This window comes from Zea mays, chromosome 10 (assembly GCF_902167145.1).
Source record: "Zea mays cultivar B73 chromosome 10, Zm-B73-REFERENCE-NAM-5.0, whole genome shotgun sequence".
In the NCBI taxonomy this organism is placed as follows: domain Eukaryota; kingdom Viridiplantae; phylum Streptophyta; class Magnoliopsida; order Poales; family Poaceae; genus Zea; species Zea mays.
Genome location: NC_050105.1, coordinates 151,018,223 through 151,135,201, shown reverse-complemented (window position 1 = coordinate 151,135,201; position 116,979 = coordinate 151,018,223). Strand labels below are relative to the sequence as shown.

The 116,979-nt window shown below is 46.3% G+C and overlaps 11 protein-coding genes, 3 long non-coding RNA genes and 2 pseudogenes across 15 annotated transcripts in view; 7 read left to right on the top strand and 9 right to left on the bottom strand.

Annotated features, from left to right (window-relative positions):
* Nucleotides 1-25,859: 25,859 nt before the first annotated feature.
* On the top strand, nt 25,860-29,066 carry LOC100192365 (putative leucine-rich repeat protein kinase). The gene is made up of 2 exons (NM_001137545.1): nt 25,860-28,307; nt 28,377-29,066. Exons 1-2 carry the CDS (start codon nt 25,967-25,969, stop codon nt 28,910-28,912), a joined length of 2,877 nt encoding a protein of 958 aa, NP_001131017.1. The 5' UTR covers nt 25,860-25,966; the 3' UTR covers nt 28,913-29,066.
* Nucleotides 29,067-29,288: 222 nt separating this feature from the next.
* Nucleotides 29,289-30,375, bottom strand: LOC109942987 (uncharacterized). Its single transcript, XM_020545643.3, has 3 exons — nt 29,904-30,375; nt 29,604-29,803; nt 29,289-29,434 (listed from the first exon to the last, which is right to left on the bottom strand). Exons 1-3 carry the CDS (start codon nt 30,024-30,026, stop codon nt 29,392-29,394), a joined length of 366 nt encoding a protein of 121 aa, XP_020401232.2. The 5' UTR covers nt 30,027-30,375; the 3' UTR covers nt 29,289-29,391.
* A 103-nt stretch (nt 30,376-30,478) lies between these two features.
* Nucleotides 30,479-33,774, bottom strand: LOC100276802 (uncharacterized). The gene is made up of 6 exons (XM_023301230.2): nt 33,460-33,774; nt 33,291-33,341; nt 33,100-33,192; nt 32,840-32,898; nt 30,816-30,930; nt 30,479-30,733 (listed from the first exon to the last, which is right to left on the bottom strand). Exons 1-6 carry the CDS (start codon nt 33,718-33,720, stop codon nt 30,647-30,649), a joined length of 666 nt encoding a protein of 221 aa, XP_023156998.1. The 5' UTR covers nt 33,721-33,774; the 3' UTR covers nt 30,479-30,646.
* A 1,886-nt stretch (nt 33,775-35,660) lies between these two features.
* LOC103642215 (uncharacterized) lies at nt 35,661-38,640 on the bottom strand. The gene is made up of 3 exons (XM_023301229.1): nt 38,035-38,640; nt 36,370-37,946; nt 35,661-36,288 (listed from the first exon to the last, which is right to left on the bottom strand). Exons 1-3 carry the CDS (start codon nt 38,500-38,502, stop codon nt 36,252-36,254), a joined length of 2,082 nt encoding a protein of 693 aa, XP_023156997.1. The 5' UTR covers nt 38,503-38,640; the 3' UTR covers nt 35,661-36,251.
* A 926-nt stretch (nt 38,641-39,566) lies between these two features.
* Nucleotides 39,567-49,547, top strand: LOC100286143 (uncharacterized). Its single transcript, NM_001291680.1, has 3 exons — nt 39,567-39,854; nt 40,266-40,486; nt 48,836-49,547. Exons 1-3 carry the CDS (start codon nt 39,614-39,616, stop codon nt 49,439-49,441), a joined length of 1,068 nt encoding a protein of 355 aa, NP_001278609.1. The 5' UTR covers nt 39,567-39,613; the 3' UTR covers nt 49,442-49,547.
* Nucleotides 40,493-48,810, top strand: LOC100274686 (uncharacterized). Its single transcript, XR_002265565.1, has 3 exons — nt 40,493-47,324; nt 47,466-48,256; nt 48,470-48,810. It is a non-coding gene; the product is annotated as an uncharacterized lncRNA (long non-coding RNA).
* Nucleotides 49,548-53,014: 3,467 nt separating the features above from the next.
* Nucleotides 53,015-56,444, bottom strand: LOC100194035 (nudix hydrolase pseudogene; annotated as a pseudogene). The gene is made up of 6 exons (NR_153104.1): nt 56,234-56,444; nt 56,065-56,115; nt 55,881-55,973; nt 55,585-55,679; nt 53,717-53,831; nt 53,015-53,632 (listed from the first exon to the last, which is right to left on the bottom strand). The product of NR_153104.1 is annotated as a nudix hydrolase pseudogene (transcript).
* Nucleotides 56,445-57,783: 1,339 nt separating this feature from the next.
* Nucleotides 57,784-58,992, top strand: LOC100277139 (uncharacterized). The gene has a single exon (NM_001196857.1). It carries the CDS (start codon nt 57,949-57,951, stop codon nt 58,744-58,746), a length of 798 nt encoding a protein of 265 aa, NP_001183786.1. The 5' UTR covers nt 57,784-57,948; the 3' UTR covers nt 58,747-58,992.
* A 7,801-nt stretch (nt 58,993-66,793) lies between these two features.
* On the top strand, nt 66,794-69,841 carry LOC109942956 (uncharacterized). Its single transcript, XR_002265532.2, has 2 exons — nt 66,794-69,234; nt 69,362-69,841. It is a non-coding gene; the product is annotated as an uncharacterized lncRNA (long non-coding RNA).
* A 531-nt stretch (nt 69,842-70,372) lies between these two features.
* On the bottom strand, nt 70,373-71,606 carry LOC103642213 (uncharacterized). Its single transcript, XR_560717.2, has 2 exons — nt 70,795-71,606; nt 70,373-70,677 (listed from the first exon to the last, which is right to left on the bottom strand). It is a non-coding gene; the product is annotated as an uncharacterized lncRNA (long non-coding RNA).
* A 217-nt stretch (nt 71,607-71,823) lies between these two features.
* LOC100216955 (VAMP protein SEC22) lies at nt 71,824-72,806 on the top strand. Its single transcript, NM_001143337.1, has one exon. The coding sequence runs from the start codon at nt 71,879-71,881 to the stop codon at nt 72,542-72,544; it is 666 nt and encodes a 221-aa protein (NP_001136809.1). The 5' UTR covers nt 71,824-71,878; the 3' UTR covers nt 72,545-72,806.
* Nucleotides 72,807-77,162: 4,356 nt separating this feature from the next.
* Nucleotides 77,163-78,107, top strand: LOC100280102 (uncharacterized). The gene has a single exon (NM_001153040.2). The coding sequence runs from the start codon at nt 77,238-77,240 to the stop codon at nt 78,009-78,011; it is 774 nt and encodes a 257-aa protein (NP_001146512.1). The 5' UTR covers nt 77,163-77,237; the 3' UTR covers nt 78,012-78,107.
* Nucleotides 78,108-88,568: 10,461 nt separating this feature from the next.
* On the bottom strand, nt 88,569-89,922 carry LOC103642212 (NDR1/HIN1-like protein 2). Its single transcript, XM_008665528.3, has one exon. The coding sequence runs from the start codon at nt 89,861-89,863 to the stop codon at nt 88,826-88,828; it is 1,038 nt and encodes a 345-aa protein (XP_008663750.1). The 5' UTR covers nt 89,864-89,922; the 3' UTR covers nt 88,569-88,825.
* Nucleotides 89,923-92,877: 2,955 nt separating this feature from the next.
* LOC103642210 (Transcription repressor OFP13) lies at nt 92,878-93,990 on the bottom strand. The gene has a single exon (XM_008665527.2). It carries the CDS (start codon nt 93,886-93,888, stop codon nt 93,187-93,189), a length of 702 nt encoding a protein of 233 aa, XP_008663749.1. The 5' UTR covers nt 93,889-93,990; the 3' UTR covers nt 92,878-93,186.
* Nucleotides 93,991-100,899: 6,909 nt separating this feature from the next.
* Nucleotides 100,900-101,109, bottom strand: LOC111590431 (uncharacterized; annotated as a pseudogene).
* Nucleotides 101,110-107,497: 6,388 nt separating this feature from the next.
* LOC103642974 (glutathionyl-hydroquinone reductase YqjG) overlaps nt 107,498-116,979 on the bottom strand; it is an 18,771-nt gene continuing 9,289 nt past the window's right edge. Inside the window, exons 5-9 of the mRNA XM_020545543.1 lie at nt 108,638-108,717; nt 108,241-108,503; nt 107,989-108,092; nt 107,834-107,894; nt 107,498-107,534 (exon numbers count right to left, since the gene is read on the bottom strand). Of these exons, the coding sequence (XP_020401132.1) occupies nt 107,498-107,534; nt 107,834-107,894; nt 107,989-108,092; nt 108,241-108,503; nt 108,638-108,717 (545 nt within the window). The remainder of the gene's footprint in view (nt 107,535-107,833; nt 107,895-107,988; nt 108,093-108,240; nt 108,504-108,637; nt 108,718-116,979) is intronic.

The following is a 116,979-nucleotide window of genomic DNA, read 5'->3' as shown; positions in this document are numbered from 1 at the left end:
AAGAGAGTATTGCTAAATAATGCGGAAGTGATAAATCAATACAATTAGTAAGTTATAGAAAAACAAAGCAAGAAGCCTTAGATGAGAAGAGCACTAGGACAAGTTCTTTCTTGCAACGTGTTGCTTCACTAAATGGGAATTTAACTTGAAGCAACACCAAATGATATTAGCAAATAAAGATGCAAGAAAACTTGGAGCAAGGGAACATAAACAAATCACAAGCAATAACCACAATGGACACGGGTGATTTGTTTTACCGAGGTTCGGCCCTCGAAGGCCTAGTCCCCGTTGAGGAGTCCCCTTAAGGACGGGTCTTTTTCAACCCTTTCCCTCTCTCCCCCGATCACACAAGGATCGGCGAGCTCTTCTTCTTCTCAAGGATCACTCTCGATCCCACAAGGACCACCACACTTTTTGGTGTCTCTTGCTAGCTTTTACAAGCCTCCAAAACTTTGGAGGAAGTTCGATGGGAGTCAATACTCCACGCACAAATGAACACAAAGATGAAGCACACACTATCTCTCGACAAATCTCACAAGGCACTAGTGCTAAACTCAAATGAGTAGCTCTCTTTTGCTTGCTCTCTCTTTTGTGGCACTTGTGTTGGTTGTAGTGGTCTAAATCTTGTGTATAGGATGGATCAATGAATATATGTGGTTGGGAGGGCTTGAGTATGTCAACTAGATGACTTGGAATGTTGCTTGGGCTCCCACACCTTGAAGTGGCCGGTTGGAGTGGTATTTATAGCCACCATCCAATTTTGTAGCCGTTGGAGAAGCTGCTGGCGATGGGCGCACCGGACAGTCCGGTGCACACCGGACATGTCCGGTGCGCCAGCCACGTCATCCTATCCGTTGAGATTGGAGCTGGTCGACCGTTGGAGGCTTTGTCCTCATGTGGCACCGGACAGTCCGGTGCAGCACCGGACAATCCGGTGCCCCTCTGACTTCTGCTCTGACACTCTGAATTCAGCTGTACACTTTGCAGAGTCGACCGTTGCGCGCAGATGACCGTTGCTCCGCTGGCACACCGGACAGTCCGGTGTACACCGGACAGTCCGGTGAATTTTAGCGGAGCGGCCTCCCACTTTCCCGAAGCTGACCAGTTCAGAGCCGCTTCATTCTGGAGCACCGGACACTGTCCGGTGGTGCACCGGACAGTCCGGTGAATTATAGTGGGCTGCGCCTGAGAAACCCGAAGGTGAAGAGTTTGAAGGCAATCCTCCCTGGTGCACCGGTCACGGTCCGGTGGTGCACCGGACACTGTCCGGTGGCACACCGGACAGTCCGGTGCGCCATACCAGGGAGCACTTCGGTTTCTCTTTGCTCCTTTCTTTTGAACCTTGTCTTGTTCTTTTTATTGGTTTTGAGTTGAATCTTTGGCACCTGTAGAACATGTAATCTAGAGCAAACTAATTAGTCCAATTGTTTGTGTTGGACATTCAACCACCAAAATCTTTTAGGAAAAGGTTTAAAGCCTATTTCCCTTTCAGCACCACTAGACAGTGTCCGGTGCACCAGAGGACTCCAACTTAAACTCGTCACCTTCGGGAATTTCCGGAGGCGCTTCGCTATAATTCACCGGACTGTCCGGTGTACAACGGACAGTGTCCGGTGCTCCAAGGAACGGCGCCTCAGGAACTCGGCAGCTTCGGGAAACCGCGACGGCTTCTCCGCTATAATTCACCGGATATGTCCGGTGTACACCGGACTGTCCGGTGTAACTGCGGGGCAACGGCTATTTCGGCGCCAACGGCTACCTGCAACGCATTTATTGCGCGCCAGCGCGCGTAGAAGTCAGGCACGCCCATACTGGCGCACCGGACACTCAACAGTACATGTCCGGTGTGCCACCGGACATCCAGGCGGGCCCAGAAGACAGAGCTCCAACGGTCGAATCCCAACGGCTTTGGTGTCGACAGACAGTCCCACGAAACGGCTAGTTTGGTGGTTGGGGCTATAAATACCCCCAACCACCCACCATTCATAGCATCCAAGTTTTCCACTTCTCAACCACTTACAAGAGCTAGGCATTCAATTCTAGACACACCAAAGAGATCAAATCCTCTCCAATTCCACACAAGGCTTTAGTGATTAGCGAGAGGGATTTGTCGTGTTCTTTTGAGCTCTTGCGCTTGGATTGCTTCTTTTCTTTCTCACTTGTTCTTGTGATCAAAACTCCATTGTAATCAAGGCAAGAGGCACCAATTGTGTGGTGGCCCTTGCGGGGAAGTTTTGTTCCCGGTTTTGATTTGAGAAGAGAAGCTCACTCGGTCGGACGGACCGTTTGAGAGAGGGAAAGGGTTGAAAGAGACCCGGTCTTTGTGACCACCTCAACGGGGAGTAGGTTTGCGAAAACCGAACCTCGGTAAAACAAATCCTTGTGTCACACTCCTTATTTTCTTGAGATTTGTTTTGCACCCTCTCTCGCGGACTCGTTCTTATTTCTAACGCTAACCCGACTTATAGTTGTGTTTATATTTGTAAATTTCAGTTTCGCCCTATTCACCCTCCCTTTAGGCGACTATCAATTGGTATCAGAGTCGGTGCTTCATTAGAGCCTAACCGCTCGAAGTGATGTCGGGAGATCACGCCAAGAAGGAGATGGAGACCGGCGAAAAGCCCACTACAAGCCACGGGAGCACTTCATCAGAAGCATCCCGCACCAAGAGGAAGGAGAAGAAGAAAGACTCCTCTAAACGGAAGGAGAAGAGATCTTCTTCACACCACAAAGAGAAGAAGGAGAAATCCTCGTCCCACAAGCCGCATCGGAGTGGGGACAACAAAAAGAGGATGAGGAAGGTGGTCTACTACGAGACCGATTCTTCATTGGCATCCACCTCCGGCTCCGACGCGGCGTTCGTCACTTCTAAGCGCCAAGAGCGTAAGAAGTGTAGTAAGATTCCCCTACGCTATCCTCGCATTTCTAAACATACACCTTTACTTTTCGTTCTATTAGGCAAACCACCAACTTTTGATGGTGAAGATTACGCTAGGTGGAGTGATTTAATGCGATTTCATCTAACCTCGCTCCACAAAAGTATATGGGATGTTGTTGAGTTTGGTGCACAGGTACCATCCATAGGGGATGAAAACTATGATGAAGATGAAGTAGCCCAAATCGAGCACTTCAACTCCCAAGCCACAACCATACTCCTCGCCTCTCTAAGTAGAGAGGAATATAACAAGGTGCAAGGGTTGAAGAATGCGAAGGAGATTTGGGATCTACTCAAGACCGCGCACGAGGGTGATGAACTCACCAAGATCACCAAGCGGGAAACGATCGAGGGGGAGCTCGGTCGCTTCCGTCTTCGCCAAGGGGAGGAGCCACAAGATATGTACAACCGACTCAAAACCTTGGTGAACCAAGTGCGCAACCTCGGGAGCAAGAAATGGGATGACCACGAGGTGGTTAAGGTTATTCTTAGATCACTCATCTTCCTTAACCCCACTCAAGTTCAATTAATTCGTGGTAATCCTAGATACACACTAATGACTCCCGAGGAAGTTATCGGGAATTTTGTGAGCTTTGAATGTATGATCAAGGGCTCAAAGAAGATCAACGAGCTTGATGATCCCTCCACATCCGAAGCACAACCGGTGGCATTCAAGGCGACGGAGGAGAAGAAGGAGGAGTCTACACCAAGTAGACAACCAATCGACGCTTCAAAGCTCGACAACGAGGAGATGGCTTTAATCATCAAAAGCTTTCGCCAAATCCTCAAGCAACGGAAGGGGAAGGATTACAAATCCCGTTCCAAGAAGGTTTGCTACAAGTGTGGTAAGCCCGGTCACTTTATTGCTAAATGTCCATTATCAAGTGACAGTGACAGGGATAACGACAAGAAGGGCAAGAGGAGAGAAAAGAAGAGGTACCACAAGAAGAGGGGCGGCGATGCCCACGTGTGCCGCGAGTGGGACTCCGACGAGAGCTCCACCGACTCCTCCGACGACGAGGACGCCGCCAACATCGCCGTCACCAAGGGACTCCTCTTCCCCAACGTCGGCCACAAGTGCCTCATGGAAAAGGACGGCAAGAGGAAGAAGGTTAAATCCAAATCATCCACTAAATATGAGTCTTCTAGTGACGATAATGCTAGTGATGAGGAGGATAACTTGCGTATCCTTTTTGCCAACCTTAACATGGAACAAAAGGAAAAATTAAATGAATTAATTAGTGTTATTCATGAAAAGGATGACCTTTTGGATTCCCAAGAGGACTTCCTAATTAAGGAAAATAAGAAACATGTTAAGGTTAAAAATGCTTATGCTCTAGAGGTAGAAAAATGTGAGAAATTAACTAGTGAGCTAAGCACATGCCATGACACTATTGCCAAACTTAGAAATGAAAATGCTAATTTGTTAGCTAAGGTTGATTCTCATGTTTGTAATGTTTCAACTTCCAATTCTAGAGATGATAATGATGATTTACTTGCTAGGATTGAAGAATTGAACATTTCACTTGCTAGCCTTAGAAATGAAAATAAAAAATTGCTTGCTAAGGCTAAAGATTTTGATGTTTGTAATGCTACTATTTCCGATCTTAGAACTAAGAATGATATGTTGCATGCTAAGGTTGTAGAATTAAAATCTTGCAAACCCTCTACATCTACCGTTGATCACACTTCTATTTGTACTAGATGTAGAGATGTTGATATTGATGCTATGCATGATCACATGATTTTAATTAAACAACAAAATGATCATATAGCTAAATTAGATGCTAAAATTGCTGAGCATAACTTAGAAAATGAGAAATTTAAATTTGCCCGAAGTATGCTTTATAATGGGAGACGCCCTGGCATTAAGGATGGCATTGGCTTCCAAAGGGGAAACAATGTCAAAGTTAGTGCCCCTCCTAAGAGATTGTCCAACTTTGTTAAGGGCAAGGCTCTCATACCTCAGGATAATGAGGGTTACATTTTGTACCCTGCCGGTTATCCCGAGAGCAAAATTAGGAGGATTCACTCTAGGAAGTCTCACTCTGGCCCTAACCATGCTTTTATGTATAAGGGTGAGACATCTATCTCTAGGCAACCAACCTGTGCTAAGTTGCCTAAGAAGAAAACTCCTAGTGCATCAAATGAACATAGTCTTTCTTTTAAAACTTTTGATGCATCTTATGTTTTGACTAACAACTCCGGCAAAGTAGTTGCCAAGTTTGTTGGGGGCAAACACAAGGGATCAAAGACTTGTGTTTGGATACCCAAAGTTCTTGTTTCTAATGCCAAAGGACCCAAAACCGTTTGGGTACCTAAAGTCAAGAACTAAAATTGTTTTATAGGTTTATGCATCCGGGGGCTCAAGTTGGATACTCGACAGCGGGTGCACAAACCATATGACAGGGGAGAAGAAGATGTTCTCCTCCTACGAGAAAAACCAGGATCCCCAACGAACTATCACATTCGGGGATGGAAATCAAGGTTTGGTCAAAGGTTTGGGTAAAATAGCTATATCCCCTGACCATTCCATTTCCAATGTTTTTCTTGTTGATTCATTAGATTACAATTTGCTTTCTGTATCTCAATTATGCAAAATGGGCTACAACTGTCTCTTTACTGATGTAGGTGTCACTGTCTTTAGAAGAAGTGATGATTCAATAGCATTTAAGGGTGTGTTAGAGGGTCGGCTATACTTAGTAGATTTTGATAGAGCTGAACTCGACACATGCTTAATTGCTAAGACTAACATGGGTTGGCTCTGGCACCGCCGACTAGCCCATGTTGGGATGAAGAATCTTCATAAGCTTCTAAAGGGAGAACACATTTTAGGACTAACAAATGTTCATTTTGAGAAAGACAGGGTTTGTAGCGCATGCCAAGCAGGAAAGCAAGTTGGTGCCCATCATCCACACAAGAACATCATGACGACCGATAGACCGCTTGAGCTACTCCACATGTATCTATTCGGCCCGATTGCTTACATAAGCATCGGCGGGAGTAAGTATTGTCTTGTAATAGTGGATGATTATTCTCGCTTCACTTGGGTGTTCTTTTTACAGGAAAAATCTCAAACCCAAGAAACCTTAAAGGGATTCTTGAGACGAGTTCAAAACGAGTTCGCCTTAAGGATCAAGAAAATTAGAAGCAACAACGGGACGGAGTTCAAGAACTCTCAAATCGAAGGCTTCCTTGAGGAGGAGGGCATCAAGCATGAGTTCTCTTCTCCCTACACACCACAACAAAATGGTGTAGTGGAGAGGAAGAATAGAATTCTATTGGACATGGCAAGAACCATGCTTGATGAGTACAAGACTTCGGATCGGTTTTGGGCCGAGGCAGTCAACACCGCTTGCTATGCCATCAACCGGTTATATCTACACCGAATCCTCAAGAAGACATCTTATGAGCTCCTAACCGGTAAAAAGCCCAATATTTCATATTTTAGAGTCTTTGGTATCAAATGTTTTATTCTTGTTAAAAGAGGTAGAAAATCTAAATTTGCTCCTAAGACTATAGAAGGCTTTTTACTAGGATATGATTCAAACACAAGGGCATATAGAGTCTTTAACAAGTCCACTGGACAAGTTGAAGTTTCTTGTGACGTTGTGTTTGATGAGACTAACGGCTCTCAAGTAGAGCAAGTTGATCTTGATGAGATAGGTAATGAAGAGGCTCCATGCATCGCGCTAAGGAACATGTCCATTGGGGATGTGTGTCCTAAGGAATCCGAAGAGCCTCCAAATGCACAAGATCAACCGTCCTCCTCCACGCAAGCATCTCCACCAACTCAAAATGAGGATGAAGCTCAAGTTGATGAAGTAGAAGATCAAGCAAAAGAGCCACCTCAAGATGATGGCAATAATCAAGGGGGAGATACAAATGATCAAGACAAGGAGGATGAAGAGCAAAGACCGCCACACCCAAGAGTCCACCAAGCAATCCAACGAGATCACCCCGTCGACACCATCCTCGGCGACATTCATAAGGGGGTAACCACTAGATCTCGTGTTGCACATTTTTGTGAGCATTACTCTTTTGTCTCCTCTATTGAGCCACACAGGATAGAGGAAGCACTACAAGATTCGGATTGGGTGGTGTCAATGCAAGAGGAGCTCAACAACTTCACTAGGAATGAGGTATGGCATTTAGTTCCACGTCCTAACCAAAATGTTGTAGGAACCAAATGGGTCTTCCGCAACAAGCAAGATGAGCATGGTGTGGTGACAAGGAACAAAGCTCGACTTGTGGCCAAGGGATACTCCCAAGTCGAAGGTTTGGATTTCGGTGAAACCTATGCACCCGTAGCTAGGCTTGAGTCAATTCGAATATTATTAGCCTATGCTACTTACCATGGCTTCAAGCTTTACCAAATGGACGTGAAGAGTGCCTTCCTCAATGGACCAATCAAGGAAGAGGTCTATGTTGAGCAACCTCTCGGCTTTGAAGATAGTGAGTACCCTAACCATGTTTATAAACTCTCTAAGGCGCTTTATGGGCTCAAGCAAGCCCCAAGAGCATGGTATGAATGCCTTAGAGATTTCCTTATCACTAATGGCTTCAAAATTGGAAAGGCCGATCCTACTTTATTCACTAAAACTCTTGAAAATGACTTGTTTGTATGCCAAATTTATGTTGATGATATTATATTTGGGTCTACTAACGAGTCTACATGTGAAGAATTTAGTAGGATCATGACACAAAAATTCGAGATGTCTATGATGGGGGAGTTGAAGTATTTCTTAGGATTTCAAGTGAAGCAGCTCCAAGAGGGCACCTTCCTAAGCCAAATGAAGTACACTCAAGATATTCTAAGCAAGTTTGGAATGAAGGATGCCAAACCCATCAAGACACCCATGGGAACCAATGGGCATCTCGACCTCGACGAGGGAGGTAAATCCGTCGATCAAAAGGTATACCGGTCGATGATAGGTTCTTTGCTATATTTATGTGCATCTCGACCGGATATTATGCTTTCCGTATGCATGTGTGCAAGATTCCAAGCCGACCCTAAGGAAGCTCACCTTACGACCGTAAAACGAATCTTGAAATATTTAGTTTATACTCCTAAGTTTGGGCTTTGGTATCCTAGGGGATCCACATTTGATTTGATTGGTTATTCGGATGCCGATTGGGCGGGGTGTAAAATCAATAGAAAGAGCACATCGGGGACTTGCCAGTTCTTGGGAAGATCCTTGGTGTCTTGGGCTTCAAAGAAGCAAAATTTCGTAGCTCTTTCTACCGCCGAAGCCGAGTATATTGCCGCAGGACATTGTTGCGCGCAACTACTTTGGATGAGGCAAACCCTCAGGGACTATGGTTACAAATTAACCAAAGTTCCTCTTCTATGTGACAATGAGAGTGCAATCAAAATGGCGGATAATCCCGTCGAGCATAGTCGCACTAAACACATAGCCATTCGGTATCACTTTTTAAGGGATCACCAACAAAAGGGAGATATCGAGATTTCTTACATTAATACTAAAGATCAATTAGCCGATATCTTTACCAAGCCACTTGATGAACAAACTTTTAACAAACTTAGGCATGAGCTAAATATTCTTGATTCTAGGAACTTCTTTTGTTAATCTGCACACATAGCTAATCTATATACCTTTGATCATGTCTCTTTCATGTGCTATGACTAATGTGTTTTCAAGTGAATTTCAAACCAAGTCATAGGTATATTGAAAGGGAATTGGAGTCTTCGGCGAAGACAAAAGGCTTCCACTCCGCAACTCATCCTTCGCCGTCGCTCCGCGCATCTCTCCATCTTTTTGGGGAGAGTTCAAAGCAAAAGGACTTCGTCTTTGGTACAATCTTCACTCATTTATTTATGACCAAAGGGGAAGAAAGTACTTCGAGGGCTCTAATGATTCCGTTTTTGGCTATTCATGCCAAAGGGGGAGAAAGTATGAGCCCAAAGCAAAAGGACCGCACCACCACCTAATTTTAAATTGGAGATTTTTTAATTGGTAAATTTCAAATTAGTATCTTATTGGGTTCAAAAGGGGGAGGAAGTAGTATTTCAAAAATGATATATCAAAACCCTCTTGAACACTAAGAGGAGGATCTCATTTAGGGGGAGTTTTGTTTAGTCAAAGGAAAAGCATTTGAAACGGGGGGAGAAAATTTCAAATCTTGAAAATGCTTCGTAAAATCTTATTCATTTACCTTTGATTATTTGCAAAAGAACTTTGAAAGGATTTACAAAAGAATTTGCAAAAACAAAATCTGTGGTGCAAGCGTGGTCCAAAATGTTGAAAATAAAGAAACAATCCATGCATATCTTGTAAGTATTTATATTGGCTCAATTCCAAGCAACCTTTGCACTTACATTATGCAAACTAGTTCAATTATGCACTTCTATATTTGCTTTGGTTTGTGTTGGCATCAATCACCAAAAAGGGGGAGATTGAAAGGGAATTAGGCTTACACCTAGTTCCTAAATAATTTTGGTGGTTGAATTGCCCAACATAAATAATTGGACTAACTAGTTTGCTCTAGTGTATAAGTTATACAGGTGCCAAAGGTTCACAACAAGCCAATTAAAAAGACCAATGTTGGGTTCAAAACAAAGGAGCAAAGGGACAACCGAAGGCACCTCTGGTCTGGCGCACCGGACTGTCCGGTGCACCACCGGACAGTGTCCGGTGCACCAGAGGACTCCAACTTAAACTCGCCACCTTCGGGAATTTCCGGAGGCGCTTCGCTATAATTCACCGGACTGTCCGGTGTACACCGGACAGTGTCCGGTGCTCCAAGGAACGGCGCCTTAGGAACTCGGCAGCTTCGGGAAACCGCGACGGTTGCTCCGCTATAATTCACCGGACATGTCCGGTGTAACTGCGGGGCAACGGCTATTTCGGCGCCAACGGCTACCTACAGCGCATTTATTGCGCGCCAGCGCGCGCAGAAGTCAGGCACGCCCATACTGGCGCACCGGACACTCAACAGTACATGTCCGGTGCGCCACCGGACATCCAGGCGGGCCCAGAAGACAGAGCTCCAACGGTCGAATCCCAACGGCTTTGGTGACGTGGCTGGCGCACCGGACATGTCCGGTGTACACCGGACTGTCCGGTGCACCATTCGACAGACAACCCCACCAAATGGCTAGTTTGGTGGTTGGGGCTATAAATACCCCCAACCACCCACCATTCATAGCATCCAAGTTTTCCACTTCTCAACCACTTACAAGAGCTAGGCATTCAATTCTAGACACACCAAAGAGATCAAATCCTCTCCAATTCCACACAAGGCTTTAGTGATTAGCGAGAGGGATTTGTCGTGTTCTTTTGAGCTCTTGCGCTTGGATTGCTTCTTTTCTTTCTCACTTGTTCTTGTGATCAAAACTCCATTGTAATCAAGGCAAGAGGCACCAATTGTGTGGTGGCCCTTGCGGGGAAGTTTTGTTCCTGGTTTTGATTTGAGAAGAGAAGCTCACTCGGTCGGACGAACCGTTTGAGAGAGGGAAAGGGTTGAAAGAGACCCGGTCTTTGTGACCACCTCAACAGGGAGTAGGTTTGCGAAAACCGAACCTCGGTAAAACAAATCCTTGTGTCACACTCCTTATTTGCTTGAGATTTGTTTTGCACCCTCTCTCGCGGACTCGTTCTTATTTCTAACGCTAACCCGGCTTGTAGTTGTGTTTATATTTGTAAATTTCAGTTTCGCCGTATTCACCCCCCCTCTAGGCGACTAGCAGTTGGCCGATTCACCAAAAATCATTGGCTCTTCGTTATTTTGTTGTACGACGACATCTGTCGTTCCTATTTTAATGATGTCCCCTTTTATCGTACTGTTGGAAGCTGTAGCTGTATGCCCTCCTGCCGGATTAGTCAGCCTTTGGGGCCGAGTTGTTTAACAATCTCATTGGGCCTGTGCTCGTGGACCAGATTGAGGGGCTCTCAATCGGTCTTGTACTGGAGGCGTCAACCTGTCAAGAACAGATGTTTGGGGTGCCCCCCAGGCGGGGTACTTTGGCATCCCAAATGGATATGATGGCATGCCCCACATTTGATTTGGGACATATGGTAGAGGTATGTATGTATATGGATATGGCATAGGTAGATATGGGGGTGGAGGTGTCCATGCAGGTATGTTAGGCCTCAACTGGACAATATGACCTTCCATTTTTTCCGATTGGTGAGGTGGTCCGATCGGTCTTTTATGACGCTGTTCATGAATGGGCGAGCGAGGTCGCCTTGCTGGCCGGTCACTAGGGCCAGCCTTCTTTTTCACATACTTGGACAATAATTGATTGAAGGGCGGGTCGGGTTTGACCAACCGACTAGCTGCCTTGAACGTGTTAGTTTTCCACGTATCTATTTTTGGTTGTCGTGGTTTGAAGGTACATGGTTGTCGTGGCTCCTTGGCGTTGTCGGTTCGTCCGCTGGAACGCTCCGGACCGTCTGGCGATGTTACGGACCGTCCGCGTCTGGACACCGGACCGTCCGCAATGCGCAGTATTGGTTCTCGCGCATGTCCCCTTGTCTGCGCTTGCCTCCCTGAGCCGGAGGTTGTGATGGTCACTTTCAGTGTCTCCCCTCCGTCAGGAGTCTTCTCGGTCACCACTTTCCTGCAAGAGATTTTGTTGTTCCATCGGCCTCCCGTGCATTGCCGATGATGACTTCTTTGTCTTTTCCCTTATTGAAAATCGCCTAGAGGGGGGTGAATAGGGCGAAACTGAAATTCTCAAAAATAATCACAACTACAAGCCGGGTTAGCGTTAGAAATATAAGCGAGTCCGCGAGAGAGGGTGGAAAACAAATCGCAAGCGAATAAGGAGTGTGACACGTGGATTTGTTTTACCGAGGTTCGGTTCTTGCAAACCTACTCCCCGTTGAGGTGGTCACAAAGACCAGGTCTCTTTCAACCCTTTCCCTCTCTCAAACGGTCCCTCGGACCGAGTGAGCTTTCTCTTCTCAATCACTTGGAACACAAAGTTCCTACAAGGACCACCACAAGATTGGTGTCTCTTGCCTCAATTACAAGTGAGTTGATCGTAATAAAGAATCAAGAAAGAAGAAAGCAATCCAAGCGCAAGAGCTCGAAAGAACACAAGCAAATCTCTCTCTCTAAGCACTAGGGCGTTGTGTAGAATTTGGGAGAGGATTTGATCTCTTGAGTGTGTCTAGAATTGAATGCCTAGCTCTTGTAAGTGGTTGGAAGTGTGAAAACTTGGATGCAATGAATGGTGGGTGGTTGGGGGTATTTATAGCCCCAACCACCAAACTAGCCATTTGGTGGGGCTGACTGTCGTATGGTGCACCGGACAGTCCGATGCACACCGAACATGTCCGGTGCGCCAGCCACGTCACCAAAGCCGTTGGGATTCGACCGTTGGAGCACTGTCTTCTGGGCCCGCCTGGATGTCCGGTGGCGCACCGGACATGTACTGTAGAGTGTCCGGTGCGCCACTACGCGCGTGCCTGACTTCTGCGCGCTCTGGCGCGCATTAATTGCTGTTGCAGGTGACCGTTGGCGCGAAGTAGTCGTTGCCCCGCAGTTACACCGGACAGTCCGGTGTACACTGGACATGTCCGATGAATTATAGTGGACTAGCCGTTGTGAATTCCCGAAGCTGGCGAGTTCCTGAGGCGCCGTTCCTTGGAGCACCGGACACTGTCCGGTGTACACCGGACAGTCCGGTGAATTATAGCGGAGCGCCTCTGGATTTTCCCGAAGGTGATGAGTTTGAGTTGGAGTCCTATGTCCGGTGGTGCACCGGACACTGTCCGGTGTACACCGGACAGTCCGGTGCGCCAGACCAGAGGTGCCTTCGGTTGTCCCTTTGCTCTTTTGTTGAACCCAATACTTGGTCTTTTTATTGGCTAAGAGTGAACCTTTTACATCTGTATAACTTATGCACTAGAGCAAACTAGTTAGTCCAATTATTTGTGTTGGGCATTTCAACCACCAAAATCATTTAGGAAATAGGTGTAAGCCTAATTCCCTTTCACTTATCGGCTGTGCTGGGCCGAATTAGGACCCTTTTGCCCTTGAAGTCGATCATATTCATTGGGAAGGGCTCCGTGTCGTCCTGAAATTTCAATCGTCCCTCGTCAATGGCCGATTGGATTTGTCGTCGGAACACATTACAATCATTCGTGGCATGGGAAAATGAGTTGTGCCACTTGCAACATGCGTGACGCTTTATTTCGTCGGCGAGTGGAACTGTATAATCGATCTTAATGTTACCATTTTTTAGTAGTTCATCAAATATCTTATCACATTTGCCAACATTAAATGTAAACTTAACCTCCTCCTGTCATTTCTTTTGAACTGACTACAAGGAGGAGCAAGCCGAAGGTTTGGCCTGCTCAGGCCAAACTATTTCGGCAGTGTAATCTTCCTTTGGTTCATCGTCCGAACTACCTTGGTTGTGTTCTACTATATGGACATTATGATGAACCGTTTTGACTAATTCTTTGCTTCGACTTTCACAAGCCAAAGCTTTCTGATGTAATTGTGCTAGCGTAAAGAATTGGATGTCTTCTAAATTCTCTTTTAAATAATAGCGCAATCCATCAAAGGCTATCCCCGCGAGTTGTTTATCTGTTAAATGAATTTGAAAGCATCGGTTTCTCGTATCCCGGAATCTTCGGATATAATCACTAACTGATTCATCCTTTTCTTGTCGTAGGGCCACTAAGTCTACTAAATCTAGCTCGTAATCGCGAGAGAAGAAATGTTCATGAAATTTTTGTTCTAAGTCTCCCCATGACAAAATGGAATTAGGAGGGAGTGTGGCATACCATGTGAATGCAGTCCCTTTTTAAGATAATGAAAATAAACGTACACAAAATGTTTTGGTGTCGGCCAATTCTCCTAACTGTGCTAAGAACTGGTCTATGTGCTCACGCGTGCTCTTTCCTTGGTCACCCGAAAACTTTACGAATTCGGGTATTCTGGTCCCCTGTGGGTATGGGAGACGGTCAAACTGGCTATCATAAGGTCTCCGATATGACTGTCCCCTGGGGGCTATACTAACTCCGAGATTATCTTGGAACGTCCAGCTATTTCCTCTCTTACTATATCAATGGCAGCCGGTGGGAGACCACCGGCTCTTTGATCCAATATGGGTGAGGTTGTTTGGATGTTGGTATGTTGTTTTCCTCTCCATTGGTTTGGGTTTTGCGGCGCGTTAATACATGCCCTATGAGGCTCATAGGAATTCCTTTCTGGCCTTCTGGAGGCCGGAAAGTACTCACTCTCACAAGTTTGGTAGGTTATATTATGGTGCTGGTGTGTCGCATGGTAAGATGGGGAGTTTAGCTGGGACGGATGCGGAGTTGGATAACCATCCTCCTTAAAAAACTCTGTGCCGGACCGTCCAGTTAAATACGCGGACCGTCCGGTTACGTGCGCGGACTGTCCGACCATGTGGCCGGACCGTCTAGCGTTATATTCGGACTATCTGACGTCATACGCGGACGGTCCGAATGGGTTATCTAGGGTTTGCACGGTATGTGGCGGCTTGGGTGCAGGCCTTGGTAATTCGCTTCTAAAAATGGGATCGGTCGCCGCTGGTCCAGACGGTCCGCGCTCACGTGCGGACGGTCCGGACTTGCGCAGATCGACAAATTTAGCGTCGATGTGCGTGGGAGGCTGTTGTTGCCCAGGGTACATGACTATCGGCATCCCATAAAGGGGTTGTGATTGGTCGTGATAATCTGTTGCCGATGAATCACGTGTGTATTCCCTCTGTTCAACCTCGTGCGAAGGAAGATTTGCAATAGTAGACTTATCAAGCGCACGCACTAGCCTTTTTATGATCGTTTTGTATATCCCCTACGATACGTTGCATCTGCTCTCGCTGTTCGTCTATGTAAGCTTTAAGAGATTGGAGCTCATTGGTGCTACTTACATTGGGGGTATTCGTAGTAGGTCGGAGCGAAGCCAGATCTGTCGTCCGCTGCCGAACGACTTTGTTGTTCCTGTCCATCTTGAAGTCGGCCAGGAATCTCGCCTTTGCTTCCTGGATCAGCTGCTCCTGGCGCTCCTCGAATAGGAGCTGTTCTTCAACCGGCAAGGTTTCCCATGTCAGCTTGATGATATTGCTGGTGGAAACTTCAGAGCTATCCTTTGAACCGACCATTGAGGGCCGATCTCGATAGGTCTATATGAAATTGTCCCTAACGGAGTCGCCAAAAAGTATGTTGACACCTTTTTAGGGCGTCGATTACTCAACACGAACCAGCGGCGGTGCTCTCTGTGTAGGGGCGGACGGTCCGCGACCAGGGGCTGGACGGTCCGTGGTCTGGCACGAGGCTAGGGTTCCTGCCTGACGGCCGGACGGTCCGCGCCCTGGGGCCGGACGGTCCGCGCGTGCGCAAGAGCGGCGGAAGATCACCGGCGGCGCCTGAATCTTGCTCCCGGGAGGGACCCCGTCGGGGAGAAGAGATCCTAGGTGATGTCTAGGCTCGGGCAGGCCGACCTAGACTCCTCTAATCGACGTAGAGTCGAATAGAAGCGAAGAATTTGGGGATCGAGAGGCTAAACTAGAACTACTCCTAATTGTAAAGGAAATAAATGCGAAATAGAAGTGTTATTGATTTGATTGATGATTACAAATCGGTCGTATACCTCTGTATTTATAGAGGAGGGAGGCTGGACTCGTTACAAACAAACTCCCCAAGCTAATCCCGCGAATTTCGTTAACAAACACGGCAAGAAACTCGGAACCCTAATCTGTTATGCGCGCGCGGACCGTCCGGCCCACAGGCACGGACTGTCCGAACCGCGGACCGTCCGGCTATAGGGCCGGACCGTCCGCTGGCTCTTTTTGGTGCCCAACAGAAGGCTAAACTAAAACTAGACTACAACTACTCCTAAATGTACAAGAAATAAATGCGAGATAAATTGATTCGATCAATAATCAATAACTACAACTCTTAACTTTGAGATTCTTTCGAACCAGACTTATAAAAAGAAAGGCGAACCATGTTTGTATGGATACGCCGTCAATTCTGTGGCTGTTGGACCACTGATTTGCTTCACTGCGTATATGGGGCTGCTTCAGTATCACTGTGTTGATATGTCCCGAGTTGTGGACTAACTCTTAAAGTTGATCATCACCTTTATAGGTTTACCTCGTTTAAGCAGATTAGAAACTATCTGATGTATAAATATGTTTACCAGCCTTCTGAGACTAGTAATTATATCAAATTTAAGCCCCAGAGCATTGAGACACTTTAGTAAACTATTGGAGATAGTCTAACACCCCAGGCTTGCTCCATCCCGAGCAGCCCTAGTGCGATATATGTCTCCGCCTAGTCGTTTGCTCTATTCACGTGTCCGCTTCGTCTCTTTTACCCTTATGCCTCCATCCACAAACCACATTAATACAATTTCGTCGGTCGTCCATAAAATTTAATTTATTAAGCTACTGAATATTAATTATTACGTGATTAATTAAGTAATTAGTGTGCCTTTTTGTGTAATAGTCTGGCAAACCTAATTATCGACGGAATATTTAATGGTTAGTTTTTTGAACTAATTAGATTTGATATTTTACTAGCGATAGTAACATAAAATAGTTTAATTTGAAAATATGTGTCGGGGTTTTTAGAATCCGGAGACAATAAGATTTGTGTCGGAATATTTAATGTGTTTCTCGATGTGAGGATGTTTAAAAACTAATTGTTCTTTATCATGTAAGTATGATTGGCTAACGGTTTGCTCATAAACCTTTCCATATAAGTGTGATATCTTCGTTATGTTATTTAGTCCATGACTACTCAGAGAATAATAAGCTTGCATTTACATGTATCATAGTTACCCCCCACATTTTCTAGCCTATACATATCCCTTCGTCTTTGCCTCTTGCGTTGTCCTCGTCTGCAAGACAAAACGAGCAGACAAAATCTGTTGAGAAACCCTAATGAAGGGTTATGTGGGCAAATACCGAATATAGCCCTGAGGGCTATCGCGTCTCTATATATAGAACCTGTACCCCTCATATGGAATATAGAAGAGAAAGAGGCCAGAGGCCCAACCCTACATCGTGTCTATTGTGTTTCCTCTGTCGTGCTAATGGGAAGGGAGACGGGTCTTCCACAACTTCTCGCGCCTCTACTGCTGACGGAAGGGAAGGGAGCGGATCTGGTGATCCGTGGTAACGTAGTTCTCAACACGTTATCAGCACGCTCTACCTCGACGTTGCTGCGGAATCAGATCTGCATCAACTCTCCGTCAAGTCGGCAGGTCTCCGGCCTAGCCGAACTGTCCTACGCGACAGTCTTTGATTACTCCTCTACGCAATTGAACGGTATAATTTTTCGTCGATAAATTACCTAGAAAGTAAATCGGCGACGACTCTCCTGGTCGCACGTTGCGTGCCTCTCCTCCACTGGTCCACCTCTGCCCGCAGCAGTGAAGATCCGGCTCGCCCGCTCTAGGTCTTCAGCGTGAGCGCAGGGCACGACACTTCCTCTACGCGCGATCATGTCGATTTTGCCCCCCGCTCAACCGAACGGATGCGCCGCTCGCTACTGAATGGATCTCGCATACAGAAATATGTGCATTGCCCTGGGGCCGCGTTGTGCACCCGTGCTAGAGGCCGAGCACACCAGGACCTCACCGCCCGCCGGAAGTCACATCTGCGCGCAGAGGCACTTGCCTGTTGCACATGCACCTGGGCGGCGGTCCCCTCTCTCCTGCTGCGTCCTGTTGACCAGCCAGTACCACGGCCAAAGAAAAAAATCATCGTACTCCATGCACTTAACCCGGTCAAATAGCGCTGAGGCAGCAAGTGGATTGACTGCCGTTTTGTACATGTGCTGTTTGCATGTCTGTTTGTAAGTGCGCAAGAAAAATGTAGTGGAGGACTGCATGCATGCAAGTGCTCCCGGTCAAAGCGGCTTGCAGCTGAGAGGATTGTGCAACTTAAAAAAAAACCCACCAAATACGTGATTAAAGCGGTTGTGTGCATGCAAACAATACTTTCCGCATGCGGATGCCATCACGTACTTTTAACTATTTAAAAAAAAGAGGTCGGTCAAACCTACCGTGTATGTCGGATGAAACAAATCAAGTTGTTTAATGCAGTTTACATGTTTTTTTTTCCATAAATTCACGTTGAATTAATTAAATTTTGTATAATTTTAATTGGTATGCATGCTTCATGTTTTTATTCTATTTATTTCTTGTTGCAAATAACAAGTAGAATAAATAATGTTTTATATTATAATTTCTACTTTAATCAATTATTTCCCGCAGTAAATAATTAGTAGAAAAATAGATGTTTAAATATGGAAAATGCTTTTTACACCTGATGTGTTATGCTCATGCAATAATTTTGGTCTCTATTTTTCTGCTTTTATTTCTCGTAGCAGATATTTAGCAGAAAATTATTAAAATGCATGTAAAGTCTATATTGTCCATACTTAAATCGCTCTAAATATTTGTGTTCTGTTGAGCTTTAGACTCACGCCGAGCGATTAAATTGTATAGTGGGTACTCGAGTATTTGTGTCGTACGAACTTGGCTGCGTCATGTGATTGCTATGTAGCACTCTCGTTTAATCGGACAGCTCCCGTTGAGTGGAATCGCCATCGGTGAGTCGCGTATTTTTCGCATGCCCTGCAGGCACTCTTTGCAAGCACTATCTGTCTGTCGTGATCATTAAGCCACAATTGCGCCTGTTGCGCATGTTGCGTGGACTTATCGTGTACCCCGATTACCGAGCCATAATTGTGCCTGTTGCGCTTATTACAAAGGCTTGTTGTGTTGTCGTGGCCCTGATGGCCGGACACGCGTTGACGCCAGATACGCTAGAGCTTGTACTCGCGTGGATTGTGGTGAGTTGTTCAAGGCCCTGAAGTCATATTATGCACAACCTTCCTAATTTTTTTTGTTTGGCTCTATATTTTATTTGATTGTGTTGTGTGGCATCATATATTTATATATATATATCGCCAAGTGGCCATAACAATTGTATCAAATCTGGGAAATTAAATCGAAATACAATGAAACACATAGATAAGTTAATTCTTTGCTCTCTCCTCATGCATAAATTTTTACCCGAAGTAACCCGAAGATATATAATATAATGCATCAAAGCCTTTTTGGCATAGAAGATATCACAAATTGGGATTATATTAGTAAGCAAAAAGACCTTACCAAATGATTTAAGATCAGAAATCTCAGTCATACATTGCTCAACCAGATGTTAGCACATTGCTCTCTTTGTCGCTGGACGACATGAAGCGAACTTTGAGATAAATGGCTAGTACCCTAGCAACACGAAGTTTCGAAAGGTTATTCTGAGAATTTTTTCACTATGTTGGTGTGAAAACCATAGTGTGTTCCCGTCGAACCACTTTACTCGTTCTATCTAGGACCTCTATGCTTGTGTCGCATACATCTCTCGGAATTGTAAATACTTATAGTCACAGAATTGACTCGAGATAGTCCTTTGACAATTTGGTATACACTGTAAGCTAAATGGTAAAGGTCGGTCCTGAATGGACACATACCTGGGGTTTATGTAGCCGAACTACACTGAATTCCACCCTTTGGCATGCTTACCATTATCTACCTTCGATCTACCAAAAGTGAGAAGAGTAGACAAATAACTATGAAATCCCACATCACAACAGAGCTTGAAGCTAAATTAGACATTAACATATTCTTGGTCCTCGGAGCCAGAAGAGTCATATGTCTTGACCACTAGACTACTAGTGATGATAATTTGTGATAGAAATATGAAGATCTTATGGAGACCTGTTGTATCCTCTCTACTCCTGATGATTTCTTCGTATGAGAGCAGTACTATCTGTTGTTGAAGATGGATCCTGGGCGGATACCAGTCTTGTTTCGTTCTTGCCAAGCAGTTATCATCATTTGCTTCATCAAAAGCTAGTTATATGGTGATTTTTCCTAGATAAAAAAATGAACTCTTGGCCTTGTCTGTTCTATTCTAAAGCTTCTCTTTTTGCCGAACAATGAAGAGATCGAAATAATGCTTTATAGAACAAGTTGGTATATAATATGAGGAGATATATTTGTCCTGCTGGCAACACCATAAAGAATTGGCTATTGTTATAAGTTCTCTCTCAAAATTATTATACCTAAAAATGTTGCATACATTGATACCCAATTTCATATCGGTATGAGTAATTGGGTAAACCATGGGCAATAATAAAACGAGCTGGACTATACATCTCTGCATATAAAAATTTCTGCTTGGCAGCATTGGCCTGATGTCGTGCACTTTACCACCATTATATACGCACATATTCTCCTATGTGCTTGAAAGCACAATGCAACCAGTGAATGTCCTTGTGAGCGCTAGACCCTGATGGTCATTTTAGTTGTTGATCTGAAGTCAACTACTAGCTCCAAACGACGAATGGTGTGCATGAGCCTCTGAGGGACCCTTATGCATAAAATAGTGTTGCGTATATCAGTCTAAATCTTAATGATTGACTATGCATTTGGTAATAATAACAATAAGTTTGCAGAATTGTAACCATGAAGCAACTTGTTGTTGCGAGTCTCGCTGGATGTTGAGACTAACCCTTCATGTGAAGGACAAACATGTAGTATTCATGCCACTACATTAATCTAAGTCCAATGCTCACTGCATAAAACCCCTATCTGTAATGTGCGTAAGATTTCCCAAATAAATCACCACATAGCATACATTGGCCACAACTGGCTGATTGTGGTTGGGGATTTTATCTGTATGCTTTTAGAACATCTCGGCATTAGGGGGAGGAATGCCCATATAGTATAATGCCTCAATATTCTATTAAACGCACAAAAGCCAAACTGAAACCTGTCGTTCGGTGTGTACTCCTGTGTATATGGAGTTTGCCAGAAATCGTTGAGGAGTAACCATATTGGTTTGAATGCTTCTACCTGATGTAGATGTGGATATACCCGGGATTAATATCATATCCACATTTGACTTATTGGCATTTGATCTATTCTCGGGGACGCCTGCGAATATGATCTATTGGCCTTAGTCAAAGCATAGGTTCTGATTGCAGATTCACGTGGTCTGTAATAACTCTCCTCCGATGAACTTGCCCTGCTGGTGATTTGCCTCACGAAGAGGTTCATCTTGATGATGAAATTCCTAGCAATGCGCGCAATATCATTGTGCTGGGAATACGGAACAATGAATCTTTCGTTTTGGGAAATAACGGAGATCATTATTAAATGTGGGAGACAAATATGTCGACACCTATATTGCCTCTCTAGATTGCAAATGGATCCAAAACAAAGTCCTAGGCATGAGTGCTTTAAGCTCTCTTATCGGGTCATTGATAAATGCAATCGAGGCTGAACCAATAATCGCAAAATGAAAGTCGCGAGCTTGAAGTTCGGACATTTATGGGCACTATTGAAATAATGTGTGGTGAATGCGATGGTTCAAGTGGTCTTGTGAGAGACCCATCCCACATATGTGTTGAATAAACACTGTTCCGCTATGTAATATATCTGGCAAATGGCATGAATTAAAATATGCAGTTAATAGGATTCTGAAGATCCGTTATGAGATCCTAGGAGGACTCATATATTTGAATTATAAATATGCAACATATAAATCTCATACCGAATAATACATTCCTGATGAATGATCACTCTCCTATGTAGGGAGAATATCTCGTAGTTGAGACTATCGTTCCCAGATGGAACCTATCCAGAAGAAACAAAGTTTGTATTGAACACCAAAGTTTGATAATCCCTATAAAGGGATAAAGACCCATACAGACCCGAAAAGGAATAAGATGAGGTACCAAAGGACTTAAAGTTCACCGAATAAGCACATGTGCATTCCATGAGTTTTACTCATGGTAATTTCCACTAGATGTGGAATTACGGTATCCTCTAAAGCCCTGATGGCAGAAACCTATAAGGTTTAGGTGTTACTGGCAAAATATCCCCATTGTGCCAGAATGACAGACTATAACGATGTATCTGATCGATGAAAAATCCCTGATGGATTACGATCTTAGATGGACTTTTGTGACACCATCATAGATGTTGCAATGGATGAACGCCTCGAGCGATGTGTCATATTTAGAATATGTACTATTGCAACTATATTATCCCCTAAGTCCTATTGAAGGACATGTTATTTGCTTTGCAAAACTATGTATAAATTGTGGTGTAAGATAGAAAATGATAGCACCCCAACCTCATCCATTCTCGTTATTCCAGATGAACAATGTGATATATATCTTGAAGAATATGCTTGAGTTATGAGGGATAACGACTTTGACATATGTCATCGTCAGGGGGAGCGAATGCTTATATTGATCACAATCGTGTGACAATAAATGTCATATTCTATGCCCTGAAGGCGTCAGCTTGATGATCTATATGTGAACCTTTATGGAAGTTTCTATCAAATATGTAGATCTGGTCGATCGAACACCACTAGTTGAAGTGGCTTATTTATGTTGATACGTGCACTTACCTCATGTATCCTAGAAGTGAGTTGAGATGAAGTTCCTGAAATAATCTTTGCAAGGATATGCAATCTGTTTGCTAAATCTATATGTGCATATACTTCCAGAAGAAAATATTTTGCCATATTGATACAGTTTTGCAAGGATCATGGGGAGCACATTTCTAAAGTTAGCCTTTGTAGAAGATTCGGTAGAATCTAGATCCCAGAGGATCGAAATCTGTCCCGATGACAGCTGTTGTACTCTTTTTCCCTTGGTGAGTTTTCTTGAAGTTTCTCACATGAGGTTTTTAACGAGGCAACAAAGTGCAAATGCAATTTGTATCATCATGCACTCTTTCTCCATATTTTTCCCACTGGGTTTTTTGGAGTTTTAACGAGGCATGTGTTGGTAGCGGTATTCGCCCAAGGGGGAGTGTTGAGAAACCCTAATGAAGGGTTATGTGGGCAAATACCGAATATAGCCCTGAGGGCTATCGCGTCTCTATATATAGAACCTGTACCCCTCATATGGAATATAGAAGAGAAAGAGGCCAGAGGCCCAACCCTACATCGTGTCTATTGTGTTTCCTCTGTCGTGCTAATGGGAAGGGAGACGGGTCTTCCACAACTTCTCGCGCCTCTACTGCTGACGGAAGGGAAGGGAGCGGATCTGGTGATCCGTGGTAACGTAGTTCTCAACAAAATCAACCAGTTAGGGCTAGTTTGGGAACACTAATTTCCTATAGGATTTTCATTTTCCCAAGGGAAATTAGTTCATTTTCCCTTGAGAAAATGAAAATCCCATGAGAAATTAGTGTTCCCAAACTAGCCCTTAAGGTTTTTTTCGGTTACACAGGGATTAAAGCAGATTGAGAAGATTAAATCCATCTCTATTTAATTCTAACTAAGAAGAAATTTAATCCCTACAATCACTTCAATCCACTCCGAACATTGTCGGAGGTGGGCTAGCACCAGCAACCAGTGGCAGGCCCAGAGGATATCAGATGGGTCGGCAACTGTTTCCTTTGTCCAGGCCCATATAGAAAGGAGTAATTGAAGGGCCCATGCCGTGGCCTGGTCCATGGGCTACATACGCCTGTTGCTATCGGCCCGCATGGAACAGATTACAATTTAGAAAAGTATGTGTCGTGGTTTCTAGAACCGGGAAACAATAATATTTGTGTCGGAATATTTAATGCGTTTCTTGAAGTGAGGATGTTTAAAAACTAATTGTTCTTTATCATGTAAGTATGATTGGCTAACGGTTTGCTCATAAACCTTTCCATATAAGTGTGATATCTTCGTTATGTTATTTAGTCCATGACTACTCAGAGAATAATAAGCTTGCATTTACATGTATCATAGTTACACCCCCACATTTTCTAGCCTATACATATCCCTTCGTCTTTGCCTCTTGCGTTGTCCTCGTCTGCAAGACAAAACGAGCAGACAAAATCAACCCGTTAGGTTTTATTCGGTTACACAGGGATTAAAGCAGATTGAGAAGATTAAATCCATTTCTATTTAATTCTAACTAAGAAGAAATTTAATCCCTACAATCACTTCAATCCACTCCGAACATTGTCGGAGGTGGGCTAGCACCACCAACCAGTGGCAGGGCCAGAGGATATCGGACGGGCCGGCAACTGTTTCCTTTGTCCAGGCCCATATAGAAGGGAGTAATTGAAGGGCCCATGCCGTGGCCTGGTCCGTGGGCTACATACGCCTCTTGGTATCGTGCCGCATGGAACAGATTGACGATACTTTGTTAAGCAAAGAAGCTTGGAAGCTACAATTTAGAAAAGTTTGTGGATCTCCAAAGCATTTGAAGCTGGCAGACAGAGTGCCTACAGGACTGAAGAATGATTCAATTTCATGTTAATCCATGGATCTGCCACTGCGATACAAAATTGTCAGCATATATGCCAACCAAGGAACTGCTGGAGCAATTTTGTGCTCAATGTCCATTCGGTACCGATCAGCCGCAGAGCCGCTTCTTCTTCTTCGTCCAAGGGAAAGAAGAAGAAGAAAAAAAAAAAGTCGGCACGGCATGTGATGAGACAAATCAATCAAAGTGGCCTTCTTTTTGTCTGTGTAGCCGCTGTTCTCCAGGACCGGTAAGCAGAATCATGCGCCCACATGGTCCTGCCCCTTGTCCTCTGGGTCTGGGTGGGCTGTCTGCTTAGACCAGCCAGCTTGATTTTTTTAGAAAAAAGAAAAAGAAAACTGTGGTATTAGCTTTTTATAAACACTATGTTTGCTTGGCGTGGCTTTAATCTGGATACGGCTATGTATTCTACAATATTTTGTCTTTATAGATTATAGTCGTAGCAGTTCGAACAGTTGCAGCAACTAGCCAACCGAACTTGCTAAAGTCTGAAAATGAGTTATGTCTCATAGATTTATACAATCTTAGTTTGTAACATTAGCCACTGAAAACAACTAGGAAGAATACCTTCTCAACTGGAAGGGGTCGTAATGGAAAGATTTAATTGTTATCTAAATTGCCAAAAAAAATGCAAAGAAGGAAACATGTTAAGTGTAATTGCTCCTGTTTAATGCTGGATTATGCTGCAAGAACATCAATCAAGACCGTATAATAGTACGACTAAGATGTTAAATGTGGTACTTTTTTTTTGAGGGGGGAAGCGGGTGACTTGCTGCTGCTACGGCACGGAGTATAAAGCAAGCGGTCAAGTACGAGTAGTAAACAATAGAGAGGCATTCATGTGATTGTGAAAAGGGAGAGGAGACACGCATGGTCATAATTACCGGAGCCGGGCATAGAAAAAGAAAAAAAGAGAGAGAGGCTCAACGCCCAACTGAAAGATGAAAAAGAAAAGAGAGGCAAACTCAAGTTCTTTTTCTTTTCTGTCAGAACTAAAATAACGCTGTTGGACGGAATCAGGATGCTGACCTTCACAAAACCACCTAATTAGCGGTTAATTAGCTCAGTTTATTTAGGTGATGACTGGTACGATCAACAGGAATGGCGTGAAGCCAGCGAGACAGGAAGAGAGAGACATTGCTTGTCAGCTGTCATCACGCACGGCACAGCACATTATTATTACATGGATGGAGGAAGATAATGAATGAACCCACGAAAAACATCCCATGCTGCTGTGGTGCTACTCTAAATCCTACTAATTTAGTAGCAATCACTTGCTTGATTTGTACTACTACTCCATGATTAAATAAAGCAGTTATAATTACACTTACTACTACTACACCGGACCGGAGGCAGATTAAGAGCATGTTTGGTTTGTGCCTAAATGTGCCACACTTTGCCTAAGGTTAGTCGTTCGAATTGAATAACTAATCTTAGGCAGAAAAGTTAGGCAAAGTGTGGCAATTGAGGTAACGAACCAAACATGCCTTAATATTTGGCAATCTCGAAGCAAATCCCTGTAATCAAGGAGACGAATGGGCGGTGTTTCCACCGTTGAGCAGATCAGCGGCGACATTCCTTGCCCCCCTCTGATTTACCAGCATTCAGCAGCCCCCCTCTCTCCTTCCCCAACACTCCAAGCTAGTCCAAGAGGCGAGCAGCAGAGAGGGAAAGCGAATCCCCTCCTCTCCTCCTCCCACTCTTCAATGCTCTCCCCGTCCCCTCCGCCATGGACGCCGCCGCCCTCGCCCTCTCCATCATCCTGCTCGCCGCCGCCGCCGCCACCACTCTCGCCCGCGGGGCCACGCACCCGGCGGACCAGGCGGCGCTGGAGGACCTTCGGAAATCGCTGACGAACCCGGACGCGCTGGGGTGGCCCGACGACGGGGACGCGTGCGCGTGGCCGCACGTCTCCTGCGACCGCACCGGCCGCGTCGACAACCTCGACCTCAAGAACGCCGGCCTGGCGGGGACGCTCCCGCCGTCGCTCCCCTCGCTCGCGGCGCTGCGCGACCTCAGCCTCCAGGGGAACAGCCTCTCTGGCGCGCTCCCGTCCTTCCGGGGCATGGCGTCCCTCCAGCGCGCCTTCCTCAACGACAACGACTTCGACGCCATCCCGCCCGACTTCTTCGACGGCCTCGCCGACCTGCTCGAGATCTCGCTCGCCAACAACCCGCGCCTCAACGCGTCCCAGGGCGGCTGGACGCTCCCGCGGGGCCTCGCCGACTCGTCGCTGCAGCTGCAGGCGCTCTCCCTCGACAACTGCAGCCTCACCGGCGGGATCCCGGACTCCCTCGCCCGCCTCACGGGCCTCCAGAACCTCACGCTCTCCTACAACAACCTCTCCGGCCCCGTCCCCGCCGCGCTCAACGGCTCCGCCATCCAGAGGCTGTGGCTCAACAACCAGCAAGGGGACGCCAAGCTCTCCGGCACCCTCGACGTCGTCGCCACCATGACCGGCCTCCAGGAGCTCTGGCTCCACGGCAACGACTTCTCCGGCCCGGTCCCCGACGCCATCGCCAGCTGCAAGGAACTCTACACCGTCAGGCTCAACAACAACCAGCTCCTCGGCCTCCTGCCGCCCGGCCTCGCCGCGCTCCCCGCGCTCCGGGAGCTCAAGCTCGACAACAACAACCTACTGGGCCCCGTCCCGGCGCTCAAGGCCCCCACTTTCACCTTCTCCGGGAACGAGTTCTGCGCCGCCAAACCCGGGGAAGCCTGCGCCCCGGAGGTCATGGCGCTGCTGCACTTCCTCGCCGAGGTGCAGTACCCGAACAGGCTGGTCGGGACCTGGTCCGGGAACGACCCCTGCGCGGGCTGGCTCGGCGTCACCTGCGTCCAGGGCAAGGTCACTATGCTCAACCTGCCGGGGTACGGCCTCAACGGCACCGTCAGCCAGAGCCTCGCCAACGTCACCACGCTCTCCGAAGTGAACCTCGCCGGGAACAACCTCACCGGCCGAGTGCCGGACAGCCTCACCAGGCTGGCCTCGCTCCAGAAGCTGGACCTGTCCATGAACGACCTGTATGGCCCGCTGCCCGCATTCAGTCCCACCGTGGATGTGAACGTCACCGGCAATCTCAGCTTCAACACAACGGATACGCAGCCAACGGATGCGCAGCCAAACGGCGAGTCCCCGCGGCCTCGTCCTACGCCTGGCGCATCTGCTGGTGCTGGGGGTAATACTAGTGCAGGGGGGATCCCTGGGAGTGGGAAGAAGGCCTCATCAGCTGTGTTGCTGGGCACAACCATTCCAGTCGCGGTGAGCGTGGTCGCACTGGTCTCCGTGGGCGCCGTGTTCTTGTGCAAGAGAAGAGCGTCGGTGCCGCCGCAGGCAGCCTCCGTGGTGGTGCATCCCCGTAATAGCTCTGATCCGGACAACCTGGCCAAGATCGTGGTGGCCACCAACGACGACGGCAGCAGCAGCGGCACGTCCCATAGCGGGAGCAGCAGCGGCCAGGCTGGCGACGTGCACGTGGTGGAGGCCGGAAGTTTCGTGATCGCGGTGCAGGTCCTCCGTGGCGCCACCAGGAACTTCGCCCAGGACAATGTGCTTGGCCGTGGGGGATTTGGGGTGGTCTACAGAGGGGAGCTGCACGACGGCACCATGATCGCGGTGAAGAGGATGGAGGCCGTGGCGGTGAGCAACAAGGCCTTGGACGAGTTCCAGGCCGAGATCGCCGTCCTGACCAAGGTCCGGCACCGCAACCTGGTGTCGATACTGGGATACGCGATCGAAGGGAACGAGAGGCTGCTGGTGTACGAGTACATGCCCAACGGGGCTCTGAGCAAGCACCTGTTCCACTGGAAACAGTTGCAGCTGGAGCCTCTCTCGTGGAAGAAGCGTCTCAACATCGCCCTGGATGTTGCCCGTGGGATGGAGTACCTGCACAACCTGGGGCACCACCGCTTCATACATAGGGATCTCAAGTCAGCGAACATTCTCCTCGGCGACGACTTCCGGGCCAAGGTGGCGGACTTCGGGCTCATGAAAGATGCGCCGGATGGGAACTACTCTGTGGCGACCAGACTTGCCGGGACGTTCGGGTACTTGGCTCCTGAGTATGCAGGTAAAAAAATTGATTTCTAGAAAATTTTGTTTTGTTTTTTGGGTAGGTTTGATCATGTTGCTGCTGCAGTTACCGGGAAGATCTCGACGAAAGCAGACGTGTTCAGCTTCGGTGTAGTGCTGCTGGAGCTGATAACAGGGACGACGGCCATCGACGACAGCCGCGTGGGCGAGGGCGAGGAGACCCGGCACCTGGCGTACTGGTTCAGCCAGATACGGAAGGACGCGGAGCAGCTGCGCGCGGCGATCGACCCGGCCCTGGACGTGGGCGACGGCGAGACAATGGAGAGCATCGGCGTGATCGCGGAGCTGGCGGGGCACTGCACGGCCCGGGAGCCGTCGCAGCGGCCGGACATGGGGCACGCGGTGAACGTGCTGGTGCCCATGGTGGAGAAGTGGAGGCCCGTGAAGGACGAGGCCGAGGACTACCTGGGCATCGACCTGCACCTGCCGCTGCTGCAGATGGTGAAGAGCTGGCAGGACGCGGAGGCCGGCGGCCTGACGGACGGCGGCGGGAGCGTCATGAGCCTGGACGACAGCAAGGGCAGCATCCCCGCCCGCCCCGCCGGCTTCGCCGAGTCCTTCACCTCGGCCGATGGCCGGTGATCGGATGCATGCAATGCATGCATCCATGTGTCTCTCAAATGTCTCTCGTCTCCCGGTCCCTCCCTTGCCTGTTTTCGCACATTCGTTGCTGTAGGTACAAAAGAAAGCAGTACATGGGATCGTCGTCCATGTGCACAACCTTGTGCTTCTTCTTCTTCTCCTGCTCTGCTTTGCCTGTGCTTCTTCCTCTCCTGCTCTGCTCTGCTCTGCTTTGTAGATACATGATTTTTTTTTTGCATTGGTGGTAGGCATCTCTTTTGCTTCTTTTTTCTGTGTAATTCCAGTCAGTGTTGAGACTCGAGTCTCTGGCTTTTTCCGTCGAACAGAATCTGGTCGCTGGTCGGTCAAGACATAATGCTTCCTCCATACCTGATGAAGCATGCATGCAAATGGATGGAGGTGGTAGCAGCAGCAGGAGTACTGCACGCACAATGAATGGACCGTCTAGTCTAGTCCGGTCCAGCAATGATCAATGAGTGTCATTTTTCTTTTTTGCTGAGGGGACACATCATCGTCATCAACCTACATTACATGATGTAGAATCAGATGGGCCAGCTGGCATGCAATGCATTAACTTGGTGGCCGATGGATGGAGTGAAGGAAAAGCAACGTGCGTGCTTCACTGCAGAGAATATTTAGCAGCGTCCAGCATTGCGAGGGAAGAGGGTGTGAGTGAAGCAGCGCTAGCTACCTGCAGCAGTACTGACAAGTCTTTCCGTGCACTGGTACTATCTGTTTTTGCCAAGATAAAGACTGGCACGTATACTTGGAGATCTGCTGCCCAAGCCCACGGTTACTGGGAGGGACATCACGAGTGGTCCTCTGTCCGCGGGGCTGGTCCCAGTGGCAGTGACGGGGGTCACCAAGAAAAGGCCTCGGTCGCCTCTTCTCCTGGAAGGAAACATGTAATTCCATGTGAGGAGACGAGAGGAGAGCACAGCTAAGGTAGACGAGACGAGAGAACTCTCTTTCTCTCTCTACCACCGCCAACCTTTCTCGGCAGGCATTCAAGGACGGCAAATGCTGCTATCCACATTCGTGTCGCGAGCAGCAGCAGCAGCACCACCATCACCGCCACATTTGATCTGGATTCTGCAGCGGAAGATAAGCACATCAACTTAAAAAAAAAAAAAAAAAAAAAGCAAAATGCATGTGTGAATCTCCTGTTCCTCCAAGAACCATAAAGCCAAAGCTGCCAAATAAATCTCCAGTTCCTCCAAAAGCCAAAGCCGACAATATCATGACGCAGTAGTACAGAGTGTAACCAACAATTTGTTTTCCTCTGTGCTCCCCACAACAAATGCCAGCCAGCCAGCCAGACACTGGTATCTGCCGTAGCCAGTGCTATAAACCTGAGGTTGCTGTACAGCAGTCTCTCTAGAGTTATGGTACTGCTTCAACCTAAAGCATTCAGTCATTGGCAGACAAGATACACTGGCCACCATGTTCCAGATTGGCTGAAACTAAAGGCACAAGCCCAATCATGCGACGGGGGAAGCTGTAGCGGTCATTACAGTAAACTGTTTCCACCACTTATTGTATACTTATGTGACTAAGTAGAGGGCGAGGATCCAATGCTGGCATATATAATTCACTGAAACAGGCCACACACTATCAAATTGTAGCACACCTCCATGGCTCCAATGCGTCGTGTCAAATTATTGGGGGTCCAGATACAGCAGGGTAGTTTCCAAATAAAAAAAAAATATAATGTATGCAAATTGGTCGAATCTTCTATGATGAAGCGGCGGGATCTGACTGTAGGTAGGGGGCAAAGTGTTTCAATGCTTCCTCATATACAGGTTTCTTGAAATCAACTGCCTGTTCACTCAAATGGAAATATATTAGATATTTTCAAACGGATCAGGTAAAAAAAAGGGGTGCGGGGAGGAAAATGGTCCACCTTTTCAATAACTTCCTGGGGAGTCATCCATGTCCATTCACCAAACTCTGGCTTCTCAGATCCATCACCATTAAGGTTAATCTCATCATCATTTCCAGTAAGCCTAAATAAAAACCTGTGAATGTCGCCACATTTCAACAAAGTCACATACCAGAATTTCTACTATGGGGCAGGCAAGATGTTAAATTACTTTGAAATTGACTGTTCTATTGCCATCATAAGACAAGTATAACATATGAACCAAGTACAGTCTTGACCTGAATGAGGATCTAGTGCAGGCGTGCAGCCCACCTACACTAACTCCAAATATTGAGCCCAAAGGTATATCATTCAGTCACACTATCTCCTAGTCATGAGGCCAATATATTACAACAGCTGTGAGCTGAATAGCTGACAGTGTAAGCGGGTCGTACTAGAGCCATGGACAAGCAGAGTTTGTGAATGATGTCACTCTACTTGTAGGTGGGCTGCACTGCGTCTCAAAAAAAAAAAAGATGGGCCGCACTAGATACATAGAAATCAGAGCCTGTGATGTCCCTACTAAAATCCAACTGAAGCATATTTTTAAGCCCATCTTATATAAGATCAAACAAGATCCAAACGAGACTTTGGAAAAACAGGCCATATCAAGTTACTGACTATCAGCCGAGTGATTTTAACTAATGGTGAACATAATTGGCTAGCATCTACTGCAGGAGTTTTTTGATGGAAACTAGTCGGTTGCCCGTGTCTTACTACGGTTTCTATATTCACAATATTTACAATATCTATCTTTTGTAAAACACAAACAAATATGTATTCCAGTGGTTAGGGTTCGAACCCCAGGTTCTACGTTTATTTTTTGTATTTTTCTGGCGGTGCGCGTGGGAGGGAGACGCGGGAAGATATTCACACTTAAATATAGTAGAGATATGGAACGTACTTTAAAGGTATGAAAAGTTCCTAAAAAACTACCATATATGTAGATTACGCGATGATACGCAAGCATACAGAGCCATCAAAAACCAGATATGGTCTCCGAGGTTCAGAGCACACAGCACTACTATAACACAATAGCAGTTCAGACAGAATTACAACCACTTTATCCGAGAAAAAGGAATAATAAAAAAGTGTTAATCCAACACAAGGACAACATAATGACCTTAAGTCAAATAGAAGGTGGTTTTGAGTTTCAATAGCACAACGGTAGAACACTATGGATGCCATACTTCAAGTAAACATCGAAAAGTATGAACAAAAACTGCTGTTAAGAAGTCAGAATAACTATATTGCATTAAAAATTCATTACAAAATGTCCTACCAAGGGATGCATCAATGGAGTATTGGATCAGCAGAACTATGACCCATGGAACAGGGTGGGTAAGTGGAACCAAGCCTAGCTATTTATCACTCAATTTTATGGAAAATAAGGCTAATCACCCGTTTGTACATAAAACACCTAGTTACTTCACTTGGCACCCAAAGTTGTGAAGCAACTAAAACTTTAGCCCAAGCTCTGCCACCGCTACCCAATTCGTCTAAAAAAAAACATCGACCTTCTGCACTTGTATCTCATGTGATAGCACTTCAATACTTGGGAGTTAGTGTAGGTGGGCTTAACCAGTGTTCCATAAAAGCACTTATAGACCACAAGGGCAGCAGGGTGCAGCCTGGGGTCCAACAAGTGTCATAAATCCAGGCATCCAACTTTTAGAACAGTGGCATGAACTGGCATCCCAGGTAGCATGAGAACTGGCATCTTACATAACTGTGTATTTCTACGGCAAGGAGACTAATAAGTAGCCGTGCGGTGAAGTATTTTGCCTGCTAATTGCTATGCTATGTGCAACCTGGAAGATTTTCACTTGGATTCGTTCATAATATTTAGGATGTTATATTCATATTCACTTGGATTATGCTCGCAGGTTGAAATTCCAATCCGACAAAGGGTCGAAACAAAACGAGATTACTTCATAGAATTCTCAGCTGAAAAATTTAGTCGGACTAACCATTTTTGAGCTTGGCCTTTCCAATCGGTTCCCTACCTGGCATTCAGCTTGGTTCTCACATCCATGGGGAAATCATATGTTAACCAGACAGGAGCCTACATAGATGCATGCATTCACTCAGCTATCATTCACAGAGTGACAAAACTATCTCAAGTCTTAACCACCACCGGCTATGAAGACAAAGGCATAAGAGGTTTGTACATGAGCTGATAATCCACCTCTGTAGGATAGGATAGTTGACACTGGGCAAATTGCAATTAATCACGTGATGGAATCAGGTGGAAAGGCAAACTGACCTCAGCCACGATCTCTGCGGATGTGACACCAGTTTCTTCTCTCAATTCCCTGAAGGCAGCCGCCCTTGGTTCTTCCCCTGCATCTATACCACCCTGTAGGCAGATTGTTAGTGGGTTAGGGATTTCTAGGCCTTAGGCTATGCTTATACTAATTAGCGGGTTGAAAAGTACAGAGGATCTCCCAAGATCACCTGAGGCATCTGCCACGCGCTAGGAATGTCGATCCTAGAAGCCGAGAAAATCTGGAGAAAAGGAGAATCGTATCATTAATCGTCAGAACGAAGCCCGGCAATACAATACCCAGCGCAGGTGCGTGGGGGAGAGGAGCAGGATCGTGCTCGAGGGAGGGGCCGCGCTTGCCTTGGTGAGGGATGGGTCGGCGAGGCAGATGCCGACGTTGGTGCGGTAACCCTGGGGCGGCGCGTCCATGGATGCGACGGCTGCGAACGGCGGCGGCGCTGAGGTCGAGCAGGAGGGGAAGCGCGGCAGCCAGGCGCTGGCGGTTCGGCGGGGGAGGCGGAGCGCGGAGGAGGGCGCGGGGCGGCTGTGGTGGACGAGGACGAGGACGAGGGGCAGGGGCTTTACAGCGAGGTAGAGTGCGGCCGCGGCGGCCACTACCATCTCTGTCAGCAACCCACTGGCGAGCACGGAGAAGAACGATGCGCTGGAAGCTGAAGGCCAGGTGGGCGAACCGGCGGCACCTCGACCCAGGCGAGAGATTTGCTATTACGGAGATCCGCACGTGTGGCTTCGACGTTTTGGAGGCGTAGGCGAGGGATTAGCTGATATGGAAAAGCAGAGAATAGGCCACTCGCTAAAACGAACAAGAACACTCCATTACTTGGTAACCTCTTTGATTAAAACCATGAAACTGACATCGTCTACCTCCGTTACCTGCTGGCAGCCGTCGTTCTTTTCCTGGTTCGATCTATCTCCTAAACCCTAGCCGCCCGTCGCTGTACCTCCGCTTTACCTCTCCTTCTCTTCCTGCGCAACCATAGCTGCCGCATCCCAGACTCCTCACCAAAATCATGGAGATGGATCGAACTTCTCCGGTCGTCGCTGTTGCAGAAGCTGTTGATGCTGCTCATGCTGCGGCTGTTGCAGCTGCGGAGGCCAGATGTGCGGTGTTGGTTGCTGAGAAGGAGGCGCGTGCGGCTGTTGAATCTGCCACTATTGCAGCAGATAAGGTTAACATGGCCGTCTCTGCTGTGAACTATCGAAGATTTGTTGAAGACGACTCCACGCAGCTATCACAGGTGACTGATTTTCTTTCTATCTTATTTTGTTGCATAGGGTACAGGGCTGCATAGGGGTAGTTCTTCACAAGCATGGTAATTTAATCATCCACTGGACTAACAAGTAGTTTAATTTGTATAGGAACATGTTCACTTGAAGTATCATATTAGCATCAAAAACTCACTGCGATATGCCATTCAAGAGATGAGGAGGCAATCTTCACTTTTACAAAACATGAATAGGTTGTGTTGTAGCATCCCAGAAGTTGAAGGGGGTAAGGTTGGAAAGCTTGCAGGCCATTTGAAGGAAGTGTGCAAGAGTCTCGAGAAGACTTCAATTGTGTGTGAAGAAGATCTAGAGAACAAATGTCCTGGTTGGGATCTTGATCATCCCCCTTCTGATTTTGAAGACAACTCTCACCCTTCTGATTGTGAGGACCAAGTGGATGGATATGTGTCAGAAGATCCGGAGCTGTGGGAAATGGTTTTTGAAGACATGAAGTGGGAGGAGAACAAAGTGCATGTCTCTTTGTTCGAGCATTGTCGTATTATGGGCTACGACTACGACCAGATGTTTGATCGCGAGACGAAATGAATCTTCTGTCGTTCTATCTTTTGTGGTCATGAGATGAACTTGTAACCAGTTTGTGTCATGTGATGGACTTGTAACCAGCTATGTAGACTTTTGTGATGTCAAGACTATGTGATGTGGTTGTGTTTATGTAAGACTCTCTATGTACTGAAGACTATCTATGCAGTTGGTTGTGCTCAGTTAATCTTTCAGTGTGTTCAGTTACTCGTTCGTGATCACAGTTCCCAGATAGTATGTGTGCAGCACCTTGGTCGTGATCACAGTTCTGGTGTGTGTTCTGTGATCACAGTTCTGGTTCACAGGTCTGGTTCAGTTACTTGTTCTGTGATCACAGTTCTGTCTCTGGGAACTGCTTCTGGCCATTTTCACAGTTCTGGTTCACGATTTCTGGCCAGTTTGGGAACGGTTTCTGGCCATTGGTCTGAACATTGAAAATAGAACTGTGATCACGAAACCAAGGTGCTTCTGGCCATTTTCACCAGCGGCTGTTTTCACAGTTCTGGTTTCTGGCCATTTTCTTCACAGAGTAACCAGTGAGCAGAGAACATGTTTTGGCAGTCTCCAGAAAACAGCTGTGAACGACCAAGGTTTCTTCATGTTTACTGTTTTCACAGCTGTTTTGGCAGATTGTTCCCAGAAAACAGATTGTTCCCAGAAAACAGATTGTTCACCAAGGTTTACTGTTTTCACAGTTGTTTCTTCATGTCTACATGTTTTACAGAACGGCTCCAGAAAACAGAACTTTCTTCATGTTTACATGTTTTCACAGCTGTTTTGGCAGTCTCCAGAAAACAGAAAACAGAACTTTTACTAGAACTTTTAATAGAAAACAGAAAACATATTGTTCACAAACGGATACAAACAGATTTCACAAACGGATACAAACAGAAAACAGATTGTTCACAAACGGATAGAAACAGATTTCACAAGCCACTTCACGCTTCACGCTTCTGGGTGGAGAACAGAAAACAGATTGTTTCACAGATTTCACAAGCCACTTCTAGCTACTCCCTTTGCACATCACGCTTCATTTTCTTCCTCGGAGTAATTTTCTTCACAAGCCACTTCAAACTTCTGGGTGGATAACTAGGAGGGGTTTCAACACGCACAAGTTCTGCTTGGCCACCAGTTTCAACACGGACTAGATCTGCATCAGCATTGCTGTCTTCATGGCCACCGGTTTGAACAAGCACTAGATCTGCATCAGCATTGCTGTCTGCTTGGCCACCGGTTTGAACAAGCACTAGTTCATCGCCACCAGTTTCTACATCTTTATTTGAAGTACTAGGTTGTGATGTAGAAGTCCGCAACTCTTTCGGGATCTAATTTTTCGTAGTATTCTTCCTTGGTTTCCTCTTCCTACAAAGTAAAACATTGGTCAATTAAACAGTAAAACATTGGTCAATTAAACATTGGTCAATTAATAAATGGAGTCTTAACCTCTTCTTTGTTCCATTCAAAGGGCATTTATAACTGGTCTTCCGATGACCTAGTTGACCACAGCTTGGACAAGTGTACTGTCTTTTTATCTTAGTTGTTCCTTGAGCATTCTGTGTGACCTTTCTTTTTGTCCCACTGCCACCCTCTAGACAACTCTTCATTCTGTTTTTCCTTTGTCGTCCAACCGTTCTTTTAGCCATTGGTGCACATACCTCCTTTGAAAAATCCACCTTCGGCCAAAAAGAACGGTCACCAATAGGTTGAATCCTACCCATGTAAGCTTTTCTAAACTTGTCTACAGAATAATACTCATCAACAAAGTTCTCCATAGCAACATTTCTTACATCCTGGGCAATAATCACTGTCAATCCATGTTGACAAGGTTTTCCTGTGTGCTGCCACTCTTCACAAGAACATTGTCTCGACTCTGCCTTCACCACATGTTTTGTCAAACAATTATTACTATCCCTCACCTCTGCCAAGTAATTGTCACTTTTTACAATTGTCAAATGGCCCAATCCTCTAGTCTGAGCTTTCAGTGTAGCCATAACGGATGGCAAGATCAATCCCTGCAGTCTTTCCCCTATCTTTCTCCTTCGATGAAACAACTCCATGGTCATCTCTCGAATCTTATCAGCTAAGTCACAAATAGGTAGGTCCTTGTGATCCTTCACCCAGTTGTTAAAGACCTCAGCCATGTTATTTGTTATGTAATCACATTTAATAGATGGGTCGAAACCACTCCTGTACCAAAGAAAATTGTGATGTTGATCCAAATATTCAGCTATCTTAGGAATACTTCTTACTTGGCTGACATGGTGCTCAAACACTTCCCTCCTATATGCCCTTGCAGCTGGATACATGTGTTCGGAACCTGAGTAGCTTTTGACATAGTTGTTCATGAGATGTCGGAAGCACTCTCTCTTCTCAGCATAAGGGAAACAATGTGTCACTGCATGCATTAAGCCTTTTTGAGCGTCCGAACAAATAGCTAGTACTCCATGTTCTCCAACAGCCTTCTTTAATTGGGACATGAACCAAATCCAACTTTCAACTGTCTCAGTTTGGAAAAACCCAAATGCTATAGGAAACATCCAATTATGGCCATCCACACCGGTTGCTGAAGCAAGCTGGCCATTCCATCTACCGTTCAGTGCGGTCGAGTCGACACTTATGTATGGTCTACAACCATCCCTAAACCCTGAGATGCAAGGTCCTAAGGCACAAAAGAAACGGTTGAAATAGTACTTCCCATCCTCTAACACCACATCGATCTCTATAATGCTGTCAGGCTCCTTAGCAAGGACTGCCTCCCGCCAAGAGAATAAGAGCTTGAAACTCTCCTCCCAAGTGCCAAACAACTCTTGTAATGCCTTCTCCTTGCCCTTCCAAACTGTGTCGTACCCAATAGTGACATTGTGAATTCCTTCAAGTGTATCTTTCAATTCCTTGGCACCCATCTGGGGTTTCTTCATAAGAAGTGGTAAAGCGTGAAAAGCTACCCATCCACAACTTGGTGTAGTCGTCTTCCTCCTTCCACTAGATGTGCAAGTATGCGTATCACGCAATACAGCAACCTGAAAAAATAGTCGAATCACAACTATGCACACAAACATACCATAAATTCACAACATAGCTGTGGTACAAATGTATGATTTAACATACCACAATGGTCGGTAAACCTTTCTTTTCTTCCCGTGCATAAATCCTCCAATGGCAATCATCACCTTTACAATATCCGACGTATCTGGTAGTAGAAGTTACCTCTATCCCTAGCTCGAACTCATGTTTTATGGCATATTGCCTCATAGCAATTCGAAATTCTTTCATGTTGGGAAACAAACTACCAGGTTGCATTGACGGATTCATTTTATCATACACAACCCTCTTCTCATTTGGTAGGAAGTCCTCCATTGGTTGGTCTATACTATTGTCTCCAAAATTAATAGGCTCCGATTGATCCAAATTACTAGTACCACCTAAAACGGATTCATCTCTTTGATTTTCCTTTGCCTTGACCTCTTCATTGAGACCTAGTTCAGAATACATTTGCATCTCACTTGGAACATCACGTCTCCCTTCCTCATTCAAAAAATCGCTTAGTACAAAAAATTCCCAATCGTTGTCCTGCATGACCAACTGAATTCACATACCTTGCTAACCTCACTATAGTTTACAATATTGCAGGGAGACATACCTTATTAGCAGTCTGACCACGTAAGGGACTTGAACTATGCGGTGAAGACAATGTGGGACCTGACAGTAATTCAACACATTATTTACAAAACCAATGGTTATATGTACAATAACCATAGCACAGTCGACCAATATTAACTACCTTGGGGGGAGAAATGCCAGTGTCTGCGTCGTTGAACAGCTCCAAATCATCCATCAGAAACTAACGGACCAGGAACACACGACGAGTTGGATCTGGTTGGGGGAGAGAAGTTCAACGAATGGGGCAGCGAAGTTCAACGAATCGGGGTGGAACACAGCGGGGTGGGCGGCGCACTTCAATCCGGTCCTAGAAGGAGAACAGCGAGAAGGGAGAGGCGGAGTCCCAGCGGAGTGGGGGGTGGAGAAACTCAAGGGCGAGGCGGGAGAGGCGGAGTCCCAGCGCCGTGCGTGCTCTCTGGTAATGGCGTTTGAGAGAAGGAGACGAGAGCTCTCTGGTGCGTTTGAGAGAAGGAGAAGAGCAAGAAGGGAGAAGACTGGAAAGCAGCAGAGCACTCACGGCGCTGGGACGGCGGCTGTCTAAACGGCTCTAATCTCCGTTCAAAACTGGTAATGGCGTGGTCATGTCCATTTTGAAGTGAGGGTTGTCCCCTTGTTTTCCATAATAGAGAATCCCTCGCCTACGCCTCCAAAACGTCGAAGCCGCATCTAAGGACATCCATAATAGCAAATTTCTCCGACCCAGGCGTAGCCAACGTACGACCCGGCCTACTGGCCCACAATGGCTTGTGTAAGCCCACTGTAATGGTAGCCCAGACATCCACGTACGAGCTTGCGAGTTAACAATCTCGCTCTCGCTCCCGCTCCGGTCCTTCCCTTTCCTGGACGATTCCATTCCATTCCGTTCCGTGGGTAATGGATGACAAGTGGGCCCGTTATTGACATATGGCATTGGCAGGCCTTTGTTTCTCAGTCCTATAAGGCCGAGAACAGGCAGAGCACCGGGATCTAGGGTTTCGCACCCAACACCCGGAGTGAGCGGCGGCGAGGGATCGGATCGTCGGCGGCGATGGAGGACGAGGTGCAGAGGGCAGCGGTGAGCAGTTGGAACGAGCTTGACTATGAGGCGGAAGCGCGTTTGGTGGCGGAGGCGAGGGCGTCGTGGGATAGGAAGGCAAGGGGGGAGGAGGAGGATGAAGAAGAACATGATCCTGAGATGACCTTGGACTACTACGCCTACCAGGCTAAAAAGTTTCGCAACACCTGGAACATCCTCTATTTCGGCCACTTCGGTCGCTTCGAGGACACCAGTGAGTCCAATTAATTATTGCTTACGAATTTTCGTCATCGTCCTACCGCTAACCAATACTCGATCGGCTGCTATTCCCTCGCACCTACAGCCTAGGCATTGCTGTATTGAAGATAATGATGGTTTTGCTATTGCTCTCTGATATTATATGTTTGATATAAACTGGGGATCCTAGATGCCTAGGCTTACCTAGAAAGATGGATGATTGATTCTAGGTTTGTATCTGAACAAGGAGCTTTTGAGGGCTCTCTTTAGCTTGCAAGGTTTGCCTTGCGCAGCCATGCACTAAGCAAAGATCCTGTATATTCTCTAGGATCACAACTTGTCCTATAAACAAGGGAATGATGTCATTTTTGTTGTTGCTGTTGGTGTTATTCCTGGTATTAACTTAGTTCCCACAAACTCTTTGCAGCAAGGATCCCTCCTATGCGCTTTACAGAGAAGCCGCCTGACTCCCCGGCGTACCCGCGCACTACACTGCAGGTCTTTTCGATCAAAGTTGCAGGGATAGAGGGGGGTTTACAGTGGCCACTCCATGTGTTTGGGAAGGTTGCCCTACGCGACGCAGTTGATCACAATCGCAATATGGTCTTCGATCGCACTAGAGACAACTGCCAAATCCTTACAAAAGAGGTTTGTGTTATTTCTTACTTTTCGTTCACGTACTTGTTCGCGTCTTGCTGTGCTGCCTAAAGTAGCAATTATAATTTTCCACCAACTACTATGCTTTCCCCACGCGTCATTGCTATGACGGCATGCTTTCATTACAAAGCATTCTTAGTTCTTCGCATAGGCCCTATCTATGTAAGTATAATTTCATCAGTGAACAACTTTTATTAAGTTGCAGAGAAAACATGTCATTACATGTTGTTTTGTTTTATTAAAACTCCTCTTTTAGAAATGACCATGGTTCCCCTGTGTGGAACTGCCATATCTATACATGCATCGGTGGCTCGGTGCCTTTAGGCTGTCTCTAGCAGCTTACCCATCGTATCTCTTATCCCATCTCCTATTTCAAACTCCACTCTTAGACTGTCTCCAGCAGATCGCACATATGGTAAGCGATGTGACGTGAGAAATTGGATAGGTATAAGATTCAGTCATGCCTGTAGGTATGATCTTAAGAGACTACATGCATGTTCACAAGGAAATTAGCTTCTTGAAGTCACTCTGACTTATTACCAATTCAAATTGGACGCTCTTATTTTACTCAATGAATTACTGATATGATACATTCAATTTTAGTTGCCACTCCCATAATTTAGGTAGTTGATGATGCACAATGACAGCTAGGAAAGTTTTCCAGCAAATTTGATCAGGGCTTTGACTCAGCCCTTACAGACTCCAAGCCGCTTACATGCGCCCCCACACTGCGTAGGCCTCTTGAGTCTATTTCGCCTCAGTCTGTTGTAAACTAGCGAGATGTGTGTTGGCTTGTCTTTTTTTTTGAACGTCGCAGGAGAGCTGCGAGTCATTTCATTAAGGAGAGAAAAAACAAGAGTACGACGCAACTGGAAAAATAGCGTCGTGTACAAGGCGGTTAGGAACTAACGCGCCACAGCGACACACACACACGACCACATCACTCATACACGACCACAGCCACCCGAGACCTGGGCTAATCCCCTGAGATGAGTCGGCAGGTGAGCAGTTCTCTGAGGCGAGAGGCACCTGCCGCACTCCAAAGAGCACATTCAGTGGCCACGATTTGCAGGACAGTTCGAACACATGGCCTTTTTCCTTCGAGCACGCAGGCATCTCGATGCTTCCAAATTTCCCAGGCGACCAGAATGATGAGGGAATTAACACTTTTTTTCATCTCTTTCGGGACTGCTTTAGTAGCTGTACACCACCAGCCCACAAAACGGCGACAACCAGGCTGAGGTGCAAGGGCATTCAGCCCCAAGCTATTGAGGGTAGATGTCCAAACCTCACGCGCGAGAACACAACCAATCAGGACATGTTGGATAGTCTCCTCAGCTTGGTCACAAAGGGGGCAGGCAGATGGATGAGGCAGCCCCCTTTTGGCAAGCCTATCAGCCGTCCAACACCGGTTCTTGATAGCCAACCAAACAATGAACTTGCATTTTAAAGGTGCCCAAGACTTCCAAATACGCCTCCAGGGGCCAAACTTAATTGTCCCCGTGAAAAAGGCCTCGTAAGCTGATTTACTGGTGTAGTCCCCATGATTTGTTAGCCGCCATACGTGCTGATCTGGAACTTCCTGTTGGAGCGCCAAGTTATCAAAGAGGTTCCAGAGCTGTAAATACTCCACAAGCACCTGTACTGATAGGGCGCCTCTTATATCAGAAATCCAACTATGGTTCTGCAACCCTTGCGCCATTGTCCTATGTCTCTTAGCCCTGTTGGGGATCAACTGAAACAAACTGGGGGCCCAGTACGAAACTGATTTTCCTTGCAGCCATCGATCTGTCCAGAATTTAGTTGATTCACCATTGCCCACCACAGTAACAACAGCAACGTCAAACAGGGCTTGCGCAAGAGGAGGTACTTCGAGGGGGAGGCCAGCCCAAGGGCGGGAGGCATCCGTCTTCTGCAGCCACAACCAACGAATACGCAAGGCCCAACCGAACAGCTCCAAGTTAAGTATACCTAGACCTCCAAACTGCAGAGGACGTTGAACACAATCCCAGGAAACAAGACAGCTGCCCCCATTTGCATTTTCCTGCCCTTTCCACAGGAAACCCCTTCTTCTTTTATCAATAGCTTTGAGCACCTATGATGCGCGGATACTTCACAAAACTCACGTACCGGTGTCGGATACCGTATCAGATACGGATACTTCCCGGATACTTCCGGATACGTATCGGAGACGTATCGGATATTTTTGTAGATTTAAATAAATAAAAAAGCCGGATACTCCTGGGACACCTTCCCGATACCTGTGCGATACGTTCCAACCCTAGGCTTCATATACGCACGTACTCCTGTATCGCATAGCCGCTGCCCCGAAGCCACCTCTTTGTGCCTCCACTTGCGTGCCGCTAGCCACAGCCGCTCGTCGATCTGAGCTGCCGCCGCCGCCGTCGTTCGCCGATTGGAGCCACCGCCGTCACCCAGTCAGTGGCCGATTGGAGCCGCCTCCGCGAGGCCTGTGGTCGTCAGCCCGTCAGCCGCCGATTGGAGCCGCCGCTGCGAGGTCTGTAGCCGCTTTCTTCCCTTCTTGCTTCTCAATCTCCTCCTTTCTCCTCAATCTGCTCACTGCTACTTGTCTGGTCTTGTTAGATTCAGGGCAGCGGCTCTGGGTGAAGGCCGCTGCCTGCTACTTTTGCTAGATTCGGGGCAGCGGCTCTGGATGAAATCTAGTTTTGCTAGGTTTGATGGCTTGATGGCCTAAACTTTATCTAGTTTTGTTAGATTCTGGTCTTGTTAGATTCGGGGCAGCGGCTCTGGATGAAATCTAGTTTTGCTGCACAGCAACAGCCGCTGCCTGCTACTTTTTTGCTGCTCTGGGTGAAGGCTGTAGGCTGCAGCAGCAGTGATACCGTTGCTGCAAGTATCACAGCCGATGGAAGCAGTTTTCTTTATTTATTATGTGATATTGTGGTCTATTAGTGTTAGAACTTGAAGACTGAACACTGAAGTTTCTAGGTTTGATGGCCTAAACTTTATCTATGTACTATTTGTGAAATTGTGTGGTCCACTATTTCAGCATTTAATTTTATTTATAATATTTACGTATCGCCGTATCGGTGTTTTTTGAGAAATGGCGTATCGGGGTATCGGCGTATCGCGTATCCGTATCGCCGTATCAGGGCAACACAGTTGAGCACCCATTTAGGGAGGTCCAACCGTCCAAGGCTAGCATAGAGTACACAGGGATGGAAGACTACCACTCTCACCATCACAAGGCGACCAGCACGGCTCATGAGCGATGCCTTCCAGCCTGGCAGTTTGTTGGATACTTTATCAACAAGGGGCTGCAGCGCTGCATTTGTCAGTTTCCGAATTGACAGAGGAAGTCCTAGGTAATTGCATGGAAACTCCTTTAACTCACAAGGCAACAGCTCAGAGATAACAGCCAAATCATCGTCTCCACACTGGATAGGTGTGACTGAACTTTTGGTAATGTTGGTCTTGAGGCCTGTAGAATGCCCAAAAATATCAAGGAGCCGAGTGACCATAAGGAGGTCAGATCTTAGTGGCCGGAGGAATATGACAACATCATCCGCATAAAAAGAAATACGATGTTTAGCCTGCTGATGAGCAATGGGCTGTAAGAGATGCTCCTGAGTTGCAAAATGAACAATAGAATTTAGAACTTCCATGACCAGTATAAATAGCATGGGTGACAGAGGGTCCCCTTGACGAAGGCCTCGACGGTGAGAGATGCAGTCCCCAGGTTCACCATTGATTAGAATTCTGGTAGAGGATGTGGACAGCAGCAAACTGATCAGATTACACCACTTGCGACCAAAACCAAGATGTTGCAGAAGCTCCAACAAGAAAGCCCAGGACACAGAATCAAAGGCCTTGGAAATATCCAGTTTTAAGAGCACATGAGGCTCCTTATGATGTAACGTCCTTGCAAGCTGCTGCACCATCAAAAAATTATCCAGGATGCTCCTCCCTTTGACAAAAGCACTTTGATTGATGGTGACAAGCTTGGGCAGATGAGGAGCCAGACGGTTAGCAAGGAGTTTAGCCACCAGTTTAGCAAAACTGTGAATTAGACTAATAGGCCTGAAATCCTTGACATGTAGGGCTTCAGTCTTTTTAGGCACAAGAGTGATGAAAGCGGAGTTGATAAGCCTGAAATTGAAAACATGGCCCCTCTGCACAGCGAGGAGCGCAGCCAAGACGTCATCCTTGATTGAATTCCAACAGACCTTATAGAATCGGCCCGTGAAACCGTCAGGCCCTGGAGCTTTGTCCAATGGAATCTCTCTGATAGTAGCCCAGACCTCTTCCTCAGTAAATGGCACCTCAAGCTCAGAGAGGTCATGCTGCTGCACGCCTAAGGAAAGAAAATCCAGAGTGAAGTCTCTTTGCTCAGCCGAACCGATCAAAGCATCATAAAAATCGAGGGCTGCTCGAAGTTTGTCTTCCGGAGATGTGACAACCCGATCATTAACAATAAACTTGGCAATGATTTTTTTTTCTTGCGGTAATGTGCCTGTTGGTGAAAAAAGGAGGTATTGTCATCGCCCTCCCGGAGGTAAAGAATACGGGAACGTAATCTTGCAACCGTGTGCTCAAGAGAGGCCAGATCGAGGGAATGCATCTTTAATTTTTTTTTCTAAAACGCTCCTCATCAGCTGAGAGGGCACGGCTATCTCTTGCAATTTCCAAGCGATGTAAGATTTCATTAGCCATTTCAAGCTGCAGCCTAATGTTGCCGACTTTGTGTTGACTCCATTTTTGTAAGCCTTTACTAAGGCGCTGAAGTTTCAGAAATATGCGCTCCACCGGGTAGCTAGAAGCAACTGGAGCATTCCAATTTTGTGAGACAGCATCCATGAAACCAGGAAGTTTGGGCCAGAAACTTTCGAAATGGAAACGTCGTTTGCCCTGAGTGACAATATTCAGACCCAGGACCAGAGGGCAATGATCAGATACTCCAGAAGCTGCACTCTGGAGGAGAGAATCAGGAAAAATATCATCCCAGTCAGCACAGCAAAAGGCTCTATCAAGCCGCACAAGGGTGGGGGACGACCTCTCATTTGACCAGGTAAATTTGCGACCGTGCAAATGAAGTTCCTTGACATTGCTATCATCCAGAAACCTCTGAAATCTTCCCATCAATACTCTATTCAGATTGGCATTATTTTTGTCTGCAGCTTGGTAGATCATGTTGAAGTCGCCTGCCAGCAACCAAGGGCCAACACAGAGAGCTCTGACCTCTCTTAGCTCCTGCAAGAATTGTAGCTTCAGATCATCCTCTTGGGGGCCATAGACACCAGTGAACCACCAATTCCTACCCTCTTGCTCACAAACTGGACAGAAACCGAAAATCTGTCCACACGGGAAGAGATTGCATGACAGCAGGCCCCTTTCCAAGCAATGAACACGCCACCTCGAGTACCATCAGCGGGGAGAGCCACGAACTTGTCAAAAGCAGACCCAAGAGCAGAGAGGAGGAGCTGTGACGACACGCTTGCAATCTTGGTTTCTTGAAGACACACGATGTCAGCGCTGGAGGAAAGGACAGTGTTGCGTACAGAGTTTCGCCTGGCCGTCAGATTGAGGCCCCCCGGGTGTTCCAGACTAGGATGGATGACAGATTCATGAGGAACACGAGGCACGACCAAAAGGACAAAGGTTCCTCAGAAACCGATCAGCAGCTCCCTCTCCAGGACGTCCTCATCATGATCTGTCTGCCAACCGAAAATAGCAGCAAGAGCAGCAAGCTCCACATCAGACAGAGGCGTCTCGAATAATTACTATATACAATGTCGTGCAACAAAACGTTCACCCGTAACGCCACGTCGCCTTCTTAATATCAGCCATCTGATATGCATCACACGGTTGTTCCTACTCTTCCGCTTATCTCTGCTAGGCTGCCCTCGCTCCTTTTGGAAGCGGCTTCGTCGCTTTTTCACCGACGACGCCATCCTTTTTCGCCGCCGGCAACATCTGTGAGACTGTGACCGCGTAAGGTTCCTGCTTCACTTCGCGTCGCTTGCGATTTCTCTCTCTTCTTCTACTTTCCAGCCTCTCTGGCGATGCACCACAGAGGACACAGCACGCATGCGACGAGCTCCAAGCAGCTTGCATTATTTGGAGCTTTGTCTGCAAGACGGGAGCCTTCGGCTGCCTTACTCCTCTTCTTCGCCCTGGGCCCGAGCTAGGCCGGCGTGGCTGCACCGCTCCGTCCTCGACAAGCCCGCGTCACCGAGTGCCTCGTCGGAGACAGCACTGGCACTGTCCTCGTCGCCGCCCGCACGATCAGGAATGTTGCTTGCGGCTCGCTTTGCTCTCCTCTCTCGTCCCGGCGTGGTCGCACCCGCGCAGCGCCTCCAATGGCGACGACGACGAAGACAGCAAGTCTCAGCATGGGGCGAGTCTGAGTGCATAGGCTACGCCCTAGCAAAGTCACTGCTAAGGCCGAACATTGTACACCATGGTGGTTATCTCTCTCCAATTCCATCTACTCAAGAATGTCTCACTCATGGATGATGCACACCACGTGCTCGATGATTTGGCTCTATAACAATTTTTGGTGCTAGCCTCAGATTATTTCTGTTTGAGAGTTATGTAAGGTACTACTAACTCTGCATTTTTTAGTTATGGTTTCGAAACATGTATTTTCAAACCATGACTAATCAAGTATATTCTCCACCATTAATTCCTCTAGGCATGACCTGGAAAACTGCTTAGCTGATGCTGTAACATTTTGATGTCTCTGTTCTCTGCTTTCTGGAGGTGCCATCCCCTCTCTTTGGGGAGGCTTCTGGTTAAACTTGCTTCAGTCACGATGTTACTGTGCTGGATAAAGAAGATGCCAAAGGTGCAATCTCTCACAATGCTGTTGTATTATGATTTGCATTCTTCCCTTGATTTAGTCATATTAAATAATGGTATGAATGGATAGTTTTTTGCTACCAGAGCTAACAGAAATCGTCATCTTCCATTTTCGTATGTTGTGTAGCTGAACTTTGAGGTTGCTAAACCATGCACCCAGAATCGGAGTTTTGTAGTTGAAGCTCCATGTGGTAGGAATGTGCTCACAAAGCAAATCAAATCTCTTTTCCAATAACAGGGCCGTTAGTATCCTTTTCCCTTTTATTTTGACCAGAATCTCCATATCTTTTATCTGCAGAGTTGAGATACTTGCAACTATACACAATAGAATGTTCTTCGAACCTCAAGCTGCAGCTCTTGCTCCAACTATTACTTGCCTACTTTGTTTTTCCTATCAGTAATGCTTGCTGACTCATTGAAACAAACCAGTCTTTCCTTTGTTTGGTTTTACATTTTGAGAGCTTTTCTTAAAAACAACCGGAGGCTGGATTGGTTATGTGCAAAACTATTATAGAGGCCGGAATAAAATTTCTATTTTCTAAGAAAATAGAAATAAACCAAATACGAGTCCGAGTCCGACTATGTGCAATGTACAAGAATATCTTAAAATAAGGGAGATACTATCCTACAGGTGTTTGGTTTTCATTTTTTCATGTTTATTATCTATATGATCATGACTCATATGGCTCAGGTCATGTTATCTATTGTAGCGTCTTCTTGTCTCCCTCGACATTGCCCGTCTGCTTCCTTGCGCCTTGCTTGTGCTGTGGGCTCCCTTGTCTCGCCTCTTTTCCAGCCGTGGCCAATTGTGTCCATTGCTGGGTTTGCCACCACCTTCCCGTGTCAAGGCAAACCCCTCCATTTCGAGCACGTTCCAAACCCAAACTTCACATTGCCTTCTTTTGAGAGCTACGTAAGGTACTACTGTACTACTAATTCTGCATTTTTGAATTATGGTTTTGAAACATGTATTTTTCAGACCATATAGTTGTTCGTAAAGTTATATTGAATACAGACACGCGCAGCGCGTGCACTATACTAGTTTGCAGTAATCATCTTGGGCTTTCTGGTCAATAACCTCCTTGCCACCCAAACTTTTGATTACATGTCGCTGGGCTGCGGTAACAACAGGACCCGGGGAGCACGGCTTTCCACCGGCGACACTTCTGCTGCGCCGCGGGGCAGAGGCAGGCACAGCCACTCTCTTTCTCCTCCTCCTAGGAGAAACGGGGAGAGGCATTGTCTTGAAACTGTTTCAGCCATGTTTACTAGGCCCTGACAAACAAATGTTCCAAATAAGAAATACTTGAATGTGTTCTGATGAAATGTGCTGTTTTTGATTTGTCAATAATGCATCAAGCCAATATTTTCCTGCCATGTTTTCTGATGCCCGCTACATGTTCAGTGTGTTTACTGTACCCTTTTCTTTCTTTTCTTTTGTTTGCATATAATGTTTGCCGACTTCAGTTTACCCAGTGTTGACGGTGCTGCATGCAGGTTCCAAATTTGAAACTGACAGGTCCTAGCCGTGCTGTTCTGCTGGTGGATCCTGTGACTATTGAGGCTGACCTGAAAGTTAAAGGCCGTACTGAATCTGAGGATAAACACTTGAGCTTTCTAGCAGTGCCATTCTTGGTCATGATCCCGCTCGAGTCATGCCTGCGTACAAGAGATTTCACCAGCAAGCTTAGCACGCTGAGGTTTGCTCTCGCAATTGTTGTTCTCTCAGTGGAGGCTACAATTAGTGTGCGAGTTCGTGGTGGGTCATGGCCTGATGGTCTCCGTGCCCAGTTTGCTGCCCACACGGTGAGTATAGGTCGTGAGGAAGTTGTCTTGCTTGATTCTGGGGACGATAAACTGCCTGTTTCTGATGATGGCACTATCAAACTTGGTCGTCGAGTTGCATCTGTTGAAGTGAGTGGGGAGCTGAACGTTTCTGTCAAGGCATGGCAAGGTGGTGAAGTCTTTACGCACAGAGAGAGGGGTTTCAAACCTAAAGAGGCAGGTTGGAGTTATGGCACTCTTGACGTTGGCTTCTGCCAAATGGATGTATCTGTGGCCTGGTCGCTTCTTTCGTCGTACGGTGAAAATGAAGCTTTGTAAGAGTCGGTGTTAGCCGTGGTCGTTGCTTCGATTCTCTAGCATGTAATGATAAGTTCACATTGGGATATGCTTGCTGTTTTGCTGTAATGATAAGTTCACATTGGGATATGCTTGCTGTTTTGCTTTTTATTTATTTTTCTTGATCCTCTAGCATGTAATAGAGTATCCTCCAAGTAGAGTTTTTTTTTCCTTGATCTCCCTGCATAAAGCCCAAGTTGCTCATTGCTTATCCTAATTGTTTTCTTGTTTCTAGTACTGCAAGGCTAAACCTGGAATTATGAGTAACTACTGCACACTGGTTGAGCAAAAAAAAAAAAAATACCAGAGGGAATTCAACACTTTTGCGATTCGCAGGTTCTGTCTGATTGACACCACTAATATTTCAAATTTATGTGATAGTGGCACATAATACTATCATCAAAATCAAATTAACCGTGCTCGATTAAAGGAAGTTCAGCTAAAACAGATCTCTTACATAACAACTTGTTGACCATGCTCTTCTTGCAACTGCTTATGCGTGAGGGAAACATCAAAACCTTGTTGTGGCAAACTAAAAAGCTCTGGAATCTCCTGAGGGCACAAACAAGATAGCTGTATACAATCACATCTTTGTTCTGGCCAATTCGGTAAGCACGATCTACGCTTTGATTGTCTGTACTGTAAATGGAAAATACAAGTATATAAGGATAAAAAACTTGTAGTGTTAAAACATTCATTCAAGAAAGTGATGCGCTTAGGTGTCATTGTTCAGATACCTTGGGTTCCAAGCAGGATCAACTACTATGACGCGTGCTGCCTTGGTAAGTCCAAGTCCACCAACTTGTGTGGTTAGTAAAAATATTGGAGCTCCAGGACCCTCTTGGAAGTCCTGAAGGATGCAAGTATATGTAAGCAACAAAAGCAGGTATGGTCAACTCTATGACATAAAGCTCACAGAGAGAACCTTCACAATCCTTTCGCGCTCAGAAACCTTGGTCGCGCAAAAACTTGTAGCCCTCTAATAATATTGCTTCCTGTTACAACAAGCCAACAACTGAAATGTTGAGCTAATAGGCCCAAAAAATGTAGGTAATCATTTTACAAAAGGAAACATTATTACAACAGATATATTTGTTGACAAAGAAACTCTCAATGAAGATTGCAAGAACATTCTGGTACAAAAAAGTCAAAGCATCACTGATGCTTTGTGCCAGAAGTGGATCACAGGTCAAAAAGGCTATTAATTGGCAAGCTAGTGCTCATGTTATCAGACTAATTGCTGTCAAGTTCTTCCAAAGAAGTGTATATAACCACAACCGAAGGGAAAGAAAGCTCTATATTGATGCAGCAATGATTACCAATGACAGTATTGAAGTTTCAAAGACAACCAGAAGTCCAGAACAGATGTGATGTTACACTTCAGCTTGCACAAATGTGAAAGGAATGAATCCATGTATTTTAGTTTCACTAACATTTACTAAAGGCAACTAGCCATTGTCCAGTTATGAAGCTTATCCATGTGCACTGAGACTCGAGTAACAAAAGGTCAAAAAAAAAAAATTAATGTATGTAAGTGGCAATGTCGCGAACTATCTATGGATCAAACTAGAAGAAAAGTAATCCCAAATTCACAAGAAAGTGTCATGTGCAAATGTGCTAAGGCAGGGTGAAGTACAAAAGAATTAAATAGCAACAACGTACCTGAATAAGGTTCAGCATTTTACGGGTCTGCGAAAAGATTAAGACATGATGCCCCTCCTTAACAAGGTTCCGCTGCAACATCAGATATTACTTATTTGAATTTAACATTAAGGCCAAATACATAGGTAACAACCAAAATGGGCATTCGTCCAATAATACTTACCAGCAAAGACATGATGAATGATAGTTTGCATGAGACATCCTGACCAACTTCCAGTGTGCATTATCACCATAAGCTATATCTGCAAGGTCCATAGCTATTTTTTCTACCATTCCAATGTCCTGATCACGGAAAAGTGCTGCGAACCTCTCAGCAGGCGCCAGTGGCAGATCAGTAACACTGAAAGCATGCACCCAGGTCTCAGCCCCAAGCTTTTCACACAACACTTCCCCTTCAAGCATCTCAAGATCCGGACAGCACATTCCTGAAGGAATGCTTCTCTTCCATTTCTCCATAAAGTTGTTGAGCTTCATCTTTCCAGCGCCAAGTCAAGGACGAGGCCGAGGACTACCTGGGCATCGACCTGCACCTGCCGCTGCTGCAGATGGTGAAGAGCTGGCAGGACGCGGAGGCCGGCGGCCTGACGGACGGCGGCGGGAGCGTCATGAGCCTGGACGACAGCAAGGGCAGCATCCCCGCCCGCCCCGCCGGCTTCGCCGAGTCCTTCACCTCGGCAGACGGCCGGTGATCGGATCAGATGCATCCATCATTCCATCCATGGGATAATAAGCAGCAGTACATGTGTCTCTCTTGTCTCCCGGTCCTCCCCCTTGCCTGTTTTCGCACAGTGTTGGAATTCGTTGCTGTAGGTACAAACGAACGTCGTCCATGTGCACAACCTTATGCTTCTTCTTCTCCTGCTCTGCTTTGTAGATACATGATCATGATGATATGTTTCCTAGTTTTTTTTTTTTTTTTTGGCATTGGTGGTAGGCATCTCATTTGTTTTTTTTTTCATGTGTAATTCCAGTCAGTGTTGAGACTCCAATCTCTGGCTTTTTTCCGTCGAGCAGAATATGGTCGGCCAAGACATGTGTAGTGTAATGCTTCCTCCATACTTGATGGGTCATGCATGCAAATGGATGGATGGATGGATGGAGAGCCGTGGAGGCGGTAGCAGGAGTACTGCACGCACAATGAATGGATGATGGTAATGGCCCCCCATCCGCCATCTAGTCAGGTCCAGGTCCAGCAACGAGTGTCAACAAAAATTCTGAGGGGACACATCATCGACATCAACCTACATTACTCTAGTACTAGTTGCTTAATGATGTTCCTGTCGCTAGGAATCAGATGGGCCAGCTGGCATGCAATGCATTAATAACTTGGTGGCCGATGGAGTGAAGGAAAAGCAACGTGCGTGCGTGCTTCACTTCACTACAGAGAATATAGCGCTTTGACTCATGCACTCTGGCTAGAGGCTACGTGCACTGGTACTATCTGTTTATGCCAAGATAAAGACTGGCACGTATACTTGAAGATCTGCAGGCCAGCCCACGGTATGGTCGTGATCGACCTGGTGTACAAGTGGTCCTCCGTCCGCGGGGTTGGTCCCAGTGGGCAGTGGCAGTGACTGGGGCTGGTGGCGCATCGACGTCACCAAGAAAAGGCCTCGGTAGCCTCTTCTCCAGGAAGGAAACATGTAATGCCATCCCATCTGAGGAGGCGAGAGAGAAGAGAACACAGAGGTAGACGAGACGAGAGGAGAGAAGAACTCCTCTCTCTCTCTCTCTACCACCACCAACCTTTCTCGGCAGGCATTCAAGGACGACAAATGCTGCTATCCACATTCGTGTAGCCAGCAGCAGCAGCACCACCACCACCACATTTGATCTGGATTCTGCAGCGAAGACGGAGCACAGCAACTCAACAAAAAAAAAAACGAAATGCGTGTGTTTATATCTCCTGTTCCTCCAAGATGCGTAAAGCCAAAGCTGCCACATCTCCAGTTTTCCTCCAAAAGCCACAAAGCGAAAGCCGACAATATCATGACGCAGTAGTACAGAGTGTAACCAACAATTTGTTTTCCTCTGCTCCTCCCACAACCAATGGCAGCCAGACACTAGTTTCTGCCGTAGCCAATGCCAAACGAGCGTCGTTTTGCCGACGACCCCCCACATAACCTGAGGTTGCTGTACCGCAGTCTCTCTGGAATTATGGTATTGCTTCAACCTAAAGCATTCAGTCATTGGCAGACAAGATACACTGGCCACCATGTTCCAGATTGGCTGAAACTGTTTCCACCACTTATTGTATACTTATGTGACTAAGTAGAGGGCGAGGATCCAATGCTGGCATATATAATTCACTCAAACAGGCCACACACTATCAAATTGTATAGCACACCTCATGGCTACATTGCGTCGTGTCAAATTATTGGGGGTCCAGATACAGCAGGGATGCAAGCAAATTGGCCAAATCTTCTATGATGAAGCGGCTGGATCTGACTGCAGGTAGGGGGCAAAGTGTTTCAATGCTTCCTCATATACAGGTTTCTTGAAATCAACTGCCTGTTCACTCAGATGGATAAATATTAGACATTTTCAACCAGGTCGGGTCAGAAAACAAAAAACAGGGGGACGAAAACGGTCTACCTTTTCGATAACTTCCTTGGGTGTCATCCATGTCCATTCACCAAACTCTGGCTTCTCAGATCCATCACCATTAAGGTTAATCTCATCGTCATTTCCAGTAAGCCTAAATAAAAACCTGTGTATGTGTGCCACATTTTCCACAAAGTTACATGCCACCATATCTACTATGGGACAGGCCTGTTAAATTAATTTGAAACTGACTGTTCTATTAGCATCATAAGACAAGTATAACATATGAACCAAGTACAGTGTGACCTCAATGCGGATCTAGTGCAGCCCACCTACACTCACTCCAAGTATTGAGCCCAAGGCTATCATTCAGTCACATTATCTCTCAGTCCTGAGGCCAATATACTACAACAGTTGTGAGCTGAACAGTTGACAGTGTAAGCAGAGTTTGTGGATGATATCTCTCTACTTGTAAGTGGGCGTACTAGAGCAATGGACAAGCATAGTTTCTGGATGATGTGTCTCTACTTGTAAGTGGGCTGCACTGCATCTCAATAAAAAAAAGATGGCCACACTAGATACATAGAAATCAGAGCATGTGATGACCCTGCTGAAATCCAACTGAAGCATATTTTTAAGCCCATCTATGGACTATGTGAGATCAAACAAGACCCAAACGAGATATTGGAAAACCAGGCCATACCGAGTTACTGGCTATCAGCCAAGAGATGTTAACTAATTGTGAACATAATTGGCTAGCATCTACTGCAGGAGCTATTTGATGGAAAGCACCCATTAGATGGAAATATGGAAAGTACTTTAAGGTGCTACTTAGAACATATGAAAAGTTCCTAAAAAACTGCCATATATGTAGATGACACAATGATACGCAAGCATACAGAGCCATCAAAACTCAGGTATGGTATCCGAGGTTCAGAGCACACTAGTGTAACACAATAACAGTTCAGACAGAATTACAACCACTTTATACAAGAAACAGGAATAATAATTAATAATAAAATGTAAATGCAACACAGGGACAACATAGTGATCTTAAGTCAAATAGAAGGTGGTTCTGACTTTCAGTAGCACAACGGTAGAACACTATGAATGTCATACTTCAAGTAAACATCAAAAAGTACGAACAACAATTGCTGTTAAGAAATCAAAATAACTATATTGCTTTTAAAAAGTCATTATAAAATGTCCTACCAAGGGATGCACCAAGGAATTCTTGGATCAGCAGAACTATGACCCATGGAACAGGGTGGGTAAGTGGAACCAAGCCAAGCTATTTATCACTCAGTTAGTCAGTTACTCAGTTTTATGGAAAATAAGACTAATCACCCGTTTGCGCATAAAACACCTAGTTATTTGGCATTCAATGTTGTGAAGCAACTAAAACTTTGGTCCAAGCTCTGCCACTGTTACCCAATTCGTCTACAAAAAAAAATCTATTGACCTTCTGCACCTGCATCTCATGTGATAGCACTTCAATACTTGGAGTTAGTGTAGGTGGGCTTAACCAGTGTTCCATAAAAGCATTTATAGACCACAAGGGCAGCAGGGTGCAGTCTGGGGTCCAACAAGTGTCATAAGTCCAGGCATCCAACTTTTAGAACAGTGGCATTAACTGGCATCCCAGGTAGCTTGAAAATGGCATCTTATATAACTGTGTATTTTTACAGCAATGAGACTAATTATTAGCCGTGCGGTGAAGTATTTTGCCTGCTAATTGCTATGCTATGTGAAACCTGGAAGACTTTCACTTGGATTCGTTCAGAATATTAAGGATGTTATATTCATATTCACTTGGATTATGCTTGCAGGTCGAAATTCCAGTCTGACAAAGGGTCTAAACAAAATGAGGTTACTTTACTTCATAGAGTTCCCAGCTGAAGAAATTTAGCGGGGCTAACCATTTTTGAGCTTGGCCTTTCCAATCGGTTCCCCACCTGGCATTCAGTTTGGTTCTGACATCTGGCGGGAAATCATATGTTAACCAGACGGGAGCCTACATAGATGCATGCATTTACTCAGTTATCATTCACAGAGTGACAAAATTGTCTCAAGTATTAACCGCCATCGGCTATGAAGACAAAGGCATAAGATGTTTGTACATGAGCTGATAATCCACCTATGTAGGATAGGGTAGTTGACACTGGGCAAATAGCAACTAATGACGTAATGGAATCAGGTGGAAAGGCAAACTGACCTCAGCCACGATCTCTGCGGATGTGACACCAGTCTCTTCTCTCAATTCCCTGAAGGCAGCCGCCCTTGGTTCTTCCCCTGCATCTATACCACCCTGTAGGCAGATTGTTAGGGATTTCTACGCCTTAGGCTATGCTCAGTACTAATTAGCGGGTTGAAAAGTACAGAGGATCTCCCGAGATCACCTGAGGCATCTGCCACGCGCTAGGAATGTCGATCCTAGAAGCCGAGAAAATCTGGATAAAATGAGAATCGTTTCATTAACCGTCAGAACGAACCCCGGCAATACAATACCCAGCGCAGGCGCGTGGGGGAGAGGAGCAGGATCGTGCTCGAGGGAGGGGGCGCGCTTGCCTTGGTGAGGGATGGGTCGGCGAGGCAGATGCCGACGTTGGTGCGGTAACCCTGGGGCGGCGAGTCCATGGATGCGACGGCTGCGAACAGCGGCGGCGCTGAGGTCGAGCAGGAGAGGAAGCGCAGCGGCCGGGCGCGGGCGGTTCGGCGGGGGAGGCGGGGCGCGGGGCGGCTGTGGTGGACGAGGACGAGGAACAGGGGCTTTACAGCGCGGCCGCGTGCGGCCGCGGCGGCCACCACTACCATCTCGCTCTCGCTCCGGTCCTCCCCTTTCCTGGACGATTCGATTCCATTCCGTGGATAATGGATAACAAGCGGGCCCGTTATTGACATATAGCAGGCCTTCATTTCAGTCTATTGGACGAAACAAATTGTCCGGCCCATTCGAATCCAGTATCCTCTCACCCTGGGCTTATTGGGGATTCTAGTATGAGAATAGATGATTTTTGCTTGTACCGTGAAACCTTTGACTACATGCAGTGTGTTGAAGGAGTCATCAGTATTTTAGGCATTTTGCATGTGCTGTGAAACCAGTGCCAAGAGTAGACCTGATCATGGCAACTCGATCTAACCCACCTGACCCGTCCAAAAAAACCTGATCCGACCAATGCAACGGGTGGATACGGACCATAATTTCTGACCCGTAATAATTCACGGGTCAAGTACATGCCCTGATTTTTTACTTAAAACCTGACCTAACTCGAAAAAACCTGACCTGACACGTCAAACATAGAGACACGAGCTGACTCGATCCAACTCAACACTGTACACGAGTCATATACGAGCCTTGATAAGTGGCCACGACGCGACTTTGATCTAATCCGAACCTAACCCGATATGACGTTTGAATAGGTCTAGCCAAGAGTATAATCCAAGGATGCAAAGAAACTATCCAAATAAAGTAGATCGTCACTATCTAGAATTGAGATTCTCAAAATTATTATTAGTATCTAAATTTAATAATCTATTGAAGATCCAAACGGATATCTAAAAATTGAAAATTAAGGTCACTAGATCGTCCATATAGATAGGCAAAATACTATCTACAATCCAACGCCATAAATATTGGCGTCTTCTATATACCCCACTCTATAAACAAAGTGCAGGCGGTGCTCGTAAAAATCTGTATCTAACGTTAGACATCGCATGGACGCAGTAGATTTTTCTATTTTATTTTATTTTATTTTATTAGAAGGGGATATCTGCTCGCGGAGCTGGTCATGCGTGGAACCGGGTCACGGCTGGTGGCGGCAATCGTCACACCAAAACCCATGGCCGCGTCACGTGGATCACTCGGCGAGCGCGACCTTGAGCCGGCGGCTGGGCTGCCACCTGCCCGAGACCAAGCACGATAATCAAGTGGACGGGCGCCCACGTGTGCCTCGGCGGACCAGTGCCCAGCCCCGTGTGGCACGGGTGCGTTGGGCCCACGCTGCAGGTCGCGAGGATCTCTTCCGCCTTGGTTGCCAAGGAAAGCCACCGCCGCCCCGCTTCTCACGGAAATTTTACTCCTTGACTCTCTCGCCGGCCGCCCAACCCAACCGCCTCAACTCACCCCGGCGCCTCTCTATAAAACCCTCCGCCTTGTCGACCCTTCTTCCTTCTATTCCCAATTCGCAACAGCCCAAACAGATAGACCCGGTCCGGGTGGCGGCCGTTTCAATTCGAGGCTTGTGGCCGGCCGCCGCTGAAGCAGGAAGGAGCGTGCGTCGGACATGGAGGACGCACGCGTGCTGGCGGTTGTCTTCGTCGACGGCGAGCAGAGCGTGGACTTGGGCACGGTGACCGTGCAGCCGTCGTTTGGCGGCGTGAAGCGGCTTCAGGCCGTCGTGGCAGACCGCGTGGGCGCCGCGCCGCACCAGATCTCGGCGTCCCTGGCGCGGCCCCGCCGCGCCCGCCATGTGCCCCTCGACGACGCCACCGACCTCGCCGCCGCCGTCGCGCGGGAGGGTTCCGGGTGCTACGTCATCGCTGGGTTCCGCCGCTCCCGCCGGGGCGGCCGGTCCCGCCGCGACAGGAAGGGAGTCAACGGCGCGGCCGTGGAGAAGACCATCCTGAAGCGCCTCCCGCCCACGGATCTGGCGTCTCTGGTCAGCCCTCTCCCTCTCCCTCCCCGCGCCAGTGCCGGTGCCTCGCCCGGGCCGCTCGTGCTCTACGACGACTACGAGGCGCGGCTGCGGGAGCTGCAGCGGCAGCGCGACTGGTACTTGATGAGCACCGCGGGTGCGGGTCCGGGTCTGGACCCCGCCTACTTGCACTTGTCGGTGGCGGCGGGGCATCCGGATAACGAGGACCCACAGCAGTGGTCCCCGAGGCGACGACCGTCCCCGTGCCCCGAGTGCGAGGCGGCGGCGGCGGCCATGCGGCAGCCGGCGTTCCACTGGTGCGTGCGCGACGCGGTGGTCTCCGCGGGATTCCGCTCCCACGTGGGCCCCATCGAGCCCCCGCCGAAGAAGACTCCGTCTCCTCTGTCGCCGCCGAGCCCCGGCCGCCGCCCGGGCCTTGTCTACTAATCCATCGGCCAGCAGCTGATCCAATTCCATCCATAGTACTCTGTCTAGCAGCAATTTGTATGTAAGACAAAGTCAAGCGGAGATGGGATTGGGGACGAATCATGGATGGTGGAGGTTGCGTGTGGGAGTTGCGCATCGCGACAGGGAGGAAGAGGATTTCTTCGCCGTAGAGTTGCTTTGTTTGTTTTTCCTTTTTGCCCTGGACTCTTCTGTTTTCCTTCTTAACGAGAGGAAGCTGTTTCTGGTACAATGCAGAAAGAAGGCTTCTGGTAATTTTTAGAAGTTGGTGTTAAGTAACCCTAGTTAGGGTTATGTGGGCAAATACCTGCTTTGCCCCTGAGGGGTCTCACATCTCTATATAAGGAACCTGTACACCCCTTCATATGACAGAGATCAGAAAGAGACCAGAGGCCCAACCCTATATCCAGTGTCTCGTGTGTTTCCTCTGTCGTGTTTATGGGAAGGGAGACAGGTTCTCTACAGCTTCTTGCGTCTCTATTGCTGACGGGAGGGAAGGGAGCGGATCTGGTGATCCGTGGTAACGTAGTTCTTAACACATTATCAGCACGCTCTACCTCGACGTTGCTACGAGATCAGATCTGCATCAACTCACCGTCAATCCGGCAGGTCTCCGGCCTAGCCGAACTCTCCTACGCGAGAGGCTTCGATTCCCCTCTACACAATTGAACGGTATGATTTTTATCTACTATTCGTTCGTGGGGATCTCGCCTAGACGAACACTATGTCCCCCCGGCTCCCCACTCTCCTGCTTGTACCGTTGGAGATCTCGTCGTCGCTCCACCATCTCCAGTAGAGATCGACTCGGACTCCCCGCACCGCTGGAGGTCACGCCCGCGCTGTGCTCGAAGCATCTGCGTCGGGCCACTCATGGTCGGGGTGGGCGGTGAGTTGGCTCGCGTCCTAGCGTGTGGAGACGTGGCCAGATCTAGTTTTTCCAGGAGAAAAGAACGGGTCACTTCCTTTGACCGCTGGGCGCTCACGCATGCCATGAGGGGCTACGCCGCTTGGACCGCTTTGAGTAGATGCAGCCATGCAAAAAAAAAAGCCCGGTCAAATGGATAGCTAAAAGCAAGGAGCGGTTGTGAGCTTGCATGTATGTGATAAAGAAACCAAACTTGCATGGCTTGCATGGTGCATAGAGATGGCAATGGGTACCCGAAACCCGATGGGTTTTTACCCCATTAGGGTACGGGTTTGGGTCAATTTTCATACCCATGGGTTTATTAATGGGCATAAATGTATACCCGACGGGTTCATGGGTACGGGTTTGTTCCTATAGTACCCAAACCCGTGAACCCGTGGGTTTTTTAAACCCGACCAAACCTAGTGTATATTGTCATTTTATTTTATAAACGAACAACAAACTTATTATCTACCTATTTACTTCCTATTTTTTATCAAATAGTGAATGTATAAGTAGTTGGTGAGAGTGTTGCTTGCTTGCTATTATAGTTATTACTAGCGTTATATATGTGGTGGATGTATAACTTAGTGCAAGGTAACTTGATTATACAACTTATTATTTGTATTTAATTCTCTGTACTAATATTTTTTATACCAAATCATGAACTCGTTGTTCATTACATAAATTTTAGACCATGATCTCATTAATCATTACGATACTTATTGATTATAGAAAGAATAAGTATATTGGAGATAAAACCCGCGGGTAACCCGTGGGTACCCGCTAACCCGATGGGTACGGGTTTGGGCAAAATTTCAAACCCGTCACGGGTACGGGTTTTTTAATGGGTGTAAATATTTTTCACGGGTACGGGTTTGGGATAGCAAAACCCGGTGGGTTTGTACCCGTTGCCATCTCTAATGGTGCATGCGCATGCAACTCTAGAGCCCCACCGTACCCTGGTCCTTGCACACGTATGTGTGATCTCGTGCATGCAATGAACGGTGAACTGGTCTTGCAACCTCGGTTGACCGCTTCTCGCGTGCTCGCGCAGCAGCCGGGCAGAAACTGGTCTTGCATAGATCGCACAGGATGCCAAGTGGTGGGGCCCACTGGTGGAACCCACTCAAGGCAAGGGAGGTCAAGTCGTACGTGTTTCTTTTCGAGATGCTGGTTAGTCATACTATAATACCCCAGATGGACTGCTTCATATTTATGTATACACACTTTTCTTTTCATAAATTCTCGTGGAATTAATAAACTTCCGTAGAATTTTGATTTGTATACATGCTTCATATTATTTATTCTATTTATTTCTATTACAAATAATAAATAGAATAAAGCATGTTTTATATAGTCTTGTCTACCTTAAATAATTATTTCCCGCAGTATATAATTATTAGAAAATGTATGATTGAATATGAGAAAATGCCTTAATAATTATGTTCATTATGGTGTTCATTTTTTCTGCATTAATAATTATTTCCCGTAGTAAATAATTAGCAGAAAATTATTAAAATGCATGTGATGGTTATATTGTGTATACTCAAATCGCTCTAAATATTTGTGTTGCGTTGAGCTTTTGGGCTCACGTCGAGCGATTAAATGATATAGTGGGTACTTAGACACGTCGATCAGACTACATTTTTAATTGGCTGAGCTATGGCATTGGCTGCGTCCAGGCAACACGACGCATTATTTGTGTCGTAAGAACTTGGCTGCGTCATGTGATTGCTATGTTGTACTCTCGCCTAACCGGATCACTCCTGCTGAGTTGGACCGGCATCACCGAGTCACGTATTTTTCGCATGCCATGTAGGCACTGTTCGTCTGTCGTTATCACCGAGCCACAATTGCGTTTGTTGCGCACGTTGTGTGGACTTGTCGCGTACCCCAATTACCGAGTCACAACTGCGCCTGTTGCGCTTGTTATGGAGGCTTGTTGCGTTGTCGTAGCCCACATGGCCACACACGCGTTGACGCCAGATATGATAGAGCTTGTACTCGCATGGATTGTGGTGGGTCGTTCAAGCTCTAAAGTCACATTATGCACAACCTTCGTAAACAATTTTGTTTAGCTCTATATTTTATTTGCTTGTGTTGTGTGGCACCATATATTTATTTATATTGCCAAGTGGCCATAACAACTATATCAAGCTCTATAGTGCTTGAATAATCTGGGAAATTAAATTGAAATACAACAGAACATGAATAAGTTAATTCTCTGCTCTCTCCTCATGCATAATGTTTTACCCGAAGTAACCAGAAGATATATAATATAATGCATGAAAGCTTTTTTGGCATAGAAGATTTCACAAATTGGGACTATATTAGTAAGCAAAAAGACCTTACCAAATGATTTAAGATCAGAAATCTCAGTCATACATTGCTCAACTAGATGTTAGCACATTGATCTCTTTGTCGCTGGATGACATGAAGCAAACTATGAGATAAAAGGACATGTAACCGCTAGCAACACGAAGTTGCGAGTATACCAAGAGGTTATTTTGAGAAAAATCGCACTATGTTGGTGTGAAAACCATTGTGTGTTCCAGTAGAGCCACTTTGCTCGTCCTATCTAGGACCCTTATGCTTGTGTTGCATACATCTCTCAAAATTGTAAATACTCCTAGTTGCGGATAGTCCTATGACGAGTATGGTATATATGGTAACCAAAACGGTAAAGGTCAAATCTGCAGGAACATATAAATGGGGTTTATGTAGCAGAACTACATTGGATTTCACCCCATGGCATGCTTACCATAATCTACTTCTGATCTACCAGAAGTGAGAAGAGTAGACAAATAACCACCACAGAGCTTGAAGCTAAATTAGACATTAACATGTCCTTGGTCCTCGGAGCCAGAAGAGTCATATGTCTTGACCACTAGACTACTAGTGATGATAATTTGTGATAGAAATATGAAGATCTTGTAGGGACCTGTTGTATCCTCTCTACTCCTAACGATTTCTTCGTATGAGAGCAGTACTATATGTTGTTGAAGACGGATCCTAGGCGGATACCGGTCTTGTTTTGTTCTTGCCAAGCAGTTATCATCATTTGTTTCATGAAAATGTAGTTATATGGTGATTTTTCCTAGATAAAAATGAATTCTTGGCCTTGTCTGTTCTATTCCAAAGCTTCTCTTTTTTGCTGAACAATGAAGAGATCGAAATAATGCTATATAGAACAATTTGGTATATAATATGAGGAGAAATGTTTGGCCTGCTGGCAACACCACAAATAATTAACTATTGTTATAAGTTCTCTCTCAAAATTATTATACCTAAAAATGTTGCATAAATTGATACCCAATTTCAGAGCAGTATGAGTAATTGGGTAAACCATGGGCAGTGATAAAAACGAGCTGGACTATACATCTCTGCATATAAAAATCTTTGCTTGGCAGCATTGGCCTGATGCCGTACACTTCACTACCAATATAAACACACACATTTTTCCTATGTGCCTCAAAGCACAATGCAACCAGTGAATGTCCTTATGAGCGCTAGACCCTGATGGTCATTTTACTTGTTGATCTGAAGTCAACTAATGGCTCCAAACGACGAATGGTATTCATGAGCCCCTGAAGGATCCTTATGGATAAAATAACGTTGTGCATGTTAGTCTAAATCTTAATGATTGACTATACATTTGGTAATAATAAAAATAAGTTTGCAGAATTGTAACCACGAAGCAACTTGTTTGTTGCGTGTCATGCTGGAAGTTGACACTAGTCCTTCACGTTGAAGGACAAATATGTAGTATTCATGCCACTACATCAATCTAAGTCCAAAGCTCACTGCATAAAACCCTTATCTGTAATGTGCGTAAGATTTCCCAAATAAATCACCATAATAGCATATATTGGCCACAAACTAGATGATTGTGGTTGGGGATTTCATCTATATGCTTTTAGAACATCTCGGCATTAGGGGGAGGAATGCCCATATAGTGTAATGCCTCAATATTCTATTAAACGCACAAAAGCCAAACTGAACCCGTCGTTCGGAGTGTACTCCTATGTATATGGAGTTTGCCAGAAATCGTTGAGGAGTAACCATATTGGTTTGAATGCTTCTACCTGATGTAGATGTGGATATACCCGGGATTAATATCATATCCACATTTGACTTATTGGTATTTGATCTATTCTCGGGGACGCCTGCGAATATGATCCATCAGCCTTAGTCAAAGCATATGTTCTGATTGCAGATTCACGTGGTCTGTAATAACTCTCCTCCGATGAACTCGCCCTGCTGGTGATTTGCCTCACGAAGAGGTTCATCTTGATGATGAAGTTCCTAGCAATGCGCACAATATCATTGTGCTGGGAATACGGAACAATGAATCTTTCGTTTTGGGAAATGACGGAGATCATTATTAAATATGGGAGACAAATGTGTCGACACCTATCTTGCCTCTATAGATTGCAAAGGGATCCAAAACAAAGTCCTAGGCATGAGTGCTTCAAGCTCTCTTATCGGGTCATTGATAAATGCAATCGAAGTTGAACCAATAATCGCAAAATGAAAGTCACGAGCTTGAAGTTCGGACATTTATGGGCACTATTGAGATAATGTGTGGTGAATGCGATGGTTCAAGTGGTCTTGTGAGAGACCCATCCCACATATGTGTTGAATAAACATTGTTCCGCTATGTAATATATCTGGCAAATGGCATGAATTAAAATATGCAGTTAATAGGATTCTGAAGATCCGTCATGAGATCCTAGGAGGACTCATATATTTGAATTATAAATATGCAACATATAAATCTCATACCGAATAATACATTCCTGATGAATGATCACTCTCCTATGTAGGGAGAATATCTTATAGTTGAGACTATCGTTCCCAGATGGAACCTATCCAGAAGAAACAAAGTCTGTGTTGAACACCAAAGTTTGATAATCCCTATAAAGGGATAAAGACCCATACAGACCCGAAAAGGAATAAGATGAGGTACCAAAGGACTTGAAGTTCACCGAATAAGCACATGTGCATTCCATGAGTTTTACTCATGGTAATTTCCACTAGATATGGAATTACGGTATCCTTTAAAGCCCTGATGGCAGAAACCTATAAGGTTTAGGTGTTACTGGCAAAATATCCCCATTGTGCCAGAACGACAGACTATAACGATGTATCTGATCGATGAAAAATCCCTAATGGATTACGATCTTAGATGGACTTTTGTTACACCATCATAGATGTTGCAATGGATGAACGCCTCGAGCGATGTGTCATATTTAGAATATGTACTATTGCAACTATATTATCCCCTAAGTCCTATTGAAGGACATGTTATTTGCTTTGCACAACTATGTATAAATTGTGGTGTAAGATAGAAAATGATAGCACCCCAACCTCATTCATTCTCGTTATTCCAGATGAACAATGAGACATATATCTTGAACAATATGCTTGAGTTATGAGGGATAAAGACTTTGACAGATGTCATCGTCAGGGGGAGCGAATGATTATATTGATCACAACCGTGAGACAATAAATGTCATATTCTATGCCCTGAAGGCGCGAGCTTGATGATCAATATGTGAACCTTTATGGAACTTTCTATCAAATATATAGATCTAGTCGATCGAACACCATCAATCAAAGTGGCTTATTTATATTGATATGTGCATTTACCTCGTATATCCTAGAAGTGAGTAGAGGTAAAGTTCCTGAAATATTCCTTGCAAGGATATGCAATCCGTTTGCTAAATCTTTATGTGCATATACTTCTAGAAGAAGATGTTTTGCCTTATTGATACGGTTTTGCAAGGATCAGGGGGAGCACATTTCTAAAAGTTAGCCCTTGTAGAAGATTCGATAGAATCTAGATCTCAGAGGATCGAAATCTGTCCCGATGATAGCTGTTGTACTCTTTTTCCTTTTGTGAGTTTTCTTGAAGTTTCTCACATGAGGTTTTTAACGAGGCAACATAGTGCAAATGCAATTTGTATCACCATGCACTCTTTCTCCACTTTTTTCCCACTGGGTTTTTCGGAGTTTTAACGAGGCATGTGTTGGTCGCGGTATTCGCCCAAGGGGGAGTGTTAAGTAACCCTAGTTAGGGTTATGTGGGCAAATACCTGCTTTGCCCCTGAGGGGTCTCACATCTCTATATAAGGAACCTGTACACTCCTTCATATGACAGAGATCAGAAAGAGGCCAGAGGCCCAACCCTATATCCAGTGTCTCGTGTGTTTCCTCTATCGTGTTTATGGAAAGGGAGACGGGTTCTCTACAGCTTCTTGCGTCTCTACTGTTGACGGGAGGGAAGGGAGCGAATCTGGTGATCCGTGGTAACGTAGTTCTTAACAGTTGGTACACATGCTGCGCGTTTCTGGTAAGAGTCGGTCACCTGGTGGTGCGGAAGGAAAGAAGAGAGGAGACGTGGCCAGAGACCGACCATGACATGGCAGGCCCGTGTCCGTCCGATAGCAGCAGCCAGCACAGCACAGCACAGCACTGACGACGTCCACCCGCCCTCCACTTCCACCGTTTTGCTTGCACGTACCGTACCCACGCTTGGCTTCGGCTTGATGACGACGTGACGTGCTCGCGTCTTTTATGCAGGGGATGTTTGGTTTCTGACTAAAATTTACTCAAATCTGAAGACCAATATATTAAGCTTGATTATTAGGTCATGATAACACTCTCTAATTACAGATTAATTAAGCTTAAAAAATGTGTCTGGGTGTTTAGTCGTGTGCTCGATGGTGAGGTTGTCCAATCTCTTATCCACATCTCGTGTCAGTCTCAGCTTGATCCATCTCGATGAGATGCGCCACCATCTTCTGTTCTGTTGCCTCTACATGCCGCTCGAGTGCACCACAACATCTTGCCAGCGCCTCGGTCAAACACGCATCCATGTGTAATCTTTCATCAAACGCAAGCTACCTCATCGCGTCCATCCCGACGACGGATGTGGAACGTGGACGACGACCTGGGATGGGCGGTAAGTCTTCTAGCATGACGACTCGTCGTTTGGTTTGCTGCCTAACTTGCCACATTTTACACGTCCACAGTTTTGAATTGAAAATGATGAAATTTTGTAAGATCCAAAATATATATATAAACGAAGAATAAAATTACAGATTGAAAGGAGTTAAATTCAGTTTAGTCATGATTAGATTAGACCCCCTCATCCTCATCAGATTCTTCCACATGGTCAAGCTCGAGCGGGCCATCCGCCTCGGACTCGCCATTGTGCCACGACAGCGGATTAAACAACTAAATTGATTTATAAAGTGCCATGCCTCTAACAAAATTAATTTTCTATTTGTCTTTTTAGAAATATTTAGCAAAAAGTAATAAAATATATCCAATTTTTACAAAGACCTACCTTATATTAGTTAAACTAACATATACAAATAAACAATTGATTTAGTTAATAATTAGAAGAAATACCACTTAACTTGTTTAATAAAATCAATAAAAAATATAATAGTTTATTGATAGCATTATTTAGCTACAATAAAACGGTACTCCTTAATTTTAGAAAAAAAATAAGGTCAATATAATAGCTAATTATTGATTTTTTGTGTAAAAGTATATAAGTTTTGGATACTAAAAGACGAAAGAACTGGAAAAGATAAACATGATATCACTTAAATCATTGACACGTTATCAAAATCATCAACAAAAACTGTCTAGGGGTTATTTGTCTACTTTTGTAAAGTCGAGAGACAATTGATTTTGAATATGAGGAGGTGAAGTAGGATGTTACGTAGGCTTATTGTTTTCTAAACTAGAAAAGCAAGTTTCGCGTTATTTCTTTTTTTTCTTGTAATTTTAGGTTACCCAACTAGTATAATGCACGAGCTCATAACGTAAGCGCACTTATCTGTATGGTACTAAATCAGAGGTACCTATGAGTAGTTTCCAAGACTTCTTTCAGAAGACTCGTACAATGCATTAGATTTTGGGCCTTGTTGTATATACATGTTTTCGAGAACCTGTGTTTCTTATTTTGCACCGAGCGTATTACTACACATGGTGCGTTTTGAGCTAAGGTTTCAAGCTTTTCATTTGAACCGTATCGTGATCTTAAATTTTGTACTCTATCTGTCATTTATTATTGACTTCTCAAAAGATTTCCTCTATATTTTAATTAATCTACAACAATGTTCTGTACGTCTTGTGATCTTGTCCTCTATATGTTAAAGACCCATAACACTAGAGACGTTTTTTCTCAAAATTTTTACAGATATATATATTTGTCATATCCTCAAATGGTGTATATTTTTTATTTAGCTTAATGTATTGCCCAAAGTGTAAAATTGGATAGAGAAGAGAAGATAGAATCTCTATATGGAGAGAATCAAGGACTATCCTGTATATTTAGATGGGACTTTAGGCCGTGTTCATCAGTTTATTGATATTGTTACCGAAAACATTGTTTTGCAGTATTCTGTATTGTAGATTGCATTGTTCGTCTAGTGGAGTTTAAATATAAGGACGAAGATGAATAAGCTGTTGTAGATAGTCTTAGAGAATATCGTTGAAGACTAGAAACTAGATCGATCTTCTCCATGTTTAGGATAGAGAAACATATGTAGTCTTTTGTTAGGGACAACCTTATGCTGTAGAAAATGTAGTGAGACTATATGTTTTCAATGGCACGTGTAGAATTTCAATTTTTTTAGAAAAAAAGAGAGTCAAAATAATTTAATTAGGTGTGATGCCGTTGGTATATATCCCCTCCACTCCATATATAAAACAAATGGGTGGCAGGCTGGGAACTGATAGAAGAGAATTAATGTTGGTTACACAATTGTATCATGCCATGGAGCATGGATAATTGGCTAATATAATTGTTCGCTGATATAGGCACGAAACTAGATTACTTGCAGAGAGCACAGTTTCCGTGTCAAACTGTTGACGTACTTGTACTTGGCATGCTATTTATTATAATTAGTGTTCTGTAAGTAATACTCCCTCTGTTTCTCTTTATATGTCGCCTAGTAGTTCAAATTTGTACTAACGGACGACATATATTAAGGAACGGAGGGAGTACTATCTTCTCTCGTACCGGCTCATACGTACCAGCCTATATTCCCAACCTAGCTCTGAATCTGATGAGTTGTGCGCCAACAACCATGCATATGCTCGGTGTAGCTAGTGCGGCCCATTGCAGCTAGTGCCTGCTGTGACTCGAAGCAGCAGCAACGTGCAGGCTGGACGAGCAGCAGAGGCGAAGCGAAGCTTCCATCCATCCCGTCGTGTCCACCCTGGGTCTCGGTCTTTTATTTGGATCATTCCATTCTACGGTCGTCGGTCACCAATGACTAGATTAGACTTAAATCTAACTGTCAATCTCCTTAATCAGATCTTTGATTGAGAGGGCTCACGGTAACCATGGTTAGAGCCCGGTTACATGAAGCTATATAAAGGATTAAGGGGTCGTGAGAAAGCGAACACTAATCCCTCGCTCTAAATACTAATCCACGGACAAAACTCATCGCCCTCTTCTACAGGACAGCGGCGACTGCAGGAATCGAGGCATCGTCATCGGTAAGGATCAGATCCATCTCCAGCTCTGCATGACCAAGGTATGTCTCTCTATCCCTCTGTAACACGTATTAGCAGTTAACAAATACAGATCCATTCATTATCTATCTAGTGATCTCGGATTCAGTAAGTTGGACACAGTAAAGATCCTAATATGATATCTAACAGGCCAGCCACATGGATGGATGGATGGATGATACATATGCTGAAACGAACTGGAGTTTCCGTCACTCTCACGTCTCGTCTCGTGTGTCTTGGGTATTTTTTTTAAAAAAAATTTCTTTCCTTTTTCTTGGGATAGCAAGCAGTTCGTGTTTTTGGTGATGGTGGGAGGAGGCGACAGAGACAGGTGCCTCATCTCATCTGATGTGATGGCGACACCACACCGGCCGTCACCTGCCAAAGTCTGCTTCACTTTACTGCTAATGCTGCTGCTCAAGCTAGATAATTCCTCACCTCATCTCTCTCTTTCTGGCTACAAGTCAGTGATTATTACGTTTCTTCCTGACAGTCCTAATCGCATGGAAATGGAAGGCTTTCTTCTCTTTCATTAGGAGTTGCTGTGGACCTTTTAACATGCACACGATCGGTTTCATGTAATTGTACAGGGAAGGGTAAATAATAGCAATAGCTAGATTGACTGGACTTGATTGATTTGTTTCTTTATTAATGTACTCTAGATTATGCTCTTGATATACAAGGCGTGCTAAAGATATTCTCAACTATATATATATCTATATATATTGATAGTAATATATATGGAACCTTAATCCACGACGCCAATGGCATCGATCACTTTTTAACCACTCCCACACCCACACTCGATGGGCCGCGGCGGCCTCTTACCAATCCCCTCCTGCTCCTGCTCCTGCTCCCGCGTTATAGATGTCCAAACGGGCCACCCGGCACGGACCCGGTCCGAACCCGTTTCGGCCCGGACCGAATAGTGCCGGGCCAGGCACGGCCCGTTGAAGCTTCGGGCCGGGTCGGGCTGGCCCACGTGCCTAGGGGCATGTCCAAACCCGGCACGGACATGTATAAATCGTGTCGGGCCGGCCCGTTCGCCCGGTGGGCCTGAACGTACCGGGCCGACCACTGGCCCGAACCAATACATAATAACAGAATTAAATACATGTACATATCAGATTTACACAGAATTAATACCAGATTCACACAGAATTAACCACATGATTCACACAGAATGATTCACACAGAATTAATCACATGTTTCACACAGAATTAATCACAGGATTCACACAGAATTAATCACACAACAAATAACAGCTGGTTCACAGGATATTACACAAACACAGATATGAAATGACTATTTGGAGCTGTTAGTGCAATGGCCGCCTCATTAATGAAGAACCTAGCATCCTCAGCCTCATTAAAGTCCTCGAGTATGCGCTCCTCCTCCTCTGCTTCCGCTGCCGCGTCAAGGTCCATGAGCTACAACGTACAGTCGGCTCCGGCTACCTCAACGGCTACAAGGTTCAAAGCAACAAAATGGAGGCAGTGAGGAGTGAGTCAGTGAGCCAGTGACAAGGTTCAAAGCAACTATCCACACAATTACAAGAATTAAATGCTAAAATTAAACATACCTTTCGAAGCCGGAGCACCAGAGACGACGGAACGGAGCCAATGTCCGAGGAGCAGCCGAGCAGAGGCGCAGATCGACCAGCAACAGCAAGCAAGGACCAGCCGAGCACCAGAGAAAGTCAGGCAACCGGACAGGTTAGAAGGAGGACGAGAATGGGAGGAAAATGAAAACAGAACAAAATTATAGATGTCCAAGCAGCCAGCAGGGGCACTACTGCACCAGTGAGGCAGTGAGGAGTGAGCCAGTGACCATACAAGGCGCAGAGCAGCAGACCACCGGACCGGAGACAGAGAAGAATCAGGAAGGGAATCACGCACCCGCACCGGCACCGCACGGAGCACTAGTCGTCCAGCTGTGAAGCTACAACTTGATCCGATGAGGTGAGGAGCACCAGCCGACCAGCGAGGAGCACCAACGATGAACGAGCATCAACAATCACCAGATCCGAATGGGATTGAGGGTTAGGGTATCACCAATCACCAGATCCGAATGGGATTAGGGTTAGGGTTAGGAACAGGGAGACGTAGGGAGGGAGGAGAGGGAGTCAGGGAGCACGAGAGACGTCGGAGGTGGCGAGCCGTCGGCCGTCGACGGTGGGAGGACCGGAGGAGGCAGCAAGGCGACGGCGAGGCACGGGCTGAGCCGCCGGGAGCGGGAGCACGAAAATCGCCAAGCACAACCGGGGCGGGGAGGAGTGGAACTTGGGAGACGGGGCGGTCGAAATGAGGGCGGCGGCCTGGGCGAGTGGGGGCGCGGGTTAGGTATCCTAGGATGGGGCGCGGGCTGCTAACGGGCCGGCCTGCTTTCCGTGCCGGGCCGGGCCAGAGCACGCGGGCTGCATATGGCGCCCAAGCCCGGCACGCGGATCGGGTCGTGCCGTGCGTGGGCCGGGCCAAAACCGTGCCGGGCTGCGGGCCAAACGGGCAGCCCGCACCTTTTGGACATCTATATCCCGCGTCAGGTGGTTGCATTGCATTGCATATATACGCACACGCGGTGGGAGTGGGAGGGGGAGACTCTGCCCTGACCACAGCAAACAACCTCCTCTTTCCTTTCCATCCATCGGACCATCGATCACAATTTTCATGGCGGTCAAGGACTGCGGCGGGCACAAGGGCTGCGAGTGCGAGCGGGAGCGGCTGTACCGGCGGTGCTGCGCGGCGGTCGTGGCTCTGATCCTCCTGGTCCTCTTCATCGTGCTCGTCGTGTGGCTGGTGCTGCGCCCCCACAAGCCCCGGTTCTACCTGCAGGACCTGTCGGTGCTGTGCCTGAACGTGACGCCGCCGGCGTCCACGTACCTGTTCACGACGATGCAGGCGACGGTGGCGGCGCGCAACCCGAACGAGCGCGTGGGCGTGTACTACGACCAGGCGGACGCGTACGCGGAGTACAAGGGCGTGGCGATCACGGTGCCGACGCGGCTGCCCGTGCAGTACCAGGGGCCCCGGGACGCGTCCGTGTGGTCCCCGTTCCTGCGCGCCCCGGAAGGCGGCGTGCAGCTCCCGCCGCAGCTGGCCGTGGCGCTGGCGCAGGACGAGACGGCGGGCTACGTGCTCGTCGACGTCCGCGTCGACGGCTGGGTCCGCTGGAAGGTCGGTACCAGCTGGATCTCGGGTCACTACCACCTCCGCGTCAACTGCCCCGCGCTGCTCACCGTCAACGACGGCAGGGGCAGCTACGGCGCCAACACCGGCGGCGGCACCGGATACTTCCGCTTCCAGCAGGCAGCGGCATGCGCCGTAGACGTCTAGCAGTGCTCTCTCTCTCTCTGTACCAGCTAGCTGTGTTTGCCAATTCGTCGATCGAATCAAAGGACGATGCTTCCTTCGTCGGTGTTCATCACTCACGCACTAGCTAGCTTCTTTCTGCGACTGCCGACTTTTCGTCCGGTTGGTTGGTTGGTTGGTTGGTTGATTGATTGATATCACTACTATATCAGCTAGCTTTTCGATCGATCGATTCGTGTAAAAGCAAAGCAAAGGAAAGGAAATGAAAAAGGCTATCTTTTTTTTTGTCCCCGCTGTGGACGATTGAAAGAAACTGAAGCAGCGTAAGCAAACTAGCTAGAGTCGTCTTCCCCGGCTTTGCTTGTGGCGGAAATGTTGGACCTTTCTCTTGGATCGCAGTCGCAGCCCAGCCCCAGCGTGCTCTTCTCATGAGCATGTGGCGGGCGGGCGAGGATGAGCTGTTGGATTGAATTGGATGGCCAATCAACTAGCATGGCATGCCGGGGAACCCGGGCACGTCACTCGCACATGGCGATGGTGATGCTGCCGCTGCCGCTTACGACGCCAAGAATTCGTGCACGTCGTCATCAGCTCAACCGTTGGCTTGTCGCCCCTCGCCAATTAAGCACTAAGATGGCATGGCACTGCTCCAAATTAAACACCTGTGCACCTGCAGCTTGGTAGCATCGATCATGGCAAAGGAAGGTACACTACAAAGTGGCTTTCAGGTCGGTTGTGGTTTTACTTGCTGCACACACCAACTGCAGCTGGGGGCGCTTTATTTTTCAGACCAGCTGCGCGCCGCTCTTGCGCACTCTGCCATATGATGATGGATTTTAATTCTGAGAGAAGAGAAGAGCCCCGCTGAAACCATCGATGCAGTCATGACCTGAACTCAAGCTACTACATGCGCACTAGTCACAACACAAGAAAGATGCTTAAAAAAAAGAGTAGGGTAGGGTAGGGTAGGAGAGCAGGAACTGAAGCGGAAACCTTTGCGTTAGTTTTTTTTTAGATAATGGAACAGAAATAAGGTCCCAGCCAACCTTTGCGTTAGTAGTTGCTAAGATGCTAAAGCAGGGGAAGGTGCAGTGCAGCGCGTCCAAAGTGATTTTGGATCGTAGCTTCCTTGCTGGTTTCCCAAGAGGCCAAGAATGGAGAGCTATCGTTTTCCTTATGTACTGCTCCCTCTGCGCCTAATAAATACATTAGAGTGCGTTTGGTTGTAATGATGGAACAAGATAAAATAGAACACTCCATTAAATAAGATTGTTTAGTTTAGGGTCAGGAGTTACAACATGACTATCCTAATGTTATCTCTTAAAATTGAAGTGATAAGAGAGGACGCCTGAGGACTTTCCTATCTTGCCTGTCTCCACGATCTTAGGTTAAAGCGTAATGGAAACTATAATACAGTGAACTGAATAATACTAATTTAATGTCATAGACTTTTCTTTTAAAAAATCGGTCATGTTTAATTTTGTTTAACTTAAAACAAACTTTAGAAATCGATTTTAGGAAGGAAAAAAAAGTTTAGAGGGAGGAACATAGAGAGAAGCGATGTGTACTCTCGCTACTCGCATAGATGGATCATGGATGGATGGACGAACCTTCCATTTCCATCAATCAAGAATATATAATGATCATGCATCTCCACTCCAAGCTAGGGGAGGGGAGGGGTGCAGACTGCAGAGCAGACAAGTTAGAAGATTCGCCGATCGCACATGCAACCATAGATAAATGTTGGCAGTTGGCTGCCATCGCTTCTCTTGGTGCAGCCTTATTATCCTATCAATGGAGACACGCTTCACATGTCTAAAACGTTTTTAAAAAAAACCCTTTTCCCGTCCAATTAAATATCAAGAACAAATGCTTCATACAACACTATTGTAAAACTTAGGATGATTTGTATGGATTATATATTGTCTATATAGTATGTACTGGACCAGATTTAAGTTGTTGTAAACTTCCAGTTTATTCATATTCATAACTGTGTGTTATGTTATCTTAATTATTTTTTTGTTAATTCACAGGGTACCTGTACCGAAGCCTAGGCATGTCTGATCTGCCAATATCCACAGCCCTCCCACTCCCACGTATTGGAATTTAAATGAACGGCGGCCCACAGCCCAGCAAAAGAACAAAAGCCCATTTTGATCCGAGATTCATTGAGAGCCGCAGCCCGCAGCTGCCCTCTCCATGCAGCCAAGGAATAGTTGGGCACATCAGACATGTCTTGTAGTCGTATCATTGCATCTTCATTTTCCAGCAAGTTTTTATCAAAACGTGATTATTTTTTGCACTCCAAATCATTGGTATCTGCCAATGCAAAAGGGAGGAGTGCCTTTTGGGATCCTTGTTGGTCCTTGCCAACCTGTGCAGCCTGGCGATCCAATGGCAAACTAAAGTTATCTGTGAAACAATCTTTACCATTCATTGTTTTTTTAAGCAGGGAAAAAGTACGGAGTCGTTGTTCCAGCAGCTGCAACCAGACTAAGAGCAACAATGAAACAGTTCAAGACTGAATTGGACCGTCGGAAAGCTGAGACTGTTGAGGTAAACCACCCTGTGTGTGATCTGACAAACTGCCAGACAGGGGATTATTCAAGAATTTCTCTCAAATTAATTTATACTCGGCGTAATAAAGCAAACAACATCATCAGCAGGGAACGTGAAAGCATATGCAGGATCCAGCATGTTGATCACGCGGTGCAAAGCTGGTGCGCGTGGCATCATCAGATCAGACCATCTCTGCGGCGTGCTCCCTGGCCTAGTCCTTAGCTACAAAAAAAAATATGTAAAGGTAAACGAAACAAGATGTGTGTGATTTCTCTCTTTTTATGCATGATCTAACTGTCATTGATACTGTTGCAAACAGTGCAGCGTACAGGCTTTCATCTACAGTCGTCTGGGGCTTTGTCCTCTGCAGCACCCACAGCTAAGCAATGGTGGGGTGGCTTTGCATCAGTCTTGCCACCGGCCACACAGTGCTTTGCTGATGTCCGGCAGTAACCTAGTAGTTACCCACCAATCTGATAAAATAAAATAAAATGGTGGCCATGCATGCTGAGGCATGGAGGTATGTACGTCGCATTCAGGACAACGCAATGCAGTTTGTCATGCAACTATGCAAGCCCTGTGCCAATTATTTCAGCTATTCTCTTCTGTTCTGTGTAAGATCCTGATGATCCTGGAGAAGAAGATTTTCCGTCGCCACTGCTAGCTTGTCTAGTTTTCAAGGAAACTACTTGCCTAGTACGTACTTCTCTTCCGCCAGTACTGATAGACAGAAGAAGAGTGCTCCTGGCCTAGAGGAAATGGCAAGCAACCAGGCGGTTCCCTTTTCTTCAACGAGTGGTCGCCACTATAGTAGCAAAAGAAGAACCGAAACATGCATCGTTTATTTATTCCCCATCTCATGCACATCTTTGCTAGCTTCTAGTAGGTCTTGCCATGCATTAATTCAGGAATAATAAATAATACTTGGGGATAGTATATAGTTACAGGTTTAGCAGCTAGTAGCTAGCATAGGTTACAACACTTGTCTTCTTTCCCCTCCGCATCAGGATGTTGGAGAGATTAGAAACTCAGCATGCAGGTACCTGGATGGGTCCATCGTCATCCAACTGAAGGACACTAGCTAGTGACTAGTGAGGGTCCGATCCTACTCCTACTAGCAAATTGCTTTTGTTTGTCAAGATATGATGATAAACTGAAGTGGGGTCTGTGACTGTGTCTGTCAAAATACTTATATATCTGTGAAGTAAATCTGGCCAGTACGCTGGCAGGGCGAAGAGAAGGAAGAAACGCATCTTGACCTGGTTAGACCAGCCAGCCAGCCACTACATAGGTCGCAGCTCGTTGAGACATCTCCTTCAGATCAATTCTACCCGCGAACAGAGACGGAGAGAGAAAGGTACGTACACACGAACAGTAGAGTTCTTTCAAGTACCCTTACACTGTATGAGCAAGCAAAGCATCCGTCTTTCTCAGACAGCCGCAACCACCCCTACTGTCCGTGCACAATCATGGAGCTGCTGAGGAGCCTTGCATCCCGTTTGCTTCCAGCCAGCTTTAATTTCGCGAGGGTTTCTGGAGAACAATAATGTGTGTGATCCTCAGGCTGCCAATGCAATAATACTTGCAGTGTGTCCTGCAGGAAACCACGTCGCCATGTACTGTTGGTGCATGGTACAGAGCAACTGAGCTCACTACAGCACTCAGCATGGCGTAGCAAGAGGCAGTTGCTATGAATGGAGATATACAAAGGAAATAAAAAATATATCATAAGAATAATGCCCCGGCCACCACCTAGCTACACGGCATCGCAGTCATGCATGCTAGTCCCTCCAATGAACGATGGTAACTCATCATCCATCCCCTACTGGGTACTGACATCAAAATTTTAAAGATGCTCTCAGTGTTGAAATGTTAACGCTGATCATTTTCTTAATGGATGTGTAACTTTTAGTAACTTGTACTGATTTCGTTGGTGTAAACTAAACCGTTGTATAACCACCAATGTCGCAACGTACCATCTTCTTCTCCTCCTTCCCCCGTCCCTACCCGCGCGCCCGCCCACCTCCAGCCTTTAAAACGCCTCGCTCCCTGCCCCTGGCCTGGGTGCCGCTGCCACCTCGTCTTCAGGCTCCAAGGGTCAGCTTCCTCACATTGCGGTTGCGCCCATCTCTCGTGCGCAGCAGCAGCGAGGGAAGCCATGGTCAGGAAGCTCGCGCTGGCCTCCCTCTTCTTCTTCAACGCCAGCAGCGAGGGAAGCCAGCGCCTTTCCTCCACGTCGTCCACGTCCGCCGCCTCCTTCAGCTCGGCGGTGTCGTGGCAGTGGCCGTCTTGCACGCAGGCGAGGACGCGCTCCTTCCGCGGCGACACCAGCCCGGAGATCGTGTCCATGCGCCACGACACCAGCAGCAGCAAGCGAGAGGAGCAGGAGGAGGGGCCGTACAATTACAACAACAACTACAAGACGAGCATGAACCCGGCCTACGTCCACGACGACTACTCGGCCGCCGACGCTGATTGCTACTCAGCCGCGACCCAGAGCCTTACCCTTTCCAACGAGGACGAGGCGATCATCCACGGCCTCCGCTCCTCCACTACCCGGCGGATCCTGTTCGAGCCCGAGTCCACGAGCTCCATCATGAAGAAGACGAAAAAGAAGGCGGCGGCGTTCGACGGTGCCACGGCGCTGTCCATCGAGTCCGCTGACCCGTACGGCGACTTCCGGCGGTCCATGGAGGAGATGGTTCTGAGCCACGGCGCCGACGACTGGGTCTGGCTGGAGAAGATGCTCGGGTGGTACCTGAGGGCCAACGGCGAGAAGACGCACGGCCTCATCGTCGGCGCCTTCGTGGACCTGCTCGTGGCGCTCGCCTCCTCCTCTGGTCCCAGTCCCGCCGTCTGCTCCTCCAGCTTCAAGTTGAAGCAGAGCCGCCGTCATCTTCAGCTGTCTGTCAGGACGGGCGAACACCACTGAACGCAGACAGAGCAGGCGAATGCATGTGTGCGACTGATTTCATTTTGTGTGTAAACTTCAAAAGAGGTGTAGGTTGCACTCGTGGCCATCCCTGTCAATGTGTGTACTCACTGCCTGGCTGGTCGGTTGGCCGTCCTTATCACGGGAAGAAATTCGAAGTTACTAAGGGCCTATTTGATTCGTGGCTAACTACACCACACTTTAACTAAGGTTAATCGTTCAAATTATGGCCTATTTAGTTCGTGGCTAACTACGCCATACTTTGTCTAAGGTTAGTCGTTCAAATTGAAGAACTAGCCTTAGACAGAAAAGTTAGTCAAAGTGTGGCAAGTTAGTCAGAAAACCAAACATGCCTCTAACCTTAGACAGAAAAGTTAGGCAAAGTGTGACAAGTTAGGCAGAGAACCAAACATGCCCTAAATGGATAAGTATTGGTGTCTAAACTTAGCGTGGCGTACAATAGATTTCTAACATTATACGACCCTCCCTAAGAATTCAAACAGAAAACAGATAGGATTAATTTGTTACAAAACAAAAAGTATTTATGTCAGTGGTATAACTCCTAGCCTATTATAACTCATATTTCTAATACCTCCTCAGTTTAATATTAAGATTGTATATATCTGACTATATATCAAGAGTTCGATGAAACCAAAATAGTTTTCTTCTTGAGATTACAATATCTCATTCCCTAGTTTTACTTGACGTTAAGATCCCTTTAACAATGCTTATTATGTGACTATTGAGCATATTTTTGGTCGATCTTTTTAAACCGTCTGGGTGGCAGATGCAGGCAGGGCTGGGGCGGTACTGCTGAGTGATGACCATCATTTCCTGACGCTGCCAAGCTGGTTTTGAGTCCTTCACGTACTGACAACACATGTTTCAATAATGAGTGGTCGTTTCCTGTACGAATGCTGCGAGTACGTAGAGCAGTCAGTCAGTCAGTAGTGCATGCATGCTCTGCTCTCTGACTGCCAATGCCTTGGGTTTTCCCGGCCAGGTGGCGCTGCCCAAGAGGAGTCAGAGATTCAGATTTCCGCTATTTGTCTGACAATTTCAACACTGCTTCTGATTCGCCTTTCTATCTCAAATCTGAATACTAGTACAACTTCTTCTTCTCTCTCTCTTTTTAAAATTTTATTTTGATTGGGCTGGAGGAGGGGCCAGCGATTGGAAAGGAATCGTTGCATGGGCCTGGGCCCTTCTGAACTTTGAGCAGTCGCTGTCCATCAACGTTGTTATCTAGGGAAAACAAATCTAGTTTATCTGTCTCTCTCTCTCAACTATTGTGGACATCCGGTTTTACTTCCTTATCTTCAAAATTCAGTTTTTTTAATCTCTACCAACTTTTTGATCACTTCATACCTTCTCGTTATCTCTACTACTCCATAAGTCTCTAAAGAGGGCGTCCACCGTGCGGCCGTGCCCCCGCTCCCGCGATCCTCGCCCCGTCCCGCATCTCCCCTTCTTTCGTTGTCGCGATGCTCTGCCCCAGCTCGCGTCCGCCGCCGCGTCACCCCCGCCTCCCCACGCTCATCCCCTCCGCCCCCCTGCCCGTGCGTCCCCTCCCCCTCCCTTGCAGCCCCTGCCCCCTCACGCTAGCCTCCGCTGCCCACCCCCACCGGAAATCCCATCCCGCCTCTTCTGAATCTCGTGGCGGATCCATAGATCAAGCAAGGAGATATGCAGATCGACCGGTTGGTGAAGGATCCGGGCGGTGGCAGACTGGGCGTGGCCTGCAGCGGAGACGGGGAGGAGCTCCTTCACTGCTGTGCGGATGAGCGCTCCCCCTCGCGTGGTAAACCCTAACCGACTCACACACCTCTTCTCTCACCTCGCGTGGTGGCCCGTCGTCCCCTTCCCACCCTCCCCCCCCCCCCGCCTGCCGGCGTCCCATTCTTCTCCCCGTGTGGCGGCCCGCGCCCGCACGAGATCTAGACTGACGCCGAGGGCACCTGACCACCAGCAAGCATGAGGCAGAGGAGGAGCATGGCGGCGCCACTACACTCTAATCCGCTGGCTACCCTATCATGAGAGAGAGGGGGGGAGAGAAGGCACCATTCGTGGGATGTGTTCGCTGAGATGTGTTCCCTGGCCGCAATTCGTGGGATGTCCCACCCGCACCGGGCGCTGGCCGAGCACCACGACGCCAGGTCCAGGGCCTCCACCACCACCACATCGTCCTCGTCCTCCTCCGCCCGCTGCGACGACGACCCCGACCCGCCGCCGAGGTCGCTCAGGGACCCGCCCTACACGCTGGGCCCCAAGATCTTCGACTGGGACGAGCAGGGCGCCGCCTGGCACCGCCGCCACCTGGAGACGCCGCCCTTCCTCAACGACATCAAGCCACGGGTGCTGCTCGTCACAACTATTTATGTTGTTTCTGGCCCCATTGTATCACTTTAGCAGCTCAAACTTTAAAGCAATCACTTAAAGTGGTTACTTTATGTTCTTGTGCAGGTTCTTGACAAATACCAACTTCATGAAGCTGTCCAAGAGAAAGAACGAGGAGTAGAGTCGCTTGGTAGGACTCCTTGCTACAAAGGTACTTTGTTTTCTAGAACCCATAGCAAATCAAGGAATTCTGGACGGATTTTCTATTGGCAGACACACACTGAATATAACATTCTATACATGATAGTATGGGAAAAGCTTTAGAAGACAACCTATATAGGATCCGACAAGGGGAGGCATGACTTGGTTATTAAAAGAATATGAAAAAACACTAGCTACCCCTTCGTAAGCTTTTCCCATTGCTACTTTGCAGTAATTACTAAGGCAATTACTACATGAACAATGGATAAATCATACCTAGAAAAATAATAGCATATCCACATATGAGCATGGGGAGCGACAACCACCAGCTAATGTGGCCACCGCTGTCGGCATGTCTGATGCCGTCGAGCAGCAGTCGCCTAAAGATAATGATGCTGACATACAGGAGGACACATTTTTTGTGTTGCTAAATATATGTATGTCAGGCGACAGTCAAAATGAACCCAACCCAGTGCGACCATGTCTTCATCTAAATCGAGGAGTGTCAGGGAGAAAGACGCCTCGCCTCGTCTTCTTCTGCGGTGTACGTTCTTCAAGCTTTAACCCCCATCTGGGGCGTCCATTTCTAAATTGGTGGCAGAGATGGGATCTGGAAGGCCGCGCGTGACGGTGGGTGGCACGCCACTCCCCGCGCTACGGCATCAGGAGCCCACCCGCCCCTCTATAGACTACATCGCCCGCCCTCTGCAGCAGTATGCCTGCCGTGAGAGTTGGCACTGAGATACTCTATCTGAAAAAATGCAAAAACAAAGCCTACCAGTGCAGTGTTTAGAGCCTCCGAGAGTTTGTACTGAGGCCAGACCTTCTGGCTTGTCGTAGCATAGTAGTAATGCTGCTTTCGATTTTATTCATATGTTCCAGTTAAACCTTTACTATGCATTGGAGCATATAATTTGTCAGCTGTGATGTGTAGCCCCTAAAAAACACCAAAGAGAAATTGTCCCGGTTTTGCTATGTTCTGGTATGACAATCTGAAGCATAATAATTTCTATATTTTATTCATGTTTTGTGCTGATCCGCCAAGGTATTTATTTAGGACAATTGCATTATTAGTCAATTTAGTCTCAACAATGTTCCAACTATTTGGCACTTCTCCTTGCTTCTAATAGTATGTTCTATGTTCCATAATATATACGCCTTGTATCAAAACCTGATGAAAGTAATCCCCATTATTCTTGTTTGGATAAAAAGTGACGTGAAGCTATCCTAGAAAGTCTAGGACTACCATCAGTGCTTCAGATTCTCTGAGATAATAATTTTACCCTTGAATTTTTTATTTATAGCGAAGGGGATGCATGTGATAAGTGGGAAGTTGAAAAGAATGGTTAAAACAAGAAATTCATTTCTGGAACGAAATATCAAACATGTTATTAACAATATAAGGGATGCCATACCAGCTTCTGGTGCTTTTGAAAGTACAATGGAGTAGTTGAAGAACAAAAAACTGGAAGAGGTTTGTTATCTGATTTTAATTTAACATGTTCCGCTTTACTATGGGAATTCTATTTGGTTTTCTAGATTTCATTTTACCTTCAAATATGGTTTTCTGCAGTTAATAGAGGCAGATGTGAAGAACAGCAACCAGGACACTAAAATGATTCCTGGTATTGATATTGATAACGTTGAAGATATGAATGATGGACCTATTGTAGTTTCTGCAGTGATTACAAATGTTGGCGCTGCTCCCTGTATTACAAGTGAAGCTTCCTTGGCTAATATGCATTCAGAGGACGTTGTGCCTGAAACAAGGGGCTCAGGTGCTTCATCAGGGTTTACTAGACCCACAGATAAGAAAAATTTGAGCATTGATCATCTATAAGTAAGAATGATAATTTTACATATCTTCTTTTGTATTACTGGCCTTGCATTTAAACAGTTGAATCATCCAGGGAGTAAAAGTATATTGTTCAAGTCTCAAAGAGGCCTACAACTTTTGGCTCTGATAGTTTTTTTTGTAAGTTTTAATTAGTTGTTAGTTTACACTAATCTATCTTATGATTCTTTCCCACACTTTACAGCCGCAAAAAAGAATTCCAAGCATGGAAGCTGAAGGAAAAGTTAAGCCATTCTACCAATTATGTATGTTCAAATTGTGAAACTGCAAATATCGAGGAAGTCCAGAATGATTTATAGGCAAATGAATCTGAGAGTCTAGAAAATATTGATGAATGATCAGATTTGAAGAAGTCGATTCCTATGGATGTCAATAGAACTTATAGAAAGGAGGTAGATGGAGACGTGGTAGAGCTTGATAACATCTTCTTAGAAGACTCATCTGCTTGAGAGGCAGTGACTCCAGAAACCTTGAAACAGTAACAAAATAGAGAAATTATCACATGATGGTTATGGCCATCTTACTGGAAACATGATGATATATCATATATGGAATAATGTTCAGGTGCACTTGTTTCATGTTTGATTTGTGCTACTGTGCATTATTTTCTAATCGTTCTTTTTTGTCTTTTCTCAACTACAGGGGGTACTGGTAAAATGCTAAAAGTTGTTCTACAAAAGAGATGAACAACAGAACAACAGAACAAGCGCCTCTTTGACCGTCTGAAATGGTTGGATTGGATATGAACAAGCACAAGCCACAATCAAATGGAATGTTGGGTCTTTGGGAGTTGATGCATTTTCTTTGTTCAGTCAAACAGAGTAATTTGGCCATGGAATATAGTGGGTCATTGGTGCGACACTACTTGTTGTGGATGATCGTTTTTTGCCTTTTCTTTTTGGTTGACACAGATTTAGAAATGAACTCATAGATCGAAGTGCCCAGCTGAAAAGGCTACCCTTGAATAATGATAAGGACCAGTATGCATACTAGCGGTGTACTCCCCACCCTCTTTGTTTTTTATTTAAGATGACATCTTTGGGGTAGTAGAAGCCATTTTGTTTGTAGATCATTTTAGCTTATGCTATGTTGTTTTCTTTCATTTCAAGATCTTTTCTATGATGGCGACCTATTGTTTTTGCTTTCTGTTGGCTTCCAATTTATGCCTTGTTTTTGTTGTTGTATAGATACTTTGTTGTCATTATGTACGTTATCTTATGCTTAAAGAACACATTTTGATTCCTGTTGCATTGATGTCTAATCTAATTTTCTATGGGTTTATGGTTAGATTATGTCAAGACTGAGGCCTATTTGGGCTAACATGGGTAAGGCATCAGACTTTTAGAGGTTATTTCAGTGCTACTATTAGGACCGATTATTTCACTGATCCAAAAATAAAATCGCGCCTTTCTACATTTCTTCGGCTTTGGATTGAGCAATGTTCCCTTTGCATATAAACAAAGAAAAACCATAGCAGCACACATCGAGATTGATAATAATATATGTATTGTTCGTTTTCATGTAAGAGTATGTACTAACTCTTCTCTTAGGTCTGATCTTGAATGGATCAGAAAGGGGTATGGACAACTACTTTCGCAGAATGCTTCCCTCAAGGAGGCATTTGGTATGGAATACGAAAATTTGCTCGATTATTATTTGTGTCTTGTCTCCAATGAGGAAATGATATAGACACTTAGACTTCTTGATGTGCCCGGCTGCGCCTCATTGTTTCTTTCTCATCTTTTAGGTAGGTGCAATTGTTGTTCCGCAGGATCGCCTTAGCCCTATCAGGAATGGAGACGCTCTCGGCGAAGCATGAGGACATGGTGGACGTGAACCTGAAGCCGACTTCTAACCAATCCAACTCGTAGGCGAGCGGAGAGCGGATGCGCCAACTAGAAGAGTGGTATCTCTTGGCGCTTGCTTGACAAACGTGTTGTTAACCATTGTATATAATGTTATTAATTAATGTCCTTTATTCCCTGATGCTTCTGTTGTGGCTCACGTTCTCAATTTTGTATCTGATGGTGAAAGATCATATGTGTTCTTGCAGTTTTCAAAAAGGTCTTCTAGAGACAACTTAATTTTGATTAACAACACAACACATGGTCATACATGATATTGTTACACTATTTCTCCCGTAGCAACGCACGGGTATTTACCTAGTAGATAGTTTAAAACCACAAAACTGAAAGCATATAGACGGAGGGAATCATCAGCAAATTTCAAACATTCTTTACTGCACGCCTGAGACAGATAATCAGGGGAAAGATAGGGGGTGGGTGGAACAATATGTGAAAAACAAGGGGCATACATTATGCACACAGCTATAGATGGCCAATAAGCACGAGGCCCGCGAGCCCGACACGAAGCCCGTTGTTTTGATCCGGTCCGAGCCTGGTACGGCCCGATTCTATGCAGGCCCGAGCCGGCCCGACACGAATAAGCGAGTCGGACTCGGACAAGAAACTAGGCACGGTGGGCTAGCCCGACACGGCTTGTTTACCTCTAAGTCCGTTAAGCCCGCTTTTTTGCACTAAAACGTGCTTACCAGCCCGCTTAGCCCGCTTTTAGGCCTGTTTTTTCGTACTAAACGGGTCGGTCCAGCCCGTTTAGGCCCGGCCCACGGGCCGGTCTCGACAGGGAATCAAGCCTGCGGGCTTAGAAGATCCGACCCATTTTCTAACCGTATCTGACGGACCGAGCTTCACCGAAAAGAAAAAAACACGTTGGCTTCTCTCGCACCCTAATAAATCTATGTTGAAACGGGTAGCTTGTTTTGAAGCTCGCTTTCTTATTTCCGCAGTCGTGTGCTTTCAGGCTTGCCTGAACGAACCAACGTCAAATTTCCGCCCCCAGCTTCGTCAGCCTCGGAGCAGACCAGACCAGCCGCAGCGAGGCCTCCCAAAGTTGCCCTACTGCCTCCTGTATTGAGTCAGCTATCGTCCCGGCCCATGAACGAATTTCAGCCCAAGCCCACGTCTCTCATTGAACGGTACAAAAGGGATATCAACTAGAATAGGATGAGGCATCAAAGAGTATTAGGTTCTTGCCCGTGCGTTGTCACGGGAGTAAAAAATTAGTATGAAATGTATATACGAAATAACAAACATCACTTGGGTGGTAAGGTGGAACCTCGGCATCAACCTCATCTAAACGTCACGAGGAGACTCGCCGCTGGTCAACGACGCCATCGCCAGTGATGGTGCCTCATGGTCGGGAACGACGGTGGCTGCTCCTACTGTTGCGGGTCCAAATCTGGACCTGAGGCCGATGCCAGCGTTGCGGGGTGGCGGCGAGGCGAAACCTCAGCGTCAGCTTCATCTAGGCGTCATCGAGCTTGTGGACGAGCGTCTGGCGGGATGACACTCGAATACTCGATCGTGAGTTGTTGGTCGGTTAGGTTAGTGAGGAAAGCTCCCACCAATTATTGGAACCAATCGCCATTCGGCAGGCAGTGGCAGCTACAGGAGAAGTCGATGCAACCTTATCTAGGCGAGCGCCCTCCTTCTTGTGGGTGAAGAAGCGGGCGGGAGTCTGTTGTGGAGTGGGCGAGTGGGACGCGACGACTGACATGGCATGGAGGTTGCAGATGGCGTGAAGACTGGCGACTGGCGTGGAGGTCATGGTTTGCTGGCAGAGGAACTTCGTTGTGAGAGCCAATCGGCGCGAACGCGAGAAGCGGGAGTAGAGATGGCAACGGGTACAAACCCGTCGGGTTTTGCTATCCCAAACCCGTACCCGTGAAAAATATTTACGCCCATTAAAAAACCCGTACCCATGACGGGTTTGAAATTTTGCCCAAACCCGTACCCATCGGGTTAGCGGGTACCCATGGGTTACCCGCGGGTTTTATCTCCAATATGCTTATTCTTTTTATAATCAATAAGTTTCGCAATGATTAATGAGATCATAGTCCAAAATTTATGTAATGAATAACGAGTTCATGATTTGGTATAAAAATATTAGTAGAGAGAATTAAATACAAATAATAAGTTGTATAATCAAGTTACCTTTCACTAAGTTATACATCCACCACATATATAACACTAGTAATAACTATAATAGCAAGCAAGCAACACTCTCACCAACTACTTATACATTCACTATTTGATAAAAATTAGGAAGTAAATAGGTAGATAACAAGTTTGTTGTTCGTTTATAAAATAAAATGACAATATGCACTAGGTTTGGTCGGGTTTAAAAAACCCACGGGTTCACGGGTTTGGGTACTATAGGAACAAACCCGTACCCATGAACCCGTCGGGTATACATTTATGCCCATTAACAAACCCATGGGTGTGAAAATTGACCCAAACCCGTACCCTAATGGGGTAAAAACCCATCGGGTTTCGGGTTTCGGGTACCCATTGCCATCTCTAAGCGGGAGGCTGGCTGGGGCGTGTCGTGCGGAGGGTGCAGGAGACGACACGGGTGTTGGCGAGCGTGCGCGGGCCTGGGGGTGGAGTCATGGTCTGCTTGTGTACGATAAAGGTGAGTTGGTGTGCGTTTTGGTGCGGGTGGAGAAGTGGGCTGGAGTATGTTGTGGAGTGGGCGGGTGGGACGTGACAACTGACATGGCATGGAGGCTGCAGATGGTGTGAAGACTTGCGACTGGCGTGGAGGTCATGGTTTGCGGGCGGAGGTAGTTCGTTGCGAGAGCCAATCGGCGCAAACGCGAGAAGCGAGAGGCTGGCTAGGGCGTGTCGTGCGGAGGGTGCGGGAGGCAACACGGGTGTTGGCGAGCGTGCGCGGGCCTGGGGGAGAGTGGAATCATGGTCTACTTGTGTACGATAGGGGAGAGTTGGTGTGCGTTTTGGTGTGAGTGTGTGCATACATGAACAGATACTACAACTGTACTGGTAAGTGAGAGGCAATAAAAAATCCATTGCACTGCTCGGAAGACTTGTCGCCAGCTACACACTACTGGGGCTGGGTGCACTTAAACTCAACTGTCGTTTCTACGTGTATGTCGTTGTTGCTAATTGTTACTCTGTTGTCGAGCTACCAAGTGTACCGAACTGAAGCTAGTTGTGTTGGGCTTGGGCCTCCGATGAAAGGCCACCATGCTTGGGCCTCGAGACCGGAATGACCAATAGAGACCGTGACAGACCGCATGTCTGCTGGTGGGGTATGGGAGGGTGAAGTCATGGTAGTGCCGTGGTATACACTAGTCGTCTTATTCTTTCCCTAGTTCTTCTTCCTCCTCCTCTGGCCTGTCTATGTTCTTCGGTCCTGTTCTACTACTAGAACTCCAATCTCATCTCAAATTGTATCAAAATTCTGCTGTAACTAGGTATAGCCATAGAGGTTGCTAACATATTGGTTTTCCACTCTGGTTCGCATGGGATGAAGAACGTGGCCCAGTCGGTGTCCTTGTCCTTGGAGGTCAGTGGAGCAACATGCAGCCACCAGGGTCCACGATCCACCATTGTCTTGTCGTTTTGAGCTCGGCATGGTTCCCTTCCCTGCATTATTTTCTCTTCTCTCTTTTTTTTGGCGTTCAGTCATGAGCAGGACAACCAACTACTGGTAGATATTTTCTGCCAGGCAGGAAGGAAGGAGCAGTTGTTATTTTTGAGCCACCTGCACGGCTGCACTGCACCTAAAAAGCTTTGCTCCCAAAAATTGAAATAACTTTCAGATGGCACGTACTCGGTTTAAGACTTGCAGTTGAAGCATGTGAAGCTGAGAACATGCTGGGACTGAATCCATCAACGGAAGTGGCAATTGTTCTTTTGTTACCAAGCGCATCGATCGAAGGTAGAGATGCAATTACACAGTGCACTTGACAGAAGGAAAAGGAGTTGAGAAAATAATACAATTAGAACTAGTTTGGTAACTCTAATTTTCTAAATGATTTTTATTTTTTAAAGAAAAATAAGCTATTTTTTCTTAGAAAAAAATGAAAAAAATCATGGGGTGCACACGGCAGAAGGAAAAAGGAGTTGGTGCGGTGCTGTTTTCAGGGGTAGAAAAGGTCGCAAGCTTTCCGCGTGCGATATCTACTTCTCCGTGGATTTGGTTGAGCACGCCAAACAAAAGCTCCAACAGCCAGCACCACAAATGTTTCGTTCATTCATAGCGTAGCGAGGATTGCAACCGAACAATTCGATCAATATTTCAGCAAAGCAATCATCTCAAGTCTAAAGAATCACGAGATTAGCCGGGACAACTAGTAAATTTGTCTACAGTAGTAATAAAAACTGAGAGCAAACAAAAGTGTATACAGCAGAGCAGAGTGCTGGTACGAATGAAGGAGAGCAGTATATATATACATAAAGCAAAATCCAGAGCGGGACTGACGACCAACGAATGAACGAAAGAAAACAATAATCGACATCAGCATCAGCTGGTAACATTATCTACTACTACTAGTAGAATGCCTACCAGGTAAATCTAAATCCCACAACATGGAAAATCAGAACCAGACTTTGCAAACGGTGGGCTGGAAGGGCGAGGCGTTGGCGGCGCCGGGTGCGGGGACGGAGAGCTTGCAGGTGACCTTAGCCTTGGGCCCGCGGACCTTGAACGCCCAGACCTTCACCCTGAGCTTGGCGTTGAGGTCGACGTCGACGGCGAAGTTGCCCGCGGACTGCTCCTGCCTGAACTCGGCGGCGGTGACGTCGCCCTGGAGGAGCTGCGTGCCGCGGAACCCGGGGCTGAGCTGGGTGGACGCCTGGGTGCCCTGGTAGAAGGCGTCGAGCGGGGCGTAGCCGAAGCGCTGGTCGCTGAACAGGGCCAGCGCCTGGACGTCGTCGTAGTAGAGCCCCACCCGCGTGTTGGGGTTGCGCACCGTCATGGTGACGTTGAGGTCGTAGGAGAGCGTGGAGGACGCCGACAGCGCGAACTGGGAGAGCGAGGCCGAGTCCACGGTGGCGGCGATCATGTGCGGCTTGAAGATGAAGTAGAGGATGAGGGCGACGACGCCGAGGACGACGGCGAGCGAGACGAGGATGCTGCACAGGCAGCTCAGGAGCCCGCACGCCAGGCACTTGCAGGGGCAGCACAGGCACGAGACGGCACGGCTCGCGGAGCCCATGGTGGTCGCCGGCGGATTCTGGTCGGTCCCCCTCTGCTCCGATCCGATCCGATCCCACCCTCTTGTGCTGCGGCCTGCGGATCTGGGTTCCAATCGACGGATGGGGCTGGATTGGGTTTCAATTGATGCACCTGGTGAGGGTTTTTTATATGGAAGAGAAAGGGAGGGGAGGGGAGGGGATCGGGACGGCGACGCGGTTGTGGGATTGAAGCGCGTGGAGTTGGAAGGAGGAGACGCAATTGGGGGAACGAACACGAAGTGGAAGCCGCGGCGAAATGGCTGGCGGCCGTCGTGGACTAGTGGTGGTGGTGGACAGAGACAGACCAAGGGGCGCCGGACACTTGTAGGGGAGTTGTAGCCGTTGGCCCGTTGCGCCTTGGGTGGGTGGCCTGATTGATTTGACCATTTGCAGGTCATCTCTACCTCTACACGCTCACGACGGACGGACTGCACCCCTGCCTGACAATCCACGGTACGAAAGTATATGAACCAGAGACCGGTTGCTTCTGCTGCGTGCTTCACAAAACGGCAACCACTGCAGATGTCACGTCTTTCGCGTGTCCTTGTTGATAGAAATACACAACGTCCCATAGCCCCTCTCTGTGTCCAAACGGATGGGCGGATCATCGCGGCCCGAACATGCTTAGGGGGTGTTTGGTTGCTCCTGCTAAAGCTTAGCACAGGTCACATCAAGCGTTTGACTTTTAAATAGGAGTATGAAATATAGACCCAATTAACTGGACTAGATTCGTCTCGTCTTTTAATCTTCGGCTGACAAATTAGTTTTATAATCCGACTACATTTAATACCCGGAACGGAGGTTTAAACATTCGATATGACAGGGGCTAAATTTTAGTTTGGGGTAACCAAACACCCCCTTAGGCCGGCACGATTAGAACGGGCTGCACGGCTTAGGTAGCGGGCCGGGCCATGCTCACCGACAGGGCAGCGGCAAGGAGGAATGAGGAAGAGAGACCGGGATCAGGATTAGGGTTAGATTTTCGGGAGCGGGGAGAGACCACGAGGGAGAGACCTGAAGAACATCGCCGAAAGCTAGGAACCACGACGACGACAGGGGAGAGAGCTAGGGAGGACAATACCATGCCGGAGTCCAGATAGCCACTATACCGCTGCGATATGGGGGAGACCTAGAAGGGAAGACCACGCCGTGGGGCGAATCGTCGCTACGCCGCTGTGGAGGGAGGGGTAGACCACACTGTCTTCTGAATCACGGGATACCAGAGCCCCGGAGGTGGTGGAGGCGGCGAAGGGACTCGATAAGGCCATAGGTACTGTAGCGACTCGAGGCTCAGGGGACTGAGGAAGAGAGGAGGCGAGGAGTTAGGGTTCTAGGAGCCGACACTTGTATTAAGTTTATACGGTTTGTATGGGACGCCCGTTTACACGGGCCATGCATGAGCTGACCCAGCAGGCTGGTTCATCGACCCAAGCATGACCCGACGATCGGGTTGGGCCAGGCACGAACCGCGTGTCATCGTGCCAGGCTGGGCTAGTGACGGACCAAAACAGGGCCGGGCTGCGGGCCACCTGCTAGGCTAGGTCTGTTTGGACAACTATACCGACAACACATGACGGCGTGAGAGAGGTTTACGATGGAGCCAATTCTGGCGGTAATAGGTGTACAATGATCTTTAGTGCTAGCTATGTCCTTTTTAGTGCTAGTTGTTTGATTGATTATGAAACTTTATGTTTGATAATTATGTCATTCGATTTGCATAGATGTTATAAACTATGTTGTGATCGAATATTGTCATATTTAGACCAAATTTATGTTTAAATTTTATTTTTCATATTTACATTCATGTTTTAAGTATGTTGCTTTAAATTTTAAATAAATTATAATATATAGTGATTTTCTTAAATACATATGCATACAGTGTGACAATGAATAGAGAAAATTAAGAATTAGGGGTACTGTTCGAGGGCTTTTGTTGGAGTTTAGTCCAGAAAACAGAGTCTAGGGAACCCTCAACTGAAAAATATGGGCCTCTTTTGAGAATTATGTTGCTCTGACGGGCACATAGTTCCTCCATTTTAAATTACAAGTCATTCGGGTTTTTTGGTATATAAGTAGCTCTTACTATGTATCTAGATATAATATGCCTAGTTGTATACTAAAAGCTAGTACATCCGTTCTTAAAAAAACTTTGCCCGCTCAGCTTATTCAAAAAATCACGAATTATAATTTATTTTGTTATGATTTGTTTTATCACTTAAGACAGTTTGAGTATGACTTGAAATTTTACATTTTCGAATAAATATTTTGAATATAAAACAAGTAGTCAAAGTTTTCAGAGAAATGTACATCGTCATATATTTTTAAAAAGGATGGAGTATATATCTAGAAAAGTTAGGACAACAGTATATGTGAATTTATTAGGCCTAAAAATTAGCGTCTAAAATTAGCACCAATAAATTCAAATAGACTTGCTAATAAGCTTGCCATTTATTAGCTGAAGAACTGATAACTATTGGTTCTATTAGTAGAATCAGAGTTGCTCATCGGTGGTAAGAGTTTATACACGGCTTTTAATTCACTGCCCAACTACCTGTTAACAGTGGCGGACCCAGAAATTAGCCAAGACCCGGGCCGAAACGACCATAAACTCTAATAGTAGCATATAAAAAAAATTTGTATGGTGAAACAACGTTGTCATAAATGTTAAAGATGACGTACAAGCTCCTTGTATTGTATCTGAAATATTTTTTAAACACAAAAAATCTCTATAAAACATCTAATGAACAATGACTTTTGGAAGAAAAGTCACGGTTAAGAAATCTAAATCTAGACCTGTGGAGCGAGGTGATCGGGCGCCGGGCGGGCGAAGCGAGCCGCAGGCGGCACCGCGGCAGGACGCAGCCACAGCCGCACGGCGCGTCCGCGCGTGGCTGGACGGGCGACTGCCGACTGGGCGAGCCGGCGAGGCCAGACGAGGCCGCACGCCCGCACCGCGCCACCACCGCAGCCCGCAGGGCGCGACGCCGATGGCGCACGGCGCTTGGCCGGGCTTGGGCGAGGATGGGGTCACGGGAGGTCGGGAGTGCGCCGTGCGCGTGGCGGTGGCCGGTAACTCGGCGAGGGCAGAGGCAGAGGCAGCGGCCGCCGCACCGTGGCGGGCTGGCGGCTAGGGTTCTGAACTTCTGATGGCTGCGCGCTGGCGGGAGGACGGGGTCTTTGCGGTGGGCTGTGCCTGCGTAGAATTTCTATTTTATTTATTTTTTTTTGCCCGCGCCCCGGGCCGTGGCCCAGGTGGCCATAGGCCTGGGTCCGCCCCTTAACATGTGAATTCAAACAACCCTTACCCTTTGAGGCCTTGTTCGTTTGCACTCGGATCTAAGAGGATTAAATAATTAAATCACTTTCTATTCGATTTTAACATGTAAGAGATTTAATACATTTCAATCCTCTCTAATGCAATCATAACCGAACAAGGGATTACTATTGTATCAGTACATAAACACATAGCTCACATGCGGTGCAGAAACGTGATAGCAGCAGCAATCATGCGCATGCAGTTATTCAGCATACACAAATTTTTGTTCCATGCTGAAGTGTCTCCTACATAATTACTTTCTGATTACTCCTAGTTAGCAAATCATGACACGAATTTTGGTTGCCAACATTTGTCACGTCACGAATCGATCGAATTCAAATCAGTCACACACACGCATTAGCCACTCGTGACTCGCCTACTCTGTTCGCGTTGGGTGTTCGTCTATCACTCTATCTCGGCAGCAGCCTCAAGAATAAGATGGCTGCTCTGCTTCAAGCTGGAGGAGCAGACGGCGGGAGAGGGAGCAGAGGAGGAGGCGAGCGCCACGAGCAGGTCAACGAAGGCGCCGACGATGAGGCCGTGCGTCCTCTTGCCGTTGGCCCTGAGGTACCAGCCCAGCATCTCCTCGAGCCAGGCCCAGTCGTCGCCGGCGCCGTGGCTCAGCACCATCTCTTCCATGGACCGCCGGAAGTCACCGTACGGATCGGCGGACTCGATGGCCAGCGCCGTGGCCCCGCTGAACGCCGCCTCCTTTTTCGTCTTCTTCACGATGGAGCTCGTGGACTCGGGCTCGAACAGGAGCCGACGGGTGGTGGACGAGCGGAGGCCGTGGATGATGGCCTCGTCCTCGTCCGCAGCGGGCTCTGCTGGCGCCGCGGAGGAGTCGGATAGGGAGCTGGAGTAGCAGTCGTGGACGACGTAGGCTGGGTTCATGCTCGTCTTGTACCCCTCCTGCTCCTCTCGCCTGCTGCTGGTGTCGACGTGGCGCATGGACACGATCTCGCCCCGGAAGGAGCGCGTCCTCGCCTGCGTGCAAGACGGCCACTGCCACGACGCCGCCGTGCTGAAGGAGGCCGAGGAGGAAAGGCACTGGCTTCCCTCGCTGGCGTTGAAGAAGAGGGAGGCGAGCGCGAGCTTCCTGACCATGGCTGCTTCTGCTGCTGCTGCTGCGCGCGAAATGTGACCGACTGACGGAGACCGTGCTTAGAGTTTGAAGACGAGGTGGCAATGGCATCCAGGGGCAGGGAGCGAGGCGTTTTTAAAGGCAAGGACAAGAGGTGGGCGGGTAGGCCCGGAGAGGACGGGACAGAGAAGATGCCAAGATGCACCGGGCGCATTTCCGCGCGCGCATTGTGTGTCTAGAAAACAACAGACCAATCAAATAATCCACACGAAATAGTATGCGATTTCCTTTTAATAATTAATTTGCAGGTCTCCTGATGATCGGATGTGCTACCATTAGCAATTCAGAAGGCCAACTGCCTGCCTGCAACTGCAAGGTCTCCTGATAATAATGTAAGGTAGCCAGTTCAGTTACTCTGTACCAACAGTGCATGGAGAAAGAGAGACGTTGTTTCCTTCCTTCCTAGTTCCTACAGGACACGCTGCATTGTTTTGTTGCCCACCATTTTCTTAGTCTCTGCTCCGCTCGTTCGTGCGTGCGTCGGTGTCGTTGAGAAATACAGTGGCCAATGCAAGTTGGCTGTAAACAAAGTGTGAGCTCCTCCTCTCAGCTCCTTGATTGTGCACGGACAGTAGGGTGGTTGGGGCTGTCTGAGAAAGACGGATGCTTGCTCATACAGTGAGGCACATCTACCTGAATTTCTAATATCTCCAGCCAGTGTTTTTTTTTTCCGACGGTCTGATGAGAGGACCCAGTTTATGGCTCGCCTCTCTTTTCCATTCTTTCTTCAGCGGTAGCTGGAATGTATGCAATGCAATGCTCTATTTCTTCAGTGCTTGTCTTACCTCCGATCCATACTGCACTCCATACCACATATGCAGGCTCGCTCCCACTCCATCTCATCCAAGGAACCTGTGATCTTTGGGAAGAAGAAGAAAAAAACTGTGACACAGTATCAGCGCCTCTCTCCAGTCTCCACACAGTAGGTAGCAGGGATCATGTAGTAGCTACTGATAGCCAAGCCGTAGAAAGACTGATGATGCCTCCATTGCTTAGCTGTGTGGTGCAGTGCAGAGGACAAGCCCAGACCCAGATGACTGTAGCTGGAACCCTGTGTATGCTACACTGTTTGGAACAGTACCAATGACAGTTAGATCATCATCACACACACAAACACATCTCGAGCGCTTTTGTTTCTTTTTACTACGTTTTTTAGCTACTACTAGGGGAGGGAGACTGGGAGAGGGAGCACGTCGCAGAGACGGTCTGCTGCTACGCGCAGCAACTTTGCATCGCGTGAATGATTGACACGCTAGATGCTGCAGGCTGCTTGCTTCGTTTTACTTGAATTTTTTTACTTACGCCACGAGTTTAAATTTGTGAGACAGTTTGAATTGAATGCGTTCCCTGCCTGGCAGCAGTTCGTCAGATCACAGGCCCGTCGTCTACCTCAAAACAGTCTTATCTTTTGGACCGTTCAATTCAACTTGCTTAGTTCGAACCCAAGGAGGAAGGAGGGAGGGAGATTCAGTTCTGAAATGTTTATTCTGTTATTAGTTTAATCACAGCTGCTGGAACAACAGCTCTGTGTCTTTTCCCTGCTTAAATTAAACGGCAACAAGGTCTTAGAGCACCTGCCATTTTGCCTGTAAAATTGTTTGTTTAACAGATGAGAGCTCCATCTAGCTGTAGGTGTCCGTAGGCCTCTTCTTTCTAAACAGATCCACTGGTGTGGAACATGCAGAAATGCAGGCTGCCAAGAGGCAAACAGTCGCCACTGGATCGCCGGCGCCGGGCCGCACTGCATGGGTTGGCAAGGGACCAGTAACAGCACTGATGATAATCTGCAAAATGAAGACGCAAATGATGAGATGCAATAATGCGAGACATGTCTGATGTGCCCAGTGCATCATGCATACATACAACTATTCCTTCTGCTATCCGCTGCTGCATGGACTGTCAGGAGACAGGACACGACAGCTCCGGCATCAAATCTTGCCTCTGATTGTTGAATCTCGGATCAAATGGAAATGGGCATCAGGGCATGCAGTTGCTGACCGCTCACCGGTTTGTTCTGTGCCCATTTGATCATTGCTTGGCTTCGTTTATTTGCTGGGCTGTGCCTGTGCGCAAGCAATTCATTGTTCGGTGAGAACAATCGATGCCTTGAGAAATTCTGTGACAGATGACCCCTCAAAAAAAATTCAGACAGTTGAGGATTGAGGAGAATCGTTGAAATACCGGCGTGTCATGGATTTTTTCTGCCCAGTTTAGGGTTCGTTCGTTTTGTCTCCAATCCATATGGATTTAAGTGGATTGGATGAATTTCAATCTATAGCAAATCAAAATCTCTATTAATTTTTTCAATCCTATCCAATCCATATGATATAGGAATAAAAGAACAATGTCTTAGAGTGTGTGTTTACTGATCGAAACGAGAGTGGGAAAGAAAAAGAGATGCTTTGTCAGCACTCAGCAGAGCACAGCGTTGCAGGACTGCAGGAGAGCTCCAAAAGGGGCAGAATTCGTGTTCAAATTCTGATGAAGCCGGACAAGCTTCTGCAGTGGTCTATGGAGACGGCATGAGCATGACGCCCTGACTGATGTGAAATCTCACGCCTCATCTCGCTTGGACACTGTCTGACATACAAAATCTAGACAGCGTGTAGCATCGGTAGATAGAACAGTATCAGTCACTGATTGCGCTGCTTTTCATGCGCTGGGAGTGCAAGCATCATCCACGTTCATGCAACGCAACAAAGCGATGGCTTTCAGGTTCCAGGTTTTGCATTGCCTCTGACAAGTGACCACACGTGATTTGGTCGCTTAGATTGCACATTAGCGAATAGTAGCATCATAGAAGCTTGAATCTTTAGATGTGTTTTACTGTTTTGGTCGATTGTCTACCTAGTGTTGTCATGTGTTCCAAAGTCTATGTTACTCTCAAGACCTATATAGCATGAGTTATGCTCAGGAGTCAGGATGTCAAGACAAATCATTGAGTTAGGATAAAATTTTAGATAATTGTTGTCTATATTCTATGTATTTTATACCTATGGGTACACCGATATGAGTTTAATAAGTTCGTACCCGTATACGTTCTATCCGCTGGGTCATCTTTTTTTTTCCATTAATAGACCCGTGGATATAAAGTTATAACCAAACTCGTCCCCTAATGTAGTAATTACTGGGTTTAGGGTCCTGCTGCCATCTTTACTCCCGCCTCCCGGCGAGATTTCCTTCAGCAAGAGAAGGGAACAAGCTGCATCTCATCAGCTGTAGGAAAGAACACGAGTTGAGAAACAAAACCGTTATTCGTTCATAATGAGTAGGGTTTCAGCATTTTCATTAGTATGTGTTTTAATGGAAAATTGTATCTACGTGCACTGCACTGTATCAATATTGAAAATTTACGATTAGATTTATATTTCACACACACACACACACACACACACACACACACACACACACACACACACACACACACACACACACACACACACACACACACACACACACACACACACACACACACACACACACACACACACACACACACACACACACACACACACACACACACACACACACACACACACACACACACACACACACACACACACACACACACACACACACACACACACACACACACACACACACACACACACACACACACACACACACACACACACACACACACACACACACACACACACACACACACACACACACACACACACACACACACACACACACACACACACACACACACACACACACACACACACACACACACACACACACACACACACACACACACACACACACACACACACACACACACACACACACACACACACACACACACACACACACACACACACACACACACACACACACACACACACACACACACACACACACACACACACACACACACACACACACACACACACACACACACACACACACACACACACACACACACACACACACACACACACACACACACACACACACACACACACACACACACACACACACACACACACACACACACACACACACACACACACACACACACACACACACACACACACACCACACACACACACACACACACACACACACACACACACACACACACACACACACACACACACACACACACACACACACACACACACACACACACACACACACACACACACACACACACACACACACACACACACACACACACACACACACACACACACACACACACACACACACACACACACACACACACACACACACACACACACACACACACACACACACACACACACACACACACACACACACACACACACACACACACACACACACACACACACACACACACACACACACACACACACACACACACACACACACACACACACACACACACACACACACACACACACACACACACACACACACACACACACACACACACACACACACACACACACACACACACACACACACACACACACACACACACACACACACACACACACACACACACACACACACACACACACACACACACACACACACACACACACACACACACACACACACACACACACACACACACACACACACACACACACACACACACACACACACACACACACACACACACACACACACACACACACACACACACACACACACACACACACACACACACACACACACACACACACACACACACACACACACACACACACACACACACACACACACACACACACACACACACACACACACACACACACACACACACACACACACACACACACACACACACACACACACACACACACACACACACACACACACACACACACACACACACACACACACACACACACACACACACACACACACACACACACACACACACACACACACACACACACACACACACACACACACACACACACACACACACACACACACACACACACACACACACACACACACACACACACACACACACACACACACACACACACACACACACACACACACACACACACACACACACACACACACACACACACACACACACACACACACACACACACACACACACACACACACACACACACACACACACACACACACACACACACACACACACACACACACACACACACACACACACACACACACACATATATATTAGAGAGTATTTTTTTGTTGATGTGGAGGCGTTGCGGTACTTAGCATAGGTGGCCAATGTTATTTTTCTCCTAGTTCCATGCAGAAAAGTGAAGTTGTAGTTTTGAGGATGGATAGAGCAGTGTAATCCTAAACGCTAAACAGTAAAGAATCGGTCATCTTCTGTTTAGCGTTTAATCGAACTACATGAGCGTTTAAACGGATTTTATAGGATTAAACCGATTAAACAACATAAACAGCCTAAACGTTTAGCTACTGAGTAGCATTTAAACAACGTTTAAACCGTTTAGGATAACAATGGGATGGAGACTAGAGTGTGCATTGTTTTCTCTTTCAAGTAGAGCCCAGATAGAAAATAGTTTTGGGATTTTATATCAACTTGGTGTAACACGTTTAAAGCTTCAACAAAAAAGTTTCTTTACAAAAAAGGTCACACTTAAGACTTGAACTAGCTAGGTGCCCGTGCGTTGCAATGGTATACAAAATATCCAGCAAAATGTTATTGCACAACAATTACATAAAAAAATACCACATATATTATCGATCTCAATATCTCATAAATTCTTTGGCAACAATCAATACATAACTAAATTGTACGAATCAAATTATATTACAATACGACAATAATGTCATATTAAAAAATGCAGAGTTTAAAAAGGGTCTCATTCAGGTGCTACAAGTCCATAAAGAAATAAGAAATCATTGATGTAGTACTTGAAAGGCACACTGCTTCACCAACTCTCTGTAGAATGTCCATGTACAACCTCACGCATCAGAAAAGAGAAGCAATAATTTTCTCTCCTTACTTCATATAAGCAATGACTCATGACTACTGCAGAAGTACCTGTTGGAGAAATATTTACTCCTAAAAGTTGGCTTAGCTCAAGGGCCTTTCGTGCTCTGGAACACCTACCTAAAAAGTTGGCAAACCTTAATAACCTCAATAAGAACTTCAGCAACACAATTAGAAGGGCCACACTACATAGTGCCTTTATCCAACCCTTAACTGTGATTACTGATGGCCATGTAAAAGGTGTAACAAAAATTATAATAGGATGGACTGTTCACAGTTAATATAACAGTTATCTACAACATTAAAAAGTTGATAATAAACCTTTCCAGAATTAGATTGTCTCATAGATATTAATTTTTAGAAAACACGTTAAGTTGAATGCAGATAATGCAACATAAGTCGGAATAATCAAATGCGAGTCTAATGAATGTCACATAATTTGGCAATCTAGTTAAGGACAATGTCTATCAAAGAACAAGTCTTGTCGAATACATTCTTGATATATAGAAGGAACTTTTTAAAAATATCCCAAAACATGGAGCTAGTATGCGACAATTATAGCAAAACAACGTGTGCAGATGGCACAGTGAACTACTCATCGTTCGTTAAAAACAAAAACAAAATCTTGAGGGTACCTAAAAAGGAATAATAATTGTGATGCATAATCTTTAGATGGCACAGTGATCCCAGCAGCGAGCCACAACAATAATCAACTCCTGAGGCAAAAGCATCAGCCAGTTAGTCACCTCCTCACAAAACACGGTGAGAATAACAAGAATTTTGTTACACCAAAAATATGCAGTAAGACTACAATGAAGGTGATATATAACATGTAACAAAGGACCAAAGGAGCGCTCGTCCATGGACTCCAATCCACCCATCGTTTACACTTCCAATGCAAATCATATCCCTACAGCCAGACACATATCATGACTTACTGTTATTACCCTATGTGTTCAATTGTTTTACACACCAAAACAGTCACAAATATAATTTAACAAACTCTGTTTATTCCTAATGCAATCACACGCTCCTGTCCGTTTGTGTGAAAAAAGTATGTGTTCATTATTTTCCAATGACTTGTACCGTACATATATTATATTTGATACCCATAAAAAATAAATTTAATATCAGAGTGAGAATATGGTCCACATATCAGATATTAAACCGAAAAGAACAAATATTAGTATACTACACCTTATCTTAGCCAAAAGGATGAGAAAGATATGAACCTGCATAGAGATACCTTTGTACTGCCATGCTTGAGGCAACTGATTCCTAGCTTTAATCCTTCCCTTGTCTGCATGATCCGAATGATAAGTGGCTCTTTCAAACTTTTCTTCTTAGCTTTTGTGTTCTTTGGTAGCTCCGAAGCATTTGATGGTTCATTTCCATATATAATTAATGCTCCTTGAGTAAGAAGGGGGATAAGTTGACAAATAACGTCTAAGGTTGAGGTCTACCAAAACAGACATGGGTTACAATGTGATAAATTGATACTTGGTTCATAGAAGAGGACAGGGAAAATAAAATTGCACACCACAGGATACAATGTGATTACCTTATGTGCAATGGGGAGCTCCCCAAGTTCAGAGATAAAGGTCAATTTGGAAAACCTATAACAAAGGCAGAATGCAAGGGTTATGATTTTGATCTAGGTACTAATCCTACATGATTTGTAGTTGTGTTCATGTCTGTAGCATTCATTTGATGCCCACAATTAGTTTTTGTATATATTGTTTATGCCTTTCACTGGTAGGAAAATGGTGGGACAATTATGGGACACAAGTTCCAATTTTGCAAAGAATGGTTGTAAGAATTCTCTCTTCAATGCCTATATATTCCGGCTATGAAAGAACTTGGAGCTATTTTGTATGGTTAAGATTCTAGCTCCAAGTTATATTATTAATATACATCACTTGTTATTTCAGGTTTGTCATTTGTGAAGTATCAACAAGCTTAGATTTGCATTTGTATTTTTATAGAATCATACAAAGAAAAGAAACAAGCTAACAAGTGTTTATGCAATACAATAACAGGATGAATGGGAAAAAATAAAAAGCCAAAAAGAACCAAAAGATTTGGCATGAAGGGTTGAGGAATATGAGAAACTTCATAAGAGTTCAAGGCTGTCCCAAAATGAGAGATGTTAGTGAAGATGAATTTCAGCCTGAACAAGAGCCAACCAATGAGGAAGACATTTACTTTGAGTCTGGCCAGGAGAATGCTGCCCCAATTTAACCAATGAGGAAAACATTGACTTTGAGTGTACCGGCCCCATTACTGCACATGCATGGTTGCTTATTTTATTTTGCTTTCGCTTATGACTTAGAACTAATTTATCTTTGTGCCTCTACTGCCAGCCAGTTTGTAACTTTTGTGTGTGGGTAGTCCCATGAGTAGTCGACTTGACTTGTGGCTGTTTTGTAATCACAGTGACATTAATTCCCCCTTATAATTCTAACAAAGTGAAAAACTGCAAAAGATATGCTTAGCTCTAGCTTATTACCACTGTTCATAAGATGTTCAAAAAGAATAAAGAGCAAAGAAAACTTCTAAAAATACATGACCAGGATTCTAGGATGTATATTGTACCAACCAGCAGGAACTTTGCACGGTCAGATCCTGAAATAGCTAAAGTTCAGTGGAGTACAGTTCCAGTAACAATTGTTTTACTGACGTTGTGTTGCCCGCTGAAATGCTTAATCAACGACTACAAGAAATAACATATATTGGTGAGACCACGAACTATTCCTATTGTAAGTTATAGGAAGCTACGCATCCAAGTCACGTGCAAACATTTAGTTTGGCAGTTCTATACACACGTGAGAAGAGAAAATGGCGAGTTTGAAGCCATTCCATGCAATAATATAATTGAACAAACCTCCGGCTCCTATAGTGTGGTGAAGAAGTTTGGCAACGCAACCATGGAGAGAAGAGATGAACCTGACAAACTGTTTTATAGTGGTTGTTTTCTTATTTATTTCAGGGGTCCAATGATACAGAACTAAGCTGAGAAATATTGTGCTTCTGTTTTGGAGAGTTCGTGAACAGAGGTCGTCGACTACCTGAGAAAATGAGGACAACAAATACCCAATTTCCATAATAAGATTTAATGTACTTGACACTGCATATATTCGTTTGAGCTGGTATTGTAGATGTTGAATTTGGCATATAAGACATTGAAGTGCAAATTCACAGGTGGCAGCTTAGAACAGATCCTGGAAAATTCCGCAGTCGGGCAGCATGACCTAGGGCTAACCTCGACCAAACAAGCCATTCAGTCACGCTGCTGTCGAACCTCATGGACAGGGGGCGCTGGTGGTGCTTTCTACGCCGCGCTGTCGTGCAGGCTGCCATGGCTATCGCTGGACAGCGGTGCAGTGGTTAATGCCAGGGGCAAGCTCCGGCCACGCGAGATCCACTATTTCGCCCTGCCCAGACTTCTCCTCACCGTGTCGCCGTGGTCTTCCTCCCCATGTTGTCGCCGACCCCGCCTCCAGTGTCACCGACGGAGGCCGAAGCGGAGAACGCCCTCGTGGCCACCGCCAGCCTCGCCATTGTCCCCTTCTCATTGGCGAATTTGGCCTCGACCCCTCCGAGTTGTTGTCGGAGGGGTCGGGAGTGCGCTGGATGTGCGAGCGCATCGCTCGGGGTGGTGACGGGGAGGTGGGGGGATCGCGGGCTGGGGCGGCGGCGCGCGCGATCGATGGGGTGGTGAGAGAATGGGTGCCTCGAGGTCCACGAGCCAGCGACCAGGCTTGGGACGACCCAAGTGGAGGTCGCCCACGGCATCGCGACATTCACGGCGGCTTGAAGGCGAAGCGCGGGCGAGCGAGGATGGAAGGGGAGCGCGCACGGGAGCGACGATGGAAGGAGGGCAAGTCGTGTGGGAGAGGATGTGTAGGATCAAGGACACCGGCTAGAGGGGGGGTGAATAGACGGTTTTGACTAAAATAAAAAACACTAGGTAAATTTAATCAATATAACAAGAGGAATAAATTCTCTAGTGACAACAAGTAAACAATGTATGAGAATCAACTACGGTGATTGAATACTTGAGGAACAATATGCTAAACACTAATCACTTGCAAGGCAATAAGTAATGCAAGAAAGTAAAGACACCGAATTTTATCCCGTGGTATCGGTGATTTGCCGATCACCCCTAATCCACGTTGAGGTGGACTTCAAGCTCTCACTTGCTCCTTTATCAAGACATGGCTTGATCTTTGAGCCAAGTGGACAAGAAATCACTCAATACCTCGATTCCACTAATGTCACCTTTGCCGCTCCGGCGAGGTAGGCGCGAACCTCACACAATCAACACCGCGGCTTCTCCACAATCTTCTTGGAGAGCTCGACGGAGACAATCACCCGAGCCGTCTAGGAGGCGGCAACCTCCAAGAGTAACAAGCCAATGACGCTTGCTCGGTGTACCACCTAGTGCCTCAAGAATCACCGAATGATGCAAATGCACTAGGAACCCTCAATCTCTCACTAGAATGCAATCTCAAGCAAAGAGTGTGAGAGAGTGAGTTGGAGGATCACAAATGAGCTCAATGTGTGCAAGGAATGGCCAAGAGAGCTCTCTCACACGAGCTACCCTTCTATTTATAGCCCACCCATCAAATTCCAACCGTTATGTGCAAAAAGCACCAGTTCTGCGCATACGCGGACGGTCCGCGCCCTAGGGCCGGACGGTCCGCTGTACATATAACGGCTATAATTCCCATTTGAAAACTGTTAGAGCTGTCAGAAAAGGTGGCTCTGGACAGTCCGCCCTTCAAGGCCGGACCGTCCGCGACCTGGCAACTTGAGGTGCCCGGACCTCTGACCAAGAATAGTTAACATGGGCGGACCGTCCGCCTATAAGGCCGGACGGTCCAAGACCTGAGACAGTACTGTCCGGACTAGTCCCCCGGACAGTCCATAGTACAAATCTACAAAATCATACAGTCCCTATCCAAAACATGTTTGACACTTGCGGACTGTCCGCCATCACAGCCGGATGGTCCGCGCTATAATTTAGGGACTGGCCCGAAACCAGCCATCTCTAGTCATGACTGCGGACGGTCCGACCCTAAGGCCCGAACGGTCCGCAGTGCAAAGGAACAAGATGGCTCCCGAAGTGGTCAGGCTTCGGACCCCTCTGGTGGATCGCGGACGGTCCGCCCTCAGGGCCCGGACGGTCCGCGCATCCAAGACTTTGCATTTTTCAAACTCGCTTTTGAAAGAATTTTTAACTCAAGAAATTTGAAGCGCTGTTAGTCCTCATGCAAGTGCAACTACTTGATGCTCTATGAGGCACTAAGTTTTACACAGATCAAAGTCGTTGACCCCTCTTAATAGTACGACTATCTAGCCTACTAATCCGGTCATGTATCTTCTCTAAACTCCTTAAGACCGGCAAAAACGAAACCTATATTATACCTTTGCCTTCATTTGATCCACATCCAATGCTTATGATTCTCCAATATTTCCTGTTCTATGTGGTCCAACCCTACATTCTTATTTCTCCAAGAATCGTTAGTCCACAAGCAGTTGTCATTAATTACCAAAACATCACCAAAGGGGCCTAGATGATTCACAGGATGGAAGAGGAGCGCAGCACAGTCGCGACGATGGAAGGCGGGGGCACGAAAGGACGATGACGGGCGCGAGGTTCGCCTACTTTCACGCCGGAGATTTTGGGCGGTGATGGAAGGAAGGAGCACGACGCGTGGATGGAAGGGTGCTGCGTCGAGAGAGGGAGGCGCAGGAAACGCTCGTGTGGTTTCCTTGCAGGGAGGCGCGGGCAACGCTCGCGTGGCCACACCGGGGTGCGGGGGAGAGGGGCAGGCAGAACCGTGCACTGTGGACGCCTACACTATGCTCTTAAGAAGTAGTAGAAATACAGTCTGGACAATCTGCAACAAAAATAGGGGTAAACAAAAATTGTGCGGCATTACTTACCTAAGCGTGAACACAAATTATAATATAAAAGAAATTATGCAGAAGAAAGCTGGGAGGATGGGACCGCGGCGAGCGTCGCGGTCAGGAGGAAGAACGACATCAAGGCATGGCGTGGGACGCGAGGGAGAGGAAATCGCTCGGGTGGTGGGAGACGGAGGATGTTCTGCTAGCTCAAGGGCGAGGATCGAAGGGATATAGATAGATGATGTGGATTTACAGAAGGCAGAACCAAGGGAGGCAGACTACCCTTTTACAGCCTTAATATAGTAGTATAGATATAAATTGGACCAAGAAATTAGTGCAACCTCCATCAAAGATGAGGTCATATTTCAACTTGTAGATGTTAATATATTTTTCTAAAACTTTTATCGAAGTTAGAGAAGTTTAACTTAGAACAAAGCTAAAGCGAACTATAATTTGTAAACAAAGGGAGTATTATATTCAGAGGAGCATGCATTTAATCCTCTTAAAATAAAAAATGCAATTCAATTGCATGAGATATGTAAGGAACAAAGACTCAGCTTTTATGCTCAAAGGTATAGTATTCTCATTAGTTCTAAATGTCACATGTAGCTTCTCAAATCCCAATATCAAATGGATTGCACAGGAAATCTATCCAGTCTAACAACTCAAAAGTACATACCCTAATACTACAGGCCCCAAATGAACACATGAGGCAATGAAAAACTATGAAATGTGTTACACCATAAGTGAACCAATTTTGAAATACGTGCCTCACCATATTTGACCCAAAATTAATTTGACTGATCAGTCACTCAGGTAACTTTCATCATCTATTTGACTTGAATATGTATACTATTCAAGAACACCTAAAGCAAATATTGTAACTGAGTAAATTACATACGTGTCCAAAGGCACCTTTGACAAGATGTAGAGGCTTTTTATCATTGTATTGGTCTTTTCCACCACAACTTCCTCTGCCTATACATGGCATTCAACAGATAAGTATGTTGGTGTCACACATATAAGAATAGTTGATGGACAACATTAAAAATGAAAACATATTGCGATACAGCATGCGAGATTGAAAAGGATCGCGCTGCCCCTCGTAAAAAAACAATAACAATCCGCAAAAGACCAAAACCATCAGAACCAACCATTTCCACCGTCCATAACAACAACCACAATCTTCAGAAGTATCATGACCAGGGAAAGCCTGAGATCAGTATCACAATATGTGTTAGAATTATATATAGTATATCCACAGTGCTAAAATTCACATGTTTCGTAACACTACAGCATGCCAGCAAGCTGTAGGTCAACATGCAACAAGAAAGACCAGCATGCCACATGCGCCCATAGAGTGTCATGCAAAAAAACAGAAGCTTAATTCAGTGACAAAAGCGCACGTCAAATTCACATAAAGTGAGGGGAAGGTTAAACTAAGAATGAACTTTGGCCATACTAACAACCAATGTTATCGAATCGTCTAATCATTCCTAGTCACTGATGACATCAGTCAGTCCAAGACTAATCATGACTAATCACAATTAATCATGACTAATCACAATTAATCATGACTAATCATAGTTCATAGCTGATCGCCATGGCAGCGATCAGCCTAGCTAATCGTGAGTAAAAACCAATGTTATCAAATCATCTAAATCGATTCTAGTGACCATGAGACCGACCAACCCGACTAATCATAGTGCATAGTTGATTGCCATGGCAGCGATCAACCTGCAAATCGTGATTAGTCATACGACTTAATAACATTGCTAAAAATAGATTCTTGGACTATCCCTACAAAAGTGTGTTAGCAAAGGCCCAAGTTAACAGAAAATGACTTAAAGTCATCCTAATTTGGGTGCTCTAATCCTGTACTCCAGCTCACATGAACCATCCCTCTGAAAGCACATGATAGGCATGACTAATTCCACCAGTAGCAATAAACAGCTATCACTTGTGAGTAAAACCGAAAAATCTCTTGTTTGTGTACCTTGTCGGCAAGCATCTGTTGCAGCACCCTCACAACCTACGTGCCAGCAGAGTGCCCCACAAAATGCACTGGGTTGTGCTCGTAACAGACAGGATAGTGCCCTGCACCAAATTAGAACAGCCATGTAAGAACTAATGGATAAATAAATTTCTGAAAGGCCATGGCCATGTATTTGTGTTCTTTGGAATCTTCTACCTGTGTGATATATTCTCCCAAACCTGTTGTGGTCGCAAGCCTTGATGTGCTCCTCGCCATAGTCCACCTGTCCACCCTTGAGGTAGTAGAAGAGTTCACGCGCCCTGCATTGCTAGGAACAATAAACTCTCAACGATCTATATTCAGGGGAACATAATCTTTCTTGTTCATAGACACGGAGAAGATACCAAATCATAATAAAAAAACATAATAATCTACTATTAAGGCGATTGAAAAAGTTAAAGCACCCACCTGTCATGTATGTTGGTGAGCAACCCCAAATCCGGCACGAGCACGCAGCCGTCCTTCTTCTTGGCGAAGCCGCACTTGTAGACGTCGTTGTTGATGGCGTCGTAGACCAGCTCGTTGGCCTCGTCGATGGAGGCCTGGAGGTGGGCCGGGTAGAGGTCCAGCCCGGGGTTCCTGGCGATGCCGTTGAACTCAGCGTTGAGCATCCGGATGATCTCGGAGCTCTCGTTGTTCACCACCGTCTTTAGCTGCTTGTCCCACAGCACCTAAAACGCAATGGAACACTGGAATCATCTCGGCTGTTGAGCTGTTCTGCACTTTTGCGTGCTGGAAAGGAGGAGGGGGGAATCAGATCCGCTGCTTGTTTGGTGGATTTGGAGTGATGGGATTGGAGGCTCACGGGGACGGTTGGCTTCCCGGCGTAGTTGGAGCTAGCGATCTCGTAGAGCTCCCTCACGCTCCGGGCACCGTTGAGAGGGTGAAAGGGAAATGTGCCCTTGGGCCATTTCTAAGTGTTTTGGTGATTTAGTGATCAACACAAGTGCCTAAGTTGAAAAAGGTGGACAAAGTACAAATCAAGGATAAAGGTATGTTTCTCAGACTTAGTACATTGTTTTATGGACTAATGTATTGTGTCTAAGTGCTGGAAACAGGAAAAATCCAATTGAAAATGTCTTGGCTCGAGCAGCCAAGAATCTGCTGAGTCTGGGAGCACCGGACTGTCCGGTGATGCACCGGACAGTGTCCGGTGTGCCAGGCTGGCTCGAGCGAAGTGGCCGCTCTCGAGAATTCACCGGCGACGTACGGCTAAAATTCACCGGACTGTCCGGTGTGCACCGGACTGTCCGGTGTGCACCGGACTGTCCGGTGAGCCAACGGTCGGCCGGGCCAACGGTCGGCCGCGCAATCTGCGCGGGACACGTGGCCGAGCCAACGGCTAGAAGATGGCACCGGACTGTCCGGTGTGCACCGGACATGTCCGGTGCGCCAACGGCTCCAAGTCTGCCAACGGTCGGCTTCGCTAATTAAGGAAGGAAATCGGGCACCGGACAGTGTCCGGTGTGCACCGGACTGTCCGGTGCCCCCGACGACAGAAGGCAAGAATGGCCTTCCAGATTTGTGCTCAACGGCTCCTAGCTGCCTTGGGGCTATAAAAGGGACCCCTAGGCGCATGGAGGAGTACACCAAGCATCCTTTGAGCATCTTTGATCACTCACACTTCATTCTTGCGCACTTGTTCGACATTCTAGTGATTTGAGCTCCGTTCTAGTGTGCTAGTCTCTTGAGCTCAAGTCCGGGTTTTGTGTGTGCGTATTCGCTGTGATCTTTGTGTCGTGTGTGAGTTGCTAATCCCTCCCTTGCTCTGTGATTCTTCGTGAACATCTTTTGTAAGGGCGAGAGGCTCCAAGCTGTGGAGATTCCTCGCAAACGGGATTAAGAAAAGCAAAGCAACACCGTGGTATTCAAGTTGGTCTTTGGACCGCTTGAGAGGGGTTGATTGCAACCCTCGTCCGTTGGGACACCACAACGTGGAGTAGGCAAGCGTTGGTCTTGGCCGAACCACGGGATAACCACTGTGCCATCTCTGTGATTGATATCTCTTGGTTATTGTGTTGTGTTGAGATCCTTCTCTAGCCACTTGGCATATTACTGTGCTAACAAGTAACCAAGTTTTGTGGCTTAAGTTTTTGAAGTGTTACAGGATCACCTATTCACCCCCCCCTCTAGGTGCTCTCAATTGGTATCAGAGCCATTCTCTTCAAGAAAGGGACTAACCGCCCGAAGAGATGGATCCTAAGGGCAAGGGGATGGTGATCAACGACAAGGAGAAGGAGACCTTCGTCAACGAGCCCAATGATGATAGGCCCACCGACTCAGGCTCGGGCCACAAAAGAAAAGACGGGAGGAAGAAGAAGACAAGGCGCATCAAGGAAATTATCTACTACGACAGCGACGAATCTTCCTCCTCCCAAAAGGACGACGACGACTACGATAGACGAAAGACGGTTAACTCAAACTTTTCTTTCGATTATTCGCGCATCCCGCATAGCTCAAATGCTCAATTGCTTCCCATTCCACTTGGCAAGCCCCCTCACTTTGATGGAGAGGATTACGGATTTTGGAGCCACAAAATGCGTACTCACCTGTTTTCTCTCCATCCAAGCATTTGGGAGATTGTGGAAAGTGGAATGAAATTTGATAGCTCGGATAGCCCTGTGTTTATTAATGAACAGATTCATAAAAATGCACAAGCTACTACTGTGTTGCTAGCCTCTTTGTGCAGGGACGAGTATCACAAGGTGAGCGGCTTGGACAATGCCAAGCAGATCTGGGACACCCTCAAGATCTCTCATGAGGGAAACGACGTCACCTTGCTCACCAAAATGGAGTTGGTGGAGGGCGAGCTTGGACGGTTCGCGATGATAAGGGGCGAGGAGCCGACACAAACATACAACCGGCTCAAGACCCTTACCAACAAAATAAGGAGCTACAGGAGCACGCGATGGACGGACCACGACGTCGTCCGCCTAATGCTAAGGTCATTTACCGTTCTTGATCCTCATTTGGTGAACAATATACGTGAAAATCCCAGGTACACCAAGATGTCGCCCGAAGAAGTTCTTGGGAAATTTGTCAGCGGGCGAATGATGATCAAGGAGGCGAGATACGTGGATGACGCCTTGAATGGTCCGATCAACGAGCCGCAACCCCTTGCTCTCAAGGCAACACGAAGCAAGGAGGCGCTACCTAGCAAGGTGGCACAGATTGAGGCGGCCGGACTTAATGATGAAGAGATGGCTCTCATCATCAAAAGATTCAAGACGGTGCTTAAAGGTCGCAAGGGACAGCCAAGCAAGACCAAAGCCAAGGGGAAGCGCTCATGCTTCAAATGCGGTAAGCTTGGTCATTTTATTGCTAACTGTCCCGACAATGATAGTGATCAGGATCAAGGGAATAAGAGGGAGAAAAAGAAGAACTATAAGAAGGCAAAGGGCGAGGCTCATCTTGGCAAGGAGTGGGATTCGGACTGCTCTTCGTCCGACTCCGACAATGAAGGACTCGCCGCCACCGCCTTCAACAAGTCATCCCTCTTCCCCAACGAGCGTCACACTTGCCTCATGGCAAGGGAGAAGAAAGTAAGCACTCATAATACTAGTACTTATGCTTCTTCAAGTGAGGATGAGTCTAGTGATGATGATGAGATAGATTACTCATGCTTATTCAAGGGATTAGATAGAACCAAGGTAGACAAAATTAATGAATTGATTGATGCCTTGAATGATAGAAATATACTTTTAGAAAAGCAAGAGGATTTGTTGTATGAAGAACATGATAAATTTGTAGAAGCTCAGAAATCTCTTGCTCTAGAAATTAAGAGGAATGAAATGCTCTCTAGTGAACTATCTTCTTGTCATGAAACTATTGCTAAGTTAAAAAGTTTTAATGATGATTTAAATGCTAGACTAGAAGTAGCTAGTAAATCTAATTCTTGTGTAGAAATTGTTGAAACTTGTAATAGGTGTAAAGATTTTGACATTGATGCTTGTAGTGATCATTTAGTTTCAATTTCCAAATTAAATGATGAATTAGCTAGTCTTAATGCCCAACTTAAGACTAGCAAGAATGAATTTGACAAGCTAAAATTTGCAAGGGATGCCTACACAATTGGTAGACACCCCTCAATTAAGGATGGTCTTGGCTACAAGAGGGAAGCCAAGAACTTGACAAGCCATAAGGCTCCCATCTTCACCAAGGAGAAAGGGAAGGCCCCTATGGCTAGTAGTGTGCAAAAGAACCATGCTTTTATGTACTATGATAGAAGACAACCTAGAAATGCTTATAGGAGTTGTAATGTATATAATGCCCTTGATTCTCATGCCATGTTTGCTTCTAGTTCTTCTTATGTGCATGATAGAAATGTTGGTAGGGGAAATATTATTCATAATGTGCCTAGGAGAAATGTCGTTAATGTTCCTAGGAAAGTTAATGAACCTTCTACAATATATCATGCTTTGCATGCTTCTTTTGCTATTTGTAGAAAGGATAGGAAGATAGTTGCGAGAAAATTAGGGGCAAGATGCAAGGGAGACAAAACTTGCATTTGGGTCCCTAAGGATATTTGTGCTAACCTTGCAGGACCCAACATGAGTTGGGTACCTAAGACCCAAGCCTAAATTTGCCTTGCAGGTTTATGCATCCGGGGGTTCAAGCTGGATTATTGACAGCGGATGCACAAACCATATGACGGGGGAGAAGAAGATGTTCACCTCCTACGTCAAAAACACAGATTCCCAAGATTCAATAATATTCGGTGATGGGAATCAAGGCAAGGTAAAAGGGCTAGGTAAAATTGCGATCTCCAATGAGCATTCTATCTCTAATGTGTTTCTAGTGGAGAGTCTTGGGTATAATTTGCTATCTGTTAGTCAATTATGCAATATGGGATATAACTGTTTGTTTACAAATGTAGATGTGTCTGTCTTTAGAAGATGTGATGGTTCACTAGCTTTTAAGGGTGTACTAGACGGCAAACTTTACTTAGTTGATTTTGCAAAAGAAGAGGCCGGTCTAGATGCATGCTTAATGGCTAAGACTTGCATGGGCTGGCTGTGGCATCGCCGCTTAGCACATGTGGGGATGAAGAACCTCCACAAGCTTCTAAAGGGAGAACACGTGATAGGTCTAACCAATGTTCATTTCGAAAAAGATAGACCTTGTGCAGCTTGTCTAGCAGGGAAACAGGTGGGAGGCTCTCATCACACCAAAAATGTGATGACAACATCAAGACCCCTGGAGCTGTTACATATGGACCTCTTCGGACCCGTCGCCTATCTGAGCATAGGAGGAAGTAAGTATGGTCTAGTTATCGTTGATGACTTTTCCCGCTTCACTTGGGTGTTCTTTTTGCAGGACAAGTCTGAAACCCAAGGGACCCTCAAGCGCTTCCTCAGGAGAGCTCAAAATGAGTTTGAGCTCAAGGTGAAGAAGATAAGGAGCGACAACGGGTCCGAATTCAAGAATCTTCAAGTGGAGGAGTTTCTTGAGGAGGAGGGGATCAAGCACGAGTTCTCCGCACCCTACACACCTCAGCAAAATGGTGTGGTAGAGAGGAAGAACAGGACGCTCATAGATATGGCGAGGACTATGTTTGGAGAATTCAAGACCCCCGAGTGCTTTTGGTCGGAAGCCGTGAACACAGCTTGCCACGCCATCAACAGGGTCTACCTTCACCGCCTCCTCAAGAAGACGTCTTATGAGCTGCTGACTGGTAACAAACCCAATGTATCGTACTTTCGTGTATTTGGGAGTAAATGCTACATTCTAGTGAAGAAGGGTAGGAATTCCAAATTTGCTCCCAAAGCCGTAGAAGGTTTTTATTAGGTTATGATTCAAATACAAAGGCGTATAGGGTCTTCAACAAAACATCGGGATTGGTTGAAGTCTCTAGCGACGTTGTATTTGATGAGACTAATGGCTCTCCAAGAGAGCAAGTTGTTGATCTTGATGATGTAGATGAAGAAGACGTTCCAACGGCCGCGATACGCACCATGGCGATTGGAGATGTACGGCCTCAGGAACAACTGGAGCAAGATCAACCGTCTTCCTCAACTATGGTGCATCCCCCAACCCAAGATGATGAACAGGTACCTCAAGTGGAGGCGCATGATCAAGGGGGAGCACAGGATGTTCAAATTGAAGAGGAAGAAGCACCTCAGGCACCTCCAACCCAAGTTCGAGCGACAATTCAAAGGGATCATCTCGTCGACCAGATATTGGGTGATATTAGCAAGGGAGTAACTACTCGTTCAAGATTGGTTAATTTTTGTGAGCATTACTCTTTTGTCTCTTCTATTGAGCCTTTCAGGGTAGAAGAGGCCTTGCTAGATCCGGACTGGGTGTTGGCCATGCAGGAGGAACTCAACAACTTCAAGCGCAATGAAGTTTGGACACTGGTGCCTCGTCCCAAGCAAAATGTTGTGGGAACCAAGTGGGTGTTCCGCAACAAACAGGACGAGCACGGGGTGGTGACAAGGAACAAGGCTCGACTTGTGGCAAAAGGTTATGCCCAAGTCGCAGGTTTGGACTTTGAGGAGACTTTTGCTCCTGTGGCTAGGCTAGAGTCAATTCGAATCTTGCTAGCATATGCCGCTCACCATTCTTTCAGGTTGTACCAAATGGATGTGAAGAGCGCTTTCCTCAACGGGCCGATCAAGGAGGAGGTGTACGTGGAGCAACCCCCTGGCTTCGAGGATGAACGGTACCCCGACCACGTGTGTAAGCTCTCTAAGGCGCTCTATGGACTTAAGCAAGCCCCAAGAGCATGGTATGAATGCCTTAGAGACTTTTTAATTGCTAATGCTTTCAAGGTTGGGAAAGCCGATCCAACTCTTTTTACTAAGACTTGCGATGGTGATCTTTTTGTATGCCAAATTTATGTCGACGACATAATATTTGGTTCTACTAACCAAAAGTCTTGTGAAGAGTTTAGCAGGGTGATGACGCAGAAATTCGAGATGTCAATGATGGGCGAGTTGACCTACTTCATTGGGTTCCAAGTGAAGCAACTCAAGGACGGCACCTTCATCTCCCAAATGAAGTACACACAAGAATTGCTAACAAGGTTTGGGATGAAAGACGCCAAGCCCGCAAAGACGCCGATGGGAACCGACGGACACACCGACCTCAACAAAGGAGGTAAGTCCGTTGATCAAAAAGCATACCGGTCCATGATAGGTTCTTTGCTTTATTTATGTGCTAGTAGACCGGATATTATGCTTAGCGTATGCATGTGTGCTAGATTTCAATCCGATCCGAAGGAGTGTCACTTAGTGGCTGTGAAGCGAATTATTCGATATTTAGTCGCTACGCCTTGCTTCGGGATCTGGTATCCAAAGGGGTCTAACTTTGACTTGATTGGGTACTCAGATTCCGACTATGCTGGATGTAAGGTCGATAGGAAGAGTACATCAGGGACGTGCCAATTCTTAGGAAGGTCCCTGGTGTCTTGGAACTCTAAGAAACAAACCTCCGTTGCCCTATCCACCGCTGAGGCCGAGTACGTTGCCGCAGGACAGTGTTGCGCGCAACTACTTTGGATGAGGCAAACCCTCAGGGACTTTGGCTACAATCTGAGCAAAGTCCCACTCCTATGTGATAATGAGAGTGCTATCCGAATAGCGGAAAATCCTGTTGAGCACAGCCGCACAAAGCACATTGACATCCGGCATCTCTTTTTGAGAGACCACCAACAAAAGGGGGATATCGAAGTGTTTCATGTTAGCACCGAGAACCAGCTAGCCGATATCTTTACCAAGCCTCTAGATGAGAAGACCTTTTGCAGGCTGCGAAGTGAGCTCAATATCTTAGATTCGCGGAACTTGGATTGAAATGTAGCATACATGTGTTTATGCTTTTGATCATGTTCATTCTGCATTTTGTTGCTTATTGTGGTGCTCAAGTTGTACAAACACTCCCTGGACCTCACAAGTCCTGTTTGCAAGTGATGCACATATTTAGGGGGAGCTATGCTACAACTTGACCCTTTGAGACTAACCATGTACTTGAGTTTGGTTGTTTTAGTCTCCAAGGAAAATTGAAAGGGAAAATGATGGACTTGGACCATGCAAGACTTCCACTGCACTCCGATGAAAAGAGTAACTTTTCCAAGTTCCTCTTTATACTCTTATTGCCTATTTGATCTTAGTTGAAGATTTTGGTGAGGCAATGGGGTTAAAGGGCCAAGATTGATCCCGTTTTGGTGCTTGATGCCAAAGGGGGAGAAAATAAAGGCCAAAGCGATAAATGGATCAGCTACCACTTAAGAGATTTTGAAAATAGAGATTTTGAAAATAGTAGAATAGAGTTTTTGGTTTGTCAAAACTCTTTTGTTGTCTCTCTTGTCAAGAGTTGGCTTCTTGTGGGGAGAAGTATTGATTATGGGAAAAAGGGGGTTTGTCAAAACTCTTTTGTTGTCTCTCTTGTCAAGAGTTGGCTTCTTGTGGGGAGAAGTATTGATTATGGGAAAAGGGGAGTTTTTGAAATCTTGAATCAATTTCTCTTGGAATGACTCTCTTTATGTCTTAACATGTGTGTTTGACTTAGAGATAGAAATTTGAGTTGGATTTACAAAAACAAACCAAGTGGTGGTATAGAGTGATCCATATATGTCTAAATTGAATCAAAACAATTTTGAGTTCTTATTTGATTTGATTTTGTACTTGTTCTACTTGCTTTATGTTGTGTTGGCATAAATCACCAAAAAGGGGGAGATTGAAAGGGAAATGTGCCCTTGGGCCATTTCTAAGTGTTTTGGTGATTTAGTGATCAACACAAGTGCCTAAGTGAAAAAAAGGTGGACAAAGTACAAATCAAGGATAAAGGTATGTTTCTCAGACTTAGTACATTGTTTTATGGACTAATGTATTGTGTCTAAGTGCTGGAAACAGGAAAAATCCAATTGAAAATGTCTTGGCTCGAGCAGCCAAGAATCTGCTGAGTCTGGGAGCACCGGACTGTCCGGTGATGCACCGGACAGTGTCCGGTGGTGCACCGGACATTGTCCGGTGCGCTAGGCTGGCTCGAGCGAAGTGGCCGCTCTCGAGAATTCACCGGCGACGTACGGCTAAAATTCACCGGACTGTCCGGTGTGCACCGGACTGTCCGGTGAGCCAACGGTCGGCCGCGCAATCTGCGCGGGGCACGTGGCCGAGCCAACGGCTAGAAGATGGCACCGGACTGTCC

Coding starts and splice junctions, on each gene's coding strand:
- LOC103642212 (XM_008665528.3), bottom strand. CDS start 89,863: ATGACCTGCAAATGGTCAAATCAATCAGGCCACCCACCCAAGGCGCAA.
- LOC100276802 (XM_023301230.2), bottom strand. CDS start 33,720: ATGGTAGTGGCCGCCGCGGCCGCACTCTACCTCGCTGTAAAGCCCCTG. Junction 32,899..33,099: donor CCGCAGAGATCGTGGCTGAG/GTCAGTTTGCCT, acceptor GCATCTATGTAG/GCTCCTGTCTGGTTAACATA. Junction 30,931..32,839: donor AGAACCAAGCTGAATGCCAG/GTAGGGAACCGA, acceptor CGACATTCACAG/GTTTTTATTTAGGCTTACTG.
- LOC100277139 (NM_001196857.1), top strand. CDS start 57,949: ATGGAGGACGCACGCGTGCTGGCGGTTGTCTTCGTCGACGGCGAGCAG.
- LOC100192365 (NM_001137545.1), top strand. CDS start 25,967: ATGGACGCCGCCGCCCTCGCCCTCTCCATCATCCTGCTCGCCGCCGCC. Junction 28,308..28,376: donor CTTGGCTCCTGAGTATGCAG/GTAAAAAAATTG, acceptor TTGCTGCTGCAG/TTACCGGGAAGATCTCGACG.
- LOC100280102 (NM_001153040.2), top strand. CDS start 77,238: ATGGTCAGGAAGCTCGCGCTGGCCTCCCTCTTCTTCTTCAACGCCAGC.
- LOC103642215 (XM_023301229.1), bottom strand. CDS start 38,502: ATGCAGGACAACGATTGGGAATTTTTTGTACTAAGCGATTTTTTGAAT. Junction 37,947..38,034: donor AAGGTTTACCGACCATTGTG/GTATGTTAAATC, acceptor CTATTTTTTCAG/GTTGCTGTATTGCGTGATAC. Junction 36,289..36,369: donor TTGAATGGAACAAAGAAGAG/GTTAAGACTCCA, acceptor TTTACTTTGTAG/GAAGAGGAAACCAAGGAAGA.
- LOC109942987 (XM_020545643.3), bottom strand. CDS start 30,026: ATGTGCTTATCTTCCGCTGCAGAATCCAGATCAAATGTGGCGGTGATG. Junction 29,804..29,903: donor TTGAATGCCTGCCGAGAAAG/GTTGGCGGTGGT, acceptor GTTTCCTTCCAG/GAGAAGAGGCGACCGAGGCC. Junction 29,435..29,603: donor ACTTGTCAGTACTGCTGCAG/GTAGCTAGCGCT, acceptor CATGTAATGTAG/GTTGATGACGATGATGTGTC.
- LOC100216955 (NM_001143337.1), top strand. CDS start 71,879: ATGGCGGTCAAGGACTGCGGCGGGCACAAGGGCTGCGAGTGCGAGCGG.
- LOC103642210 (XM_008665527.2), bottom strand. CDS start 93,888: ATGGTCAGGAAGCTCGCGCTCGCCTCCCTCTTCTTCAACGCCAGCGAG.
- LOC100286143 (NM_001291680.1), top strand. CDS start 39,614: ATGGAGGACGAGGTGCAGAGGGCAGCGGTGAGCAGTTGGAACGAGCTT. Junction 39,855..40,265: donor CGGTCGCTTCGAGGACACCA/GTGAGTCCAATT, acceptor AACTCTTTGCAG/CAAGGATCCCTCCTATGCGC. Junction 40,487..48,835: donor GCCAAATCCTTACAAAAGAG/GTTTGTGTTATT, acceptor TGCTGCATGCAG/GTTCCAAATTTGAAACTGAC.